The sequence below is a fragment of the Amphiura filiformis genome, chromosome 1, assembly GCF_039555335.1.
Source record: "Amphiura filiformis chromosome 1, Afil_fr2py, whole genome shotgun sequence".
In the NCBI taxonomy this organism is placed as follows: domain Eukaryota; kingdom Metazoa; phylum Echinodermata; class Ophiuroidea; order Amphilepidida; family Amphiuridae; genus Amphiura; species Amphiura filiformis.
In genome coordinates, this window is record NC_092628.1 from 11,504,611 (window position 1) to 11,648,789 (window position 144,179).

Here is a 144,179-nt window from a genome sequence, read left to right on the forward strand (position 1 = left end):
GAGAGGGCGTACTTTGAAGTGATTAATCTTTTGTCAATACAAAAGAATTCTCACTTCCAAGTACGCCCTCTCCTTTTGTGCCCGCCATATTTCAAAAAGGCTTATTGACATAGGTCAGTTTATTTTCCGGCATTTGGTCACATTTAATCAATATGATAAAATATGTTTAATACATTTTATGGTATAAGAACTATTCTACAGTAAATCAGTTATACCAAGTAACTGATGAGGCATAATGATATTAATATCTTCCTATCACAAGGCGTGGCTTTTTTACTTCCACAAATGGCAGTAGTGGTATATCATCTGTTCTCAAATTGTGATCTAGGTCCCGACATTTAACCTGACTCGAGCATTCTCACCCCCTGGTTACTAGTATATAAAGTCCATGAAAACGTTATGTATGAAAACACACTACAGAACTATCTCTACAATGTTTTCAAAATGTTATTGTAAAATATTTTGTTAAGAACATTATGTTAGAATATTTGCAGGAGGTTATCAAAAAATGTTTTAAAATGTTTAATATGAAAACGTTTTTTACCCTTTATATACCCTTTATATAACCCGACATTTAAACGTTTTCTGGCAACCTTTTCTAACCTTTGGTGAATGATGTCAAAAACGTTTGGTGTTTGATACCACATTTTTTTTTTTTTTAATCCAGCAAGTCCTATTTTTTTCCGTGCCAAAAAGATAATGAAGACAAATATTTTAAAATAGAATGCATAAACGTGATCAATATCCTAGCTTTGTCACACCCCTTCACATCCCCATACACCATAGCGACGCCCCTGTATCCTATAATATACGTGTTGTAATTTTCGATATTTGTCACTTACGTGAGGGGAGGGGAGGGGTTAGCCTTCTAACGAAAGGACTTTCGTTTATAAGGCTTCATCGAACTTTTGGGTTGTTCCCTAACTATCAGATATATCCTTGTTATAGATTTCATCTAAATATCGTCATCTAGATTTTACTAGATGATATATATCAAATTTGTCTATCGTTCTCAAGATCTAGCTAGATTATAATCAATTTTGTCTAACTATCAGACATCTCTCCGATATTTGATAGTTTTCTTCCTACTTTGCCTTATTTAAATTCGCCAGCTAGATGATTTATTAGATATATCGCCGATATTTCATAAAAATTTGCTATAGGCCTATAGTTTGCCTATCGTTCTATCGTTTCTAAAATCTAGCTAGACGATATCTATCATTTGTCTAACTATCAGATATATCGCCGATATTCATAAAATTTCCAAGTTCCTATATACTTTGTCCAACTATCGTTCTCAAAATCTAGCTAGATGGTATCTATCATTTTGTCTAACTATCAGATATATCGCCGATATTTTTATAAAATTTCCAAGTTCCTACTTTGTCTAACTATCCTTCTCAAAATCCAGCTAGACGATATCTCTCATTTGTCTAACTATCAGATATATCGCCGATATGTTATAAAATTTCTATGCTATTTGTCTTTATCTAAATATCGCCATATAAATCTAACTAGACCGTATATGTATCGTTTGTCTAACTATCAGATATATCGCCGATATTTTATAAAATTTCCAAGTTCCTACTTTGTCTTATCTAAATATCGCCATCTAAATCTAGCTAGACGATATGTATCGTTTGTCTAATTTATATCAGATATATCGTTGATATTTCATAAAATTTCCAAGTTGCTACTTTGTCTAACTATCGTTCTCAAAATCTAGCTAGATGATATCTATCAGATATATCGCCGATATTTTTATAAAATTTCCAAGTTCCTACTTTGTCTTATCTAAATATCGCCATCTAAATCTAACTAGACGATATATATCGTTTGTCTAACTATCAAATATATCGTCGATATTTCATAAAATTTCCAAGTTCCTACTTTGTCTTATCTAAATATCGCCATATAAATCTAGCTAGACGATATGTATCGTTTGTCTAACTATCAGATATATATATGTCTAAACATCACAAAATATTGTGGCACTATCAAAAATATCTTAATTTCTCCCTATCTATTAGTACGTAAAATATCATTCACCCACCAAAAAGACCAATCCTGCACCTTCCTGTTTCTGAGTGAGTCCATGGTAAAGCGTGCTGCAGACTCCGTATGTTACGTACAATATTTTATGTACAATACTTTTCGTGACGTCAACAAGTATTGCACGTCGAATAAAAAGTGTGTACCGGGAAAATATATATTTTGCTACAATCATTGGTTGCTTAATTGATACGGAGTTGCCAAATTTCTAAGAGTGGTAAATTTAGTGAGTGTCGTTCGTGCACGGAATGATGAACATCTTTTTATGTCTTCGTATATTCAACTGTACCGGTACTTGAATTATTATATAACCAATGGGCGCCTTTTTAAAGTTAGTAATATTAATACTAATATTAATAATATTAAAATTGTATTAATAATATAAATGGCACATTCAGTTCTTATTTATTTATTTATAGATTTATTTATTTAGGCCTATTTGTTTATTTATTTATTTATTTATTGATTGATTACCGGTACTGATTGATTAATTGATTTAGAGATTCATTTATACTGTCATTTGGTCATATATTGATTTAGTCAGTTTCTTAAGTATTATTTCTAGGCCTATGTATTTATTCTGGTTTTGATTTGATTGATACTGATATTTTTTATTATTTTTTAAAGTTTTGGCATAGCATTCGTTACATTATAACACGTTGTGTTATGAATTTGCAATATCTTTTTACATGTTGATATCGTTGAGGCATGTTATGATGGTGTATGTTATAGGCCTACTTATGATCATCACAATACATCCATAAACGTGTTAATGCAGTAACCGTAGCGTTATAGGGACACGGGATCCGCCCCCCATTGATCTGAAATTTTATAAAATCCCATAGGAAAACTGCCGAAAACGGCTTGTGCCCCTCCCCTCTCATCAGACCCGGATGCAACGCCTTCTATACTTTTTCATTAATTATAGGCCTATATTAATAGTAATAAGTAAATGCGTTGAGTTTTTACAAAATAATATCCGCCTTTTTTTCTTTCTTTTTGAAATGACATAGGCCTACTCGTTACAAAAATAAATCAGCATGGAAAAACATTTTTTTTCGTCAGAGGCAGATATTTGGTCTATTCAGTGTCATAAAGCTACAAAATAGACGATCTTTTAAAATCATTTTTAAATGGCTTTTTTTTAACCTTATTGTTTGTATTTGTAATGTTCACACAATCTGACAATGTCCCAACTTATACCTAATGTGAATCGAGCCATTTTACATGTGCTTGTAGGACAACGATTTTGAATTACTACGTTAATTGCGATATTTTAATTCCCCTAGAATACCACAGTTAAGTGGTTTTTTTATATTTTACCTCATTATTTTGTTAAAATTACTAGAAAACCCTCCTAATAGTTGTTACTAATAAACATTTCATAATTTTGGGCAAAGAATAGCCAAATAGTTGACCGAAATCGTATAATTGCACCAATATTTGATTGAAATCGTATATTAGCATTACCGCCCCTTCGTGACTTTATTGTAAGCCAAAGTGCTGCTAAATGTGAAACGAGATTACTTGAAATATATATTTCAGAGTTGAAAGAGTTTCAACTATAGAGGTTATCCATGTTCTATAAGCTGCATATCCTATCAACGACTGCTATACCTTGTTTAGGACATTCTAAAGAAGTACCTGCATGTGCAACCATGACTGTTTTAAAATAGCCCGCCAAAGTCATGCAGGTAACTCCGAGGTCGTGCATTGAATGAGGAATACTACGGGAACCAGTGCCTTTTGTTAGAAGTCACACATGAGTGAAGTGGATAACCTCTATACGAAAATATTTCTGAAATATGTCTCTCTGATTGGTTGATTGTCAAGAGGATTACGGCATCCTCAAAGCCTCTTGCTGTAATTCTCTAATCCATATCTATTTTAGGACCGATCTTTTGAAATCCATACAACCGTGTTAAATGAAATAGTCTCGGATCATAATTTGTGCACGATACAACGTTGATACGTCAGATTTCGGAATTGTATTTAAAATAGGTACAAATCACATTGAACAGGTTGAATGCTGGCAAAAATAGATAAAATAACTATGGGTCGAATTTACATTAATCAGTGTCCTGTGCCAGATAACATTTAGGACTCCATCGCATTCTAAAACAATACTTCACCAAATGTCCTTGCTTTCATTTTCTCATTTAATTTGTTTTAATTTTAATTAATTTCTTTATCCACTGGCTCTGTGGTAAATCCGGTATTGCCAAATATTTATCGTCCATTACCCGTGTTAATCTATTTTATTAAAATGCACCATCTATTAAATTCCTGTAATACAATGTATAGGCCTATGCCTAGTGTATTTGATAACAAAGCTGTTCGCTCTAAAAACATTCGCTCTAAATGTTTATTTGATTTTTATTTGATTTTCATGAATTTATTAGGCCTACTGGTAAAGTGCAGAAAAAACCTCCAAACGCACTCTAGGATTTTTCATCAGCAGCAGTAGAAATTTCTCTTGCATAGATTTTCGGGTGACCTCGCTTGGATTTAGCAAACAATGAACCGTCAGGGTTATAGCGCGTTATTTAATTTGATTCAACTCGTCGTGGCACGTATATTTATTGGACGTGCAATACTTTTTGACGTCACGAAAAGTATTGTACATAAAATATTGTACGTACAATACGGAGTCTGAAGCGCGCTTAATGCAAACTGGCCTTCAGATATTCTTTATTATCAACTTCTATTATTATGCGGCATTAAATGTCGGCTCAGCGATAACAAAATTATAATGACAATTGCATAATAATAATGCTAAATCTGTGTCAGAATGCTACATGAAAGACGACATTTAACATAATTAAGAAAGCGATCAGGTTGATGATTTTATATCTGTCATTGTTAAGTGAGATAATTCCACAGATTCAAGGAATTCCTACATTCAATCAGAGAAGATGAAAAGAGAGGAGATTTAGATTAAGCTGATTATCCCAATTATTGACTCCAACGTCAGCATTTGAAGTAAACATTACCGGGAAACATAAAACCTTCATGGCTGAAAAGTTTCATCCTTAAGGGAACAACCCAAAAGTTCGATGAAGCCCTATAAACGAAAGTCCTTTCGTTAAGGAGGCATAGGAGGGAAGGGGTCAAGAAGTCCGATTACGTTTGTAAAAAAGTAGTTAAAACATCGGTCAAAGTTGATCTTTTTTAAGGATTTAATATATAAATTTTAGTATTTTCTGAAGTATATACGATATTGACATTTTACACCGGGATTTTACAGTGGTTGCTTCGAAATAATTTCAAATCAATATACTGGAGTGCAGTACTCGCAACCTGCAATTTGTAAGTTCATTTTTAGTCAGCTGTACCGCACCTTGATTCTTATTTATTTGAAAATCCAGCAATTTTTTTTTCGTGCCCAAAAAGGTATGAAGAAAAATATTTTAAAATAAAATAGAATATTGGTTTCTTCCATAAATGTGATCAATATCATTGCATTGTTGCACTCCTCCACATCCCCATCCACCATAGCGACGGTCCTGTATCCTATGAATCCGGGTTGGAACTTTCGATATTTGAAAACTTACGTTAGAAGGGAGGCAGAGGATGATTTAAGCACTTCCCAGCAAGTCTTGCGGTTAGCACAGCTGTGTGAGTGAACATGACACCACTGCCCGCCCACTGCATACACACGTGCATGGTGAAATTTGAATTTTGACAGATATATTTACAATAAAAACACCTTCAAGAGGTCGGTCGATTTCACATTTTATGTTATCTACAGAAGGTGTGAATTATCCTTCATGCATACATCACTTTAGATCTGAAATCGACCAACTAATAATGACACACGGGCAATTCTAAAACAACATCTTTTGCACAGAGTTCAATGGGATTTGAAAAGTAAAGTGGCAGTTGAAACGCTAGTGATAACACTTTTACAGTGCATGATGGGGCTTCCTTAAATCATCCTCTGGAAGGGAGGGGGAGGGGGTTAGCCTTCTAACGAAAGGACTTTCGTTTATAGGGCTTCATCGAACTTTTGGGTTGTTCCCTTACGAAACAAGTAGTGTTGACCTTTCGTGACGCATGATTTGAATCGTACATAACTTGATATAAACATAATGATGCAAATCAAAAAGGTTAAAACGGAATTCTCTATTCGCAGTTATGATACGCGACGATAAACAAGAATCATCCGCTTCACAGAACAACTACTGTTAACCTTTTTGTACGCATCATATCAACATAATAAATCGTCTGCTTATTGCCAGAAGTGGGTTAAGTGCAATAGCTGCCATGAGTTAGATGAGTACAATATATTGTGTGTAAATTGCCAAATGATCACAGGGCAGCTATTTGCACTTACCCACTTCTGTGACTGCTTAGTGCCAAAAGTGGGAAGGTGAAATAGCTGCCATATGTTAGATGAGTACAATAGGCCTATACTGTGTGGAAACTCCAAAATGTTCACAGGAGCAGTTCATTTCATTTCATTTTATTAAAAAAAGCATCGTGGCCCTAAGGCCAAATTGAGCAATTTTTACATTAATTAAAAGACATCAAAATATTACAAAATTACAAATACAAAATATATAAACAACAAATTTAAATTCAAATAATGCAAGATAAAAGGTGAAAAATATTGTACATAAAGCATAAATGAATATTGCCGCATTAAAACATCAGCATGCAGGGGTGAGTCGGATCCGGGAGGGTGTGGGTGGAAAAAGGGTACACAGCTGAAGGGAGCAGGGGTGCACACACACATATCACTGAGCTCAAACATGTACTCCAAAACACCTGGTTCACTCCCTCATGCTCCCACTCACACATACAAATAAAGAGATCATATATAAATTATATAAACAATAATAATGACACCTGCATACATGTAATACATCAAAAAAACAATAATAATGACACCTGCATACATGTAATACATCAAAACTGTTTAAAAGCAAGTACTTTCACATACCACTTCTGGCAATACGCAGTCATTATGAGATGTATAGCATTATAGGTTATATATGTGTGTCACTTGTTGTAAATAAAATCATAGATGATCTATGGTAAAATTGTTCAAAATAAATAATGCACGCGTCTAAAGCAGGAGCCCCGCAGGGCTGCATTAGACGCATCAACACCCCAGAACAGGTGCATTGAAACACTGTTCTGAACTGAAATGAACTGATCTAAACAATGGTGATATATTCAAGCAATTTTAACCATAAACAAGAAATCGTTTCCAAAATAATTTGCTTTGGTAACAAGCCAATAGACACACGACTAAGAAAATCGATCGCCGTGTAGTACTTTCAAGTCTGCGCTATTGTAACCATGAATTTTCAAGTATGCGCGATTGTAATCGCGAAATCGACATTTTATTAATCTCCCCGGTTATGTGCTTAAACTAACCGGCGGTTGCTACTCATGCATTCTTGAATATTCATATACCAATGACCTCTGCCAACCGGACGGAACCGCCCGGAACCGGCGGGCAACCGGCGGTCGAGTTTTGATTTGATCCCTAACTGGGTATCAACAGCGGAGACCAAAAAAAATTAATGAACTTTGCTTCGTGATAAGAAGATTTCATATTATTTAATCCTAATCCCGTCATGGACAAATTGCAAATTGAATTGTTGTTGTGCATTCATGTAATGTAGTATTACATATTAGTATGAAGTATTACATTACATCCGGTGCACACAAACTTCGGGCTCCCGATCTGTCTGTCGAAATTTGTCGTTTATAGTGATTTTTTTACTAAATTACCAGCTCCGTTTTTGCATGTTTGGATTATTAACTTATCCAAGGAACCACTGGACATCAAGTCGGATTGAAAGCTGATTTGGTTTTTGAGATATTTGCGATGTATTTTTTGTGAGTGGACTTCTCAACCGAGGTGAGTCTGTTCCATATCATGTATTGGCTCCATGTAAAAGAGAAATATAATCATATCATAACTCTTTTTAAATCGAAATTGATCTCTTGGCTGCTAGGTCAGTTGCTATTCAACTTATAGTGACTTGGTTGTCTACTCAAACTAGTGACTGGAAGACTAACTGCTGTCTACTGAGTGCTGTACGCCTGTATTAATGTTTTATTGCAATATTGATATTATGATAAAATTATTATCTGCTCCTGCTCTAGAAGTGAGAGTGACCGTTGATGTATTCATCCATCGGTACTGTGCTATCTATTATTACTTACCATGAATCAGCTACTATATCAACACTCTTGGTATGTAACCTTGGCTATCACATTTTTGTTGATCTTATCTACAAATTCTGAACTTGATGATGGTGCCTATAAGAAGAATCAAAGCCAGGGCCCAGGAAGTAGCATCATGTTCATAGGTATTACCAATAGTAGTTCTACTACCATAGCAAGAACACCATCCCTTGCTATGCATGATGCCATCCAGATCTTGCAAAATAGATCAATCAAAGGAATGAACTTGTCCAATACTAATGACAGAAGAATGGCTGCTAAGCAGAGCAGGGCCCTGTTGTTGCTTATTATTATTCTGGGAGGAGACATCCAATTAAATCCAGGGCCTGTTCGGTTCCCATGTGGAGTTTGTAACCGGGCAGTTGCCAAGAACCACCGTGGCCTAGAATGTGATGACTGCAATTTTTGGGTCCACATCAAGTGCGGGGAAGTCACCAACAAACAGTACGAAGAGATGCTTCATCAAGGGCAATTCACTTGGATCTGCCCCAACTGCGCCCTGCCCAACTTCAGCGACAGCTTCTTTGACAGTAGTGATTTTTCACATTCAAATCTGTTTGATTCATTATCAGACATTGACAATTCCGAGCTAGATGAGGCAAATGATGGCAGCAGTAATGCTACAACTCATCCAGAACGGTTAGAAAATACGCAAACGAAGGAACAACATACTGCTAAGCCAAAACCTGAGGTTAAATCAAAACTCAAGAAAAGGAAATTCAAAATCATGACTATTAACTGCCAGGGACTGAAAGGTAAAAGTATTTAGCATCAATATTTGACACCGAAAAACCTGATGTAGTGATGGGACAGGAATCAAAGGTTGATGGTTCCTACACAGATTCTGAGGTCTTCCCTGAGGGATACCTGGTTAAGAGGAAGGATCGTGATGCTAATGGAGGGGGAGTCTTCATAGCTTACAAAGATAACATCGTGGTGAATGAGGTTAAGGGTGTTGGTATAGATAGCGAGCTAGTGATGTTCAAGATCGAAGTTAGACCACCATCTAGGGACACTACACCTATCCTATCTCTGGAGAAAGATCTTGAGAAAATCTTCAAGCAGAAGCACATCCCAAAGGTCATCTTGACGGGAGATTTTAACCTACCATCAATAGATTGGGGAACTTACAGCTTGGATCATAACCCACAATACGGGCTGGCCGTAAATGAAGCCATGCTGGACTTGGTCAATAAGTTTAACCTGGAGCAAAAAGTCCTGGAACCAACGCGACTAGATAACAACTTAGACTTGATATTGACAACTGTTCCAGACTGTGTGAAAGAAGTTATGGTCATACCTGGTATGTCAGACCATGAAGCGGTCACAGCTGAATGTGATACAAATATCCAGACTAACAAAAAGAAACTGAGGACAGTACACATCTATAGGAAGGCAAACATGGAAGGTATTGAGAAAGAGCTGAATGATTTCTCCCAAAAGTTCTTTGCTTCTAACAAAAGCAGAAGCACATCAGAGAACTGGGACCATTTCAAGGCAACTCTTGAGTGCGTCATGACCAATCACACCCCCACTAAAACTATCTCTGGGCGATGGAATTTGCCGTGGATGAATGACGACATCTAGAGGCTGATGAAGAAGAGGCGTCGGCGATACGATGCCTGGAAGACGTATGGCCTTAAAACCGATTTGGATGAATACAACCAACTGAAGAAAGAGTGAACTCAACTCTCAAGGTAGCTCACAATGACTATATTAAGAACATGTTTGTTGACAAAACAGAAAACCAGACAGATAATCCAGCCAAAAAGCTGTGGGGATATGTCAAGTCACTCAAGATGGACAAGATAGGCATTCCCTCACTGGTTTGCGGTAACAAGCTGTTCAGTCAAGCTAAACAGAAAGCTGAAGTACTTTCGCAACAATACAAATCTTTTACTACTGAAAACCTGTCGATTATACCAGACAAAGGACCAAGTAGTACTGAATCCATGACTGACATTAAAATTAGTGCCAATGGAGTTGAGAAACTGCTGGCTGCCTTAAACCCAAGGAAGGCAATTGGACCTGTGAAGGTATCTACCTGGATGTTCAAGAATTTTGCATCCATACTTGCGCCATAATGAGTGACATCTTCAGCCAATCTTTAGGAACTGGCGAGGTCCCGCCTGATTGGAAGACTGTAAATATATCTGCTATCTACAAGAAGGGCGAGCGTAGTGATCCTGGGAACTATAGACCTGTTTCACTCACCAGTGTGACGTGCAAAATGCTTGAGCATATCCTAGCCAGTGACATCAGGCAACATCTAGATGATAAAAACATACTCTCTTCATCTCAGCATGGGTTTAGGAAGAATCACAGTTGTGAAACCCAGCTACTCGCAACAATCGAAGACCTAGCCAGGGGATTGGATCAACGGGAACAGATTGACTGCCTTATTCTTGACTTCTCAAAGGCGTTTGATTCCGTGCCCCACCAACGCCTGATATATAAACTGGACTGGTATGGAATCCGAGGAGATACTCACAACTGGATTAAGAATTGGCTCACAGGAAGAACACATGAGTGGTAGTTGATGGAGAATGCTCAGAGGAAACAAGTGTCATCTCAGGAGTTCCCCAGGGGACAGTATTAGGTCCCCTGCTGTTCATCCTTTATATAAACGACATTGAAGAAGATACATCTAGCACCATAAAGCTCTTTGCTGATGATTGCTTGGTCTATAAAAAGATTAAATCCCAGTCTGATGCTGATATACTCCAGGCTGATCTCAACACCATGGTCAACTGGTCAGAACGGTGGCAAATGAGCTTCAACCCAAAGAAGTGCACCCTTCTTCGTGTTACAAGGAAAAGGAAAGTTATCCAGCATATTTATAACATGATGGGATCAGACCTAGTCCAACTTGACCACAGTCCCTACCTGGAGTAGAACTCTCCTCTGGCTTGGAATGGAAACACCATGTCAAAGCTATCACGGGCAAAGCACACAAAACCCTCAACTTTCTTCAGAGAAACCTATACAGCTGTCCAAAGGAAGTAAAGAAACAGGCGTACATCTCATTAATAAGACCAACCTTGGAATATGCTTCTTCTTGCTGGGACCCACATCACCAGAAAGAAATAATTTTCTTGGAAGCTGTGCAAAGAAAAGCAGCTAGGTTTATTACCAGCAATTTCAGCAGGAAAGCCAGTGTCACTGCTCTGATGACTGACTTGGAGCTGCCGACACTTCAGCAGAGAAGACAAGTCTCAAGGCTCTCCATGATGTACAAGATCCACCATCAGGAAGCTAAGGCAGAAATTCCCAGCCATTACACAACAACCAGGTCATCAACAGTTAGGACAAGGAATCAGCATGAAGCACAGTATACCATCATCACACCAAGATCTTGATTTGTTGGATAATGGTTACTAAGTATTATCATCATTTTAAGCTTCAAATTGTATGATACCCCTCCACATGGATCTGTAATGCCTTATAAACCCAAGTACCCATGCGGTGTATGTGACCGTGCTGTTCGCTGGAAAGCGCCTGCAGTTGCATGTGATGACTGTGAAGTTTGGTTCCACAAGAATTGTGTCCACATTAGTTCACATGTATTTTATTACCTGTGTACCACCAGTGCAAGTTGGCAATGTCCTGACTCCTGCCTGTGGTATTCCTAAGTTTACATCAAGCTTCTTCGAGTCAATAATTACAAACTCTGATTCGTCACTTTCAACATCAATTAATGAATCGCAGGAAAACTCTGATGGCGGATGCAGTATTACTAGCCCAATTGGCTTGCCCTCTGCTTGTTCATCCCCGAATGAGCCCAATCCACCAACTAAAGCCACCAGTTCCAACCCACCTGCAAATCTTGGTGTCCTTGTTATCAACTGCCGTAGTATTAGAAGCAAACTTGTTGAATTCTGGAACATCTTACACACCGCCAAACCAAGAATTGTCATTCTGACAGAGACTTGGCTGAATCCAAACATCGCCAATCATGAAATCTTCCCCCCTGAATTAGATTATGAGGTGTACAGGATGGGGGGACCGATCAGACAGCTGTGGCGGAGTTGCCATAGGTGTTGGCCCTGGTTTAGATGGTAAACTTTTGCTCACAGCTGATGACTGTGAAGCCATCTTTGTTCAGATTGACCTGAATATCAAACAGAACAGAATAAACAAAAGTGAATCCCTCATTGTCGGCGCTGTCTACCGCCCCACTGATAACAACGAGAGCTACATGACGTGTCTATGTAACTGTATGCAGAAAGTTGTCAATAACAACAAAAAATCTATAGTGTGGATAGGAGGAGATCTGAACTTGCCTGACATTGAGTGGTCTAGTTTAACTATCGTAGGACACCGGTATTCACAAGCAATTAACAACAACATGATTACTACAATGACGGAGTCTGGCCTTGACCAAATTGTTACCTTTCCCACCAGACTGGACAACACTTTGGACCTCTTCCTGACAAATCGCCCATCGTGTGTCAACAAGTGTCTACCAATCCCAGGCATAAGTGATCACGAGATTGTTTTTGTTGACACAGATATTAAACCCAAGCGCCGTAAACCCGTGCGTAGGAAGATTTATTTGTGGAACAAGGCAGACATGGATGTAATTCATCATGAAGGTAACAAGATGATGGAGGAGTTTGTTGCAAAATATGACACTTCATCCTCTGTAAGCGACATGTGGGACACCATAGAAACCAAGTTGTCTCAAATACTGGATCTTGTTCCTTCAAAATTCACTTCAAATCGCTTCAACCAACCCTGGGTCACTCGCAAAATCAAACAGCTCAGCAGGCGTAAACAACGTGCCTATAACAAAGCCCGCTCCTGTCCCCGTAAACACAAACATCGCCTTTGGGCCAGATACAGTGACATAAAGAAGAAAATGCAAAAAGCATGCAAGGCGGCGTACAATAGCTACATAAACAACATCATCTGTTCAGACCTCAATGCAAACCCAAAGCGTTTTTGGAGTCATGTCTCGAGCAAGAAATGCGACAACAATGGTGTTGCTCCTCTCCGTGGTCCATTGGGTGCAACATATACAGGTAGCAAAGACAAGGCCAACATCCTTAATGACCAGTTTTGCTCTGTCTTTACCAAGAATGAAGATACCTCAGGCATTCCAGACCTTGGACCTAGCCCATTTCCACCAATCCAACACATTGAGGTGTCAGCTAATGGTGTCATCAAGTTGTTGAAAAAGATCAACCCTCATAAAGCCACCGGTCCAGACAACATCCCAGCTCGTCTCTTAAAAGAACTCGCTGATAGCCTCGGACTCATGCTTACCATTCTGTACCAGGCCTCTTTGGATAGTGGTATTCTCCCTGATGTGTGGAAGTCGGCCACCGTCGCACCAGTCTTCAAAAAGGGTGACCGGAACAAACCATCCAATTATAGACCTATTTCCCTCACCTCCATCTGCTGTAAGCTCCTCGAGCATGTCGTACATAGCTCAGTGATGCGCCACTTCGAGTCGCACAACATCTTGACTGACCACCAGCATGGTTTCAGGAAGTCCCGCTCATGTGAGTCGCAAATCATCATCACGGTTGACGACCTCGCTCGCAACATGGATAAAGGCCTCCAAACCGATCTCATTCTTCTTGATTTCTCCAAGGCATTTGACAAAGTGCCACGCCATCGCCTCCTCCATAAACTCAAGTTCTATGGCATCCATGGGGGCCTGCTCATCTGGATCAGCAACTTTCTCCAGGGCAGAGTCCAGAAGGTGGTTTTGGATGGAGAATCTTCAGATCAAACACCTGTGTCATCGGGAGTGCCCCAAGGAACAGTCCTGGGCCCACTACTCTTCTTGGCGTATATTAACGACCTCCCAGACTGTATCTCTGTTGACTCCCATGTGAGAATGTTTGCTGATGACAGCGTTATTTACCGTGTTATTAACAACACTGATGATGCAACCCAGCTCCAAAACGATCTTGACGCCTTGCAAGAATGGGAAAGGAAATGGCTGATGGAGTTCCACCCCGAGAAATGCCAACTTCTTCGCATTACCAAACGCCGCAAGCCAGTGAATTCCACATATTTTATCCATGACCATCCTCTGGAGGCAGTCCCATCCGCCAAATATCTGGGTGTTGAATTCACTGACAACTTATCCTGGAACAGACAAGCAAACTGCACCAGCAAGAAAGGCATGAAATCCCTTGGTTTCCTACGACGCAACTTGAGCTGCTGTCCCCGTGACGTCAAGACCCGTTGCTACAACACATTTGTCAGACCAGTTGTTGAGTATGCCAGCTGCGAATGGAATCCTACCACCAAGAGAAATATCACCAAAGTTGAGTCTGTGCAACGCAGCGCTGCCAGGTACGTCATGAACGACTACTCCCGAGAAAGCAGTGTTACATCCATGCTGAATGACCTCGGATGGGAATCTCTACAACAACGAAGAGCAATCTCCAAAGCCACCATGATGTACCAAATCGTCAACCATCTCATTGACATTCCTGACAGCCAGCTGATACCCTCAAACACCACCACCAGGGGCAACTCTCAGAGATTCCGTGTTCCATTCTCCCGCACAGCTTTACTGCAAGGCTCTTTCTTCCCCGACACTATCCGTCAGTGGAATGCCTTGCCCCAGGAAGTTGTTGAGTCGCCAACACTAGACGTCTTCAAGTCCAGAGTGTGTGGCATCTCCTTCACCTAACCAGTCCACTTTCACATTGACCTTGTATATAGGATCTGCACTCTTTGTCTGCACTTACTTGAATGCACCACAACTAATGTGTGAGTATACTCCAGCGGAGGTTTCTGCACAGTATTGGAAGATGATGATGAATTGAATCATTTTATTGAGACTGTCTGCACACAGATGATTGTTTCCAATATCTGTGGTCTGCACATGTACTGTGGTCAGGGCTACGACACTTAACTCATTTGCATAGCAAAATGACCCGTCTCCTCTGCAGCCAATTTGGTTTCGCTCCATCGAAATCAAGCTGGTCACGGAGGAGACTACCCTCTTTTGTGTTTGTTCATTTGTGTATGGAGAGCCCTTCTTGGAGTCCGTAATGACTTAGGCTACGCTCTCAGCTAGAGTCCGACGCTGCATTGCACTAGAAATACCTTTTCTGTGAAATCGCTATAGAGCCAACCGGGAACACGTATTCGTTTTGAAAATATAGCATTAAAATTAGTATCACCCTTATGGTCCCCGTGCAGTGTAAAACCTTAATTCTTTCATTAAAAGGAAATGAAAATTTTAAAAAAACACGGATCTACCTGTGCACCTATAAAATGGGCACAGCAATTTGTCTCAATATGAATGAATTTTAAGAAACATACGGGATATGATGAACATTGACCTGACGCCATGATAGTATACAAATATTAACTGTCTATGAGTGTGATGGTCGAAATATAATCACGATGTGAAAGATGGATTGTTCCATTCTACGAGCCGGAACGGCGAGTGGTATGGAACAATACATCTTTCACCGAGTGATTATATTTCGACCATTACACGAATTAAAGACAGTTAATATCTGTTTTATATCACTCATGCATAAATTCTATTACTAAAATACTATTTAAGGTAGGAAATACATTTTTTTCATCAACATAACACCATGCCGTGATATACTACACATTTTGGGGTCCACCCCATAATTAAATCGGCGAGTCCAAGAGTCAGCGCACGGCTTGGCGCAGCCGCACTACGGCAGAGCACTATGATAGTAAAGACTATCACACGGAGAGGGTGATGGTAAAAATGATAAATGGTAAGCAACCAATGAACTGTCTAGAATTTATGTATGAGTGATATAATTTTATTTATTTATTTATTTATTTATTTATTAAGGTATAAAACAATCCAGAAAGCAGGTCACAGACCTGATACGCCTGGGTAACAATTAAAAACATGTATAAAAACAACATACAAAGCAGCAACAAAATACATACAATAGCATAATATTCAAAGGCAAAAATCACAGATTATTAAGACTCTGAACAACTTGAGGAATGGTAGATTGCATGTACCTGGTTCGCTTACAGCGAGGAGGATCAATCTGCTGGGCATACCTAAGATTCCTACCGTGCCGATCACCTTTGGATTTAGGCAGCATTTGAGAATGTTTAGCAGACGCTTGCAAACCTTGGCCAAATCGCACCAACAGCTGATCTCTCCTCTCACATAAGGAAACCAAACCTAGTTTCTCCAAAGCAGCCCGATAAGATGTGTAGCTCTGGCCCAGGATGATACGACACGCCCGCTTCTGGACGAGCTCCATCTGCTCAGACTGTGCTCTGGAGATACTAGTATGCCATAAAGGGCTGGCATATTCCATGATAGGCCGAATGTACATTTGATAAACGGAAGATAAATCATCCCACGAAGCATTGAAGCGTCTCAAAACATAAAGCATATACATTCGTCTGGAGGCGCGAGATATCATTGAATTGACTTGAGTAGTCCAACTAAGATCACTTTCTAAGGTGATACCAAGAAGTTTCATATTCTGAGTGACATCTAAAACAGATCCATTGAGAGTCAAAGGATTGAAGGAATGAAAAAAAAAAAAAAAACTGATGTGCATAATATGACATTTGGAAGGTTTTGGTAGCATGTCATTTTTGTTGCACCACTCACCTAAACCATCAAGATCTTTTTGCAGTTGTGAACAACCACCTGTCTTAGCATTTACAACTTCACCAAACGTCAGGTCATCAACATATTTCCATTTCAGGGGGGCTTCGGATGCAGCATCATTGACCATGGCGGAAAAAATAATCGGACCAAAATTCAAAAAGAGGCACTCCCCCCGAAATAGATTGACATGTTGATGACCTGCCTTTGATTCTAACAGATTGGGTGCGATTACACAAAAAGCTACTAATGACAGGAATTATACTTGGGCGAATACCTATATCAATTAACTTCTGAACAGCAATATTGTGATTAATCCTGTCAAAGGCTTTAGTAAAGTCAACAGCACATAAGGTTGAATAATGGCCAGCCTCATCAATACCTTTAAGGACAGTGTCTACAACATCCACTAGATAGTGAGTAGTTGAGCTGTCCTTCACATTACCGTACTGCTGTTTATCAATGTGAGGGTAAAAGTCGACCATAGTCCACTCAGCCAGAAAGCTCTCAAAGATCTTACCGTTGAGGCGGGTAAGGCTGATAGGCCTTAGTTGATCAAGGCTTTTAGCATTAGGTGTTTTAGGTATCGGAGTTATTGATGAGGTTTTCCATACTGCTGGGAACACACCTTGGTTTAAACAACAATTAAATATGTGAGTTAATGGCTCAGTTAGTTCAAAAGCAAACTCCTAATAGGATCTATTAGTCGTTTTATATACAATGTATATACCGTATTGTCATAATACCAATATTTGTCATTATATATAGTGAGTAATTTTTAGCAACGTAAATGTGCAGTTCATATGCACAAACGAATACTGATCTTTATGATATTCAGGTTTCTGTACATCACATATAACATGTCACATAGGAGGTCATACGTGTTGACCTTCATCTCTTGTATTTGTTCATCTGTGTATGGAGAGGATTAACGCCATTAAACGCCATTAAAACTCTATCAGTATTAGGGCGTAGTTCAGTGAACTCACCGTATTACTATTCCAAGTACTTTGATAATACAGATAATATGTATTAATGGGTCGAGGCGATTGCATTGAAAAACCTAATATTTATTCATAACAGTTACGTAATCAAGCGATATTACGGACACTTTTCATTTGCAAACCACCAAAATTCGTGATATCGATTGGTCAGTGCCAGAAGTGGGTAAGTACAATAGCTGCCCTGTGAACATTTGTCAATTTACACACAGTATATTGTACTCATCTACACATGGCAGCTACACATGGCAGCTATTGCACTTACCCACTTATGGCTGTTACGGCACTAAACAGTCGTTCTGGGCGTTTGTTTCTCCAACTCGAGGTTCATGAAACGTGATTGATTTGAGTTTAGAACAAATTAGACAAAATAATGCAAGCGCGCTGGTGTTGATGCGTCTTATGCACGAGCCCCGAAGGGGGAGTGCATTAGACGGCTCATTAGGCCTCGTATCCATAGGCTGTTCCCTTGTGGCTTGTGCCCTTGTTCCGTGTTTACTTTTTTCCATGTGACCTGCAACACAGACAACGAACCGTAGCGGCCACTAAGCAAAACAAAGGTTCGTTGTCTGTGTGGCAGGTCACATGGGAAAAAGTAAACAAGGAACAAGGGCACAAGCCACAAGGGAACAGCCTATGGATACGAGGCCTTAGACGGATCATTGATTTACATGTACAGCCCCCGGTACAGCCCTATTCCCTAGTTAAAGTGGCACAATTGTGATTTTACCCTTTCATTGTTAACTAAACATATCTCGAGATTAAAAAGAGCAAATTGAATAGAACAAACGGTATTGGAGAGCTAAGACTGTGCCCTTGACTTTGATGTGAGGATCATGTCACAACGGTATTTACTAATTGCCAAAGAGGGCGCTTTTCACTTGCACAATTTTTTTTGAGACAGGCTGTAATGTATACCAAGGTTTCTGCATCTCAACTTTTTTGGAGCTAGGTATAACCTTAGCTTTTGTTAATGAATGTTGAGGTTTTGGATCTCGACTGCTCCTTAGACACGAAATATTGTGCACACTGTCTTTGCAATTTACAAACGTCACGTGTCATATAACTATTATGTTGTGTCACACGGTAGAACTTAAGGAATCGGATATTTACGTGTGCACAGTATTTTTGTGGGAGATGAAAGCACACCAGACCCCGGGGGGCACTTCCATGACAGATATGCATCATGTGCCTCGGGATAGACCCCCTTTTTCAAACCGGCTTGTACCCAATGACCCCCTTTTTTGTGTTATGGTCCTACCTATTACCCAATGACCCCCTTTAAAAAAATGCATGTACTCAATGACCCCGTTTTTCTATTTCCTGCTATACCCAATGACCCTCTTTTAATTCCCAAATATAGGTGGTATTTGTGTTCTCCTCCAGAAATAATGAGATTTTTCACATTTCCAAGGTGGCCAAGTTGTTTTTACGCAGTTTGGCACTTATTTATGTGTACTTAGTGATACTCATTTGGCAATCCTGTACTCAATGACTCCCATTTTACTTTTTGTTACCCCAATGACCATCCTTTTTTTCAAAGTTTCATACCGAATGACCCCATTTTTTTTCAGGTTGTGTTCTGAATGACCCCATATTTTTGTAATTGTACATTTGACCTGAATGCCCCCTACTTTTAACATGGCCGAGGCACATCCCTGCCATTTCAGATAGGGAGTGCCCCCCCCCCGGGCTTTATTACTAGTTTAATAAAACGTTTGTATATATGGCATAAAAGTCGGGGTCGATCGCTCGTTTGGTCGGTAGGTCGATTCAAATTTGAAAAATCAATTTGCGACCCTACATTTTTGGGTCAGTCAGAAAAAGGGCATTGCAAATCTTTTTTTATAGGCCATTCTCACTAATTTTGTCTCCACTTCTTATATCTCGCTTATAGGAAGGTGTGCTGATTGTGCTCAGTAGAACCACCCACTAATTAAAGATGGCTGAGGATAACAACGGCTATTTTGCGGACAATCTTAAAAACAGCAAGGATAAAGATGACCAACTGACTAATCAAATGTCGAATCTCCGCAAGAGACCTATCATCGCTCACTCAGCACAGGAAAACTCCGATCCAGATCATGATCCAGGATCCAATCCACCCCGTGATCCGAGACAAGTTCGTTTTTCCGACCGTCAAGAAAATATTCCTATGCGGCAAGTCAAAACCCATCATGGATCGGTATTAACAACGCAGAAAAAACTCGGACCATTAGGAAGAAAAAGACTAAGGACTGGTACCGATCATACCAGGTAAAGATATTAATTGAACTCTGAAAGGACGAACGTTCAGCGATCGAAGTGCGGGGCAAGCAAAATTATATGATCCCGTTCAAAATCCCCACTCTCTCCTGAATGAGTAGAAAAATACTGTTTACGTAACCATAGTATTTTCAGTTTGTAGTGACGTATTCTTCTGCAACTTACACAAAGAAAGAATATATTATTCTTTGCTTTATATAAACGCCTAATTTGAAAGACAATGGTAGTCAATTTTGGGAGTAAAACTGAAATCACCACAATGCCAGATTTTTCATAAAATGGGAAATTACATGATGTTAGAAATCATTTGTAGATTTTTCTTTTTATCAAATCCAAGTGAATATTGGGTAAAATGATGTTAAAACATACCTATGATGACGTTTCGTGCTACATCCTAGCACTTTCTCAAATCGACGAAACGTCATCATAGGTATGTTTTAACATCATTTTACCCAATATTTATTTGGATTTGATAAAAAGAAAATTGACAAATGATATCTATTAACAATCCTGATGAACTTATTTACGGATGGTGTTAGAAAGTCCGATATATCTTCAGATTGCACAAAACAAATTGTGCTGCAGGTTGCACCCGAAAAAAAGACCTTCGTTAGCTTGAACAGAAATCACTGCTAGTACGCAAAATAGAGTTAATAGTTAAATGACCACTGTATCGTAACTTTTGTTCTATTTTGGGTAATTTTGCATAAGCATAATAGGACTTTATTCAAAACGCAGAGATTTATTCCTGCCCCAAAATGATTCTTTAATAGTCCTTATCCATCATACACCTCTTTTGGTTTCAGACAAGGGGCTTCATTGCGTCAACCAGATTCCGTAGAGAGAATGAGAAAAGTATCTACATGGAGCACAGGAAGACGGGAACAATTGCAGATACCTGCCGGTGACAAAGACAATACAGGCGTGTCAAAATCAACAAAGGTACAACGATTAATTCTCTTTTTTTTCACACATCATAATAAAAATGCTTTTCTTCCTGCCATTTAATTCTTGCACATATTTTAGAAATGAAAATCTGTAAAATTTCGTTTTTTACTTTATTTTGCCTTGCATCATTCAAAAACAACAAATTGGTAAGATTCTCTTGAAATATATGCTTTTTTCATATTTCTTGATAGAACACGCTGTTGAAGTCCTTATTCAACATTCGTGACTCAACACTATCATGGAAGCTTCCAGTTACCGTCAACAATGCCGAGAACCTGGATGACAATGGCCTGGCAGCCTTACACATCGCTGCGGAAGGCAATGACGCCTCAAGAATATACGAGCTTATACGACGAGGAGCAAGTAAATAGTCATTATCCAATTAGGGCCCAAACACTTGTTAGGGGGGCCTGATGCAAAAAAGGGGGCCCTTAAAAGCTTTGACCCTCCTAAGGGGGGCTCTGAAAAAATTGACCACAAATTTTCCCGGGAAAATTGAGTTTATATGCTTTTCTATGGGGTTGACCTATAATTTTCATGTCAAAAGGGGGGCCCTGAAAATTTTGAGATCGGAAAAGGGGGTGGGCCGAAAAATTATTTTTTTTTTTGCATCAGGCCCCCCTAACAAGTGTTTGTGAATGGTCCCTTAAGGGACTGTGCAATAATTATGAGCCCCCGGGAGGTAATATTTCCAAATGGCGTGCCAAAAAAATGCTCGGTCCTTCTCGGCCTGCCAACAATCGCTTGCCCCTCCCACCACACACTATCGGCCTGCAAAAAAGACTTTGCGAGTGCAGTGAGCATGGAAATTTGCATATGTAAACGATTCTAAACCTTTTAGCATGTTTAGAGTGTTAACTTCTATTTAAAAGACGCCCATGAATGTGTGCAAAAAATCGCTTGCCCCTCTCCCTTCTCGGCTTGCCAAAAATTGTTTGCCCCCTCTCCCTTTCGGCTGGCCAAAAATATTTTCTTCCAATTTTACCTTCCCAGGGCTCACAATTATTGCACAGTCCATAATTGCTAACAGTGTTTAAAAAGTGTTACAGAAACGCTATTTATAGTTATAGTTATATCAAAACTGTCCTGATTTGTAAACTTTTCGCTTTGATAACAACACAAGTTGATCAAATCAATCTCCTTTCAATTTAATTAAAGGCCTGAGGCCAGGCCCGTACGCAGGATTTCATTTTTTTTGGGGGTGCTGATTTTGAAAAAGTGGACTTTTGTCCAAAATTTTGACATTTTTGTCCAAAAAAGCGTTAAAAAACAGATTTTTCTGAAATTTTGGGACTTTTTGTATACTTTTCCAAATTTGGGGGGGGGTGCGTCGCTCGGCGTACGGGCCTGCCTGAGGCCGCGAGAGTTAAAGCTGTTCTCATCTGTGATCAGATCAAAATGCAGCCCCTCTTTCTATTAGCAATTGCTCTCCTGTGATATTTTCACATTATACATCTGCCTTAAAATGCAGTTCCTTTGTATTTTAGCAAACACTCTCACCAGTGATTATTGCAGTGATATTCTATATCAAGTTTTTGCTTGTTTAGATGATCATGCTGGGTTTCTTTTTTTCCACTCCATACAGATGTCAACGTCAAGTCTCCGGTAGATTGTGCCACACCACTGCATATGGCAGCACGTTACAATTGCCCGGATGCTGCTGAAGCACTTCTCAAACGTGGTGCTGACGTAACAGATGCACTAATCAATGGGCAAACGGCATTGCATATATGCTGTAGACGTGGATTCTTAAACATTGCGAAGGTACCATTGCGATACTCGGGGAGCTAGGGCCACTTTCTGTGCACCCCCACAGGACCAAACCAAACCAACTTTTTTAGGTTCCTGAGATGACCCCAAAACATAATCAGGATGTTCCCAAAAATATAAACTGGCCCCAAGGGGGTAACAGGTCATCGAACTTTGCATAGGGTCAAAATTTCAAACTTGCTCAAATTGTGTTGAAAACCATTCCAATGTATTCCCCTAGTCACAAGGATTTGAGCACACAATTTGAGCAAATTTGAAATTCGACCCTATGCAAAGTTCGATGACCTTTTACCCCCCTTGGGGCCAGTTTATATTTTTGGGAACATCCTGATTATGTTTTGGGGTCATCTCAGAACCTAAAAAGTTGGTTTGGTTTGGTCCTGTGGGGGTGCACAGAAAGTGGCCCTAGCTCCCCGAGTACGAGTTATGTTTCTATATCATGATGCGTGTGTCTTAAGAGGGTTCCTTTTAACCACAATGATGCCATGTTCATTATAAGTGCCGTAATGAGTAATGTAATTATTGTCAAATGCCTCAGGTAAAGGTTACTTCTTGGGAATTATAATCCATGGCTGCACAGTATTATTATCGTATGTAACTTATCGAATCATCGCGAGAATGTCATGTACTGCATTTGGCTATATGACAACCTGTTTATGTGACCACCTCAAGGAGAGCGCAAAGTTTAAGGCAGAGCTAACGTACAGCGAGCTAAGACATGTTTAAATTTAAATCGCTTTACCACATGGACTACAAACATGAACATGACACAAGGTCATTGTCAGCTTGCTTTAGTAGTAAAATTATGAATTTATTTGTGTTAATATATTTTTTGCGTAACTTGTTGGGAGTGAAATTGTACAAAAAATATACACGCCCATTGACATCTCAGTGCAATATTTTGTACAGTTTCTCGAGCAACAAGTGATACGCACCTTATTAGTAAACCTATTTCATAAATGAGAAAAAAATCCCGTGGTTTTTGTTATTTTTATAACAAAAATGTTGGAAAATTCGAGCAAATATAAACGTATCAATTTGCAAGAAAAGTGAACGTGCCCGAAAGCACTGCGAGTCGTACGCGTAGTGCGCGCCCGTGCATTGTACAAAATCAATACACGGTTCCCAGCAAACACAAAAACGTTTTAAAAAACGTTTTAAATAAGTTATATTTTGGCTTTTGGTTTAGGTAAAAACGTTTTAATAACATTAAAATGTCGGGTTATATAAAGGTCATGATAACGCTTTAAAATGTTTTGTATGAAAACACACTACAACAATATTTTTAAATGTTTTCAAAAAATGTTATTGTAAACCATTTTTGCAAACTTTTTTGCCAAATATTGTGTCAATACTTAAATAACATTATGTTAAAATATTTGAACCCAGCAAACACAGAAATGTTCTTAAAATGTTTTTTTCAAAAACTTTTTAATAACATTTAAATGGGTTATATTAATAAAGGTCATGAAAACATTTTTAAAACGTTATTGAAAATATTTTGGGCAAACATTTCTCGAAAAATATTTTTCAACCCCAAAATAACATTCTGTTTAGAATGTTTTGTATCAAATTTTCAAGAATGTGTTTGGAATGTTATTAAAACGTTTTTATACCCTTTATATAACCCGACATTTAAACGTTCTCTGTAAAACATTTTTATTTGCTGAGCAGTAGATGATCAAAAAATGTTTTTTAAGGTTATGAAAACGTTTTATACTCTTAATATACCCTTTATATAACCCGACATTTAAATGTTTTCTGACACCCTTTTATAACCTTTTGCGAATGATGTCGAAAACGTTTTGTGTTTGCTGGGTTCACATTTTGCTAACGACGTTTGCTCTGATTGGTTTTATCTAAGAGTGTTTAAATTGTACTTAATAATTGGTTGTTTGTTTGATATTATTGATATTAAATAATTTTAACAGGTTCTGATTGACAGTGGATCAGCAGATGTGAATTCACGGGACATAGACAAAAGTACACCCCTTCATCAAGCCACCGTCAAAGGCGATATTGACCTATGTACCTTTCTTGTAAGTGATTTCAAAGGGACAGGTAGAAATTGTTTCCCTTCACTGCGGGCTTAATAGCATATTGTAACATATGGATAAGAAATAAAATTGTACTTTTTTTTCCACAAAATGTTCGTTTTCACTGTCAGATATGTCCTCTTTTAATTTTGGCCCAAACAGGCTATCTAATTCCAGCACATAATACTGCCAATGCGGCCCACACCGGCGAAAGTGACTCAGGTCGGTCCTTTGATGTGTTATGACCGTCCCGCACGTCATATACGTACTGTGTTTGGAAAATTGCGTACGCGTTCGACTAATATATTTCGATCGTAATAATTTCACGTCTTTTCGGTCGTTTTATTCAAAATCTCGGACTTTGTCACAACTACAGCACCTAAAGCCTTGATTTTTGCAGGTTATATTAGTTTACTAAAGTACATTACAATCGCGTAATAAACAGAATTTTGAAAAACATTACGGGCGTCCTCCTCAGCAAATATTACAATATGGCTTTAACACTGTCTTAATAATTCATCAGTATGGATAAAAACATTTTAATAGAAAAATCTCATGCATTTTGTTGAAATAGATTAAATCCTTTTGTGAGTCTCAGTTGGCTCTGAAAGACTCCAGATCTCCGCTACAAAACCATACATCATCACGCCTATCATTGATTCGTGAATTCAACTGCCGTGTACGCACGGAGATCTTTAATAGTTTCTAAGACAATTTCAAATTCCAGAAAATTAATATATTTTTATGTCTGATTTTCGTCAAATTTGATATATTTTAAAGGTAAGTCTTCTGAATCCCAGCCATACAAGAGTCGCTCTAAACAGAAGCAGAATTTAATTAGATCGATCTGATACATTTTACTTACGTAACACTGATGTTGTATTTAATCAATCAAAATGACATTGAACGCCTTTGCTTAATTGGTGGTTTTTGTATCTCTTAAATTTCAGGTGGAGAGAGGTGCTGCTATTCGTGCTTACGACGTCAACCAAGTATCACCATTGATGCAAGCTGCACAAGGTGGCTTCAAAGAATGTGTACAATACCTGATGTCACTAGGTACAAATGAACAACAGTTTTTAATGCTAAATGGTTCAAAATAAATTACACGACCAATATGATGGTGCCCTGCACTTTAATACACGGAGAAGCATTTCTTTATTTTTCCAGCAAGTCCTGCCACCCCTTTGGAAGAGACCGCGACTCCAAAAGGGTCGCGACCCAAAATTTGGGAACTGCTGTAATTTAAAGGATTGCAGGTCATGCAATCCTTTGCACAACATGTTACAAGCAATAATTGTAATGATTGTTGGTAATGTTGGTGCATTTCTTACATAATTAAGTTGGCGTAATGATAAAAGCTATAATACGATCAATTACAGGTTATCCTTATTAGAATAGTTTAGAGAATCGGTGCTCTGCACTTTTCAGGCAATATACCCTTGTCTTCTGTCATTCTCATTTCTTTTTCATTGTTTTTCTGATGTAATAGCTAATCAAGTCGGAATCCCCCTTAATGAGTACCTATCAGATAGGGACAATGAAGGCAATACGGCACTGCATCTTGCAGTTGGTAATCGCCACATTTCGGTGAGTACTGCATCCATGATCAAATTATCTGAAACTGGCTGTAAAGTCTTAAGATTTTGGAGAGCCAGAAATCATTGAAGACGCATTTAGTCGTTCTGTCATTAGGCATGGTGTAAATGATTTATTCATGAAAAGTTGCCACTGATTTTTTCCCATGCATTCATTTGTGAAATTATGAGAACCAACATTGAATCGAATGTAATATGAATAATGTAGATGTGTCCTCACTCTTAAAACAATCAAGTTAATTTGCTATTCCTTTATAATGGAGTAAGATGTCACGAAGAAAATTTGTAGTCAATTTGTGAGTATTTTGGCCATAGATGGTATAAAAATCACCTGAATTGACTAAAGGACATTTCGAATACTCAGTGCCAGAAGTGGGCAAGTGCAATAGCTGTCATGTGTAGCTGCCGTGTGTAAATGAGTACAATATACTGTGTGCAAATTGCCAAATGTTCACAGGGCAGCTACATGTACTTAACACTTCTGCCACTGAGCAGTCGATTTATCAATTTCATTTGTAAACTACACTTATGTCTTGTGTCCTCCGACAACGTAGGTTGCTAGATCGCTAATAGAACGTGGTGCACCGGTGAATTGCAAGAAAACTACCAACGGTTTCACGCCGTTACATCAGGCAGCAATTATAGGTGAAGAACCACTGTCTCAGATGCTTATTGATAAAGGAGCAGAAACAGAGATCCACGACAGAGAACAGATGACACCATTGCATAGGTGTGTATTATTTTTTGTTAATCATATGATCGCTTAGGCGACGAAAAAAGAAAACCCTGTTCTACGGGACCGACCGACCCAGATTTTGAACAAATTGTAGAAAAAAACTTTCCTGTACAAATGAATGCCGACCTAAATTTCGGAATTTTCCGAAACAATTTTTTTTTTCAAATTGCTAATTATTTACAGATTTTGGTGAGTTTTTGTGTCATTTTCCAAAAAAAGGGCGACCGACCGACCCGACTTGAAAGGTCCGTCCGGCCGTAGAACAGGGTTTCTTTTTTTCGTCGCCTTATGTCAGTTATGTTAAAATTGTTGTTTTAAATACACTCAAATACACTCTTATGTTAATTATAATCCACAAATTTAACACACATTTATTCTTTTTCTCAGAGCTGCGCTTTACAACCGCGTGGATACTATACTTCTGCTAATTCGGCAGGTACGTCTTTAAATTTATCATTTTCTTTCGCTATAAACTGGGCTCAAAAAGAAACTTATAATTTTTCACTTGGTCAGATCTTGACAATCTGTCATTCAAAATGAATATAAATTACACACAAGATTACTTCAATACTCTATTCTAATGATATGTCAATATCCAAACGGTTGCCTTACTGACACAACTGAACAACGCATTGGCATGGAACTACTTGCTGTATTATATGTCACAACCTGGAAAGTTTCTTTTTTTAGCCCAGTTTAGTTAACTGTTTAAAGCGAGCAGACTGCAGTTGTTTGTTTAAGCGTGTTTGGCAAAGAAACATGTTAACACTTATCAGATTTGCCGCTCAAAACGACGATGTTGTAACAATTGGCTAGTGTTCCCAGCAACACCTTTATATTTAATTTTAAGTTTACAGCTACACGTAAAACAAGACGTATTATAATATATAGTAAGCTTGTTATTTTGAGATGCCCCTTTCATTTCATTTCTCTATCAGGGTCTGTTCCTCGATTCTAAAGATGAAGACAACTTTACCCCACTTCTTTGCGCAGCCTGGAAGGGACAAACTGAGGCTGGGCGATCACTCCTAAGATACGGAGCTAATATTGATGCCGTAGACAAAGAAATGAAGTCATGTCTACACTGGGCAGTTGAAATGCAGCATCTAGAATTTGCTAAGATGTTATTTGAACATGGACATGGTGGAGATGAGATATTGGAATGGAAAGATAGACGAGAACAGACAGCATTACATTATGCAGCAGAGGTCGGCAATGTCAAGGTATATATGTTCCTCCTTGGGTGCGTTTTTTCACGCTCCCTTCCCTCTATCTATCTCTTCATCTTTTAACAAAATAATGGACATGTCTTCAACAATGGAGAACTTTAAAAATAGAAACATGTGTCTTACAGTGTACATAAATAGCATGAATCCAGTTTTAATGGTCTCTTACTCCAACTACGTGCTTACTTTCATAATTTTGATTTTCAATTTATTTGTTATGTTTCATATATTTGTATTATTAGGTTTTGAATCTTCTGATAGAGAATGGTGTTAATTTAGTTGTCAGAGATGGGGAAGAAAAGACGCCTCTGCACATCGCTTCTCAGTAAGTGGATTTTTGGTTTTGATTATAAACACATGAATACACAACCACCCAATCACTTCCAGTTCACAGTTACTGAATTATGACTGATATGTGTTGTACCTTTGGGAAGATACTTCGTATGTTTTTGATCAAGTATTTCCATCTAATTATACCGAGAGAATGTTGGCCATTGTAAAGCAGTTGCACTTTGTGAGGGAGTTCTTCCTGTTCAGCGATTTAGGTTTATTCGATGGGTGGGTTTTCAGTGGAGACCAATGCGTATTTCGGCAAAAGTGGCCTTAAAAGCACCTTCGCTTTGGCAAACTTGTTAATAATTTTATCAGGTTTGCCGCTCCAAAAAGAGGGAACCCTGAAAGGATAGCTAAGAATCGCGACTCAAACTTTCAGTTATCTTGTATTGTTCGGAGTGCATTTGATCATCACAGTTCCTTACTGTAACTTAAATTATTTAATACCTCAACAGAAACGGGCATTTGGAATGTGTGGATGCATTACTACAAGCATGTCCAGTTCCTCTCAATGATGATGACATAGATGACATGACGCCATTGTTGCTGGCTAGTGAAAATGGACATCACAAAATTGTAAAATTCCTCATCAAAATGGGTGCAGATATGGCGAGTAGGCAAGTATAGTCGAAAGTTTTTGCTGATAATAATTGCTAAACAATGGGTAAATTCGATGTATTTAATGGCTTGTGAGCCGGAAAAGATTCCATAATGAATGTACACGTTCATTGATTTCGTCAATTGACTACTGTATCAAGATGTAGAAAGTGCTCCACAAGCATGGCGAGTATTCAGCAAATCTGTGACCTAACATGAAATTTTGTCCAGCATCTCACGTTTAAGAATATGCACGAATATCCTATCCTCCCGTATATTTGTTACAGGGAAGAAAATGGTTTTATCCAAGGACGATGTACTCCCGTGGACAGAATATCAGTAGTAGGGTGGCCTTTGACGGAAATGACCCGGTTGACATTTGATCTCGTGACCTGTTAGCCGGAAGTGGTGATGTCCTGGAAAGCCACCTTACTACTACATAATATCAAATATATGCCATTTATTTCCACACTATGCATAGGGTAAATTCGGTCATTAGAGTGTTGATATCATATCTTTGTCATTTTACAGACCATTCCTATAATTGGCACTTTCCTATCGTTGGTGGGGTGTGCATCGATATCACGTATCATAAATTAACAACGAAGCGAGGACAAGGGAACGATATCGATGTTCACTCCATAAACGACAGGAAAGTGCTAGTTATAAGAATGGTCTGTTAGAGTACCATGTGTGAAGTCGACTTATGTAAAGTCTTTAAAACTCTAAAAACAATTATACTAGGAAATAAAGGTCCTACTTGGATTGTACTAATTGTACTAATTTCTGATATCTTGTTACTACCAAATAGGAATGATGATCATCGTTCATCTTTAGCGCTTGCAGCTAAGAACAATGAGATTCCAACTATGTACGTCCTGATCAATAATAATGCTGATGTTAACGCCGCAGACAAGGACCAAGTGAGTGAACAAATTGGTCATTTCGTAAATTTCAGATATTCATTGCAAAAGAAATCAAAGCTATGCCATGTCACGTTTGTCCATGTACACGCTTTAGACTGTTTCCCTCAGTCGGTCAACAAACATCTGACAGTATACATCCGTAGTTGGTAGACGATGAAAGATTCAATCTACTTATTCTACTACTAGTACTAGTCAAGCGTGCGCATTGACGATGTGAGTGGCTTTCTTCTCAAAGGATTCCAGAAAATGCCAAAATGATCAATTGCAGCACCAAAAAAAACATCAAACGCTATAGTATTTTGGGTATATAAAAATAACTTTGTGATTTATAGTGAGCCATACCCACGGCCTATGCACACGATACAGGTTGTCGCTGATCACAGTTGCACCAATTATTCCATGAACTGCATTTATACCAAAGTATACCTACTCACGGACTTGCAGCCCAGAAACACATGCACCCTAGACATATGCCCATAATAAACCTTCACACCCAGCATCAGCTTCCCAATACGAGTTACAACGGGACAGACATCATTAACAACTGTCATCTTTATATAAAATGCTTTTGTACTTAATATCACTAACACCGAGATTGTTCAACTTACATAGCATACTTTCTGTGATTGTTTCACAGAACACACCTCTTCACCTGTGTGCACAAGCCGGACATGTAGCCCCAATAAAACTCTTGCTGAATAGTGGAGGAGATTTACGACTACAAAATGTATACGGTAGATACCCATTGGACGTAGCCATAGAGCACAAACAAGAGGAAGTTGCTAAAGCGATATTATCTTGTAAAGGGTGAGGATTAGTCAAAAAAGCATTAGGGGCCGCTTCAAATCTCGACCACCGGTTGGATGGCGGTTGACCGCGTTCCATTGTATAGAACAATAGAAACTTGCTCCAATCGGGCGGAACCGGCGGGCAACCGGCGGTCGAGTTTTGAAACCCTCCCTTCAATGTTGTTGAACAGAACATATTAAAATCAAACCAAATCAGTTTTAAGATGTATTTAAAACGTGTGCAATTAGAAATTAGAGATGACACTGATAACAGAGGTATGCTAGGTATAAAATGTGCAAATAACCGACGGCTACGGTTTTAGTGGTCACTAAAGCAAGCAAGCATATGCAGCCCATACTTAAATCATTATACAATATTTTGCATAATACGTTTGCACTCATCAGAACATTTGGACTGAAGAAACGAATTTCTTTTCCGTCTTTACTCGTTTAAGTTATATTTTTGCATATTGCATCTTACACTTGCATATTTCATCTAACCTGGGTTAGGATATAGTTGCATGATAACAATGTCCGGTAAAAATAAAAATACATCTCTTTTAAAATTATGAAAATGTCACATACGCGCCTTTATTGCACTTACCTTTGCACTCCGATCCTTGTTTCTATTTTTAGTTGGGAAGTCGCCATGAATAACTGTGATGCGACTGGTCACTCCCCCATGAGGAGACTAATAGCTGTGCTACCGGAAGCTGCTCTGCAAGTACTGGACCAATGTGTGACAAAGTCGCACGATGATATGCATCATCCTCAATTGAAGGTACACATAGCATGCATAGCATGGGAAACTTTATATAAAATAGTGCATTTCAAAATCTGCCTACATGAGTTTACATGCGCCTTAAAGAAAATTTGCCACTTCACATCGATTATAATAACTCATTTAGTACAGTGAATGTGTCATACCCCATGTATTGAGCCTGTCAACATTTTACAACAAATGCCTCACATGATGCAGTCATGTCTACAGTAGAATTCATCTCGACCTTTGCAGGACTTAACCCCATTAAGGGACGCACCATTAGATTCTCAGGGTGGGGGTAGGAAGTTTTTCAAAAAAAAAAACTTCACCCACTACATGAGCAAAAAACAAAAAATTTCCCCACCAATACTAAAAAAAAAAAGAAACTTCCCCCACCTAACTGTGTATAAATGCATGAAATTTAAAAAAAAAACATGCCGCCTTCGGCGGCAAAAAAAAAAAATCTTTCCCCGACCCCAACTTCCTACCCCCCCCCCCCCTGAGTATCAAATGGTGCGTCCCTAAAAGCTATTAAACCAAGATAACACTCATTGAAACAGCTCAACTGATTAAATCGGATCTTCTCTGGTTGTGCACAAGTGTCTGTTTTCATGTGCGATATCGCAATAAAGCTGGTATTATAGCTTCAGTTGGGTAACCGATTATAAAGGAAACGAAAGGAAACAATGGTATGTGTACCTTTGTTCACGAAATGAGACAATGGTCTGCTTTTTGTAAACCAGCATTCTTGAAAATGAGCAACATAATGATTGTTGACTTAACACGGTTTGGAAATAATTTCTTCATATTTTTGGTGTTATCTGTCGTTTACATATCCTTCCTAAAACACAAAAGTGCGACCTCTCCAAACACCTAAATTAGCTAAAAATTTAGGACATGTTACAAAACTATATTGTCTAGAATTTTAGAAGAGTACTTTTAATATTGGCCGGTTATTTTTCACACAGCGACGTTAACTAGGCAATGTACTATTACCTATAACATTAACTAAAACACCAAAGTACGAATATTTCCAAACATCTAAATTAGCTAAAAATTTAGGACATGTTAAAAACTATATTTTCTAGAACTTTAGAAGAGTACTTTTACTATTGGCCGGTTATTTTTCACACAGCGACGTTAACTAGTCATATCCCTATACTTTTAACGTAGGGCTATTTGTAGAGGTCACACGTCAATGGGAAAGAGCACTGTGTATTGTGTATAGGAAAACGGACAGTAACTGCAGTATGATGCGAAGGTCACTTCCTATACATTGGTTCGCCTCAAGTTCGATAGTGATGTTGGTGTGTATTTCGCCGCGGTCGCAGTATTAAATCACCCGCATAATGTTGATCGCGCAGGGCGTAACTGCAAAAAGCCCCGGGCAAAAAGCATTGACGTTACTATATCAAACTGGTTATATAATGAGAATCGTTAAATCTGGGTCTTGTTTGATAATTGACAACTGTTTCTGCGGTCACCTCAGACAATTTCAAAAGGAATTTACGATGGGCAGTGATGAAAATGCAACTTTTGTTAAGGAAGAGGTGATGTAAAAATTACGCTGCGGCTTCATTTTGAAAATGCATGGACACAAAATAAATTATTATTTCAACGTTTCGTTGTAGTTGTTGTTGGCTTTGGGTTATTGTCCTCTATGTGAAATAGCGTCTCAATTATCATGTTTATACATTCTAAGGTTCTAAGATCTGCTTTTGATTATCATACTACTAGGTAACATACGATTATCGATATATAGATCCTGGTCCTGATGATATCACATACGACAAACACAAAACACGATATTTCGCCCTAGAGGTAAGTGTTATAAATACATAGAAGTATTAGACTATAGTAATTCTAAGCAAAACAATGAATACACCCGACCCGGGGAATACACCTGGACATAATTGGAAAGCCACATTTTTGCAAAGCGGCCATTTTTGTTTTATGCACATTCCTTTTTTTTCCTACTTTTTTTGATTTGTTGTTTAATCCATTCCAATTTTTTTTCCAGTAATGATTTTAAACATTGTTAAACTTAAAAGTTCTATCGAATGTTTGATGATGACGTAAAATCGGTAATATATTTCCACCGGATATTCTACGTAACATATATGATTAACTTAAACATTACTGGAAATAGAATGGGAATAGATTAAATTACGTAGATATGTTACATACAATATTCTACGTCGAATACTTGGAGTCTGTAGCGGCCTTCTTTTTCTTCTTTTCATACATGTATACCTTTTTTTTTAAATTCTAGACAATGGTGCAATTCAAGCGAGAAAAGCTATTGGGTCACAGCTTGTCACAGACCAGTTTGGCGCGAAAATGGTACGTAAGAAGTGCTTTCTTTCAGACTTTCTCTTCACATCTGCAATGGAGTCGTCATGATGTATAAATTCAAACGATTCACAATACGATGCGCAGCCAGCGGTGGCTGGGGAGAGGCCAAAATACGCAGTGAATTATTGGAAAATTGTCAACATCCAAAGCCCTCGTGATACAAATACAACACAGAAATAATGTGTTTAGATATCAATATAATGATGTTGCACGCAAAAGCACACTAAAACAACAATTTATCATTATAGTAAATCCATTTTCTATTTATTGAGAAATATCATCACATGGAATCCTTTATGGAGCTGATTTCAACATAAGGCTATTATTATCTCATTCACGTGAAAATCCGATGACTAGAACGGCTATTTTATCAACCCTGGAGGTCAACAATTGGCCTGGCAAGAGCAACCGCTGGCGGCGCATCGTATTGTGTATAAAACCAACTATAGACAGCGGAAAAACATACGTCACATGCATTTCGTTGGTTTAGGTAAGGTATACGATTTATTCTATGTAAGAAAAGAAACAGGGGCGACATGGACTGGTTTTCATTGTGAATCGCAAGAATTACTCAAGACTAAACAAACTATAAATTAATATAACATTTTAGAGCAGTTTCTTTCTGTAACTCTTTGACTTTTTTTTTTTATACAAAAATCACTCTACTTTGCGCCAGTCGCTGGTACGAAATTCAGGTACACGAGAGTACCGTGACGAAACAAAGAAACACTCCCAAATAACAACTTTTGAAATTGGCCATTCATTTGTGTATTTTGATGCTCACTTAAACATGTTGAGTATGAAGACACATGTTGCAATCGAATTCGCAATGTTGGTATGATTCGCTTAATGATACCAGGGCACATTTAATTGAATTGTTGGTTTTAAAGATATATGGCCAAATAGAAAGGAGATTTTTTTTAAATGTTTGTATTGGTACTTTCTTCAATATTTGCCATCATATTTTCTGATACCATCATGAATACTGAAAAAAAAATGCGTTTTGACTTCAATTTTCAGCCTCGGAGACCATATAATTACATTTTTTTCAAACATTATGTATTTGTCTTCAAACAGGAAGATGTTTGCTCGCTACTTTAGTTACGCCGATTTTTTCTTCTACCTGACGTTTGTTATTCTCATTAGCCTGTACTTACGTCAGAATCTACCCGTATACAATAATTCCGAGCGAGATGATGTTGGCTGTCCTGTTGTAAATGCTGCAAATGAATCGGACCTTCCAGAGTGGGCTTTGCAGGCTCACGTTGGCCTCTACCAAGTAAGACCTTTAAGGGTTTTAGAGGTTCAAGAGCGACGGTTCTCCTGAGAGGACATTCAAAAAAGGTTCTATTTTGAACCATTATTTCTTAGAGTGCGGTAGCTGTGACCAGCACGTTATAAAAATAAATAAGCGATTGATAAAGAAGACTAAACAAATGTTACAGCGTCAACATGGTTAACGAAAAGTACTTGACTTCTATTTGTTCCATGATATTTTTCAATTATACAAAATATATCAATCTAAAACGACATTGTTGGTATTTTTGTTAAGAAAATGGTTTAAGAATATTAATTTATTAACCATAAAGCGACTTAAAAAATGTTGTTTTGGTTCTCGATGGAACTATGAAAGACCTTTTAACAGTTCGACACAATAACATTTTGACAACGTCGGATAACATTACCGACATTTTTATTTTCTACTTTTCAGTGATCAATATCAAATTAATATTATAAAACATGTTGGCCTGTTTTTCTGGAGGCCTGAAAATTTAGGGAGACCAATTTATTCCATTGATGATTTATATTTATATATAATTGTATTTTTCTCTATCATTTATTTTATAAATTATACTAAATCTATTCGTCCTGATTAATATCAAAGCACGTAATCTACACGCCGGTATTGACAATTGTTGAAACAGCAGGGCAGATCTGAGGTGTATTCTGAAGCTTTGTGAGATCCCTGTAGGCGAATTAATAGCTGCCGTGAATAACCGGGGAGTAACCGGAAGTGTAGCCTCCTAAATGTTACAGGCCTCCTACTAGAAATACGAAACAGGCCCTATACGACCATTTTATCAGTAGCGTAGCCAGCAGGGAGCAGGGGGGGGGCAGGGGGGGGCAGAGTGCCACCCCTGACAAAAAAAAGAAAGAAAAAAGGGCCCCTCTAACAAAAAAAGGAAGAGCAAATCTGGAGGGCAAAGGACAAAAAAAGCCTTTTTGGAAGCTCCAAGACATGTACAGTCTCTTTAAAAAACAAAACCGGTTATGTATGTATGATGCAACTGCAATTTTTCTGTGCCCTCGAAATTGTGGGTGTGTATGTGGAGGGGGGGTGTAGGTCTGTTTGCTCGTGCTATGTATTTGCGTGGGGTGGATGATAGGTGTGGGGTGTGTTGGTGGGGTGTAAGTTAATAAAGTAAATAATCTTTGAAAAAAAGGGATACTAAATCGGGAACCTTGAATTGTTTTTTATGTATCGATATCAATGCAGTGAACACAATTTATATTAATTTATTAATATTGTTTATATTGCAGCTAGATAAAAACGACACAGTATATCATATCTATGTCTGGGATCCGACTATAATTGGAATACAGTTGTTTATAATAAGTTACATTGCGTCCAGTGTCGTCTATGAATTAATCAACATGTTCACACAAGTAAGAAAAACTTGAAAAATCTTGAAATCAACTCATGTACCTCTATAATAAATATGTGGCCTAAAATCAAATTTACATTATATCAGTGGCGTGCGCAAGTGGGGGGGGGGCACAGTCGGGGAAAATTGTCATTCGGGTGATGCTGGAGTGGTCACTGTTCATGCCAGTTTGAACCGGAAAATTTTCTGATAATATTATTAAGATAAAACAATGAATAGTGCATCAAACTTAGAATATCACTTTTTCAAACCATCTAAAAAGTATTGGGTCAACCGTTTTGGGTGCAGTCATTCGGGAGAACAGGATTGTGTGCCGCACGAGTCAAAAAATCCTGCGCACGGGTAAGCCACTGCATTGTAGAACACGACCACCACTTGTTTTTCTTTCTTTCTTTCTTTTCTTGTTTCTTTTTCTCTATTTTTTCTCGTTTTCTCTCTTTCTGTTTCTCTCTTTCTTTCTTTCTTTCTTTCTTTCTTACTCTCTCTTTCTGTTTCTTACTTTTTCTTGTTCTTTTTTTCTCTTTCTCTCTCTCCCCTCTCTATCCCTTCTTTCTTTCTCCCCCCTTCTATTTCTTTCCCTCTTTCTATTTTTCTTACAAATCTTAATCAAATTAAAGAAATGGAGCACAGACAAACTGGCATTATAATAAAGGTGAGAAAAAATCAGAACCGTTCGGATTCGAACCAGCGCGCACTGGCGATTACATGTCGTTCAGCTCACCACCACACGCCACAACAGCTCATGGCGGATCTGCCGGCGAATTGAACATGTAAATTAAAAGTCTTTCCACGTCGGTTTTTTTGGTTCTGTCATTATTTGAGAAAAGAGCAAGCCTAACAATGCCCAATTGGTATTGTTGATGTTTTCTTTTTAATGGTATTTTTGTTACAGAGATTTGCGTATTTTAGGAATCCTTCTAATTACTTGAATTGGGCCATGTATGTACCTACTATGCTCTTTGTGTTCCCCCGTACTTGGCGCCATGTGACTACAATTGGGTGAGTGGAACAATCGCAGTATTCGGCACATGGATGAACTTCATATTTGTTTTAAACAGGTGAGACAGAAGTATTCTAATACAGAGGGTAGGGGGAAACATTTCCAAATTGCCCTATCCCACTGACCCGCTCAGGACCGGATTTACCTTTTGGGGGCCCTGGGCCAGGTCAAAATTTGGAGGCCCCCAAACGCGCCGTTTTAGATTTTACTAGGACATTTATTCAATTCAATTTTAGACTATTTTAGCCCAAATTGAAACTGAATTTTGCCATATAACAGGCCAGTGCGCGCAAAGCGCGAAAAATTGTGCAATTCTTGTACCCTATTTTGGCCCAAAACATGGTGTTTTTCGGCTAAAATGGAAGATGCACACTGCACAGGGTAATTTTGGCGGCCCCAAAAATTTGGGGGCCCTGGGCCCGGGCCCTATGGTAAATCCGGCATTGGACCCGCTACTAAAACTAGAGGGCTTTTTGTGCACAAATACGGCCATACCCGCGTGTTATCGGTATACACAAACTTATAGTCCTTTTGCTGAGGACTTTCTTATGTTTTGTTTGAATTCCTTTTGATTTTTCCCGTTTATTTTATTGTTTTCTTTCATTTCATTGTTTTCGTCTTCACGCAGATTTGATTTCTTTGGTTTATATGTGACAATGTTCTTCACTACGCTTATATCATTGCTCAAGGTAGGTACGGGTAACGGCGGGTAATCCCGAACGGTGCTGTTATAGCTAACCCGAGAAAGGTGACGCTATCACACTACTCTGCAGTAAAGCTAATACAAAGATACATTCACACAATGCATATTTGGGTCAAGAGGTTGGGGGTTCTTCTCACATAATATTAAAAACGAAATCGGACACTTTTTATCGTCAGGTCGGTTTTCAGATGATTAGGAAATATTGTAGTGATGAAGAGGGGTGAATTGTACAATTAATTAGACATGAGGACGACTGTTTAAAGATATGACGTGACCATATCGTGTTGACATAAATAGCTTATCAGTACAATTAATAAAAAGTAATACATGAGTGGTGGGGTAATCCCGAACGGCTATAGAAAACAGTATGATATGATACCGTGTGCGGGTCTTCGCGAACGGTCGTCATGAGTGTGACGTTTTTTTTATCTGCATTGGATCTAACAGTGCTATGTGTATCATGAGCTGAATATGAACTAATCTTTCACCGCGGTTCTAGAAATAAATTAAAAGTTGTAATCAAAACTTCAATTCATTTTAACACTCCAAATTGATTCTTCGATGAGCTTTCCCAGTACCGTTCGGGATTACCCCGCGTTCGGGATTACCCGCCGTTCCCCTATATTTTCTTTGTTTCATCATATCTACTAACTAGTTAAGATTAAATTAGTGAGAACGTGCTTAGGGACCGTTCACAAACACTTGTTGGGGGGGCTGATGCAAAAAGGGGCCCTTAAAAGTTTTGACCCTCCTAAGGGGGGGGGGGCCTAAAAAAAATGACCACAAATTTTCCGGGAAAATTGAGTTTATGCTTTTCTATGGGGTTGACCCATAATTTTCATGTCAAAAGGGGGGGCCTGAAATTTTTGAGATCTGAAAGGAGGCCGAAAAATGTTCGCGATGAAATTTTTGCATCAGCCCTCCCCAACAAGTGTTTGTGAACGATCCCTTATAATTAAAGTATTACCCACTCTTAATATTGGTATGGTTTATTTCATCTTACGTTGTTTTAATGTGTAGTAATAGGCTTAAATGAAAAGGTGTTCGGGATTACCTCACAAATCGTTATAAATCGTTGCGTGTAATTTGCATTGGCTTACGGTGGCCGCTCCTACCGGGGGGAGCTGCAGAAAAAGGGTTTATAAGGTAATAATTTATATGTATGCTTGTATTCAGGAATATAGCGCCTGTAAAGTTTAAAGCTCATCCCAAGCAAGAAATTGTTTTATTTGCAAGACACACGAAAGACAACAATCCAAAAGAACAGCACATGTCCCGCATATCATTTTGAAGAAACAAAGAACCCAGTCTTTAACTAATAACACCAGTGGAGTAGATTTTTAGTGAATTTAGCACCTTTTGGCCACAGAAAAAATTGCTATATTGAACATGGATGAAATAATTAATGGTGCAAAAGTGGAATAAATTTGCACTTTTGGGGCTAAAATGGTCAAATATGAGGTTAATTTTGGTCAGAAACCCACATACAGGCGTCAACATTGGGGGGTGGTGGTGATTGTATGGACCACCCCTTGGCAACATATGGGGTACCCCCTCCCTCCCCATCCCCCCGTGATCTACGCCTATGAATAACACACAATTATTTTATTATATTCCAGGCCATGAGCGTCTACATCTTCTTCATTATCGGCTTTGGGCTGTCTTTCTTCATTTGTTTCCAAGCAACAAATGTGAGTATGAAGATTTTCGCAACTATCCTAAAAAAGTTCGAAAGAACCAGTTGTTTTACTTCTTTACTCGAGACCCATCTTCAGTCAGAAGGGGCAAGATTGGTTCTTTATGTGGAGATGATAACTAGCGCGTTTATATCGCCAGCGAATTGCACAAAAATTAACCTCTGTTTTAATGCTCTACAATTTGCTATGATACTCATTTTCAACTTGTTTGAAGAAATTGCATAACTATACAATATTATATTCGTCCCTTGTTTTGTTGGGCTATTCCAACAATTTATAGCACCCCCATGACATGTCAATTTGAAAGAAATGTTTGATGAATATTGCGAATTCCCAGTGCAGGCTATGGAAGACAGTAAAATTTTACCTAAAGATTTTGGGAATTCCCAGGCTAATTTTAAGGCAAAAATAGAATTTCCATGTCTTTATTGTTTGAAATGAATGATATTTTTGTGTGAATTCCCATGGCAAAAGTAGGCCCGTTGCATATTGATACCATATCTATTTTCTCAGGAATCTTTTCGCACTGAAAGGTCGTCCATAATAACAACCTTCGTAATGACACTCGGTGAAATCAACAAAAGTGATTTGCTCGACACTGGTGAATCCTTGAGTCCATTTGAAGAAGTTGCCAATGGTTTGGTTTTCATCTTTCTGTTCCTTATGCCAATGGTTCTCATTAATCTAACGGTAAGTTCATTCCCATATTCCATAGTTTGGTTGTTTTTTCTTTTTACCATGAGCGATTATTTGACGCCGTGTCACTTACAACCATGTCAACTTAACAATTCGTACAATTCACATGATCCAACTTATCAGCCAATGATTTACGATAATCAAATTATTCTATAGGGGTCTCCCCATCAGTCTGAAACACCGCCAATCCGAACCTCCGTCAGTCCGAAAATCTAATTGAAGTTAGGGTTAGGGTTAAGGTTAGGGTTAGGGTTGACGTCTTTTTCAATTTGATTTTCGGACTGACGGGAGTTCGGATTGACGGTGTTTCGGACTGACGGGTGTCCCCATTCTATACATATCAGCGTTGCAATCAGTAGTCCAATTGGACCTAGACCTACTCATCTACTGATTTTTAAGTGCATAAGTATAACAGTTGCTGTTTTTTTCTTGATTTTAATAGATTGGTATATCAGTGGGTGACATCGATAAGATTCTAGAATCATCTTACGTAAAACGACTCAGTTTACAGGTGAGAAAATTACCATGTCCATAAGGTTGCGATAGCTCGCGCTATGCACACTTGGAACATAAAGGGAGAAAGGCTGTCGAATTCGTCTGGCATGCCACACAAATTCGGCAGCTTCTCTCTTTTTGTTCCCAGCATACATAGTGCTAGCCGACCTTTGGTGATTGCACATGCGCATTCGCCTGGTCAAGTTCGGTGTGAATTGACCTTTTCGGTATACGGTAAATCCCATAAGCCTTTGAAAGTACTGACCTGAGATGTCGTCATTTGAAGTTCCCTAAACGACGTTCGCATCGGCGTGCCGCGTATTGACGTCAAATGCCGACAATGATCTCACTCTCAGGTCTAGGCCTACTCGCAAAGGCTTTATGGGATTTACCGAAAAGGTCAATTACGATGTGAGGATGTATATAATGAAAGACAAAGATAAAAAGACTAGTTTGCGTCTGACGTCATCTGTCAATCAAACTCCGAGCACGGTTTGTTTACAAGTGTCGTGATGATATGAGTTGCTGACCACGGCGGTAAAACCGGGCGCCTTATTGTTAATTTTGCACCATCAAACATACAAACCATCTCAAAAGTTAGGTATTAATAGTAGGAAACTTTCTTTGGTGAAGGCACCATGTCAACAATGCCTAGAAAAGCTGCTTTTTGTCTTGTAAGAGTACGTAATTTTTCGCCATTCACTGCTATTCCTTTTCTCCGATCGGCACCAGTCAGATGAATCGACCTTCCTTATACGCGCTATTAGCCAATCAAGGATCGTAGAGAATTTGATTGGCAGTGACGTCAGACGCAAACTAGTCTTTTTATCTTTGTCTTTCATAATAGTTTTGGTTTTTGCAAAGGAGTTCTGGAATCACCGAAACGGTTAATTGATCAATTGAAATCGTGCTTTTGAAAAATAGCATTGGCGTAAGAAAAATAATCAAACCCTTTTAAAAGCGTGTCCGTCGTTGTGCTTTTCTTATTACCTTGTATAAATTGAATGCCCGTATTTGAAACAAAAGTCCGTTGTGATAATTATCTTCACAAGAGCAAGAAATGGAAGAAAATTATTCAAGATAACAAAAAACCCCAATGAAGTGATTGTAGCTTAGTATATATCATGATTGTTTCTGCCTCGATTTCTTTTGCTGCAGGTGAATATCATACTTCAAACCGAGAAGAAATTTCCCCGATGGCTACAGCGTAAAATCTGGTTGCCCAGAGCAGAATTCTGGCCTAATAGGAGGAAAAATACCATATGGCATAGGGTTCGTATAATTGCATGAAATGTGATATCATTGTTTTACGTTTAAAAATCATTATTATTCAAATAATATCGTTGATTTATTACGTTCGCACACTGGCCCCCAAAATAGCAAAACCCCGAGAGCAAAACACACCTCATTTGGGACTGAAATGGTTTGAAATATACAACACTTCCCCGATCCCACCCCGCCCTATAAAATTTTAAAGCTTCCGCCGCCACTGATTTACGAACTTTGTAAATGATGAGTGATATGAAATCTCCGGTCTGACAGAACGAGAACGTAGCGTTTGGCTGATACCTATTAACGATCGCCTTGCGTGTTGCCTGTGCTACTCTTACTTCCTTGAATATTATGTGTGAAAGCTTTGTTTGTTAAGGATGCTAATAAACTGGGTTCAAATTTTAAATATCCTGTCCGTTAAAATGAACAAAATTACACACAGGATTACTTTAATACGCTACTCGAAACACATTATCAGTAACCAAGCAGTTACCCAACTGACACAACAGCAAAATGTACTGACATGGAACGGCTTCCTGAACCACATGTCACAACCCATTTAAATCGTGTGTAAAGCAATTGTAACAGCAATGTGGACTTTCCTGTCTCATGATTGCCTCACAAAAATAACACTCGTACCCAACGAACAAAAATACACCCCGACATATGCGAACATATAGTGCTAAAAACTCTTATGTTGCCCAAATTTCCAGGCTGTGACAAGTAATACAACAAGTAGTTCCATGCCAGTGCATTATTCAGTTGTGTCAGTAAGGCAACCGTTTGCATATTGACATATCATTAGAGTATTATTTGAAGTAATCTTGTGTGTAATTTTGGTTCATTTTGATAGACAGATTTTCAAGATGACCATAATCATCGGTTTCTTTTTAGCGCAGTTTAGTACTTTGGATTTGGTAAACTAGGCCGGCTATATAGTACCACGTAATCAGTATATATCAGGCAGTCAAACCAATTTTTCCATACATTTTCCTGATAGATGGTCAGACGACTTCAAGGGCATCTGGGACAAAATTTCTACGAAAATCGCAGGAAGAATCACAGAAAGACGTTACCGTACAAGATGTGTTGATATCGGTTAATCAGCATGATTCGACGTGAGTACAAATGTCTTGATTTATAATGGGCAAGCTAGATACAGCGACCGAATTACACGAATTAGGTGCATTTTCTTCTATACAGGGTTCGGTTTTTGCCGGCAAAAACCTGTTTTTACCTGGTTTAAACTGGCAAAAATGGCAAAAACTGACAAAAACAGAAAGCTCATAAACAGTAACCACACAACTTTTAATGAATCATTCAACTATTTTCATTTGTCTTATCAAGTCCTTGAAATTTAAAAAAAAATGATTTTTGATATGCCACATTTCAGTCAATTGCAAGCAATGAATACCCATGCCTCTAATTTCTTAATATGTTACTTATAATTACAAAATGTGGCCTTTTTACACTTAGGAAATTATTTTTGTAACTCAATAACTTGTTTTGAGATGAAAAACTGAACTATTTATCACTCTTTTTAAATTTTGCCAAGCGATAAAAACCGCGGTTAAAACCGCGGGTTTTTTTCTCCTGCGGCAAAACCTGCGAATCCTGCTTCTATAGGCCTATAATCATGATAATAGGTACATCGAAAGTCAGAATTCCAGAGTCTTGAGTCCGCATGGTACATCCCTATGTACACACCTTCACTCGCTCCCCACTTGGGAGTTATACTCTAGCATTTTACCATTCTTTTACTATATTTTGTTATTGCTTTACAGATTGTCGGCCCTCGTAACGATTATCCATCAGCAAGGCAAACTACTGCGTCGTATTGCTGAGAAACATGATATAACTGCAGAATTAGACGACCCGTTGGCTTTGCGTTCAACCCCAACTGGGAAAGGGCACTATGATTTTAGCTAGGAAATAAAGATTGCTACATGTATTATAACTGACTGATGAACCCGATGTTGAGAATTAAGGATTGTCAAGATATAATGCCAAACTTAAGATTATGATCACTTTTGTGATCTTATACGTAGTTGATAGGGTACTTCCATATAATGACTTGATACCGGGGCCGTAGCCAGCTTTCTTGGTCAGGGGGGGGGGAAATAAAATGTTGGGGGCACAGACAAAAAAAAATGCAGTTGCATCATACAATACATAGAGACTGTATGTCTTCGAGCTTCCCGGAAATGGCCTTATTGGGATGATGTGCGCGCTGCGGGCGAAAAAAAATGGTATTTTACAATATTTTTGCCCATTATCCGGCTGAAAAAGGCTACCGAATATTGTTACAATGTGCGCGCGTAGCTGAAAACTTTGTATTTTACACTATTTTGGCCCTGAATTTTGCTAGAAAAGGGCTCCATGCCCTTTTTTTTCCTTTGCCCTCCTGATTTTCTCTTTCAATTTTTGTCAAAGGGGCACTCTGTCCCCCACCCCCGCTGGCTACGCTACTGCTTGATACTAACATTAATGTAACAGCATGAACGCAAGGTAAACGTAACATAACTAAGCTATTTCCTCTTAAATTTCCCTCAATAACCTAATATTTACCTTTTAATTTCCCTCATTCTTCAGGCCCTGTCCGCTTTCGGGAGCCGATTTATATAGTTTAAGCTTGACGGATATTCAAAACAACCTTCAACAATGTTTGTGAGCACTATATTGTTATTGTTTTTTACGTGAAATATAGCGTCAAAATGTTTTACATACGACGTAAACTTTAAGCTAAAGTGGATTGCTTCAGAGCGACGCCCTCAATTTTTCGCGAATTTCTACTTTTTGCATGATTGTAATGCCCAATGGTGTACTAAAATATCACGTGAAAGAATAAGCCTAAAGTGCTTTAAGTACAGTAAAATCGAAGTTTTTTAATTAAATCCTAAGATCATCGATTTTAATCTCGAGTTACCGATCTAATGATGGCTGACATGTCTCGATCAAAAAAAAATTGAGGGGGAAAGTACGGGGGAAATTCAAATCAACCAACTTTGCGCACTTTTCCATTTGGATGTGAGTAGGCCTAATAACTCCAAATGGTCATTTTTAGCTTTGGTTTCTGTTTGAGGACATGAAGGTGTTATCAAAAAAAATTAGACGATAAAAATGGGGGATAAAAACAAATTCCTAAACTTTCAGGGGGGATTAAAAAAATTGATGTCGGAGGTTCCAAATTGTCCACCCTTACCGCCAAAGAACTTATATATAATACTCCCTTATACCGGCTACCTGAAGCTCTGCTGAAAAATTCGTGTAATACGATCGGCGAGCTAATACACACATTGTATGCGCTGGAATGAAATAGCAATTTTGTTCGTTTTACCCACATAATTAATTCGGTGGTTTTACCTCATTTGTTTGGCTCGAAATTAAAAGGGGACAATGAGATCAGTGAAAACTAACATTTAAATAAGAATCTATTCACATATTCACATTGTGGTGTATTTACAAAGTAAGAAGGAGACTGGGTTGAATTTATAAAACAACTGACATAATTACATATAGGTGTATATCTAACAAGTTTGTGTACATAGACAACAGACTTTTAGGCCTACTCTTTTCTTTAAAGGTGATAATTTTTTCCAATTTTGAAGGTTGGTAATGAAGTTTGATGAATGTTATTCTCATGAGCAAGTTGTACTTCCAAGGCATTTAATGTCGCATTGCATTGTGATATTTCATTGCAAAGTACCACGATGCCGTTTTGAAGACAGTTCTTGTTTGATTTTGATTTTATTTTTTATTTTAAGGTTAATTAGAGGGACATCCACGTTTTTATTGTGTTTTTCACTCAGTACGTTCCAATATTTATAATTACCAATCATGAAACGCTACTGTCTGTTTAATTAGCTTAGATTCTTATATTCATAAGAGATTTGAAAAAAAAATTGTGGTCATGCAAATTCATCAAAGAAAAGTGTTAGCACAACCTTAGACCCAACGTATTTATACTTTTCAAATTCCAAAGTTCAATTTAAAACCCCAATTCTTTTCAATTTTGCCTTATTTTGGGCAGTTACTTGGGTCCACCAAAAGGGCTCGGTCCATTCTCAACTTAGGCTTAGACCCTATCGAATCTGTCCACCAATCTGTCCTGCCATTTCAATTTTTATACCGTTCCGGTTATTGGATGATAAGTCTATTATAGGTGATGATTGTCCATCGGTTTTTGTTGCATAAAATCAGGTGATCCGAGCATTATTGTTTTCCTAAACAATGACATTAAAATTATGAATTTAGTTCTTATTTCAACTGGTTTCATCGATACAATGTAAATTGGGTTTTGTTTAATGCCATCATTCCTTCCCAAGAATATCAGCACTCGCTTGACATTTTCAGATATAGAGTGACTTTACCAGAATTAATTTCTGCAACCGAAGTCATTGTTCTAAATAACATCATGATGCACAGTGTCATCGACCCTATATCTTCATGGCAGGAATCGCCATGGTAGGTTGAATCCACAGCCACGATTAGCCATTTGGTTCAAACCTTTAAAGCTCTTTAAAACTAATAATTAGTCAAGGGACATAACTAAGGCTACTCACAATAGCCGGGTAATCGATCTTGGTTGTGCGTGAATAAGCTTGTATACCCCATTGAGTTCAATGGTCATCGACTTTTATAGTGCCTACAGTGAGTGCAGCTGTACTACACGCTGCACGCTGTAGGACCAACGCAATATAAAATGGTCAAATTTTGAGTTCAAAGCGCACGGCCAATTTTCAAAGCGCATTCTAGCGACTATCATATCTGTTCAACATGTATTTTCAAGTGTATGAGACCACATCTGGTTTCTTGAGAAAAATTCATTTGCGGGAGATATTCATCAATTTCTAACCCAGTATCGGAAGATTTTCGTCTGATATCAAAATCGTGCATAGCAATTCACGTGTATCGATCCCGTGTATTCATTTTAGTGTCTCTGCTCCACCAAATAATTATTAGCCAGGCGGTGTCGGTGTGTGATGTTCTTGTGCTAAAGTTCTTGTGCCAAATGTCCTTCTCATAGTGTATTCGACAAACAAAACGAAATTTGAAAATGAATAAATAAACAAATAAATAAATAAATAAATAAATATATAAATAAAATAATAAAGACCAAAATTGAAAAGAAATGGAGTTTCAAATAAAGTATAAATCACGTTGAAAATACAAGAATCTAAGCTAATTGAAGTGTTTCTAGACACAAAAAAATCAATAATTCAGCCCTAATGGTGTGATGGTAAATATTAATCGCTTCACTGAAGGGCGCACACAATGAATAGTAATAATAATATACAGGTATATACAGGTACTTCTTTTTCCTATCATAAAGAATTAGGCTTTGTGAACCAAGTCCTTGGATAGCTTTTGTTAATTGTAATAAATGCGATTATTATTCAAATAACCTAAGGATGAGAGTCCTTCAAAAATATGAAAAATAGACATGACACGGAAATGATAATAAAATATCTTACGAGACTGAATTTCAGTTATAAAATCGAACTGGTTGCGCTGAGTATTCGGAGCTGTAGGCCTAGATATTATACAAATCATACAAACACGAAGGAAAAATGGACACTGAAAAGTCGGCATCATAGGCATGGTAAGGTTTAATTAAATTGATGTTTATTTTACCGAAAATGTCTGAGACTAGTATACCTATAGGTATACTAGTCTCAGGAAAATGTGAATGTCGTTATAATGCTTTAAAATAAATGCAACCGTTTAGAATTTTATGGTGTCAAAGAAGATGTTGATTGTTTACATTTTAAGAAAAGTATCGAAGTCATCATGTTTGCTGCAGGTGAAATTTAATGCAATAACACAGACATGACAGAGGAATGTCAATTGTTTATTTTTGATATTTTTAAATCGTGTGCCACGGATCGCATCTTATCTGGTAAGATTGTGAAGTCCAACCATGGACGTACTAAATAATTTATATAATTTCTAAATATCTTATTTAGTACGTCCATGGTCCAACTCTCATTACTTTACGGCCTATCGCGAGAATATATCATTCAAATAAGAAAACATTGCCTTAATTTACAAAACGTTCAAACCTGACTCAACGATTGTTGTTCCTGTCATATATGTTGGTTACCGATATTGACTTATAAATAATATAAAACTGTAAACATATATGGTATGGACTAAACATGCTACACATGTGCAATAATTATGAGCCCCCCCCTCCGCCCGCCAAAAAACTTTGCCCCCCCCCCTCCCCTTACACATGCCAAAATTTTGGGATCCCAATACATGTTGCGAGCGCACCGAGCAGGAAAATGTGCATATTTAAAGCCGTTTCTGTACGGTTTCCCTACCGGGTTTTCCTAAGCCTTTTAGAGCGTTTTATTTAAAAGGCGTCCCAAGAATGTGTGCCTAAAATCACTTGCCCCCCCTCTCGGCTTGCCAAAAATGTCTTGCGCCCCCCCCTTTCGGCTCGCCAAAAATGTCTGCCCCCCCCCATTTTACCCTCCCCACAGGGCTCATAATTATTGCACAGTCCCTAAAGAGATATGACTATATAAAACCACATGTACCATTGAGTATCTTTGTATTGAATATCTTTGGTATGACCATGTGCGTGACAATGACAGAGATGATGGGTATTGATCTATGCCCCGGGATCTATGCATGGTCAAGTCAATTGGTCATAATCTATTGATATTTGATAGTGGTTCTATCAAGGAAAAACAATCTCACTTAAACAAGATATTCCTGAAAAAAATTGGTGTCAGTTCCAATTTACAATGTAATTATTATTTGAATGTAATGTTATTAATGGAATTGCATGGGAAGTTTTGCACTGCAGGACTGACGGGAACATTGAGTGGTAACTATCATTACACTTAGGCCTACATAAGCCTACGTGTTTTGGTTTTGGCACAACATCAGGCTTCAATTCTAGCGTAGGGGAGACCGGGGCGTGTCCGCCCTATTTTCTTCAATCTCGCCTAGAGAGGGCAATTCTCATGTTAGAAGGCTATAGTTTTTAAATTTTTAAGCTGTATACTATAGCTAAATACTACCACATTTGTAAGGACATTGAGCTTTCAGTAACGGCAGGAGAAGGGAAAATAAAAATCACGATGGCAGGGCGGACTTGCCCCGTGCTGGGGCAAGTCCGCCCCTATGGTGGGGTAAGTTCGCCCTGATAAAAAGAAAAGATTATAATATTGCAAAACAATTATAAATTTAATGCAAACGTTTAGTAAAGGGTATTAGGCACTCACTCTCTTCCAAAGAGTCTACTAAATTTAATGGAGGGGTATAATGTAAGCTAATAAATGTAGGGAACCAAAATGAGCAAAACCTTTATTTACAACTTCGACATTTATGGTTTTAGGGCATAAACGGTGGTATGAGTAATACTGATACCACTTAACATTTAAAAATATGCTTGCATGTAGTTTTACCCTTGTTAAAGGTATTATTATCAATATTTTGCATAATACGCCGATGGGGCGAATCCGCACCGGGAGTCCGCCTGGGGAAAACACAGGGCGGACTTGCCCCTTCACATACAGGGCGGACTTGCCCCAACGGTACTTTTTTTCTTCACCTCGTGCTATGCCTACTAAACACAATATGTCGATCTTTTAATTGCATTATATGTTGGGCAAAACGTTCACCTTCCAAATGAATATAAGAACGAAGACCGTCTCTGCAAGGTCTTGAGATTATTACAATATTACTAATCTTAAAAATGTAAACTTCCTTGACTCAAAAAGGTTTTTTGACGATAATTACTGTGGCGAAATGTGTCGGACTGTCTTGTTTTCTTGGGTACTTAGCTATGGCGTGTGCCCGCTTATTACATCATCATTTTACTTTTCCAGCAGTCACAAGATCAGAAACATGGGGTGGGCGGACTTGCCCCGAGGGCGGACTTGCCCCGGTCTCCCCTATTCTTCAAATTTTTTCACACGACGAAGATGGTGAATTCATGGACTAATAATATAGAACACGTAGTGTCGTCATGATGGATGATGATGACTTGCTGAACGTGGCGGTATATAAACCGAGCGCCTGATTGTTAATTTTGCACCTTCAAATATACAAACCATCTCAAAAGTTAGGTCTTTATAGTAGGAAACTTTCTTTCGCGAAGGCACCATGTCAACAATGCCCAGAGAAGTTGCTTTTTGCCTTGTAAAAGTAGGCCTACGTAATTTTTCGCCATTTTCTGCTATTCAGCATGGAAACAGGTCGATTCGGACCCAAACCAATTCGGCCACAGTTGACTTGGCCATATGCCATTTGGTCCCAAGCTAAGTCAGCCACAAACCAATTCGATTTTGACCAAAGGGATAAACGATTTAATATGTTATTGAATATATGTGACCGTCCACCACGAAACAGCTGTAAAGTCGGCTCACGTTCAATTTTGTTTTATTTCGTGTTTAGAAAATATATATCATAAGCTTTAAAATAAAAAATCATTGACTCCAAACGATACCCAGAAGTAAAAAAAAAGAGGGTTAAGTGCACAAAGTACAAAAAAGTGACTATATCTCATTAACCAATGATCCTATAGATATGCGACCACTGACTTTTTTGTTCCTTATGACCAGAGGAAAAGTTCGACATAATGGCACGAGTCCGCACGACTCTCTGGGATATTTGGTTAAAAAGATAGAGGGTTATCGGTTAAGTGCACAAAATAAAAAAAAAGTGACTATATCTTATTAACCAATGACAGATATGCGACCATATATTTTGTTTCATTATTGGGTCATTCCATATGAAATCAAGGAGGCGCCCCACCTGACCCCCTCAGATTTGCTTTATATTTTAGTCATATATTGTACCTGTAAAAATATTAAAAACCTGCAAATTTGAGGTCTGTAGCTCTTACAGATTTCGAACCTTTCCTCTGTTCGTAGATTGATAAAAAACTTATTTCTGTTAACCACAACAATTTTAGCCATTAAAGAATTAAAAAATCTGCACCAAAAATATGTTAAATTGTATATCTTATAAAATTTAGCTAATTTTCTTAAATATCGCACCTTGAAAAACAATAAAATACAAAAGAAATACAACGCACGCATTAGTATAGGAGAAAAATAATTTCGCGTAATTTCATTCGGTTAAAACAGCCATAACTTTTGATCTAAATGTCCGATTTAAGTCAAATAAAAAAACATATTAAGGTAGGGTGGTCACATGAAAATTTCAAACCCACCCCTGGAATTACTTTTTCTGTCAGGATTGTTCCTTCTGCAAAATGATTTAAAAAACCTTTTGAATCAACTCAATCGGACAATTAGTTGCGAAGATACAGCCTTTTAAAGATTCACAAAATTGGCCATTTTTACCCCATTTTTAGGAAAATCCTGATTTTGTCATAAATGTGCATATTCATGAAGCGATAATTGTGGGAATAAAGCCAAAGAAGGCATAAGATGTATTGTTTTTGTTTATTTAATGTTCATTTATGCAAATATTAAAAAGCCAGGGTCATAATTGCTATATTTGCTTCTTTACAACATTTTAAATTTCATAAACATAATTGTCCTAAGTGTTTGTGTTGTCACTCAAGTCTCTCTATGTTTCATGTACATTGTTGGGAATGTACATTATTAATAGGTCAAACAAATTGTACACGTTCATCTGCATGTATTAAATCAGTTCTTAAAAGATGTATGTGCTAACATTTTCCCCTTCGCGATAGCTTGGAAAAGACAATCGCAATTAGACCATTTTAACACCGACATTTGGTGCGTGCACGTGTTGAGTTTCAAGCTTGGACATCGCGCGGTTCCTGATGAAACTCTAACGCTAGTCAAAAATTATTCGGATGGAACGCACAAATACCAAGTTGCTGAGGCTACATAAATCTTCCAGCGCGGAGATCTACTTCAAGTTCAACTTTTGAAAAATTATTGTCTTAAAGTTCTACGTGGCTTCAGATATATTTTATTGTATCATTTATATGTGTCGTATGTATCTGGTTAAAAGAATATGACTTATATGACTTCCATCTTGATATTATGTGTCAATGATGCATGGTCTATAAATAAGTCGGATTCATTTTGTTAAAAAGAGGCATTTTGTTATCAATTATTGTATGTTCTTAAATTGCCAGGAGTCAATTATTTAAGGGGGAGCGTATGTTGTGACGATAATTCAGTCAATAATTGATTATTGATCATAGTGCAAAAAAGCCATGATAACTATTCATCAAGTGAACGTTTTATATACGTAATACGTGCATCAATTGCACTGAGTGAACCAAGGATTTGTTTTGGCGTGAATAAAGTATTCACTCCTAGTCAGCCCTGCGACCCAACCAGACGTATAGCTCAGACGTGCTCAGGATGATTATTTAGATTGGTAACATGATGACGATTATAATGTCATCGTGTCTTGCACGTGAATCAAATTCAATTATACATTCTTATGATGCGATGCACACCGTCATCGTCCCTATATATGTCAAAAAATGCCGTGATAGTACGATGAATCCTCACGTTTTTCAACAGCTACGCATGGTGATTTTGTTCGAGATAGGCCGAGCGACTCAGGCTAAGCATACAATTTGAGATTTTGAGAGCCTGCCACATTGTTTCTATTCTATGTTTTTACGATTTTCGCATGATCAGTATATGGCTGGCCGTAACCACCACAACGTGGAGCTGCTACGCGTAGCTTACTTTTCGCTTCGCGGAGCTAAATTGACCAATCATGTTAGATCTTTTCATTACGCGGAGCCAGTGGATGCATCCTCGTTCCAGAGAGAGAAAACTCTTGCCAAAATTAATATTTACTATGGGGATTTTAAATGAATCGAATGTAAATAAACCACGACCAGTTGTACAGGATCAATACCATTGTTTGATTAGTGTAGGCCTATAGTCAATGTTACCTTGCATGCATGTGTCATGTGTGTGGCGTGTTTGTTTGTCTACTGTGTCAGGCCAGGATCCCTGACACCCACGGTACTGATACTGTCATACTATCACGGTGATCATATTGTTGAATGTTGTTGACTTTAAAATAATCATGATGCAGTCATGTCTACAGTAGAATTCACCACGACCTTTGAAGGACTTAAACCCCATTAAAAGCTATTAAACCAAGATAACACTCAATAAAAACAGCTCAACTATATGTTACATCAACACTGCACTTGTGTCTGTTTTACCTGTGCAATGAGCAATGAGCTGGTATTATAGTTTCAGTTGGGTGAACGATTATAAAGCGAACGCAAGGTAACAATACTGTGTGAGCGTTTGTTTACGAAATGAGATAATAGTCTGCTTATTGTTAACCAGCGTTCTTGAAAATGAGAAGCATAATGGTTTGCAGACTTAACACGGTTTAGAAATAATTTCTTCATATTTTTTGGTGTTATCTGTCGTTTACATATCCTTCCTTAAACACAAAGTACCAATATTTCCAAACACCTAAATTAGCTAAAATTTAGGACATGTTACAAAACTATATTTTCTAGAATTTCAGAGAATACTTTAAATATTGGCCGGTTATTTTTTACAGTGACGTCAACTAGGCAATGGCCTATACTTCTTACATACACTATTTGTAGAGGTCACGCGTCAATGGTGAGCGCACTGAGTATTGTGTATAGGAAAACGGACAGTAACTACAGTATGTATGGCCTACTACTAGTATATAAAGTACATCCGAACTGGTTTGCTGAAGGTCGAATTCCGCAGGCCACGCCGCGCAAGTTGTACTATTAGCTCCCGGCGATACACTGCAGATCGCAGAATTGTGTGCATGGTTTACCACCACTCTGCCTAGCTATATAGTTATGTACAATACTGTATGGGTTTCTTATGAGTGCATGTCCATCTTAATAATAAGTCGGTTCGTACATTTCATAAACTACTTTTTGAATCATAACTTTCGTGACCGAGGATATCTTGCAACTATACGTGAACCTCGTCTGGCAAATTCTTAATGAATAAATTCGCTTCACGTAATGAGTAAGTCGTACTTGATTGGTCAGTTTTACCTCCGAATAATGAAAAACTCTAACATGATTGGTCAATTTGGCTCCACGGAGCAAAAAGTCAGCTACGCGTAGCAGCTCCACGTTGTGGCGGTTGCGGCCTACCATATCAGTATCCATATGATAATTCTATTGCAAGAAAATTTTATTTGTTGTCAGGTAAATCACAGGTTTAGCTTAAATACACTAACTGGAAATTAAACACACTAATTAGTGAGGACCGGTATGTTGCTGTGGATATGTTTAACTGCAATTTTGATGTAAAAAATTTGAAATCCAATATAAAAAAATGTAATATATTCAACCCTTCACTGAAAACAAAAACTCGTATTATATAAGCTGAACTAAGCTTTTGTTTAGTAGGACCACTCATACTGCAGTTACTGTCCGTTTTCCTATACACAATACACAGTGCTCTCACCATTGACGCGTGACCCCTACAAATGATCTACGTTGGAAGAATGGGCACTTGCCTAGTTAACATCACTGTGTGAAAAATAACCAGCCAATATGTTAGCTATTCTCCAAACTTCTAGCAAATATATTTCTCTAACATGACCTAAAATTACAGCTAGGTTAGATGTTCAGAAATAGTCGCACTTTTGTAAAATATGAGTGAGGGCAAGGCATAGCTAGCCAACTCCCCGTGTTAATTGAATGGAGATTTGACCGAAAATATTGGTATCGGACCGCTCACTTCTGAAGGATGCCACAAAAAACGGTACAAGCTACATTTTAACTATTCTCTGGCAATCATCATGATGAGTTGCTTATATAGTATGCCGAAATTGGGTACTGTAGGTGATTGACAAATGGTCGCACTTTTCTGATAAATAAGTGACAGTGAACATGAAATATCAGCGCCCATAAACCCAAGTTAGTAGCTAGTTAGTGGAGGCCGTCACGGGACTGATTATTGATTATTGAAGTGCCTTATTAATAGATACGCACGATTTAGGGCAAGGAAAACAAACAGGGACACTTTTGGAGACATCATCATCATCATCATCATCATCATCATCATCATCATCATCATCATCATCATCATCATCATCATCGACATCATCATCATCATCACTTTCCACACTTTTTCTAAACAACATAGGGCCTACCGTTTTAATAAGATTTTTTTCTTGAAATGCATGTAACTATAATTATTGTTTAGAGCGTGATGAAATAAAACATCACGATTTTCATCACAAAACAAATATAATGCATAAGAAATCGTGTGTTTTAGAGCGTGATGATGAAATAAAACATCACGATTTTCATCCCGAAACAAAGTAATACATAAGAAATCAATTTTTCGTGAGTGATGAAATAAAACATCAAAATTGTCATCACGAAACAAAGTAATAGGCCCTACATGAGAAATCGTTTGTTTTAAAGCGTGATGAAATAAAACATCACGATTTTCATCACAAAACAAAGTAATAGGCCTACAAAAGAAATACATTTTTCAAGAGTGATTGAATAAAACATCACGATTTTCATCACGGAACAAAGTAATACATAAGACATCGTTTGTTTGATTGCAATCAACCGCGACAGTTCGTCTCACACACATAACAATGCACTGCGATCAAATAGGTTGATGACAACATTTGATTGAATGGACTGCACTGCGCCATGATTTACGTGCACCGGTTCAAATCCTTTGTTTAGAGCCAATCAATAATTTCACGTACAGCCTCTATGCAAATTCGAGTTTACACACGCTGCAGCTGGGGTAATCGACCGAAGCTTGTTGCCGTTAGTGATCGAATGCATGAGCTTATTTGCTTTACTGAATCGATTTACTGGATTAATTTCCTGTTAACTGGGTTTAATGCCACAAAGGTCGAATCGCCTTTGCCATGGACCATGACTGCATCATGTAGTTACCCCTGGTAAACTAGTTTTTAATGTCGGACTAAACGTCCATCTAGTATGCTTGGCTAGTACAGCATGCAGTGAGGGAAATTGTTAGTACGGATATGCCGAACTATGCCAAATTGTGGTACTTTACTAATAAGTGAAAATTAGTTGCACCGCAAAAGTCGGTCCAACTAACTTTTCTGGCTTTACGAATTGGTAGAACGAATCATGGTTGTGGTCCGTACCAAGGGTTGTACTAACGTTGAATTTACCGCCCTTTTGATCACATGACATGACTCTTATGACAAATAAAGCTAGTAGAGCTAGTCTCTACTAGCTTATAGACAACATTTCACATGCAGCTGCAGACGATAGCACATCTAGCGTCTTGAGATGGACAATTTAGCCCCGATTCTAACCTATTAGAAATGGTCGAAGAAATGGAAAGGTATGTTTTATTGACATTTTCCCCAAGCTTGTTTTTGAATAACTTACAAACCGTTAGAATTTGAAATGAGATTGTAAATCGGATCACAAATGTCATGATCATGGACCGTGGGTTTATGCATGCATGGTTGAGGCTGCCATGGCTGCCGAATTCGTGGGAACCTTCATTATGCCGTGTGTAGTAGAAAACAGGGCTCGAAAAACGGGGCCAAATCTGTTTTTCAAATTCTAACCATGCTAAAACGGTTTGTAAGTTAATAAAAAACACAAGGTTGGGAAAAAAGGTCAATAAAACGTATCTTTCCATATCTTCGACCACTTCTACCGGGCTAGAATTGGGCTAGTTCCACAGGCTAGTTCAGTCAGCTGAACTAGTCAAACATCATTAGTACAGATTGCCCTATTAAAAAAAATAGTCGTACTTGACATCGTTTTTGATAGTAGAGCCCATTAGTAGAACACCCCAATATATTAGTTGAGCCCCTAGTAGGTCTCAGTTGAACTAATTTATTTATTAGTTGGTCAAGGTTGAACTAGTATATTTGATAGTTAAGTCGCTAGTGTATCCCGATGTATAGTTTAGTCCAGTCCAGCCGTACTAGGTATAGCTCAGTCGTACTTGACATTGTTTTCTAACTATTCTTTAGTAGGGCACCCCAAGTTTAGTTTTCAGTGTTTGAGAAAATAATTATGTAAAGGAATGCATGTAAAATCCAGGTGCAAAACAATGTACATTATTGACACACTATCACTCTCTTTATCTACGTCAATAATAGAATATCGATTTCAATCGAATTGAATACATTGCTCCATTTTGAGTTTGTAGTTGACTACTGAGCGACCTAAGCGATCGATTGCTAGCCAATCAGATAGAACTCCTTTTCTTGCGTTCGGTGAAATACCACTCGCCCGTCGCTCACCAACGGAGTATTAAATTTATATTTATCGTATAGAGCGTCGACACTGTGCGATGTAACTCTGGTAAGACTCATGTATTTTGATCAGTTAAACGTAAATTCATAATAAATTGTTATACTTAATTTCTGTTTAATCTTGTTTATTTCGAGATAGTTATTCCGTTCCCGTTCATTCCCCTATCCCTTGGGACTCCAAATCTGTGTTATGTGTTATGACTTTTAATTGGGGAACTAGTCATGGGAAAGAAGAGCGAGGTACCAGAGTTGGAGTCCCAAAGGGATGAGGGAATGGATGGGGACGGGAAGTGACTATATCTCATTAACCAATGATCCTACAGATATGCGACCACTGACGTTTTTGTTCCTTATGGCCACAGGAAAAGTTCGACATATGGCACGACTCTCTAGGACATTTGTTTAAAGAGATAGAGGGTTACGTGCACAAAATTTTTTTTTAAACGTGACATTAACCAATGATCCTACAGATATGCGACCACTGACTTTTTTGTTCCTTATGACTACCCAGAGGAAAAGTTTGACCAGGAAAGTTGGTTTGACATATCGCAGGATATTTGGTTAAAAACAACGGTTATGGGGAAAATCACGAAAAAGTTAAATTTGGCCAACTTTTTTTTGTACATCAATTATACAGGGTTCGAATTGGCATGTGGGCGAATTGGGTTGGGACTAAATTGACGATACGGGTTGTCCCGATTTACATTAGATTAGATTCTGCGCACGCGCACGGCTATGCTCCCGATACTATGCTCCCGATAGACAGTCTAGTACATCAGCTGTGGTCCGTTTCGTTGCTGCAAATAATATTGATATCGATATTGGTATTTTTACAGATCATGTGATCTTTCGATATGATTCGAATTATCACGTGATCGTCAAACCTGTATTAGAAGGTGTCAGTTCCTGGAATATTACTGTTCAATTAGCTTAGATTCTTGTATTTTTAAAGATATTTAAAAAAATAAAAAAAAGGGGGAGGCAATCAATTTTGGGCATGTCATTTGGTGTAACCCCCGGGGCCGGGGTTCATGCATGGTTCCTTAATCATGTTAAAAATGAACGGTCCCAAAATATTCAGTCTATTAGTAGAAGGGGGAGGGGCCTACGGGCTCATTTCTGTCATTTTCCGTGTAAATCGACTCAACCACCAAATACACAGTAAAATCACAGAAACCTGTCTATTTCTGTGTAAATCGACTCAACCACCAAATACACAGTAAAATCACAGAAACCTGTGTAACTGCTGTGTAAACCCCTACTCTTCAAATACACAGTAAAATCACAGAAACCTGTGTAACTGCCGTGTAAACCCCTACTCTTCAAATACACAGTAAAATCACAGAAACCTGTGTAACTGCTGTGTAAACCCCTACTCTTCAAATACACAGTAAAATCACAGAAACCTGTGTAACTGCCGTGTAAACCCCTACTCTTCAAATACACAGTAAAATCACAGAAACCTGTGTAACTGCCGTGTAAACCCCTACTCTTCAAATACACAGTAAAATCACAGAACTCCCCTAACCTTAGTACCAATTTTTTCAGGGCAAAATGCAGGGGAAAATTTAACAAAAAAAATTACACAGAATTACACAGAACAAACAACAACACAGAATTACACAGAACAATAATTTACCCAGGATTACACAGAAAAAATAACAACACAGGATTACACAGAAAAAACAACAACACAGGATTACACACAAAAAATAACAACACAGAATTACACAGAAAAACAATTTACACAGGATTACACAGAAAAACATCCTTGCATTTTTAATTCACCCCAATCCAATTTACACGGAAAAATTCCCCTGCATTTCAACTTATCAAAAAAAATGCAGGGAAATTTTTCCCTGCATTTCAACTTATCCAAAAAAAAAATGCAGGGGAAAAATTTCCCCTGCATTTTTTTAACCTCTTCATCAAAATCAAAAAATTTTTAATTTTTACTTTTAATATATTATTTCACAAAAGTTATCCACAAGACCAAATTTGTCTTGATAATTTTTAACATAGTCATATCTTTTTTTCAATCGGTGGTTCATTCGTAACAAACTCAAGAGTCTTTTTCAAAACCTCGAACTCCTCTGTCCTTTCAGGAAAAATCCAAGGTGGTCTTAAACACAATCTCATCCTGTATCTATCCTTATACCACCCAATGTAACACATCAAAAGGTTGATTGCCTGGATTCTTACTTTGTTTCCGTTGTAACCGCTAGCAGCAACAAACAGGTTTCCGAGACTAGTACCATTCCACATATAAAAATCTCCTTTGGAAGAGTCTTCCAGTTGTTGGAATATTTCATCATCAGCGAGCTCAAAATAAATCGAATCAGCCATTTTTTATTAAAATAAAGATGATCGTAGCATTTTGGATTCTCACGAGCGCTCTTTTGGATTCTCCTGAGAGGAGAATCAGGATGGAAGCCAGACGCATGACAGAAATTTTAAAAGCCTACAACGATGCTAAAGATGCAGAATGAGTACAGAAATAAAAAAAAACCTCTTGTGATTATTAATCACAAGAGGTTTTTTTGTCATAGTTTACCACACCCATTTCAAAATGGTTGCAGTCCAGTAGGGTATTACAAATGCAGTTAATACAACAATCAAGGGGTCACACTCAGTCCAAAATTCCTGCGGTTCTCTAGGTGCGTCGTCTTCGTATATACCTTCAGCTTTTACTAATTTTAATCCGTCTCCGTCTTTGTAAAACGTAACCATTTCCTCGGGATCATTACTTTCAAAAACCAGCTCGGCTTTTATATCTGTTTTTTCCTCGTCGTAGTACCATCTCCAAACGCCGTGTGGTTTTCCTGACCACCATTCTTTCCGATACTCTCCATACGCTTTCAGGTTCAGGTCCTGGAGGCGTTGGACTAGGCTTGAAATGTCTACCTTAGACGGTACGGCTACTGATTTGGTTTCTTGATCACTCATCTTTTATTATTAGAAAAACTGAGCAATATTAGATTAATAAAACTTTTTTTTTTTGGTTATTTGTACAAAACGAACTTAAATTCTATCTTAGGCAGAATGAGTACAAAAAATAAAAAACCTCTTGTGATTAATAATCACAAGAGGTTTTTTTTGTTATAGTTTACTACACCCATTTCAAAAAAATGGATGTAGCAATGGATGTAGCACCGTACCCTGCTATAAATGCAGTTAATCCAACAATCAAGGGGTCACACTCAGTCCAAGAGTCCCACCATTTTTTATGACCGAAAAGAGTAAAAGCTGGTACACCATCTTCTCTGTATTTACCTTCTGCTTCTACTAATCCGTCTTTGCGCCAACTTGTTATATACGTGGGAATGTTGTCATCAAACACTATCTTAGCCTTCATTTTGTTTTTCTTTGTCATGGTACCATCTCCAAACGCCGTGTGGTTTTCCTTTATCGTCCCACATTTCTTTTCGATACTCTCCATACGCTTTTAGGTCCTCAACAAAGTTGTTATCCGTTAAATATGGAATATCCATTTCTTTTTATTTATACAAAACAAGTTTGATTTCTAATTTTTTATTTTCTACGGATTCAATGTACTTCGGAGACTCTCCAAAGCTTCTTTTTTTTTTTTTTTCAATCTAGCCTGTTCTGCCTTTGTACGAATTTCACGTTCTCTATCAGCCGTAAGTTCAATTAGATCCGCTCTGGTTCTGTGCTTGATTCCAGCCTTGTGACCTCTGTAGTTTTCCAACTCTCGCCGAATGTGGTGGAAGTCTTCGTTGCTGACCCGTCCGTCTTCGAGGGCTTTGGACACCAGATCATTTACCGTATTCAAACTGGACTCAGCCGTTCGTTTTACGCTTTCGTGCTTTTCCAATTTTTTCATGGTAGCTTTTCCAAGAGCTACGCATGCCGCGCTAACTAGACCACCAGCGATGGCGATTCCACCGAGTGGAATGCTCACGATCGCGTCATTTCCACTGGCCAGCGTCCCCACAGCCCCTGTTCCAGATCCGACCGCGATGAGCCCGGAAACTTGAGCCGTGTTGTAGAACATGTTCCACGCTGCCTTGTATTTTCTCCTCAATTTTTCCCTCTCGTTAACCTCGTTGTCCAAGAAATTCCTAATCTCTTCGATATTTTTTAGTCGGAATTCAACTCCTCGATCTTCGCTTTCCTGAGGAAGATCGGGATAAAGTGGCGGTGCGTTAGGTTTCTTCATGCTTATTTATTTATATCACGTTAGTAAAATTGTTAGTCCAGCAAAACTTCGTGCTCCGTAAAATTCGAGATGTGATTTTCAACGAAATGCTGTATGATTTCTTGCTTGGTTAAATTTTTTCGTAGAAGCTAAGTATTCCCAGTTGCTCAAAAATTCATGTTGATTCCAAGGAGACTTACCAGGGCTTGAGTTCTGTAGACATCTGCTGAAACCCCGTTGATCCAAAAGCAAAGCTTATTTTCAACGTACTCGATCGAGACATGATGCATAATCGTAGTGTCCGTTTGAACGGATGTGGAAAGAGGGTTTGCTGCGCGTTATCTAGCACTTTGAACGATATCGAGTCGTCGGTCCAAGTAATATTTAGGTACATGAAGAAATTCCGATTAGACTGAAACGTCAAAGAACAAGCGTTCGCTGGGGCGTTCGGCGGGTTCACTCCCGATTTTACCGAAAAGAGAGGTTCCAAGGCTGAGCAATAAAATGTGGGTTGTTGAAGAAAATTTCTAAAGGTCTAGTGAGTCGCATGGGGTCAAATCTTTTCCGGGATTCGGCAAATTCGTAAACCCAGCAGTGATGCCAATTTGCATAGGCCTAGCGTTGAAAGTGTTGTTCATTCCGTTTTTAATTTCGATCAACTTGTCTCTCTCCAAGTCGATGTTTTTTGGCTCGGATGGAAACATAGTGCGTTCCGTCTTCGTTCATCCATACCATAAATCTCCCCAAAACATGCAAGCTGGTATCGTGCTCGTGTCCAATTTGCTGGTCTACGTACTCTTTCGTCACAGCGTCCTCGTTGTCCGTGGGAGTTCCGAGACCCGTGACTCTATTGCCGCTCATAGCGAGTTCGCCGGTCATCGAGTCGCCATCCTTCGAAACTTTTCTGTCGTTTAACCATGAGGTTAGGCTGGTCACGGAACCCATAGTAGCTGCATCTTGCGGCTCGGTTGGATTCATCAACCCAGTTATTTTTTTCCCTCCCATGTTAATCCTTCCGGTCATTCGCGCTCCAGTTTTTTTGACGTACGTGGAAAGATCCACATCTTCACCATCTATTGACGTCGATTTTGTTTCGATCGTTGGTCCCCAGATAGACATTCTTTCTTTTATTTTATCGGATTTCAAATTCCAAATCCAGCGGTTGATCGTGATTATCGAGCTTTCTCGAAGAATTTTTCCATTCTACTTTGAAGTTGAAGTCGAGCTCGTGGATGGTTCCGTTTTGCAGTTTTTTGAAACTCGGCTTTTCGTAGGTCGAAACGAAGTATTCTCCGAACGCGGCGTTTGAGAGATCGATGGACCCAAGAACTCGACCTCCCTGCAGAACGTCGTCGTTGTTTTTGAGATTGTCCGTGGTTGACAGCTGATTCAGGTACACAAGAATTCTTCGAGGTAAAAATTCTATCGCCCGATCTCCCGTGTATTCACCATCTGCTAGCCACCCTTCGTCGTCCAATCCGAACATTTCTCGAACGCGGTCCGGAAACCAAATCTGATACTGCGCGGGATTGTCATGTTGAGTTTCCCATCGCGTTTGTCGACTTCGAATTCGAAACCATCGATCTGGCTCGTGAATTCATTTACGAGCAGGTCAAAATTATACAGCCCCGGGCTTATTTTTATTGCTTCTTCAGGTCCCTGCCCTCCTTGAGTGTACCTCCATTCGAGTTCTTCTTCGACGTTGAACCAACCTACTCGACCCGAGATCCTTTTGATTCCAATTTTTAAGTTTTTGCCGTTATTGTCTATACTTTGCAACGGGCGATAAGGTTTTCCTTTGCCGGTGCCGGTAATTGTGACAAACATTTTTCTTTTATCTTTCAATAAAATGAGAACCGGAGGAGTATTCGAACCGACGCACGGTTTCAGTCTTGTGAATCAAGAAATTCAAGTCAAAAAAAAAGGAACATTTTACGTAAGATTTCCCAGTTTGTGGCAAAAGTACAAACTTCCGAGAGTCACGGACAAAACCGTGTACGATGACTGGCTCTCCAACCAGATGCAATTCTGGCAAAACCAGCTGAACTTCGCGGTCTGGTGCGCCACGTCAGGATGCGGGGTGTCCAAAGAACTTCTCAGTCACAAAGATCCGATGATTCGATCCGTGTTCAGATTTCACGCATATTATCAGATCAGAAGAATCCTGTCGGAAATGTCCTGTCCACTACCCTCGGAGGAATCCTTCAATCCTCTGAACAACGGGATCAACACCCACGCTTACGAATTTGCAACGAATTCGGAGTGTCCGCGAGAGCTAATTGGAGACAAAAGTTCGATCTTTCCAACGGAATGGGCAGTTACTTCTTCAACAAACAATTTTACGACTGGAAATTCGTGACCACCAAAAAATGGTCGAAGCTTACCAACGGAGGAAACTACAGTCAGTCGATGGACTGGAAAGTTCACTTTGACGCGGACAGCTTCGGAGGTGTGGACAATCAGACTGACAAGATTCTATACATTGAACAGCTGTTCGATCACGATCCGGATATAACCGACAGATCCATTCGGAAAGGAGATGCCATGGCTGCTATCGGCAGTTTCGTGGCAGACACTTGGAACGAGGGTTTCACACGTGCGGGAGTTTCGAGAATCAACGACTCCATCAGGACTTACACGTGGGCAATTCTTGGATCCCAAGCTCAAGCCAGATCTGGCATCCTGCGTTCCGGCAAGGCGTTCGACGCTCAGAAACAATTTCTAGCAAACGTCGAGGATGCGATCAACTCGGTCGTGGATCTTCCGGACTCGATCGACAGATACCAGAGAACTCTTCAGTACGCTCAAAGCAAACTGGATTTTGTCGTGGGTCACGGACTTTACTTGCTCCCGAGCAACATGGAAATCCTCGTGGGATCCCTAAACGGATACAACAATTTCATCCAAATCGCCACGGATGACATGCAGATAGGGCTAAACTCAGACGTAAACACCGACTCTCGACCGAATGTTGGAGACAGTGCTCCTGAGGAAAGTCCGTTGTTTTTAGAGGAGGTTGAAAGTCCACCCTTGACTGAAAGGGTTGAAAGTCCACCCTTGACTGAAGAGCCTCTAATGCATGATGAGAAAAAGCTTTTCTATTTTTGGCAGCTGCTGCAATTTTCTTATTTTTCTGGCAAACGGTTTAAAAAAATAAGTTGGATTAAAACTCGGTAACACACACAAAAAGTCTTCTCACTAAATTCTAGTGAGAAGATTTTTTTACTTCTTTTTGACAAATTCCATAACTGTAGTGTACAACAAAATTCCAACACCCAAAGCTAATGTCCATATGTGATCAGCTAGAAATCCAGCAACAGACCCCGCAGCTTTGAGACAGAAATTCACAACAGCCCCGATGATCCCTGGAAGTGCGATCAAAGCTTTGTCTCCAAGTTTTAAAAGGAGATTGGCTATTTTCTTGAGCTGATCCTTAATCCAATCGGTCCAAGTTTTAGGCTTTGGTGGGGTTCGGGTCCTGGTGATGGTCCAGGTTCAGGACCTGGGTCTGGTTTAGGAGGACCTGGTTTTGGTTCTGGAGGCTTCGGTGTGATTGCTGAGACTGCGGATTTGGTGGCTAACTCAATGGCCTCGACGACGGTTGCTATCGTCATTCCGATGGCTGTGAGCAGCGAAACTATGGTAACACCCTCTCGTCTAAAGAGTTCTCGAATCCGACTTCCCGTGGTAGCATCGCTGTCTATGAAACTTTCGATCGATCTTCGCAGACGCTGAAGCGAATTTCTGACCTTGGCATCTTGATCTGCGATGGCGTTGTCAAACTCTTTGATATATCGCTTTCAAGCTCCCTAGCTCTTTCAGCATCTTCTTCGCTGACAGGTAGCAGAGGCTCTCCTTCATCACCTTCGTAAGTTGGGTTAGTAAAACTGACCGAACCGCGTCCTTTAGACTTTAATTCTTTCAGTTCAGTTTCCTTTTCATTCCTTCTTCGGACAAGGTGCTCATAGACATCAGACAGCTTCTTGAGTTGTCCTCGTTCGGTTAAAAAATTTTGGATTTCTTCATGATCTACAAGAGGATCATTTGGCAATTCATTGGCTAAACCTTCCATGTCTTGGTTTGTTTTTGAAGACCCTCCAAAACTCTTTTTAGTGTTGTTTGGTCTACCAGCGGGTGTAGTGGTTAGGGGTGATACATCTCCCGCGCTAGTTGACGCTTTTTCGGCACTTTCCTGCACTTGCGGCGTTGATCCTCGTTTGAAATCCTTGATTCCGAGACCTATTTTGACAAAATTGGTACCTCCTGGATCTTTGCCTTTGACTTGTTTAGCTATCGATTCTAGGGGTAAAATTCGCTCGAATTTTGTTTGGTTAACCAAACTTGTTTTTTCTGTAACTAACTTTGATTCTTCCGGTTTCATCTACCGCAAAAACCGCTTCAGTAGCAAAGGTCGTTCCTTGTTGCGTGTATCCTAAGCGTTTCACGTAATCCCGAAACTCATCCCTAGCCAGTTCCGCTTTTTGTCGATTCAATGTTTTGACGGTTCTCCTCAGGAAGGACTGTCTTCACGAAGTTTTAATAGATCGAGTCGATCGTTGAGATCTTCGATGGAATTTCGACTCTTATCGGAAACGAAACTCACATCAGGATTTTCCCAACCGACGCTTCCTCGTCGTCTCTGACCCTCCGTTTGTATTTGCCCATCACCAAAATCAGTCTCAGCCGGTGTACCACCAACTGCTCCCGTGGTATCTCCGATCGTATCTTCGAATTCATCGAAGTCATCCATCTGAATGTCTTCTCGAGGATAAAAATCTGCCATCTTTTGGTTTTTATTTTACGTATAAATAAAAGATGGCGACTGAATACGGAAATAAACTTTACCCTGACCGACAACTTCGCAAAGCGCGAGGAGTTAAAGGTGGTGGAAGACGCAACATTCGGAATACGCACGTTCCGAGTACCATCGACCAAACCGGAATTCTCACGGTGAGATTTCCTGATCTTGGAAAAGATGACGTAATATACCCTGGAACGAGTTTTCTTTGGTTCAAGATTGCTCTAAATTCCGCCTCTGGTGGAAATCAAGATCTTAACAGGACTATCGTAAATAATCTCGGAAGAGCGATAGAATAAAAAATTGAGGTTAAATTGGAAGGACAGAGCATCTTCACTCTGAACGATGCTGATATATTCCTATGCTACCAAGATCTCTGGAAGACGAGCGAGGAAAGAGAGAACGCCGCTGATCAGGGCATCCAGTCTGCGGCAGGTCGAAAAATAAGAATCGACGCTGGTGACAAAGGTACAGATGCCAAGGATGTCGCCGAAGGAAAGTCCTTCGGCGACAACATGTTTTGCATCCCTCTGGACTTTGAGATGCTGAATTCTCATAATCCATATTTTCAGTACGAGATGAAGGACAGGCTGAGTTACGAGCTGACGTTCAACAATTACGGAAAAGTCGTGGTGTCCACGGATACAGCAGCCAGCTATTCCATCTCAGATATTACTCTTGAGTTTGATGTAGTCAATGATCCTGAGCTAGCGATGGCTCTTAGGAACAGGGTGAATGGAAAAGCGTCGTCATGTACGACAGAGTCATCAGACACAGCAAAGAGTCGCTTAACAAGTCAGACACCGTCTGGAATATCGCTCTAGCACCGCGAGCAAAGTCCATGAAAGGTATTCTGATTCTCTTCGTAGACCCAGCTGCGGATGGAGGAGGAGCCAATTACGCTCGAGATACCGAAAAGTTCTACAACCCAAAGATCAAGAAAGTTTCAACAACGCTCGACGGTATTCCAAATCAGCTGTACTCCTCTGGGATGCTGTCTCACCATCACTTCAAAGAAATTCAAAAGCACTTCGCGGATGGAAAATTCAGAACTGTTCCACACGTAATCAAGGAAGCGGGATTGGCTGATGTGAGGAGGCGAGATTATCTCACAACCAAGTATGGTCTCTGGTTGGACATGAGAACCACGGATGATGACACGTTGCATGGATCTGGTAGGAAAATTGAAGGAGCTAGTCAGAGTATTCAAATCGAAATCGAAAAAGAAGCCGAGGCTGCAGGAGCGTTGAACGCTTACGTGTACTACATACAGGATGCAAAGGTGAATATCGAAGCCGGAAGATTGCAGAGCGTGAAATACTAGAATAAAAGATGTTTCCAAAACACGCGCACTCGGCTATAATCTGCGGAGCCACCGGCTGTGGCAAGACTGAATTTGTTCTGGATTTACTCGAGAGGGAATACAAGAATTTCTTTGAATACATCATAATCGTTTGCCCTACCTGGACGCGCAACAAAGCGTACTTAAACAGATCCTGGTTTTTTAAGGACGTTGATGTCATTCCAATGGATCCTAACTGGTGTCCAAAGTCCGACGATTGGCTGAACGATTGTTTGAAATTTGGCTACAAAACTTATGGAATACAAGACGGACACACACTTTTCATTATCGACGACTGCAGCTCTGACAGATCATTAACCAAAAAGAAACAGCTAGCATTCTCGGAAGACACGATAATTGCTCCGTTTGGGTGCTTACACAAAAATATAACTCCATCGTTACCGATCTCAGAGAGCAGACAAAATGGACAGCCCTGCTTTACACAAAAGATCAAGATAGTTTCGGCGAGACTCTAAGGAGAACGATATAATCCCAACTCTAGAAGAGAAGAAAGAGATCAAAAAAAGCTAGCTAAACAAAAACATTCCAAACTAATTTTAATTACCGAGCAACCGACTGAGTACTGGTGGCAAAAATAATCTTAAGATAAAAAGCAAGATGACTGAAATTGAAGATATAGTTAACGAGGCGATGACCGTGGGCGTTCTGCCCACCCTGAGCGAAACGCCTACCATAGGCAAAATGTCTACCTTAGACGGTACGGCTACACGGGAGGAACTTGTAAACACGGACTCTGCTAAAACGGAACAGCTGCGGGAACGGTTGATCAGCGTAGCAGAGGCAGGAAAAAGCAAAGAGTATTTGGGAAAGACCATAACCTCCGCTGAGATCGATAGGCTTGATCAAAAGAGCCTGATGAGACTCTACGCCAGATACGAGGCTCACATGGGTGGGATAGTGACCAGGTCAATGAAAAAGCACTTCGTTACCACTTACGTAAATTTGGTCGGACTCTTCCTTCCAAAAAATTTGGCGATTACCGATCGCGATGCTCTGGAAGAGTCTCTGAACGAAGGACCCTTTATTGATTTAGCTTTAAACAAATGGACCTGTGGGCTGTATCATAGTTTTGGACATATGCTAGCTCCGTTGGAGGCTATTCTGTTAACTAGCAACGGTGTTAAAAAAGTTGACTTTCCACCAGAAGCGAAGTGCACAGTAGACGACTCTCCAAGTATTGATGTGATTGATTAACCCTTTGAATACTTAGTTAAAAGTTTGCAAAACAGTTTTAAGATATAACTTTTTATATTCTAAAATGCCATTTATTTCTTCGGTTAGCGATTTGATCGATTTTTCTCCAGAAGAAAACCCTAGTTGGAGAAAGAGCGAATTTCCAAGTATCAAAGATGCCATTCGAGAGATTCTGAAGTGCAAAAAGATGAATAATTGCGAGGTTCCAAAAGACTTTTTCTTGACAGAATTTGTTTATCATTGTCTAGCCGAAGAATATCATGGATTTCAAAACCTATCGCAAACGCGAGAGTTTCTATCGAACCCTGACTCCGATAACACCTCCTTACAAGCAAAAGAAACGCTCAACCTACACGAAGCCTGCCAAAATTTAATGAGTTTGAAAAATGATAGCAATATTGGGTTTCTAGAAGAAAACTTGATTAGACAGACCAACAAAATTGTGAGGAAAAATCTTCCGTTAGAATTTGGCAAAACAAAGCCCGGAGAGTATAGTCAGGCTCGGAGGTTTACAACGTTTATGGGTCAGAGACACGAGTATCGCATGCCTGAAGATATGAAAATGGCGGTAATCAACATTGTTGATAGATTCAATAGTTTGTTTATTCAAAGCAGGGAAGATCCTGACGAGGAATAAAGATTGTTGAATACCTTCAAAGCTTGCGCATATTTTGTAGCCGAAATGCTCGAACTGCATCCTTTTTCGGATGGAAACGGAAGAACCGTAAGGCTGATGGCAAGCTACATACTTTCTTCATTTTCACCGTTTCCGACTCCGCTTTACAACATTTTTAGCGAATCCAGCAAGGATGATTTTACAAGGGCCGTGATTTTAGGAAGAAGTGAATCACCAGCTCTGTTGACTACCATGATGATTGAATGCAATCTTTTCTTCTGGAGACAACTCGTAAAGCAACAAAAACCCGTCTAGTATGAAAAGGGTTAAGATCCTGAAACTAAAAATTCAAGAGGAAGTATTTATTCCTCTTGAATTTTTTTGGTTGAATTCCCATGGTATCTGAATAAATTGCTCAGGTGTTGCTCAGGTACTTGAGTAATTTGCTCAGGTGTTGCTCAGATGTTACTCAGGTGTTACTCAGGTACTTGAGTAATGTTACTCAGGTGTTACTCAGGTACTTGAGTAATGTTACTCAGGTACTTGAGTAATGTTACTCAGGTGTTACTCAGGTACTTAAGTAATGTTGCTCAGGTGTTACTCAAGTACTTGAGTAATTTGCTCAGTTTTTTTCTAATAATAAAAGATGAGTGATCAAGAAACCAAATCAGTAGACATTCCGCCTAAGGTAGACGTTCCAGCAGCGGACACAACGCCTCCGACAAAGGTGACGGCAGGAGTGAATCAAGCAAAAGTCAAAAACCCAAACCGGGTTGCCGCTGGAAAAGCATTAGCCGCAAGAAACAAAGAAAGGGCAGCAAAAATGAAAGCCCCTGAAAAAATGCAAGCAACACCATCCAAAGATACACCTGAGACCATGCCTTCAGACGTGTCAAACTGGTTGTCAGGTCCAGTTCTTGTTGGAGGAGCGGTCGTCGTCGTTGGAGGGATAGTGGCATATGGGTATTCTACCTTAAACGGTACGACTGAAAGCCCACCCACCGTGACCACAGCGGTCGATCATCAACCAAAAGTCGATCCTTTCGATGATTTTTAGTTACAATAAAGAAGATGGCAGAAACCAATCCAAACGTAAAAATGATCGTAAACGGCGCGTATCACGCAGCAACGATAAGCCTCGGTGTATGGGCTAACTCGTTCGTTATGAAAAAGTTCCTGAAATGGAAGCCGGCTAATCTCTCGCAGCTTGATGTGGAGGATATTGGAAAGTTGACTTTGAGTGTCTTTTCGGCTACGATGCTCAGAGATTGGCTCGTGAATCAAGGAATTCTTCCGGATGAAATTATGGCTTAGACATTCTGTCTATGGTAGGTAGGTATATTAAAAACCCTCTTAGCACTATCTGTGCTAAGAGGGTTTTTTTTGTAAAAATAAAGAGAAAAATGGCGTCGATCGCATTCATGGTTGGTGGAGCCATGGTTAACGCTTTGGCATTTTCAGGAAGCAATTATCTGTTCAACTCTCTTAGTAGTTCGGAAGAACGCAAAAGACACGATCTCGCTCTCGAAAAACTTCAGCACGACCGAGATTCTTGGAATCTAGCGCGTCTTTCAAGAATAGATTACATTAACGATCAATTAAAAAAACAGGGTCACGCGGAGAGAACCTTTTCGGACGTCGATGACGCGATGAGACAGTATTATAATTTAACGGGAATTTTGATGGATTCTTTTCCACCCGAACCACAACTTTATGATGGAGAGTATCTCGACGAAGATCAAACAAAATCGATCCAAAATGGGGAGTTAGCTTTGATCGGACTGGGATTGCTCGGAACCGGTGTGGTCGCTATCAAATACTTTGGATAAAAGTATTTCGGTGGGAGCTGAGCCTCTAATCTCTGGAAAATCATCGAGAGTTACGAGATAATTTCTTCGTTTGAGTAGGTAAAAAAGAGTGTAGTGGATGTTAAAATTATTTCTCTTGGGTTTATTTTGTAGATAAATTTTCAGTATATTATCAAGATCGCATAACAAATTAATGCGATCATGCCAAAAATCGACGGGAGAATTGCCCGTAATTTCGTAGTAAATCTTGTGAACGGCTTTTGGGTCTGATCTCAAGACTTTTAACAAGTCTTTTTTACTCGGAGGGACTCGAACAATAATTTTTTTTCATTCAAATTCGTAACATTTCCTTGATAGATTTCGATGTATTCTTCAAACTGGTAGGTCTTGGTTTCGCAGTACTTTATCGATTGTCGAATTTGGTCGATGTTAACTCGGGGTGAGTTCTCGTTAAGAGACGCGTCATTTTCTAAACCACAATCATAACACACATCGTCTACTATGTATTCTGAGTTGCAATTTTTACATTTTGGCGGAACTCTTTGCTCCACTCGTGCGGGTTCTTTAAACAACCGAGTGAATTCGGTACCGTATAGGTTGCAAATCGGTTTTTGCTCCGAAGGCGGGTTTTCTTTTTACACAATTTGCAAAAACAACGCTTATATTTACTCGTACAGTTCATGTTTGTGACAAAAAAAAATCTCCTTTAGACTGAATGTCTAAAGGAGATTTTTTTGTTGGTTATGGTAGACTGTACGACTAGTCTGAGTCTTCGTCATGAATGGCAGGCTTTACAACATGTTCAAAACTGTGGTACATGTTCTCCGACGTTTTACTCATTTTTAAACCCGTAGGTTTAACATAAAGAGTGGAGAATTTATCTAGAACCAAGTTTTCTAGCGTTTTGGTTAGAAGTGAAGGACTCCAAACCCGGTTGTTATCACTAAGGGTGATGACACCGGATTTTCCGATTCTAGTCTCTATAAACTCAAACTTGGTAACTTCATAAATTCCACCTTCTTCTAGTTCAACCCATTTCAAAATATCTGGCAATTTTTGCTCTTCATACAATTTTTCAAATTCTTGCTTCGTTATGCTTGATTGTTTTGCCATTTTGTTCGCTTTTTTATTAATTAGGATTTTCTTAAACTGTTTTTATTTTCAAATCGGGCTAAAAATAAAAGATGGCTGAAACTAAAATGTCTAAGGTTTACTACAGTCCGAGAGGGTATTGGAAGGGTGTTTCTGCGATAGACAAGCTGGCAAAAGAGGCTGGAGTGACGAAAGAAAAAGCTAAAAATTTTTTGAAAAAGCAGACTCAGTGGCAAATTTACCTACCACCTCCAAAGTACATTCCCAGAGCAAAATTTAACGTAAGTGTACCTAATGAAGTTCATCAAGCCGATTTGTTGTTTCTCCCTCACGACAGACCGAGTAAAGGAAAAAAGCTTTACAAGTACGCGTTGACTGTGGTGGATGTCGCGAGCAGATACAAGGAAGCTGAGCCTCTGAGCTCGAAGGAATCTGGGAGGAGGTGGCTAAGGCATTTGAAAAAATTTACTCTCGAGTTTTAAAGTGGCCGAAGCTTCTGCAAGTCGATCCTGGAAGAGAATTCATGGGCAAAGTGAACGAAGTGATGAAAAGCACAAGGTCGATATCAGAAGAGGGTTGCCTGGTCAACATAGAGCTCAGGCAATTGTTGAAAGATTCAACAGAACTTTGGCTGAAAGACTGTTTGGTCATCAGTACTGCAGGAAATACTGATGGAAGCTCGTGGTCAGAAAATGTGAGGTCTACCGAGTGGGTGGGTAGGCTTCCGGATGTGATCAGAGCTTTGAACAGCGAAGAGACTCGGCTGATAGGAATGAAACCGGTTGATGCTATCAAGAAGAAAAAGATTGAAACGATGTCTTCAGCTCCACAGAAGTTGAAAAATGAGATTAAAATTCCAGGTAACGTGAGATTAAGATATCTTTACGCTCCCGGAGAGTTGGAGGGAGGTGAGAGAAGACGCGCAACCGATCCCATTTGGTCTCTGGAAACTTACACGGTTGATAGTATCGTGAGAACACCGGGTGATCCAATTTTGTACTATTTGTCGAAGGGAGCACCAAAGAGAGCGTTTGTTAGACAGGAGCTTATGATAGTACCCGAGGGTACACAGTTGCCACCCGACAGAGTTTTGAAGTAAAATTTTTTATTCAAGTTTTTCAACACAGTAACCGTGTGCATGTGTGTGAATTTTGTCCTCAAGTATAATTCGTTTGTCATCGTGCGGATCTAGGGCAACTTTGTTGATGGTTTCAGTGTACACCTCATGCTTGTAACTCCTAATCACATTCATCGTTCTCATCAGAGGTTTCTCATCGAAGAGACAACTTTTATAATCATCGAAGGTAATTTTTCTTTCAACGACTGCTTTTTGACACCCTTACATCTCTTTTCCTCTTTTCCCTCATGCATTCTGTAAGAGTACAACTTTGCTCTGAGACCAACAAATTCGGCGATTTGCTTTCCTCCGGCTTCGTCTTTGAACATACCGGGAACTTTTTTGTTCTTTCCGGTCGGAATTTTCGACGGATGATCAGCTGGGTAGTTGGAGGTGTCAAAAAGCTTTTTCACATCATCCGAAATGTCAGTGTAAAAATCCTCAGTCTGAATTTCATAGGTCAGTGAGTCGGTATCAGTCATACAAAGCTTTGCCCTTCCACCATACTTCCTCTTGATGTAATTGTAGTGGAAGTCATACATCTTTGTCTTTGAGATATCCAGGATACTCATTCCAAGATAGATCGGCTTGTTGAAGTACAGTTTGATTTTCTTCATGTGAACAGCCACAAGATTTTCATCAAAGATGGTGTATCGGTCGTAGTTGGGTTTCGAGGTTAATTTCCGAGCTTCGGCTTCGCTGGTCACAAGATTGACATTGACGCGATTTCTGATGTTTTCCATAGTTTTGCCAAAGACGCTGTTGTTCATCAATTTGAAAAAATCCTTCTCAAAATCCGATTTGGCTTTTGTTCGAAGTCTGGTATTCTTGTCGATGTATGATTTCATGAAGGCTTCCTCTCGGTATTTTATCCTCTGTGAACCTTGGTCAGTTTAAGACCAAGGTTCAAGTATAGCTTCAAAGCCACGTGGTGGACGACGTATTTTTTCTTGTCGTTCAAATTTGGAATTAGTTTTTCCACTTTGTTCACGAGAAGTCTTTCCGGAGCTAGGGGATAGTCGTTGTGGCGATCGTGTAGCTCTTTAGGGTATTCCAGATCTACTTCAAGCGTGCATGGGATTTTATCCCAGGAGTCTAGCTCTTTCGGAGTCATCCACTTGAAATCACCGACCGGGAGCGGTTGACTCATGGCCCATCCGTAAAGGTTGTTCGCGTCGAGGTACTGAATGAACTTGGAGGGCTTGCTATCATCATAGTCATCTCCCATGTATTTGTTGTTGGCTTTGGAATATCTGGTTGAGATCATGGATACTCCACCTCTAACTCCTTCTTCGAAAAACATAGTCATGTTGTAATCCGTGAGGAGTTCCAATTTTACATCCGCCGTTTTCAGCATGTCGTCGTTGGACAATCCGGGGTCTGTGTAATACCAACAAGGATCTAGTTCGTAATTTTCCAGGCAGACTTTTCTGAAATTTTCGAACACGTCGGCTAAAAGGAGAACGTCCGACTTGAGATACAGATCGTGGTACTCCCTCATGGTTTCCATCTCGAAGGTATTCCAAACATTCTGCGCGTGCTGATAATCCTCGTCGGAAATTTCCGATTCGTTGAGTTTGGAGTAAAACGCTTCTTTGGAAGGGAGACTAGTTTCCCGTAGTTTCTCAAGAGAGTTGACGTGATCGTAAGGGTATACTCCTTTTCTCAGGAGAAGGTCTAACCTTTCATCTTTATAAGACTGCTGAAGATTTTTACAATTGTTCTTTCGCAACAAATGACAATAATCTTGATGCGTAAGACTCTTTCCAGTCCGTTTTCGATAAGCTTTCTTATAATCTTTGACGGTGTCAAACTTTCCTCCAACACAAAGGTTTTGATAGCATCTTCATACCCTGTTAAATTTTCGACAAGTTTATCCAAGCCGGCAGACAAAAACTTAAAGCTATCAAGAAATCTGATTTCATATTTGATATCGACCGGTTTAATGCAGTTTTTGTGAGCTGCTCCTAAGAATTTTTTCTTAGGAAATGACACATCGGCTACAGTTGGATTTTTCTTGTCTTTAGGGGTTAGAGGATCTTCGCAAATATAGCAGTGTGTGAACTCGTCTTCCTGATCGATGGGATCCATTTTCGGAACGAAAGAATTCACCACTATTTTTTTTTTGTTTGAGATGTACTTTTCCTCGTTGTTTGGAATACAGTCAATTTTACCTCTGTCTTACCAAGATTTTTGATGAAGAGGTGGGAGTCATAACCCGAAAGGTTGGGAAAAAATACCGGAATGAACTTTGGTACTCTGTAAGCAAGATTGCACTGATTGTGAGCGGCTCCTCTGAATTTTCCAGTAAAGTGACAGTGATCTTTAACGGTACAGTTTTTCTTGTTACTTGGGGTTAGAGGTTCCTTGCAAATGTGGCAGTGTGTGGACTTCTCGTAAATCTCTCGCTCTTTGGGACTAATGATCATATTTCTCGCATGTATGTATGGATTGTTTTCCAGTTTCCAAAACCTGTCGTAAATTTTTTTAACGTTCTCCTCAAGTTTGTTCACGAAGATTTGAGATATGTCCTCATCCTCAAATTGTTTGGTGTACACAACCGGATCTTGGGAGTACACGGAATCATCGAAACACTTGATGTAGTAGCAAAAGCCCGAAGGTTCGTGCTTTTGGTATTTTGTCGTTTTTTGAAGGACTTCTGGTTGGCAGGTTTGAATCGGTTTCGTAAAAGATTCAAAATCGGCGTAGACGACAAAGGGGACGTTCTGAGATTTGAAATGATGTTTGAAATACTGAATCGTAAAATCGTTGTTTTCCGTTACTTTAGGCATTTCAATTAACACGGTCTCGTTATTTAGACAAAGTTCTTCATGCTCTTTCAGACAATCTTCGGAAGTGTAAGATGTGTAGCAGTTTCCGCAGTAATATCGTTTCGCATGTTTTTGATAATCTTGTCCATGCAGAAGTCTGCTCATGCTCTTAATCACGCAATAGTGCTTGGTTTCATTGTTTGAAAACAAAAAAAGATCGACGTGATGCTCTCGACCAATGTGGGGACTCTTTCTTAGGGGAGAGATAAGATGTTCATACCTTGCGTCTCTGCACGAACCCTTTGGAGTAAATCCTGCTACATTTACGGAAATTGTTGGATTGTTCCTTTCAAACTTGTCAATTTCTGAAAGAGGGGTTGGAAATGTGATGTCATCCCAGTTGAGGAGATCCGCTTTTGCTTTAAGCTTTTTATCAATCCGCTCTGCATTTTTGTCAACTGGATTGAGGGTTCGAGTGACAGCCCACTTGAAGCACTGATCATCATCATTTTAATATTGATGATCGCTTGCTTTTTGGCTAAAAAATCTGGAAGTGGAATATACGAAGCTCCTTGCATCGGTTGGTACTTAACCATGTGAATCTCTAGGGATACGATCTCCTTGAATATCCAACCACTCCCACTGTTTTGGAATGTGGCGATATTCTCTAGAATTTGACTCGTCGTGGTTTCGTAAAAATCATCAAGATCCGTACCTGCTAGAATCTCATTCGTGGTAGAACGAAATGCGCTACTTATAGCATCAGTTTCACCAGTTTGCAGGTTTGTTTTTTCAAACAGACACTTGAGAACCAAATGAACTTTTTTCTGTCTGTAAAAAAAAAAAAGGCTGATGATGCTTTGCTTGACAGTTGCAAAGAAGGTGTTAGGGTCGTAACCATCGTGTCCACCAATCGTGTACTGTTCGACGAAGTTGCTGAGAGCCGAATCAATCTTTTTGGTCTTGAATGGATGACGAGGTTCTTTGGAAGGTTCCTGGATGTCGAGAATGTTAGAGGAAAGGATGTAATTTTCCTTGAGTTTCTCATTGAGAGCATCTTTGCTCAGTTTTGAGTATCCTCGGAGGCCGGCATTTTTTGCGAGCGTGTTTAATTCCTTTCTGGTGTACTCTCCTCTTTGTCGTCTTTCTTCATTTTTTGCTTCCTCAATCGCCTTGTAATCCGGAGGAGGCTTGCTGATTAATTTTCTCAGCTCTTCCTTTTTCAGTTTAGAGTATCCTCGATATCCGTTTTTTCTAGCGTATTCGCGAAATTCTTTTGCGGTTGAAATTTTACGAATAATCATTCTAGCTTTATTCTTTATTTATAATCTTTTTAAACCAAAATATTTATTTTTCTAAATTGATTTTTTCCGCTTTCTTTTTAGCATAATATTTTTAGAAGCCTTTATATATGATTCTTTGTGTCTGAAATATAGCTCTTTCGAATATTTAACCGGATTACACAGTCCAAGTTCAGTACACAAAATTCCATCATATCGATTAATCATCGTAGAATAACCAAAAATTTGTCTGGATTTTTCTTATGACTAAGCTGAATCCACTGATCCTTGTAAAATACAAACAAATGCTTGTTTTCAACTTTTGACTCAAGAGTAATTTCTTTTTCGATGTTGCGATAATTTTTAAACGATTCCATTTTTTTATTATAAGATTTTTTTTAATAAAATTTTTTTTTTAAATCAAAAATTTTTTGATTTTGATGAAGAGGTTAAAAAAAATGCAGGGGAAATTTTTCCCTGCATTTTTTTTTTGGATAAGTTGAAATGCAGGGAAAATTTTTCCGTTAATTTGGATTGGGGTGAATTAAAAATGTAAGGAGTTTGTTCTGTGTAATTCTGTGTTGTTGTTTGTTCTGTGTAATCCTGTGTTGTTGTTTTTTCTGTGCAATCCTGTGTTGTTGTTTTTTCTGTATATATCCTGTGTAAATTATTGTTCTGTATAATCCTGTGTTGTTGTTTTTTCTGTGTAATCCTGTGTTGTTATTTTTTCTGTGTAATCCTGTGTAAATTATTGTTCTGTGTAATTCTGTGTTGTTGTTTGTTCTGTGTAATTCTGTGTAATTTTTTTTGTTAAATTTTCCCCTGCATTTTGCCCTGAAAAAATTGGTACTAAGGTTAGGGGAGTTCTGTGATTTTACTGTGTATTTGAAGAGTAGGGGTTTACACGGCAGTTACACAGGTTTCTGTGATTTTACTGTGTATTTGAAGAGTAGGGGTTTACACGGCAGTTACACAGGTTTCTGTGATTTTACTGTGTATTTGAAGAGTAGGGGTTTACACAGCAGTTACACAGGTTTCTGTGATTTTACTGTGTATTTGAAGAGTAGGGGTTTACACGGCAGTTACACAGGTTTCTGTGATTTTACTGTGTATTTGAAGAGTAGGGTTTACACAGCAGTTACACAGGTTTCTGTGATTTTACTGTGTATTTGGTGGTTGAGTCGATTTACACAGAAATAGACAGGTTTCTGTGATTTTACTGTGTATTTGGTGGTTGAGTCGATTTACACGGCAGTTACACAGGTTTCTGTGATTTTACTGTGTATTTGATGGTTGGGGGAGATTTACACGGAAAATGACAGAAATGAGCCCGTAGGCCCCTCCCCCTTCTACTCTATTTTATTCTATAGCTATGTGTCATTTTCCAGCTTTTTCTGCCTCCGCAGGAGGTAGTTTGCTTTGAAATTGACACCTAAAATGCCGCACATTGCGCGGCATGTAGGCCGATTGTACAAATTTATATTCTGACAAGTACTCTAATTTCCGCCTAATATTGAGAGCCCAATATATATCCCCCACCTCTCTGCGCCATACATAAATTCGCCTATCGCCATTTCCGAATGTTCAAAAAGGTAATCACGCTTCCTCAGCATGTGCAATAAATTAGCATTAAAATTAATCTTATTCTATAGGGATTCTAGAAACACCTAGCACGTGGCGCCAATGGCGTGGGTCTATCAAGTTCATGAATTATGCATTAGAATATTTTCAAACTCATATGTTGTATTATTGAAGACCGAATTAAAAAAGACTAGCTTGCGTATATGCCGTCCTGTCAACCAGACCAGAAATGCCATACTGCGCAGGTCAGCAACCAATCACGGCGCGCCTTTGTCATGACGTCAGACGCAAACTAGTCTTTTTTTAATTCGGTCTTTAATTATTGGTTGTAGCCTCAGCGCTCATCAGCAGCTTTATCGTAGAAGACAAGTTGGAAAACCGTTATGCTGTGGCAATGGGAATTCACATCAAACAAGGTTTAATTTCATGATTACATGAAACCTGATTATCAATGCAAAAACTTTGGCTGGAGAAGTTGAAGCTGACGTTCATGGCGACACTTTGGATGTAATAATTTGACATCATGGATTGTTTTGTGCAAAATTGGAGGTATTTTTGTGCCGCGGCGAGTCTGCAGACCGACTGGCATGCAGGCCTAGCTCGACTAGGCCACAATCATGATCATGATGCATTTGAACTGCAATGGTATGATACGCCTAGCCGCGCCTATGGCCGGCTTCATTACCTAGCTGGGGGGTTTACACCCCCCAGCTAGGTACTGTAATGCTCTCCGATTCTTCTTTCTTTCTTTCTTCTTCTTCTTCTGGCAACAAACTTCGAAATGCTTCTCCTCCTACATGTTACACCAATACACCCTACAAGTACGTAACTTGCACATATGTACCACCTATATCCAGTGCCCATATGGTGCAAACAGAATTGGGATCAAAGGTCATTAAAGGGGCATTTTTGGTATATAACCAAATACCTTCAAAATGCTTCTTCTGCCACATATTACATAGCACAATGACGTCACTTACACATGTGTATCGGCTTTACCCAGCGCCCATCACTTGCACACAGAATTGGGGTCAAAGGTCATTAAGGGGGTAAAATCTTGCAATTGCATTATCTGGACATCTGTAAGGGGTATGGGGCTTAAACTCAGTGACAACAAATCTCATGACCAGGGAACATTTTGCAGGGGTCAGGTCAAAGGTCATGCAGAGGTCAAATTTTAGAAATGCATTTTCTGGACATCTGTAAGGGGTACGGGGCTCAAACTCGGTGACAACAAAGGACCACGGAACATTTTGGAACACTTTGCAGGGGTCAGGTCAAAGGTCACCTGGGGCCAAATCTTAGAATTTCATTATCTGGACATCTGTAAGGAGTACGGGACTCAAACTCGGTGACAACAAACCTCATAACCAGGGGAACATTTTTGGAACATTTTGCAGAGGTCAGATACCTCCACAACACCAACACGCCCAGCCAGGTTTGTGGTCTATGACCACCATTTGCCACTAGTTGCTGTTCAAATACATGTACTAAAGTATTGCAATTTTATTGCGTTGATATAATTCGGAATAATTCGTTTTAAAGTATTTGCTTCCCCAATTCCCATGCGTGGTTGGTCATGTTGGTGGTATGTATGTCAGTTTTTACATTCTACTGAGTACTGTTGCAATATTTTTGCATGCATACCCATGACCGTTTCAAGACTATGACTGAGAAATTTGCTTTTTTTTTTTTAAGATAAAAATAAAATGCAAGAATCATCTTTCCCCACACAATACTTCTTACAAACAAGGTGTTGATATTGGCCCTTTCGATGCAAGACAAAGCACAAATGAAGGAAACAAAACAAAACAATAATGTTTTTGATTTTTATTCAATTACACATACAAAAAGTAATGGCCTATGAAAAGACCCCCCCCCTAAATATAATAATATTAATATTATTTTAGTCCTGAATACAAAATATAATAAACAAGCATAAAAGAATCTGATACGAAAATTTGTTACTCTGACATACTGCAGTTACTGTCCGTTTTCCTATACACAATACACAGTGCTCTCACCATTGACGCGCGACCTTTACAAATAGTCACGTTAGAAGTATATTGCATTTGCCTAGTTAACATCACTGTGTGAAAAATAACCGGCCAATATTTTAACTATTCTCCAAACTTCTAGCAAATATATTTCTCTAACATGACCTAAAATTACAGCCAGGTTAGATGTTCAGAAAAGGTCGCACTTTCGTAGAATATGAGTGAGGGCAAAGCATAGCTAGCCAACTCCCCGTGTTAATTGAATGGAGATTTGACCGAAAATATTGAGCTATATTGGTAACGGACCGCTCCGTTCTGAAGGATGCCACAAAAAACGGTACAAGCTACATTTAAACTATTCTATGAAATTCTAGAAAATATAGTTTTGTAAAATGTCCTAAATTTTTAGCTAATTTAGGTGTTTGGAGAGGGTCGCACTTTTGTGTTTTAGGAAGGATATGTAAACGACAGATAACACCAACAATATGAAGAAATTATTTCCAAACCGTGTTAAGTCAACAATCATTATGTTGCTCATTTTCAAGAATGCTGGTTAACAAAAAGCAGGCCTTTGTCTCATTTCGTGAACAAAGGTCTACATACCATTGTTTCCTTCCGTTTCCTTTATAATCGGTTACCCAACTGAAGCTATAATACCAGCTTTATTGCGATATCGCACATTTAAAACAGACACTTGTGCACAACCAGAGAAGATCCGATTTAATCAGTTGAGCTGTTTCAATGAGTATTATCTTGGTTTAATAGCTTTTAATGGGGTTTAAGTCCTGCAAAGGTCGAGATGAATTCTACTGTAGACATGACTGCATCATGAAACGTTACAAACGGTAATTTTCAGTTTTGGGAAACATACATTACTGATAGACCAGCACACATAAAATTGTGATAAACAGAACATTAATTGTTTATTTTAATAAGTGCCTTATCTTGATACCCTACACAAAACCTCCACCTGGCTCATACATGAAGCAATAAGATGCATTATGGCTAACAGGGAAAACACAAGACGGAATCTAGATGTCGTGTCAAAGGTCAAGACATGGCATCTAGCCCCAGAGGGCACTGGTCTATCGTAATTACTGTCAAAAAATCCACGAGAAATGAATCTTGATACAACTTATGCCTATATTTAAAAAACAGAGACGGCTGCCTGCATCTGGAACTCTTCATATCTGAAAGTTTGAAGGTCTTATTTCATACATCAGAATTATCTGCAAGATTGCAAGATGGCTTTAGGTGACCGTGGCCCTATTGGCTAATGCACAAATTTAGATTTTCTTTCTATTTAAATAATATGTTAAAGCTTATGCCCGGCCCTGTAGATTACATTCGGTTCTTGAGATATGGCCTGTCAAAATGGCGCGAAACCAAAACAAAAAATTGGCAACAACTTTCTTTTTATTTTCTATATTTTTGACAAGTCCAGTTGCCAGATGATTTTCTAATTACATGCATGAATTATGCAAAGTAAAGATTTCAGATACAAATAAAAGAACTATGGTACTGAGGCATGGTACATGGGTAGAACACACACTATACTACAAAATTATGGTTAGCGTTTTGGCAAATTTCAATTTGCATAATTAATTAGGGCCACTTGATTAGGGCCCTAATTAATTATGCAAATGGAAATTTGCCAAAGGCATCCATAGGTTTTATATCTTATTTTGTAGCCGATCTGAACATTTTACTTTGTATAATTCTTGCATATATAATTAGAAAATAAGGCCTACCTGACAACATTGCATAACAAAAATAAAAGGAATTTGTTGCCAACTTCTTGGTTTCGCGCCATTTTGACAGGCCATATTTTGGTAACCGAATATCCGATTAAAATAAAATTTTCAGTCTTGTAATCAGGAGAGAATGGACACACATATTTCAATCAGACAAAAATCTATATCCAATAGCGTTACCTTAAAGTTAGAATTATAAGTGTCTCCTTAACTAATAACAAAAGGTGCACACTGGTATCTTGGAGGCATTGTCTTTTTTAAAGACATTTCTTGTTTAATCTCCATTTTGTATTATAGATATTATCACTTTTTAATTGATGGAAATAAGAAACACACAGTCCATAACAAGATGTCTGACGAAGGAAATACCACTTCAAGAGAAGGCTTCAGTGAAAGCGTCAAATCACGCAAACGAGCCCGCGTTGAATTTGAGGATCTATCAATGTCTATCCTTGGTAACAATGGTGAGGGACAGCCAAGTCAACAGAAGAAAGTTGGACCATTGGGAAGGAGGAGAAGAAATACAGCCTTAGAGTACGTGAAACGTGTTCCTTTTATTAATTCGTAACATTTGTACTTTTTGTGCGTCTGAATACACCTTTAGAATACGTAAACAGGCTACCTATTAATTCGTAACACTATATAACTTCATGACGATTAAAAACTAGCCTCATTACGAACTGGGGTGTGGATAATGTGCGAGTTGCGAGTTGTGAGTTGTGAGTTGCGAGTGCGAGTTGCGATAATAGAATTTTATACTTTTCCCTCAGGGCTCAGCTGCTGGCAGATGCACGCGAACTAAACCATACCACCAATCAGCATGCAACAACGGGAATGACGTCGTTCGAGAAATTTAATGATGGTTTGAAGCAACTAGGCATGCGCATATCAATCAAAGCTAAATATGACGAGAAGAAGCTTGTTGCAAACTTTTCAAAGGTAAATTATTTAATTGATTCTCTTATCCATCTTGGAAACGTATCACTTTCACGATGAAGACAACCAGCTTATCTAGGAAAAATCAACTGGCAACACTACAGCTAAGACAGCAAGTGCTACTGATTTGCTAAGAGAACTCAAGTAATAATCAAAGTGTTACTTTTCAATAATACGAGTATATTGATTTAGATAATGAAAATCTTTTTTTTTTTGGTTGATTCGACAAACAATACCTAGTCTATCCTGGCCATTCCTATCAACGGTTAATTATATGCCCAATGTGGGATATGCCCGGGGGGGCACTCAACTTTGGAAGTGACGGTATGTGCCTGTCAATAGGCCCCCTTTTGAAGTCGACTATACCCGATGACCCCCTTTTTTTAAAAGCCATACCCGATGACCCCTTTTTTAGTTGCGGCTACCCAATGACCCCTTTTTTGGTTGCGGCTACCCAATGACCCCCTTTTTTCTAGAAAACCATCATCAAAATGCAACAAAAAAATGCCGAAACTGTCAAATTTTGCTCCATTTTTTCAAAATTATGCCGAAATTTTCAAAATTTTGCTCCAATTTTTCAAAATTTTCTACCCGATGACCCTTTTTTAAAATCTTATACTCGATGACCCCCTTTTTTTAAAATGTTGTACCCAATGACCCCCCTTTTTTATTTTGTTTGTACCCAATGACCCCCTTTTTTTAAAATAACGCTTTGTACCCGATAGGCCCCTACTTCCCGACTCCGGTAGGCACATACCCGTCACTTCCAAAGTTGAGTGCCCCCCCCCCCCCGGGGGGGATATGCATTCAAAACAGAATTGATTTCTGCGCATCATCACCTGATTTGTTGCAATGGTCCCAAAATTGGTGTCGCATCGTACATTTTAACATGTTTAATGAAAGTATACCCAAGATTTGAAGGTTGTAGCAAAATCCTATTGCCTTGTATTCAGTATTCATTGAAGGAAATCTGTTAAGCTCTCATTTGATTATTCTTTTTGTTTCATGCATTTTGCGGGGATCAAAACATGTGATAATCAATAACAATTGTCATTATTCATATCAGTGATCATTATTCACGTACTGTCAAATTGAAACATGAAGATTTCAATATTTTTCTGACCATTAAAAGTTGTCCTTTCAGTGGTAAAGTTAGATTCAAAATTTTAACTGATTGGCAGTGTTCACAACAGATGTAACCCTTGGGTTTCCACTTTGTGTGACCTTCTTGGTCACAGAAAACATTGAACTTGAAATGTTTTAATATTTATTTCAGGTATATTTTATTAAAACACTCAAATAGCAGCCAAAATGGCTGAATTGCATGGTGAATTACAATCAAATTGATAAAGATAGGCAAATAATAATAAAATACATAAAAAGAAACTTGAATTATTGCACGATACATACTCAATGGAAATTTTAAATGAACAGTCAAAGAATTAAAGGACAAAAATAATAAAGCTGTAGCTCATACTCAACCGTACTCACCTCAACACTATATCTCAAACACACCCCTGCACTCACCTCACCACACCACTCCCATACCCATACACACCCACTCCCATCCACTGATGCACTCCCACACTTACCATTGCACAAAAACTCAACCTAATAAAAATATCAATGTGACGGCTAATATGACAATATGACAGGAGAGGGAATTGCACTTAAGGGCTTGCACTACCAAATCACACCAGCCCCCTCCTATCCATCCATTCGCACAAAAATTATTCAAACCAAATCACTAGATGGACAGGAGAACACTAAGCATGATTCAGGAGATCAACATCCGGGGGATTGTTTTACCAAAGTACACACTCATGGCTTGGCATTTACTTGGATTCAACTTAAGTTAAGGTCGTCAACATACTTCCAAACCTTCATTCTGTTGTCATCAAACTCAGTGAGTGCATCATTGATCATGCCTAAAAACATGAAAAAGGCAATAGAACCAATGATAGTGCCCTGAAGTACACTACCATGTAATTCTACCCACTCAGAGTAAGTATTTTTGTACTTCACTCTTTGTTTCCTCCCAGAAAGGAAGTCCACCACCCACTGCACAAGGGAAGGAGAAACACCCAGCTTGAGAAGCTTTGTGACTGTGATCTTATGGTCAATTAAATCGAAAGCCTTTGAAAAATCTGTTAGCACAAGTGTGCCAACATTTGTTTATTTCTCGGCACCTGACATCAAGTGGTGATAGACATCAACAAGGCAGTGGGTGGTAGACAATCCCTTCTGGTTACCAAATTGTCTTTGGTCAACATGGGGATGAATGGCATCCACAATCCATTTGCAAACTCTTCCTTCAGCGACTTTCGCAAGGCACGAAGTTAGAGAAATTGGACGCAACTTGTCGATTGAAGGCGGAGCTTGCTTGGGGATTGGGATGACATTGACTTCCTTCCACTGGGTAGGAACAATACTTTGCTACCGGCTGGCTCAACTCATATGCATACTCTTTAAGAAGCCTTAGTGGGATATCATCAGGACCCCCTGCTTTGGAAACGGACAACTTACTAAGATCATGGTAGATCTCCCATGGTTGAACCATAGGCGGTGGCACAGGACTAGGTAGATATGCAGGGAGATCATTCAACTTCAATGGCTGCTGTGAATTAGAAAAACTGACTAAGTGTTGATTGATGGCGTTAGCAACACTCACATGGTCAGAAACAGCAACATCTGGCACATTGATGGTAGTTTCGGTCTTTTTCATGTTTGCCAGGTACCTGATCTCCTTGTGCCATCGACCTGATTCAGTCTTCTGGACTTTCCTAACCTTATTGATATTATGGGCAGCTTTTGCTTTTCTGATCTCTTTGATAACTCTGTTTTTGAGATCAGTCCATGTGGATTTGTCACCCTTGGCGAACGCTTTCTGCCTTTGGTTAATTAAATTCTTGACACGGTCTGTTATCCAAGGTTTGTCATTAGTATGTAACCTGACAGTTTGACTGGAAAAAAATTGTCAATACCCTCATTAACTAATATGAGATTAACAATGACCACACTGATGTGAATAATGATATATTTTTATTGATTATCATTATGTTTTGACCTCCTGTAAAATTCACGAAACAAGAAGAATAATCCAATGAGCGCCGAAAACATTTTTATTCCGTGGATACTTAAGACCCCCTGAGCACTAACATTGCCTCTGATTGGTCAATTACATGATATCTTCATTTTATTCACCAACCAGAATGGAGTTTTGCAAATAATTCACCCTAATTTTTTGTGTGGTGAAATTATTCTAACAATGTTGCTGATTGGTCCAATTGATAATGAAAACTCCTTTTTGACCAATAGGCAGGTAGTCGTCTCATGTGGTTAATTTAGGGTTAGTTTCGTTTAAATTCATTTCTTATGACTATTGCTACAAATGCGCAGAAATAAATTCTCCTTCGACTACATATTCCAAATTTAGCATACGATCAACCATTTATGAATTATTTAAGTGGGTAATTACTTTTTGGTAGATGTTTATGTGATGACATTGAACCTATCATAATGCTAAAGTATTACATTTTATTAAATAATTTTTATTTTGAAGTCTAAAGGTAAAAATTTCAAGAAGGGCAGTCCATCTCGACCAGACCTAGATAGAGAAATTAACGGCTACACCGGAATACACATTGCGGCGCAGAACAACAATGTAAACAGAATCAGTGATCTTATACGAAGAGGGGCCGGTAAGCTATCATTGCAAAAATCTCATACACAGGAAAAAAAAGAGTAGAATAAACCTGTTTAAGAATATAATGACGTGTGGTGGGCTCGAGCAAACTGAAATACGAAAAATTAAAATTGAAAAATGACAATTTTGATAGAGAGAAAATCAGGACTCAGCGGCGATTGAACCCCGGAGGCGGCCTATTATGCTTCACCCTAGCAGGGCGTATAAGACAATGCGAGACATAAATTAATATATGCGAGGATCGGAAATAAACCATGCAAGCCCGAGAAATTATGATTTAAATGACGTGTTTGGAGCTTTAGCAAACTGACATATGAACAATTTGAGAGAGGAAAAATCAGGACTCAGCGGGGATTGAACCCCGGTCACTGGATTACCGGTCCAGAGTCTAGCCACTGCTCTACCAGAGTTCACAGTCGGTACTCGGGAAATCTCAAAAGCCCCAAACATGTCATTTAATCATAATTTCTCGGACTTGCATCGTTAATTTCCGACCCTCGCATATATTTTTGTTGTTAAATATGTGAGGCGCATTGAGGGATTTTTATTCATAATGTGCCTAATAAATGCTGATTTATTATTATTATTATTATTATTATTATTATTATTATTATTATTATTATTATTATTATTATTATTATATACCTTTGATTTACCGCAGACGTCAATGTGAAATCCTCATTGGATGGCGCGACACCATTGCATATGTCAGCACGTTATAATCATCCTGATGCTGCAATGGTACTACTTCAAAAAGGGGCTGACGTCGCAGATGCGTTGACCAATGGCCAGACTCCATTACATATGTGCTGTAGGCGTGGCCATCTCCAGGTCGCTGTGGTAAGTGATGTGAAACAAATTAGTATTAAACTTGACCAGAAACTTTTTTGTTTTTGTTTTGTTTTTAATTATTATATGCCCTATATGATGGATTACCTATAGTTTGATCATCTCTTAATCGGCGGGCCTTTTTACATCGCGAATTAATATAAATATATTTTATTTTGCGAATTGTCAGTGACATCTCACCAGAAGCATCACGAAGTAGTAATTCAAGTCCTACTGTTGTCTACTGTTTTTAAAGCGCAAAATATAGACCAGACAGTCAACTAAAAGCACCCTTAACGTGGGTTTACCTTTTGGCGCAGTGGTAAAAACCTGACAATTCCCGCCGATTACCAGCTTGTCAAACTATTATGTTGACCCCATTAATACCAGCAGTGCATCTTTCACGGGTAACAGAGAAAAGAAGAAGAAGAATATTTCTTTATACTAATGCTTGCTATGGTTTTGGCGGGAAAGACGATCAAAGCAGAATGGTCGACTGCAGATCCGTCGGATAACGCTTTTTCAATGGGAAATTAACTTTGCTGCTTGGATGATGTCACGATGAGGTCAGCATTTATTCCATATTGAAAAGCGTGTTCCGACGGATACTGCACTCGACCGGCCTTAAAGTTAATCTTCAAACTATTCAAAATGTTGTTAAAATACTTAAAATTATTCATAAGAAAGTTATTGTTTGACCTATCTGTGACCTACCGCAGGGGCGGATTTAGAGGGGGCGCACCCGGCTCGCGCCCTCTAATTTTTGCAGAGCGGCGCCTGACTTTGTATTTTTGCAGAGCCGCAGCATCGGCTGTGGCTCGGCGACCCCTCTATTGAAAATTCCTGGATCCGCCCCTGTACCGAATGTTACACAATTAAAATCGTTAAGGTTAATGGTCGGTTAATGGTGAATTAAGTTCTGAGCTATTTCTGAATCAAAACCTGAAAATCGCTCCAAATACAAGGTAACGTCAAGAAATTGGTCAAGGACGATAGAGGTCAACAACGTTGACACCTTTCACCCTCTTCCCATTTATTTTATCATAAATAACTAAATCTTCCTCTTTCAATAATTATTTCAGGTGCTGATACAGCGCGGGAAATCCGACCTAAACAGCAGAGACGTTGATAAGAGTACACCACTGCACCAAGCCACACTGAATGGCAATATTGAACTTGTGACATATTTGGTAAGATTGATAAACAACAGAGCGTACTCTACGACTAGAAAAAAGTTATATTGGTGTAGGCCCGGCCAACTTTAAATTTGTAGCAGGAAAAAATATTTAGGATCGGAAAAGCACCCTAATTCTTGGTGCATTTTGAAAGGTCATGCATTGTGGGTGTTGTTTTTTTATTAAAGAAATTGTGAAAAAAGATCACCCGACCGAACTATTCTATTCTGCCGTTACGACAATATAAACATTTTAGGCATTCTAATTCACTTTGATAAATAACATTTTCAAACATTTGTTGAATATTTATGTCAATCGATTCATTGGAATTACTAATGGACACTTGTTGAACTATTTTCATGTGGCTGTAGATCGCACAATTTGTCTTTTTGCCCGCTATCGAATATCCCATGTCAATCAGTCATCCTGAAAGTCGTCCTAAATGGTAAGGTGTCCGTCACGGTAGAGAAGCCGATAAATGTGGACGTTCCTCTGGGATCCATTCTGGGACCTCTTCTATAATACACATAGACTTGAAAATATACCCATCGTGTTCATACGCTTATGACCTTTATCAAAAATACCAAATATGGCATGTATATATGTCTCAAGGTCAAGTTGCATGGATGCCAACATCTAATCCCACTAGTCACCCTCTGCATATTGCGGTAATTGACAGAAATTAATCCGGTGCGCATATTTGCTAATGATTTGATTCTGACTATGTTATTTATATTTTAGGTTGAGCGTGGAGCTGATATACGGGCACTTGATGTCAACAACGTGTCGCCTATGATGCAAGCTGCGCATTGTGGATTCAAGGATTGTGTGCAATATTTACTTGCAATGGGTAATCAAGTGATAGGCAACTTTTGCTCTAGTGCTGAGCGATAGCGATTGGTTTTTTAGCCAATGAGGTACGGTGTTGTTTGTTTCGCTGGGAAAAGTAGTGCGCTACATTGTTGGTCAAATAACAATCGCTCGTCGCTCAGCGATGGAGTATAAATTCAGCTTCGAATATTCACAACAGTTATTGGTGCGTAGTGCGCGAGTACATTTGCACAAATGTGACCTATCACTCATTAAATTTGGTTATAATGAAGTTGAATATCGGTCTTAAATTATTGATCTTTCAAATTATTTTGTGCTGAACTTTCATCGCCAGGAGGGGCACAGAATGCTGGCACGTACCCCTTCGCCAACACCCCCCCCCTCTCCCCGTCGCTATGCCACTGACAGATTTTGCAGAAACCAATAGCCGGGCATAAAAATGCATCTATCATTTATAAGCACAATAGCGGTGCGGTCTAATATGTTGATTTCCCTCTCTTTGTTAGGTCTCCACGTAGGCATTCCGTTCCAGAAATATCTTTCAGATAAAGACAATGAAGGCAATACGGCACTCCATCTTGCAGTTGGCAACAGACATATCGACGTAAGTTAATTTTCTCTGGGAAGCAAATCATGGGTTTCTAATGTGTAGAATATCATTCATTCATTTGAAAAAAAATGGTGAAACAAGTCATATTTCATATGATTCTTCAACTAGACGGGAAAACCCAACTTGGCAACTTAAATATTCAGGTTTCGGAAGCAAGAGGGGACTTTAGCCAAAACAATACCTACCGGCTACCACAGTGGTTATGAAACATTATTGCCAAAATTAAAACCACAGTGGTAAACGTATGGAACAATTTGTGAACAGCCGCTACTTGCCAATCGACGGGTTTCTACTGAGCAAATGGTTGGCGAGTAATGGTACGGTAGGTCACGCGAGGTAATACGAGGTAACGGCAGTAGAAGGGTCCTGGTTTATGCGGAGTACCCTCACTGGCAACAGTCACCTTTTGAGGTGGTTTTAGTGGGAGTAACGCAGTGGTGTTCGCAGTAGAAACAGTACGGGTGACACCCAAATCCAAATATGACCTTCATTTTTTCCGTACTTCCGGTCTCCCCACTAAATGCATGTGGATGAATTAGCCTTTTCGAAGCATGGCGTACACAATAGGAGGGCAGTATTTAATATGGGTAAAACCCGCCAAATTCAAAAGCTGTTACCTATTTCGTGCAGCGCCATCCAATTGTGTCCGCCATACCTGTAAAAGGCTAATGGTATACCTGCAGAGCATTAGAAACCTGGATTAGAAAGAACCGGTTGATGCCCATATCAAAAAATGAGACCTTTCCGGATAACTTCCCGATAGTCACCGGGTAGACACCGGCAAATTTCACATGCAAATTAGATAGGTAGCGGGTGACTACCCGATACATTTTTGGGAAACCATAGTGGATACCTTTCAGGTAATAGGTACCGGATGACTACCCGATGACTTTTTTGGGAAACTAGCGGGTAACTACCCGGTGACCTTTTTGGGGAACTAGCAGATAACTACCCGATAACGTTTCGGGGACCTAGCGGATAACTTTTGGTGACAATATACCTGGTGACCTCTTTGGAGACTTCCTATTGACCTTTTTGGGAATGCAGAAATACAAATTCATGAGTATGCACAAATGTATTAGACAGTTAGTAAAGCTTATTATTTGAATTGTAGTTTTTGGAGAAATACAACTCTGTTGGCATGGCAGTTGAGCTTATAAAGTGCTATCTTGCAATAAGAAACTTGAAAGTGTACAATGTAATTGTAGTTATTGTACAAAAATATTCTTCTGATGTAATTTGGTTCACACCTTTTTAAGGTGCATACCTTAATTAATGTACAACCAAATTGTTATGATATTATGTATTACAGTACCTAAATGTGATGACACGTCTATAATTTTTATATTAAATATTATAATTTATTAACAACAAAATAGCTTAACATAAAAGCTTATATGAATTAATTGACACATTAGCTGATGGTATTGATTTAATTGACATTAATTTACTGTCAAAATCATGTAATATGATTTACTAGAAAAGATATAAACTAAAACATTCAAATGTGTCATATATTAGGTACATGTATAAAGACTGCATCAATATACAAATCATTTCATACAAATTTTCCTACCTGCATTATCATATGAAATCAAGCATTCAATGCTTTATAATTCCTACAGCATGTTCCAGATTAATTTGTAAACATCTTGTAATGTCACTGCATGTAAATCCATACATTTGGACCACAAATAACTTGAATTCACAAGTTCATTTAATGTTCTGTTCATTCCATTTGCTGAAAAACACAGAGTTCAATTTCCGGAGTGTTGTGGAGAGGTTCCCTTCTCTTGTAATGGTAGATCAAGCGACTTTAAAACAGTTTTTAAAAGCGGTGTATTAAAAAGATGAGAAGAGTCCATTTGAGTTTCTCGTTTGCGATAGGATGTTTCTGTAGGTACCGTGAGTTTTTAAATATGCCAAAATAAGATGTCCACAGAAATTCCACAACACATTTAACATTATAAATGAGCGTATTACCTACAAACTACTCACATTTGCTTATAAAAGTAGACATGAAACAACACCACTGTACATACAAAACCTCCTAAAATCTCACACATTTTCTGATGGTATGTTCCTACGATCACATGCTGATGGCAGTCTGCTTGAATGTAAAAGAACTCACACAACATATGGGAATAATGCCTTCTGCAATTCTGTGCCAGCTCTCTGGAACAAATTACCTTTAAAACTTCGTACTTCACATAGTCTGGCCACTTTTAAATCTAACCTGAAAACCTATTTGTTTCAAAACTAAGTTTTTTATTTTTAATTAAGTTGTACATTAAGTGTAGCCTAAGATGTAGTGTAAGTTGTACTTTTAAGATCATTGTAAAGCGCTTTGTTCATACTTATGCTAAGGCGCTATATAAATTCCGTTTATTGTATTGTATTGTATTGAATATTCTGCACAAATATATTCCAGCTGTCAACAGCTAGCTGCTCCATTTTGAATTCATTCAGTGACCTTTGGCCATATACCCACCCACAATGCATTCTTAAGATGCTTTATGCTATTTTCAAGGTCACATTAAAAGCGGATAACCACCGGGTAACTCCTGCAAAGAATCTATGTTTCTGGGAACCTTCTGGGTAATTAAGTTTTTGGGAGACTTCCGGATGTCTACCCGAAAACTTTTGGATAACTTAATTAGGTATCCGCAAGGTATCCGCTAGCGGGCACTTTCGGATACCTCTGGAAAAGGTACCCGAAAGGTTTCTGATGACCACCGAATGGTCATCGGGTGGTCACCGGGAAACTTTTCTTTTTGCTATGGGTGGTAACACACATTAATAAAAGCCCCCGCTTTAAAGGGGATGTGCAGAAAGTGCACCATGCTTTTTAGTTAGGGGATTACATGTGGGGTATGACGTGTATTAATCTAGTAGCAAGGTACTAGATCAACAACGCTCCCAATAGAAACAGAACGGGTGACGATTTTGAGGGTACGCCGGAAGTCACTTAAACTGTGATTAGGTATATACAGCGCACGTGATCCAAATCTGACCTTAAGCAGCTTGAAGGTCACAAATAATGTGTTTCCGTAATTCCGGTCTTCCACTAAAATGTACGGGGAATAAATGGCTATTCGCCTTTTGCAGTATAGAAGCGACCCATCAGTTGATGATTAAAACATCAAAAATACGGGGAATAAAGGCGCGGTAATGTGAGGTGTTTAGTATTTAAAACATACTGTTCGTCAGCAAACTTGATGTTTGTTTGTAACGTCACAATTTAAACAAGATTCCTCTCCAAATGAATAGGTTGCCAGAGCATTGATAGAACGTGGTGCACCGGTGAATTGCAAGAAAAGTACCAACGGTTTCACGCCGTTACATCAGGCAGCAATTATAGGCGAAGAACAACTGGCTCAGATGCTTATTGATAAAGGAGCAGAAACGGAGATCCATGACAACGAGCAGATGACACCATTACATAGGTTTGACATAATTATATCTTAATTTAAATATAATTCCATAGGTGTTACAAATTATAATAGCTTAATGCTTTCACAGTATGATTTGAATGTTCTTCACTCAAATGTTATTTTTTTACTTGAATTACTCCTTACACAGCACAGAAAGTTTTACCCTGGGAGTTTTACCTATCATAATTATTCGACAGATTACCAAACTGGTTGGCACATTATAACTTATGATAACCCCTCCCAACACTGGATAAATCAGGACAATACGCATGGGACATATGATAATCCCATCAAACACAAAACGTTTTCGACATCATTCGCAAAAGGTTATAAGAGGTTGTCAGGAAACGTTTAAATGTCGGGTTATTTAAAGGGTATAAAACGTTTTCATAACATTCAAAAACATTTTTTTGATAACCTACTGCAAATATTTTAACATAATGTTATTTAATTGCTGACAAAATATTTGGCGAAAAATGTTTGCAAAAAAAGTTTACAATAACATTTCGAGAACATTTTAAAAATATTGTTTTAGTGTGTTTTCATACAAAACGTTTTAAAACTTTTTCATTGCCTTTAATGTTTTCAATGCCTTTAATTAAAATGTTTTAACATAAACCAAAACCCAAAATACAACTTGTTTAAAACGTTTTTAAAACATTTTTGTGTTTACTGGGATGATGGACAAGCAGCGTTCGAAATAAGCCAGTCGCAATTTGCACCCCAAAATGCGCGTGTTGCGATCCAAATTTTAAAAGTGTGGTGCAAAATTGCGATACCACATTGTACTGACTTTATGTGTTGATTGTTTGAGACTGCAGTTCAATTTGCTCTGCGTCAGATGAAATTGCATTGCAACTTTCAAATTGGAGTGCCAAAGTGCACCCCACGGTAAAAAAAATTAATTTGGAACATTCTTTTTACTAGAAAACCATTCCTGTACCCGTTGAAATCCTATAAATTCCTATAGTGTAATATTAATAATGTGACCATTATTTCGTTATACCAATTATAATCATGTTAACTTTTCTGTTCATCTTGAAATATTCTGATCATTTCAGAAATTTTTGTTACTCTCTACAGGTCTGCAATGTACAACCGTGTTGATACAATTCTACTCCTTATACGTCAGGTAAGTGTGCAATGTGCATGTTGTTATAATCTCTAGTAAATGCACCAAAATAAAAGATCAATAATTAAGGGTATAGACAAGGTACTGTTGGTCGAAGCAGCCAAATAATAACGATTTTCATTATGTAAATCAATATATTGAAAAGTTCATTCTACAAACCATATACTTTCAAACCTTGCTTGATTTATCGTTGTTAATGAGTTACGTACGTTTATGTAAGTATTGCAGGTGTTTCAGCCCTCCTACAACATAACTCAAGAACCACAGGACCTACAAAAGTATATCTGTGATATTTGAATTCTTCTACACACTCGACTCGCTATGAAATGAGCAATGCGATTTTTGCCAAAGCTGACTACCATTCGCAAGATGCTGTGAACTACCAAATCGCAATTTTAATTGGCCCCATTACTAGTAGAATGTGTCAAATTTTACAAACCAATTTTCTAATATATGGCAACGAAAACTGTTATTATCACATTTTTCTTAGGGTCTGTACCTTGATTCCAAGGATGAAGACAACTTCACGCCACTTTTATGCGCCGCCTGGAAGGGACAAACTGAAGCTGGAAAAGCTCTGTTACGTTATGGCGCTGACATTCGTGTATTGGACATGGAAATGAAGTCTTGTCTACACTGGGCAGTTGAAATGCAGCATCTAGAATTTGCTAAGATGTTATTTGAACACGGACATGGCGGGGAAGAGTTGTTGAATTGGAAGGATAGAGGCGAGCAAACATCGCTACATTACGCAGCGGAGGTTGGCAATGTTGAGGTATGTTTTATCACTACTGTCTTCATGGTGAACAGTGGGTTTTCAATCAGTCAATCCTTAATTGATTTGTGTTCATGGGTTAAGTGAAGTCGTGATATGAGTTTGCAAGATTGCAAGTGCAATCAGCCCAGTCCAAGTGGTAAAAAAAGCAAAAATAAAGTTGAATGGGCACAGAACAAGAAAAAAGACTGAGACAAAGGATAAACAATACACTTGCTGTGTGATTCAAAAAACAACCCAAGTCCGGCATACAAAATTACTCTCCACGAAGTCCCCGAAATACTAATCGTCAAACCTAATACAGTTTAACCCACTTATTTGCATGTAAAACTTGCCATATTTAAGAGGTAAATCTAACTGAAGGAGTTAAAATGATACACAGGTCTTTTTTTAATGTTCTCAAAATCACTTTCCATGGACTTGGGTGGGTTTTGTATTCATGTATTCAATTGTACGTTGAACCCGGGACCTCCGATTACGACTATTATTTGTATTGACCGTCTATGTAGAAAGAGCTAGAAAGGTCGGGAGAAATGGTAGTTGACTTTGTTATCTAAAATATATCACGTATCTGCACTTTAATAAGCAAAAGGTTAGATCTTATACTGCCCTCGTGGTTTTTGACAATGTGGTTTCTACAATGATTTCAGTTAAAGGTCCGTAACCCGATCGACAGCATCATCCCCCGATTTTTTCATTGTTGATGAGGTTTTGGTATCACATAATAGATACTATTTTTCTCATTACTATCCTGAAATTTGACGCTCCAAGTCGATGTATTTCCGGAGAAATCATGAAACACAGCGGCTTTTACAGGTATACCAGTTTGTAAACAATGGTAAATACTTTGATTTCTGGGCCGGGAATTATGAACGAAATAGCTCGTAATATCAGTCGCCTCAACAGCTACTTTGGTTTCGCGTCATACACATTCTGTGAAAAAAGCGAACCACACTAACTGCTGAGGAGACGCGTCTAGACGGTGTGCCGTATTTAATTATAAAATTTCCACGATGGAGGCAGCGGGCCGATTAGCTCAGTCGGTTAGCGCGCGCTTCATGTTTCTACCCAAGAGGTAACCGGTTCAAAATCCGGTGTCGGAATGTTTTTTTTTCCTCTCCATTTTTAACCCAAACTTTTTTTATATTCATTTGAAATGTACATATTGCAAGGGGAAATATATTTTGTTTCCTTTTTTCTGAAACGGTACGAAAAAACAAATATTTTTCGTTCAATACGGGCCGGGCATTGATTGTACAGCATGTCAGCATTAAATTCGTCATACGAACGGAAATGGTTGTTGTTGCTTGCCTACCCAGAATGCAATTCACGTATACCAAGGTATTGGATTGCAAATTTGGCTATTTATTCACATTTACGCCGAAAATGCTCTCGTTTTTTCACAAAGCAGCATAAAGGGGGCGATATTTGATATTATTATGTAATTTTAAAGACAATCCATATCCAAAACCAATAGGGTTACCCCCCTTTAACTGTTACATAGATCATTACATACAGTATGTGCATTATGTATAGGCATTAGCGCCAATCCGGCTTGAAATGTGGGGGAGCCGGAGGGCAACCGGCCAAAATTGTAAAAAAGTGGCCGAAAAGAACAAAAAATGGACCATTTTGCCGAAAGGTGGGGGGGGGAACACGTCCATGTATGTAGGATGTTAGCCTGAAGAAACGTTAGCCTTTTTAATACAGTTTAAAAAAATATTAGCCTTTATAGTACCAATTTTATGTTGCTCTACTGATCCTGAAGATTTTAGTCGTCTATTCAGCATAACATACTTGCTTACTGGTGCCCATTTTTCTTTGATTTTGTTGCTAGGTGTTAAACGTTCTTCTTCAGAATGGAGCTGAAGTAGTGGTGAAAGATGTTGAAGAAAAGACGCCACTACACATCGCATCAGAGTAAGTCATCAGTACCGGTAGATTTGCATACACCGAATACTCACCGTGCATTAACCAAATAGATTCTCTTATCCTTCGCATTGCACCCCTGCGTGTCCTCCTCCTCCTTCTTCTCTATCTCGTCCATACACATTTCTTTGACTATAGACACTTTAACTTTTGTTCCAATGAGTCTATAGTCAATCCAGTTCGTAGGCAAAAAAACAATAGGTCGAACTAAAACACTTAGGATTGAACTATATAATGTAGCAAAATAGAATACTATTTTTTATGCAAAACATTTAGTTCTGTATTTCTCTTGAATTACACGTATTACTTTCTAATGCCATCATTACGTTATCTGTGCCTGAAGCGAAGTGTGCGTTTTCACCTCACAACTTGAGCTTCCAATTTTCATCTGTGACTGAGGTAACCACATACACAGGTTGTCATATTCAGAGGCAGTAGCCCAGACGGATACAGGACACGCGACACGTGACGTACGAGGCTGACGAAACTACGAGACTGACAGCCCGTTCAATTTAGACGGTTAGCAGTTACGAATTGAAAAACAGCCTAGGCTACTTTATACAGTGGGCCACTTTGTCGTGCCCTACGATTTTAGAATAACATAGTTTTGCTTTCACACCACATAACACATTAAGAATTGTTTGTGACGATTTCATGATTACGCGTTAATCCAATGGCGACGTCAAAAATGGCGCTATCGCATCCGACCCCACTGGCAATAACCTATTATGTAATATTTCGTAACATAACCTTGTATACCGTCATGATAAAAACGAAGGGACCATCACCTGATGCAATTTGTTGTCAAATGTTGACAGTCTGGTTATACTGTTTTAATGAATTAATTATTGCCATCGATTTGACTAAAAAGTGCGTTAAAATATTCTTTACGACACTAATCTTGCAACTTAATATAAAGCAAACTCACGATTGTCTTTGAAGTCTCCGAAATAGAAGCCAACAAGATCTTAATATTTCCCGGACATTCCTTACATTCAGATATGGCCATTTGGAATGCGTTGAATCCCTATACCACGCATGCCCAGTTCCTCTCAATGATGACGACATAGATGACATGACACCGTTACTTCTAGCGAGTCAAAATGGCCACCATCATGTTGTGAAGTTCCTCATCAGAGTCGGAGCTGATATAGAAAGCAGGTCAGTTGCTATTATTTATAAATTCGGATTTATTGATTTATCATGTGATGATGGGCGCAGCCATTGCACCACACCATACTGGCAAAGGTATAATAGATCTACGCATTCACTTGACACAAGACAAAATGGTGGTATATAGTCAAGGATTTTGCAACAAAATTGCTACAAAAATTCAGCAGATTTTTGAATCATATTACTTAAATATGATTTGACGTTATGATTTGAATTTTGAAATATATTATGTAAACAAAAGTTGTCAAGAGATGTTCATTTTATAATTCGGCAAAATACACCGAAATTTGAGCGAACGATTGAAGTCAACTGTATTGCTATTGGAAAGTACAAGTACATGGAGACCACCCATCGCGCTATTAACGGGGCTATTACTATTATGTACTCTTCAGCCCAGCCGCTAGCCGTAATGCATGGCATGCAGCCTCCAGCGGTTTCACCACCATGCATTGACCATTGGACCCATTATCAACAGAGCAGTTAGAAAACACAAAGCGATTCATTTGTACTAGACGTGATTATTTGAAATCTCATTCATTCGTGCTTGTTTCTAATCTTTCATTTTGTTTTAAAATTATACAGGAATGATGACCGGCGCTCATCATTGGCTCTTGCGGCAACGAACAATGAGATAAATGTGCTTAATGTGCTGTTAAATAACAACGCAAATGTAAATGGTTACGATAAAGACCAGGTAAGACCTTCAAAAAGGTCGAAGGTTAAATTCATGAAATTAGGGGCTCATATGGGCATGACGGGGTTAAAACAAAACGAAATGCTCCAATGTTGTTGATGAAAATGGTCTTAAACAAACTAATAAAGAATAGTTTGTACCACCTACAATGAAACACAGCAAAACATATTATTACCAATTGAGTCCTATATATTGATGATATCCTACCAATATTTCTTTGAACGGTTACCAAGGCAACAAGTCGTTGCAAGTGGTTCTTTACTATTATTTTATTCGATTACAGTACCAACAATTTGAGACAATTTTGATCGAAATTTGAGTATTTGTTTTCTGTTTTAGGCCCCCCCCCCTTAATCTCATTTTTTAGTGATACCAAAATAAGTACAAACATTCTCCACGTAATGTCGCTATGACGTCATAATGTGAGGGCGCCCATGCAAATTTGAAATATACAAAAGTATAATTATGTAAAATTGATTTTCGGCTAAACATTCTACGAAATTGCGATTTTCACCAAATTTTCTCCTAAATATAAAAGGAAATAACTATAATTTCAACCTAACTAACAAGTAAAAGGTCAGTAGCTCTTGGAATAATTTTACGAGAGTGAAATGAAAATCACTAATATACCTGTTGGCATGGTTGGTGTTGATCTCTATCTGCAGAATACAGCTTTACATCTCTGTGCCCAGGGTGGACATGAAGCTTCTACAATTTTGCTATTAAACAACGGAGCTGATCTACAATTACAGAATGTACACGGCATGTATCCATTAGATCTGGCCATAGAGCATAAGCATGAAGTGGTAGCCAAGGCAATGTTGTCTAGCACAAGGTGAGCCCCAACTTTAACAATTATTAAAAGAAGACATGATCTGCCACTAACTGCGATATTCTTGTTTTGTCAATATTGAAGCTATAGGCGAATTCAGCGAGCCAATTGACGGTCTGAATTCATTTGGCCATGATTGGGGTCCAACCGCACCAAACTGGTGTCGTGACTGCCAAATTGGCTGAAACTCTTATATTGTATTGCGTTGTAAACTTTTATGTATAACACGGGTGATGGAATGCAGTTTAAAATCCCCGCCGAGGCTGCATTATTTCATATTTCAGGTGGGATGGACCCCGTCAATGTTTCCGGGCAATTGATTATGATCTGATGCCAAAAGTATGGAAAGACGAAGTAGTACATCGCTGAAGTTATGAACTGGCGGTGCACAAGGTCCTGGGATCGTGTTACCGACAACATCTCGCGATGAATCGACATTCATTGATTTCTGGGGCGTCACTACTTATAAGTAAAATTTTTGGTAGTGTCGCCACCAGAATTTGCTTTGGTGGATGTGCCCATTGGCGTCAACTACTTTCTGGAGGGGGTACTACACCCCTGGCCAATTGTGTGCCTATTTTTGCATTTTTCTCAAAATAGAACATTGGTGACAAGGAAGATATGTATATTATAGGGCAAGGACTACAACTACTGCACTGAAAATTCAGCAACTCAAGGCAAGTAGTTATTGATGTATTGATCAAAATAATATTGGTTTTCCCTCATGTTTGACTGTAACTCCACAACTGTTGTCTGTGCTGTCCAGTGCAATAGTTGTACTCCTTGCCCCTATAATATACATATCTTACTTGTCACCAATGCGCTATAATTTTTGAGATAAATGCAAAAATAGACACAAAATTGGGCAGTGGTGTAGTACCCCCTTTAAACGATCAAAATATATATTTATATAAAATAAATAATGAGCAAATTGATCAAGTGTCAAGTTATGTAAACCTCCATGAAATTCGCGTTTGTGATATTTTTGTTCCTACGACGAACTGGCAGTTGGGAAGCCGCCATGAATAACTTAGACTATGCGACTGGCCATTCCCCAATGAATAGACTAATTGCAGTGCTACCGGAGGCAGCCCTCCTTGTAATGGATCAGTGTGTCAAGAAATCACATGACGACCCGTACCATCCAGATTTGAAGGTAATAAGTCAAGGTTTAATCCGTAAATTGTGCACTTAATTTTATTTTAAACTCGCCACTCGTAAACAGCATGTACTGCTCATGCGCGTGCATCCTGCTTTGTTGACGGCGGTCGAGAGACGAACCGTGCTTTTAAAACTGGCGCCTACTTAGACAAAGGGCAATACGGCTATAGAAGTGATCGGGGATTCAGGGTGGTCTCTGCGTATTATGTATTTACTATACTATGATTAGGACTATTTTTTTTATCTTCATGTATGTTAGTATATAACATGTTGAAACCATGTTCGGCACAACTGGAACAGTGCCACAGGAAAATATGTATTAACTATAATACTATGATTAGGAAATTATGTATTAACTAGAATATGGTCTATGGTGTATGGCTTTGTGGGAGTGAAATAGTCACACATAACTCTATAATGTAACTCGCTGATATTTTCGTGACTCCTCAGATTCAGAAATTAAAATAAGGGGTTAACCCACCACTAATTGCAACAGAATCCATTTAATTACCATTCATTTCGGGAAAAGCATCAAAAGTCCCCAAAAATCTAAGTAGTGGAACAGTGCCTAATTTGCATAAATCCAAAATGACCGCTTATGCAGAGATGAAATTTCAAAATTGGTCAAATCTTGTTAACAGCCATACCAATGTATTGCTCTCATCATAAGAATTCAGAAAAAGTATAGTTTGACCAGTCTCCTACATATAGTTCTTGAGTTATAAGCAAAAAGGTCAAGTGTCAAATTTTGGGGCCCGTGGGCAATTACAATTGAAACATTCTCCAATTTTAATTTTAAAATGATAAAAGTTGCAATGTGTTGGATGTTTTGTTACAAAGGTAACATCACAAAATAGGTCAAGGTCAACACGGCTCAATGGAATTTGATCTTCTTTGCCAAGGTAACAAAACACCTGAGATATGGCAAACTATTCTTTTTATTAAATACATCTGCAAGCGGAACAATATGAGACCATTTTTGATCAATATCAGAGAATTCATTTTTGTCCCCCTGTGGCGTCCAAATTTTGACATTTAACCTTTCCCCTACATGTATAGGCCTAACTCAAGAAATGTACATCGGAGATAGGTCAAACTATACTTTTTCTGATTTTCTGAATCCTTATGACGAGAGCAATACATTGGTATGGTCTCTAGCAAAATTTGACCAACTTTAAAAATTAACCCCCTGCATAAGAGGCCATTTTGGATTTATGAAATTTAGGCACTGTTTCACTACTTGGATTTTTGGGGACTTTTGATATGTTTTTGTGGGAGATTGACGCATGCAAAATGGATTCTGTTGTAATTGGTGGTGGGTGATTTTTTTTTATTTGACTAGCCTATTAATCTCACTACTTCCAGTTAAAAATTAAATCAGAATATCAAGTTTTTCCCATCTTCTTGTAATGTCTTAACAGATTACCTACAACTATCGATACATCGACCCAGGTCCGGATGATATATCATTTGACAAAACCGACCAAAGATTTTTTGCTTTAGAGGTATGTATCCACTTATTTATTTAGGGGCCTGAGCTTTCGATCCTAGCAGGATCTTTATCAAAGGCAAAGTGACAAGACAACACACAAACATGCATATATATAGTGACATGGACATAAAGGAAAAGGAAATTAGCAAGACAATAGAAGACATAAGTGGTTCCTCTGTAGTTTGTTTTTGTAGTTTTTATTTTTACCACACATTTTCATTTTTCTATTCAGCCCATTGTCTTCATTCATCTCATTATCCCTCTCATCTCCATTCATGACATCCCACTTCCTGCCCCAATTGATAGTTCCCAGGAACCAGAGGAACCACTTATGTCTTCTATTGTCTTGCTAATTTCCTTTTCCTTTATGTCCATGTCACTATATATATGCATGTTTGTGTGTTGTCTTGTCACTTTGCCTTTGATAAAGATCCTGCTAGGATCGAAAGCTCAGGCCCCTACACTTTGAAATTTTACTTAAACAGGCTATTTTTGTGGATAAGCAGTTTACAACAGCTCACCTTTTAACACTTATTTATTTACTAAACTTTCATCAAAAAGTAGTACAATCAGATATATGCATTTGAATTTTGGTTGTTGTTGACAAAAAATTTTTATAATCATTTTAAATGCATATGCTTTTTCCTTGTGATATTTTTGTACGTTTTCTTGCACACAGACAATGGTAGAGTTCAAGCGAGAAAAGCTGCTAGCACATGCTTTGTCTCAGACAAGCTTATCTTCTAAATGGTAAGAAAATTCAAGTGAGGGGATGGGGTGTGTAGGGGTGTGGGTGGGGATGGGGTACGTTTGCCTTCCATTACTTCCGAGTACTCGAACTACATACGACATAACGAGGACCTCGTGCGCGACGGAGACCTACAATCATGGAAAATAGGTCTTGGGACAGTTTAGATCCATGCACTGAGCCACTGAAATCGATCCCCCTTCCCGCCGTAACAATGTTGATCGGGGTCTTATCATCAGGCTCCGTGTTAGACATTGATTGGTGAGGGGGGGATATAGCTTACAAGAGGGTTGAAGCTACACGTGGAATATTATTTGAAAAACATCCATCAAAATTTACGTGACTGGGGATGGAAACAAAGGAGTAAAATTGACCACCCACGTGACGTGTCCCAACACATTTTTTCCATGTCTGTATAGGTAAGCGTCCTCGAAGTCCACTTGACATGACAACATACCAACAAACAGAGAACCTTTGCATTTCAAACAAAAAAATAATAATTTTCAGGTTCTCGAAAATAATGCGTAATGCAAGGTGGAGTGTGTGGGTTTAAGTCTGACGGTTTATATTATATTTTTTCTATATCCGATAATTTGCTAAATTGGCATCATAGTAATCCTATAATATGACAGACCTTATTTCTTATGAATTAAATTTCACATGATGCATTGATTGTTTTAGGTGACCCATCCTCATCATTCATGTATTGTCTTTTCTTGTTCGTAGGAAACGCTATGCCCGCTACTTCAACTATGGTGATTTCTTTATATACCTCATTTTTGTAGTCATGGTTAGCGTGTATCTGGAACTTCTAATCCCAATAAGAGATACACCATTCATAATCATCCGTGAATCAGACGGGTGTCCTCTCGTCCCGCGTTTTATCAACGAATCAGAGGCAGGACCAGATCATGGACCTTCTTCCGGGCCGCCTTTACAAGCAAGTAGACATTTCGTATATTCTTTCCTGGGTACTATTGGTTATATCGTATGATTCAATGGGCTCACCAGCTATGTTAATTTAAGGGTAGACGAGGTATTGTAGGTCGAAGCAACCTAAAAATCGATTTTCATTATCTAGATCAATATATTATTGAAAATTAACACCTTGATGTTTTGCAAATGTTCATTCTACAAATCGTATACTTTGCCGGGATACTTTGCAAACTTGCTTAATTTATTGTTGTTAATGAGTTATGTACGTTTTACAAAAGTGTTGTTGTTTCAGCCCTCTTTACAACGTAACTCAAGAACCGCAGCACCTATAAAAGTATATCTGTGATATTTGAATTCTTCCACACACTCGCTATGAATTGAGCAATGCAGTTTTTGCCAAAGCTCACTACCATTCGTAAGACGCTGTGAACTACCAAATCACAACAGTTTAAAACTAGTGGCAAATGGTGGTCATAGACCACAAACCTAGCTGGACGTGTTGGTGTTGTGGAGGTATCTGGCCCCTGCAAAATGTTCCCCTGGTTATGAGGTTTGTTGTCACCGAGTTTGAGTCCCGTACTCCTTACAGATGTCCAGATAATGAAATTCTAAGATTTAGCCCCAGGTGACCTTTGACCTGACCCCTGCAAAGTGTTCCAAAATGTTCCCCTTGGTATTAAGCCCCGGACCCCTAACAGATGTCCATAAAATGCATTTCTAAAAATTTGACCTTTGACCTGACCCCTGCAAAATGTTCCCCTGGTCATGAGATTTGTTGTCACTGAGTTTGAACCCCATACTTCTTACAGATGTCCAGAAAATAAAATTAAAAGGTTTGACCCCAGAAAACCTTTGACCTGACCCCGGCAAAATTTTCCAAAATGTTCCCTTGGTCATTAAGTTTGTTGTCAGCGAGTTTGAACCTCGTACCCCTTACAGATGTCCAGAAAATGCATTTCTAAAATTTGACCTCTGCATGACCTTTGACCTGATGCCTGCAAAATGTTCCCCTGGTCGTGAGATTTGTTGTCACTGAGTTTAAGCCCCATACCCCTTACAGATGTCCAGATAATGCAATTAAAAGGTTTGACCCCAGAAAACCTTTGACCTGACCCCGGCAAAATTTTCCAAAATGTTCCCTTGGTCATTAAGTTTGTTGTCAGCGAGTTTGAACCTCGTACCCCTTACAGATGTCCAGAAAATGCATTTCTAAAATTTGACCTCTGCATGACCTTTGACCTGATGCCTGCAAAATGTTCCCCTGGTCGTGAGATTTGTTGTCACTGAGTTTAAGCCCCATACCCCTTACAGATGTCCAGATAATGCAATTAAAAGGTTTGACCCCAGAAAACCTTTGACCTGACCCCGGCAAAATTTTCCAAAATGTTCCCTTGGTCATTAAGTTTGTTGTCAGCGAGTTTGAACCTCGTACCCCTTACAGATGTCCAGAAAATGCATTTCTAAAATTTGACCTCTGCATGACCTTTGACCTGATGCCTGCAAAATGTTCCCCTGGTCGTGAGATTTGTTGTCACTGAGTTTAAGCCCCATACCCCTTACAGATGTCCAGATAATGCAATTGCAAGATTTTACCCCCTTAATGACCTTTGACCCCAATTCTGTGTGCAAGTGATGGGCGCTGGGTAAAGCTGATGCACATGTGTAAGTGACGTCATTGTGCTATGTAATATGTGGCAGAAGAAGCATTTTGAAGGTATTTGGTTATATACCAAAAATGCCCCTTTAATGACCTTTGATCCCAATTCTGTTTGCAACCTATGGGCATTGGATATAGCCGATGCATATATGCAAGTTACGTAATTGTAGGGTGTAACATGTAGGAGGAGAAGCATTTTGAAGTTTGTTGCCAGAAGAAGAAGAAGAAAGAAAGAAGAATCGGATAGCAAAACAGTACCTAGCTCGGGGGGTTGAAAAAACCCCAGCTAGGTAATAATTAATAACCTTAACACTCTTTTATAGACTTCAGGCTTACATGTCAAAATCGGAGGAAAACCCTACTCCAATCTATAAAACTCCAAGGCATAAAAACCTATATATCACGCTTGCTCGATGGAGGCCTATATGGATTAAAATTCGTCATGAATTGGGCTATACCTTTTTCAACCAGGAAGTGACCTCTATCTTGTTGAAGATGTAATGAAGTTGTTTCATGAGAAATGTGCAACATGCTCAGTCTATGGTTTTTGTATGTTTTGTAAGAGGTGGTGGAAAACCCTGGAGAAAACAGTATGATTGGTTTTATAATTTCTCAAGTGTACTCCGTACAGAGGTTACCTGATTTGCGAAGTTTTGGGAGTTTCATATCATTTTAATATTCTTCCAATCATGTTTTACCAGGATTCCCTTGGATATCCTACTGCAAGTTCCGATGAGCACCCTCATCTTGGACCAGAAGACCTAGTACGTCTTACAATTAGCGATGACTCCCCTATCTTATTGGTACAGATCTTCATTCTCTGCTTTGTGTCGATCAGGGCTTTCATGGAAGTACTGCACATGATCAATGCCGTAAGTGTGTATTTGTTGTCTTTAAAATCAATTATATGCTTGTCAATACTCACTCTTTGTCGCTCTTAATTGTGATCACATCTTAAAGGTCCACAACTGGTAGGTGACCTTGTCCTTGTAGATCACACTCCTATATACTTGTATACTTGTCTGGACTTAGTGGTGTCTGGACTGACATGCCCTGGGCCACATAACTCAATTATGTAGTTCATTATTCCAGATGTGGTGGTGGACCTTTAACAACATCGGGGATCGACTGCAGTATGTTCCCTACTCCTAAAAGGTTCGTTAGTCAAGAAAAAAAGGTTCACTATAACGAAAAAGAGGTTCGCTTGTCGAAAATTATAGGATTAGGTCAGTGGTGTGCGCAAAGGGGAGCGTTGGCCCACACTTTTTTCAGTCTGTCTGGGAAAGTTCACAGTTGTGTCAGTCAGTCTGTTTGAAATGGCTCTTCTACCAATTTGGGGGAACGAAGCCAAGCTAGCCGACAAGTATTGAGCACTCATAAGTTTCAAGAAACCTCAAATTCGGTTGTAACTTTGACGACAGACAGAACATAATTTACATGGATACATGTCAACCTTGACTAATTAAAGTAGATCCCGCCCTCGTGTTAAGTCTCCCATATGAACACTGACACGCGCAATCGCCTGAGATACGTCACGTGAGCTTTGTATATCGGGGTGGTTTGTGGTATTCAGGTGTTCGTCCGTATGCAAAACTTATCACGATGATATAATAACAAGTTTCCATACAATAATATTACAGAGGCTACAATACTGGAAGAGACCGGACAACTACTTGCACTGGGCCATGTTTATTGTTACCTTTACATTTGTTTTCCCGCCATATCTGGCGCCGTGTGATGTTCATTGGGTTGCTGGAACAATAGCGGTTTTCGTAACATGGATGAACTTCATCTTTGTACTTAATAGGTAAGGAATGGTACAAAATAATATTACTCAATGTAGGCCTATGTGCACTTGACACACGTGTTTTTATGCTAAATAAATATAGTACAATCTATAGAAAAAATAAAAGACCGTCATTTCACTTTTTAGAAAGATAATTTGATTCAAATAGTTAAAGATATGTATTTATGCTTTTTAATAGCATATTTCGTGTATATTTTCGCAGATTTGACTTCTTTGGGTTGTATGTCACAATGTTTTTTACCACGCTCAAGTCACTTATAAAGGTATGATTAACGTCTTCTGTGTTTATATTACATCATAAACTGGGCTCAAAAAGAAACTTCTAATTTTTCACAATATCTTAAAATCCTGTCCATAAAAATAAACCAAAATTGCACACAGGATTACTTCCATACTTTATTCTAAACACTGGTCAGTAACAAAACAGTTGTCCAACTGACACAACAGCACGATACACTGACATGGAACAGCTTCCTGGACCACATTCACAGCCCAATAGTTGGCACCAACACAAGAAATCTGTGAGTAAGTGGAATAGAGTGGAACAAGACCTGTTTCTTGAAGAAAGTGTTTGAAAAGCAGAAGCAACCCGTTCCACACTATTGGAAACACTACGGAAAAATCACCTGTGTAAGGATCTTGCACGAATTCTCACAGATTTCTTTTGCTGGGTGCCAATTATTCGCCTGTGAATGTGGTCCAGGAAGCTGTTCCATGCCCGGGGTTCCATGTCAGTGCATTTTCTGTTGTGTCAGTTGGACAACTGTTTTGTTACTGACATGTGCTTAGAGTAGAGTATTGAAGTAATATTGTGTGTAATTTTAGTTCATTTTTATGGACAAGATATGACCTTGTGAAAAATTATAAGTTTCATTTTGAGACCAGTTTATATTTTGTTGAAGTTATAATACACTAATGAAAAAAGTATCGTTACACTTGCATGTCGTTATGATTTAAAAACCAAAAAAGTATTGCGCAAATTGATAATTTGCTGAATGCAGCATATCAGTTGTTGCTCTGCGATCTTTTTGAAAAAGGTTACACGTATTTCAATACCAATGATTCTCCATCGATTACTGGATAGTATCCAATGCGGTACATGGTTTATTGTGCGCGCCATTTTCATTCAAATTTAAACCATTATATATCGCATGGTTGATTAATCGATGACGAAAATCAGTGACAATAAAATAAAATGGAATCTGAAGAATATGGTTAACAAGTCAAGTCAAGACAAAACCCTAGGAGTTGCGCCACATCTATTTGAGAAAGCGGAACAGCATTGATCAATAAGAAATAAGACACCACGTCAGAAGCATGCGACGTCGCATTACATACAGTAGTTGTGAACAGTGATGGAGGTAAACTGATCCAGGAACTTAGTTCTCCGGGAATTGCGACTGAAAAAGGTCACGATTCACACAAGTCGGACCTCATCTCTACGATCTGAATTGACATAGGTCAATTTATTTCCCGGCATGCTTTGTAGGCACATCGGTCTTACCATAGACCCTGGAAGAATTTTAATAAATATTTGCTCCACTGAATATTTATCAATACATGTATGATAAAATATTAAAACATCGTATAAGAACTATTCTATAGTTACAGTTATACCAAGTAACTGATGAGGCATTTAAATATGCAGGATTAATCATCTTCCTAATAGGCAGACTAGGGTACATGTCATAAACGTGACTTTTTACTTCCGCAAATGGCCGTTAGTCGGACCTCATCTCTTCTCAAATTGTGACCTAGGTCCTGACATTTCACCCTATACAGTCTCATCCCCCTGGTTGGTCACACTTGTTAAAAGCATGTATTGCTCTCATCATAAGGATTCAGAAAGTATAGTTTGACCTGTCTCCAACATACAGTTTTTGAGTTATATGTAAAAAGGTCAAATGTCAATTTTTGGGGTCCTGTGCTACAATTTTAATCCAACTGGTCTCACATTGTTCCTTCGACAGAAATAATTTAAATAAGAAAAGTTTATTGTTTTGTTACATAGGATAACATCAGTAAATAGGTCAAGGTCAACAGGGTCAATGGATTTTGAACTTTTTTTCCATATTATCAATGTAACAAGTCACTTGAGATATCGCAAACTCGTGATTCTATATTTCGAATGTTTTTGCAAGCAAAGCAACCTGAGACCATTTTTTATCAATATCAGAGAATATTTCATTTTTTGTCCCTTGTGGAATCAAAATATTAGTACGTTCTCGTGAAAAAAATTGAGTTAGTTTGAAATTCCCCTGGACAAGGAACTAACTGCTAATTGTCTCGTTGTAACCCGTACGAAACTCGGGGAGCTGATCCTGGTTGCGATGGTTATTTGTGGAATGTCTAGGGTGTGCGCTCTTGAAGCAGCAAAGTCCCTGATTTGTTGTTAAATGGTTTATGGAATGATGTGGGCCGTAGTGGTCAGCGACAACCTGTAAAGTGTGCTGAGGCTTGTGGATCAACGTCTAGGCGTTGTGCCTGCGCGTAGCGCACTATAAATCACTGCGCTTTTTCTTTCTTTTTTTTTTTTTTGATATGTTTTTGTGTGAGCTTTTGGGAGATAGACGCATGTAAAATGGATACTGTTGCAATTAGTGGTGGGTGATTTCATATAATGGGCTATAACAAAAAAGGCTTTTGTGGATTTATTTTACAATAACTATTATGAAATTATTGCAGGCAATGTCAGTTTATGGATTCTTCATTATCGGATTCGGTCTTGCATTCTACATATGTTTTCAAAACCGAGATTTTCAGGAAACAAATGTGAGTATACTTTGAATCAATTGTTTATCGTTAACCTTATGAGAACTACCTGCCGATTGGTCAAAATGAATATTGTGTCCAATTTTGAACCAATCAAGGAGGGTATTAATAAGATCATCTTTCCAAATGCAAGTTTGACCATAAATAGCTATCAACCAATCACAAATGCTGTTAGATGACCAGTAGGCCTAGTGTCCAGTGGGTTAATGGTTGACTAGGTATTGTTGGTCAAGGCAGCCAAAAAGATCGATTTTCATTGTCGTAATCAATATATTATTGAACAAAAAGACCTTGATGTTTTGCAGAAGTTCAGCCTACAAATCATATACTTTGCTTGATTTATTGTTGTTAATGAGTTATGTACGTTTTGCAAAGGTGATATGGTTTCAGGCCTCTTCACAACATAACTCAAGAACCACAGGACCTACAAAAGCATATCTGTGATATTTGAATCCTTCTACCATTGTTCAGCATAAAAAATGTTAAACATTGTTCAAAGTATATCGACCTCTGTACGAAAATGTGGCACATTTCACAAGGAAGACTGTAAGTGTTTTTAGTTTTGTGATTGGACCTTTCTATCTGAAGTTATATGCAAATTAGCTAATTAGCATAAAAATGTCAAACATTGTCCAAAGTATATCGACCTTGGTACCAAAATGTGCCACATTTCACAAGGAAGTCTACATGTGTGTTAATTTTGTGATTGGACCTTCTGTCTCAAGTTATATGCAAATATTAACATGGGATGATACTAAGTAGGCTAATTAATGACATGCATGGCTTGGTCATGCGACTCTACATTGGTCGGTGAGGGTGTACTCAGATGAGGGGTCAAACCCTGGGGTCAAAATAATGTCATTAAGCGGACGTCGTGACACATGTTACACAGTGCACTGTCCGGCTAGGTTTCATATAATTATGTACTCAGATCTAGTTTAATTTAAAACCACTTTCATGAAAATCCATAGTCTAATTAAATTATAGAAAGGTAAACTTAATACAAAAATTTTCAATTGCGATTTTCTAGAAATGCATGATTTTTCGAGATAGATCCGTTTGTGAAATACATGTACGTATTTTGTAAAAATCATAAATAGTTCAGTGGCCAGAAGTGGGTAACTGCAATAGCTGCCATAATGATGAGAACAATGTAATTGTGTGTAAATTGCCACATGTTCATAAGGTAGCTATTCACACTTGCCCACTGTTGGCACTGAGCAGTCGATATCGCCTTTGCCAAAAGTTACAAAGCGCTCTCATCCCACGAAAGCATTAACATAAACTTATAAGTGAAGGATAAGTCTCTACTAAAATGTTTGTCTTTTGACAGGAAGCTTTTCGTAGTGAATGGTCGTCCATAATTACAACTTTTGTAATGACACTGGGTGAGATCAACAAGAGTGATTTACTTGACACTGGTGTATCTCTGCATCCATTTGATGAAGTTGCCAACTTTCTTGTGCTCATCTTTCTATTTCTAATGCCGATGGTTCTCATCAATTTAACGGTAAGTTTGAAAATGTTCTAGAAACATTTTCATAACCTGGCACCCCAATATTGACGTAGCCTGGACTTTTTCAGAGGGGTGGCAAAGGGCGAGGGGTTAAGGCAACTTACAAGGGGCAAAATTTGACGAAAATGGTCAAAAATGGGATAAAAAGTTTTTAAAAAGGAATAAACATGTCAAATATCAAGGCGACTAGTATCCCCACATGCCGGGGGAACAAGAGGGGTAGCACCCCAACCCTTGCTACGCCACTGCCAACATTTGAATTGTGTGGGCCTATTTGAAGATGCTAACAGTTTGTGTTTGCTCGGTTTCTGGCATTCAGTTGAATTGAATTGAATTGAATTGAATTATTGTATTGTATAGAGGTTATCCGTGTTCTATAAGCTGCATATCCTATCAGCGACTGCTATACCTTGTTTAGGATTTTCAAAAGAAGTACCTGCATGTTCAACCATGACTGTTTCAAAATAGCCCGCCAAAGTCTTGCAGGTGACTCCGAGGTAGCGCATTGCATTGGTTTGAATGAGGAATACTACGGGAATCAGCGTCCTTTGTTAGAAGTCACACATTAGTAAAGTGGATAAATCCGAAATTTATTTTATTAATTTTTATTTACCTCTATTGATAAATGTTGAATGGCTTTGAGTATTTTTGCAGTAGTAGTAGTAGGCCTAGTAGTAGTAGTAGTAGTAGTAGTAGTAGTAGTAGTATAGTAGTAGTAGTAGTAGTAGTAGTAGTAGTAGTAGTAGTAGTAGTAGTAGTTGTTGTTGTAGTGTTATTATTATTATTATTGTTGTTGTTGTTGTTGTTGTTGTTGTTGTTGTTGTTGTTGTTGTTGTTGTTGTTGTTATTATTATTATTTATAATGTTAATATTATTATTTTCACCTCGCATAATAGATCGGTATATCGGTGGGTGATATCGAGGCAATTATGGAGTCTTCGTATTTTAAGCGATTCAGTTTGCAGGTGAGTGTCATTGGTAACTTTTATGATTTCTTTGGTTAGGTCTCGCGAACTGGAGAGCGTGTCACAGTGTAGGTGGTTATAGGGGTTGGTGCTTTAGTTGGTGCTGAGGTCCCGAGCTCAATCCTGACGGTTCAAAAATCTGAATATATTTAGTATAGAAAATACAAGGTTTCCAAGCCTTATTATATTGCTAGCCATATTGCTTAAATATAAATATGGCTTAATTTATTCAGGTGTGCGTTCTGCCCAAGGTACATTTAGAAATGGGTAAATAACCTTGATAGTACTCCGTTCTTCCGAGGGGACGTTAAGCTGTCTGTTCAACGTACAGAGAGCCATTATATGCATGTATGCCTACCTAATCGACTAATAGGAAGTCAGTTTCGAAAAAAATAGGAATTGACATTGCTAGTTGGGTTGAGACAACAAAGGAATCCAGAAGAGGCAATATGATGTACAAGGTTTAAAACATGTTTTGCTCTTCTCATGGATTCTCAGCAGGTTTTTACTGTCGACCAAATTTGAAATATTATATTTCGCGGGCCTGTAATATCTTGGACAACGGGTGGGACTTTGGGCAAAATTTAGGTTGAACAATGAAGTCACAAGAAATTACTTTTACAGGATATGGATGCTTCTGAAATCCACAAAAAGTATGCAGATTGGTCGGCAAATGAGGTGCTGATGTGATATGACGTGATTAAATTAGCCAATCAGAACCCGACTTCATGTTTACGCCTCGCCGTAAACTGAGCCAAATCGGGCAGTGCGAATAGGTGTAGTATCATCAGGACGCAAGTCGGTCCAAGACCGAGTGCCAATATCCGGTCACCTTTGTTCCATAACCATTAGGGTATAAGACATTTTTTGTTTTTGATATAGCCCCCGAATGAAATGTATTTAATTATGATTGTACTCACTCAGGTAGCATTGTGTGTGAATTTTACATCCGAACTAGAGGCTATTCTTTTTTTATGGACATTTTAGTGTCTAAAATGGCCCAAAATGAGGGTTTTTCAATATTGCCGTCCATTTCTAATCGTCACCCCCATAGGCTTTACATGTAAAATAAAAAGGCACGTAAAAATTTAATAGCCTCTAGTTCGGATGTAAAATTCACACCAAATGCTTTTTGATTGATTACAAAGATAATTAAATACTTTTCATTCGGGGGCTATGTGGGATTTTGTTTTTATGTATTCCTTGTACAATGACATTTCACTATAAAATGTCCATTGGAAACAAAGGTGCGGTATGATACAAATTGTGTAGCCATTAGTTTTGAACAAAACGCAAATATGATAGTTCATATCCTCTGATATTCAAATGCCAAAATGAAAATTTGACTTTTTTCATTCTTTTTTTCCTTAATCTGTCGCAGGTTGATATTATTCACCGAATAGAAAAGCGATTACCTAGACGATTACAACGTGCAGTTTGGCTACCTACCGGTGAATTCTGGCCTAATAAAACAAGATCTGCACTCGTGAGAAAGGTTAGACAACTTATAAAAGTATCTACTATATTCATCCAATCCCGAAAGCATTTTACATAGGCCTAATGCTATTGTTTATGTCTGTTTGACCTCTCAATAAAACCTCACGTGAACAGTCGGTGATGCCGATGAACTATAAGCAGTGAGAGCACAAAGGCGTGGCTAATCAACAATCGACAGTCCGCAACAAAATTGTGTTTACATTTAGCCAACGGAGAAACTAGCAGCTTAAGGGGTACTACACCCCTGGCCAATTTTGTGCCTATTTTAGCATTTTTCTCAAAAATTATAGCGCATTGGTGACAAGTAAGATATGTATATTATAGGGGGCAAGGACTACAACTGCTGCACTGAAAATTCGGCAACTCAAGGCAAGTAGTTATTGATTTATTGATCAAATATTGGTTTTCCTTCATTTTTGACTGTAACTCCACAACCGTTGTCTGTGCTGAAATAAAATTTCCAGTGCAGTAGTTGTAGTCCTTGCCCCTATAATATATACATATCTTACTTATCACCAATGCGCTATAATGTTTGAGAAAAATGCAAAAATAGGCACAAAATTGGACAGGGGTGTAGTACCCCCTTAATCGCAACGTTGGCAATATTATACCTCTATTGTATTGCTTGTTCTCAATCTATCAAGTTCCAAGTTGTAAAATTAACTGACACTCCATGATTATCTAATCATCCACACCAAGCATCCAACATGTGAATGGTATCTTTGATAGGCTTGATAATGAACAGAACGTCGAACAGAGACTGAATACAATGTCAACCTATTTTTTTAATGGCAGTTTTCAACATCTGTATTAAAGTTTAAACTGCATTTAGGTGAAAAATACACCGTTTTGGGTGCATATTCTGACTCGAAACTATCGCCATGATTCATCAGCTCCTGCACCTCGAAAATCATAAGTGTGATTTGTGATGAAAAGAAAATGTACATGATTTTTGGCACAGATTATTACAGTGTTGTTGTGGGCTAGTTAATGTGCTTACAGTCCATATGCCTTCAAAGAAAGGAACTTTGCGAACCAGTAATAACGGAAAAGATCTAGAATACGTCAAAGTGCGTACCTCTTCCAGGACAACTTTATTTTTCTGTCAACTTTGTGAAGTCTGGTTTATGAAACAACATACCCGTCAATGTAAGTGGAAACAGAGGGACTGCATAAATTCAAGCCTGTTTTCCATTAGAAGCCTCCATTTTGGAGATTGTCATCTGTGTGAGGATTTTATATGCAGAAGATATAAAAGGCTGCTGGTTAAGTAACATTACTAAACAGTGTATTTGATTGATTCTGACTGATTGAATGTATTTATGTTCGCTCACAAAATTATTATTATGTCATCCTTTACTTTTAATTAAAGATTCACATATTGTTAACTTAACCAAACAGTATGTTTTGTTGTGCAATCTGAAGTGAATTTTTGTAATAGGTGTTTTGACCTTGAGTCATCAACGACTCATAACAATAAGTGCTGATATGTTGTGAGGAATAAATTGTTGAAGCACATGTACTGGCACCAAACAACGAAGTGCACGTTAAAACACCAACGTTTTTGTTTGTTTTTTTAGATCAAGCCTTGGCTTGGTGGGTCTTCAACTAAGTTTCTGCGAAAATCTCAAGAAGAGGCAGAAAAGGAAATAACTGTACGGGACGTGATGAATGAAGTCACTAAACATGAAAACTCGTAAGTACGGGACGTGATGAATGAAGTTACTAAACATAAAAACTCGTAAGTTAAGATTGGGGATGAAACCTGTTGTGGCTTGATGCATTGGCGTTTCCAGAGGGGGAAAGGGAGGGCACGTGTCCTGGGCGCCGTCTTATAGGGGACACCGAATCGACCATTTCAGCTGTCCCTAGATCAATTCTGTGCCCACTCAGTTCAAGCGGTGAACGTCTAAGTTTTCCCCCGCATTTCAACATGAATAGTCATTTGAAAGGCCGTTTTAAGACCAAATTAGTGGTACTTGTGAAAAATTGTTTCACTTCAAAAAAATGGGTGGGGCACTCTGATATCCTTTAATACCAGGGCACCACAACCCCTGGCTTGGCCACTGGCTTGATGCTGACCTTTACCATGGTGACAATGACACCAGTGAATGATGATGATTACAATGAAGCTGATGATTATGATGATGACAAGCAGGAGAGCAATGATGATAATGATGATATTAATGATGATATCAATGATGAAAAAACTACTTTCCATTTTATTCAACTTCGTCGTGAATTAGCAACATATCACAAAACTGACGAGTCACTGTAAAATATTGACAGATTCGTAGAGTCTCTAATGCATAGTAGGGGCATATGCCCTAAAATATGAAGGCAATAACCCGGGGCAATAACATACGATTTGTGATTTATCCGGTATGCAGAAATTGAAGGAAGTGCCTCATCTGTTTAAGAATCTATAGTAATTGTTACTGATCTTCTTCATTTTTCAGAATATCTTCGTTGACAGTGTTGGTACAGCAGCAAGGTAAACTATTAAGTCGCATTGCTGAGAAACATGACATCAAGCTGGAAATAGAACCATCGCTAACGTTGTCTTCGTCAACAACACATGGAAGATACAGTGTGGTCCACAAGAAATGATACATTCGAAAGATTGTTTTTAATATGACCAGGTGGCGTAGCGTCATATGGGCACGGGGGCACGTGCCTCCCCCTCATCGATTGTAAAATTTAGAAAATCCCATAGGAAAATTGTCAAAATCAGACAAAGTCCCCCCTCTCCATCATGGTAGGGGCCCCCCCCCCCCCCCATCACGCTACACAAATGATATGGCCCATTTCTTTCATCATAAAAGTACCAATGTATGTTGGCCTCATCTATTACTAGTATTGAAAACTAACTTTTTGACATGGGGGATGTGGTTGGAAACAATTTCTTGAAATATAGTGAATCCGGCACCTTTTGGAGACAGAATAAGTTGATGGTACAAATGCGCGCAAAATTTTTTGCCATTTTGAAGCTAAACGGATAAAATATTGTGCAAAAGTGGAATAACTTCGCGCGTAGCACGAAAATTGGACTTTGGGGGCTAAAATGGCCAAATATGAGATTAATTTGGTCAGAGACCCACATGCAGGCGTCAACATTGGGGGATGATTGTATGGACCATCCCCTGGCAAAATATTGGGGATTTATCCCCCCACCATCCCTCAGGGAGAAGTGGAGATGCGGTGGTGTAGGTTATGTACGATGCGTGGGTGTTTGCGAGATGGTAATTTGCTGCAAAAGGGGACACAGACACTTGAATCCTTATGGGCATGCAATGAGGCAAATACTGGGGGAAATAACCCCAACATTTAATTAAAATATACGTCCCTTATCCGTGATTTAAAGCCATAATTATTATAACATTTGCTGAAGACGCTCTCAATATTTTTCCAAATTCTGTTTTTTACATTATTGTATTGTACTTTATTAAACCAACATACCCTGCAAAAATCAAGACCCTATAGGTGCTGTAGTTTTGTCAAAATCCGTGATTTTGAATAAAACGCAGGAACTGTCGTTTTATTATTACGATGGAAATATTAGTCGAACGCATATATACGCGATGTTCATACCACAGTACGTACATGGCGTTCGGACGGTGATCTACTCAGCCAAGGATCGTACCATAACACAACCGAAGAAGTGATACGTATTAGCGACATCGACGCTGGTAGTAAATTCCAATTTTCTTTGCTTTGCCTTTAAGTCGTTCGGCTCAAAATTACATGGAGATCTGACAGTAAAAACTAACATTTTATGGCAAAGAAATACAAATCTATTTTGTATGACAATGTAATAATATGGCTTTAAACATGATAAAAACCTAGCCCCGAGTGCCTTGTTGACATTAAGCTTTTCCGTCCTCTCCTGTTTACCCAGTCAGAATCAACTAAATAACGTTTGGGACTGGAGGCATAATAGGGAGAAAGTACATGTGATGCCGATTCCAACTTAACTGTACCAAGTAACCTTTGGTTCTTAGTTTTTATCGACGTCAAATCGACTTAAGAAAACTAACAGTATTGAAGAAATAACAAACAATATATACAAACTTTAAAATAAGACAAGTTTTATTTTAAGCTCTTATATATAGTAGATTTGCTTACATGAAATCGTAACTTCTCTCACGCAATCCCCAACAGAGTAACAGATTTGTTTTAAAAAATCCTTCGCAAAGTTGCATGATCTGATATCACATGCAATATGACTGCAAAATGGAGATTTCTTTTCTCAATGGGACGAGCTAGGATGTTTATCAATAGCTATCAATCATTGTCAATAGTCAGAACATCGCATTTTGAGATGTCTGTGTGCGATTTTGAGATGTTGTGAGTATTATTAGGTTATGACGGTTGCCTTGACCAACAAAAGACAATTGGACTAACGTGGCTATTTTTCAAAACCATTTGCGCATTACGTATGCTTCGGTTGAGTCGAATGATTATGATCATAATGCCTATACCGTTACACTTGTAAGAGCCTGTTTCTCGAGACGCGGTACGAAGAAAGGCTATACAAAACGGACAGCACTTTAACAATGCAGACTTTTTTCTGGATTTTATTTAAATTCAGTGCTGTTTTGTTGTTGTTGTTTAGAATTTGTTTGTTTATTTTATTTATTTTTTGCTTATGATCAGTTGAAAACTTTGTGTAGTTGTAGAACTGTTTTTAGATATAATAATACTCTAAATATATATATACAAGGTGTCCCAGAAGTATATAGGTAATACTATATACCGGTTCATACCCATTTAATGTCGAATTTGTAAACTATGAATATATAATTTATATTTTTTTAAAGCATGTATAGGCCTATACTTTCAAACGAATTTTTTAGATTTTAAGAACTTGTCCTATAATATTGAAATTACTGTATAATTAATATCTTACACCTTGATGTTTTCGAAGTTTTGCCGATCTATTTTGAAAATGTTTGATTAATACATGGAATTCTTTGAAGATGAATAAAATGATTAATAATAAACGGCAATAGGATTTAAGAAATGTGTTTCACAGAGAGATTATGTATTTTAAATGCAATCGGCTATTCTATTTGAAACCCACAGAGAGAGACAGACTTGAAGATAAAGATCAAGGAAGAGAAGGCTACTCAAGCCAAACAATCGAGTGAACAATTTCGATTCAGAGCTCACGATTACCTTTCTTCGTCGATTTCTCCCCTGTATCCAAATGTTGTAAAAAAACATAATTTTGCTTTCATATTTAGAATTGGTTGTGAAGATATTTTGATTACGTATTATCGTGACGTCAACTTGGGCGGCCAAGATTGGCTAAATTTTGACTAAACTATATATGACAAATAATTCCAAAGTGTATTTATGTTATCAAGCAATGTGTTACTAGTCTAAATTCGTTGGGGTGTGATAGTACAACCTACTGTAAAGTATGTTTTTCACTCTGTTTTCGCGTGTGGCTACAATACAGAGATTGCGATGTTCCATACGCGGCACGTGTACCGTGCGTTTAACGTGCGTTTATACGTTTATATGTACGTTTATACATTTATTAGCTGTGTATAGTCAATCAACGACTTTGGTTACAGCATTCGGCCCTCTTGTGGACCCTTAAAATGGATTGTTTGCAGTGCTTATGTAGATTCAGGACCACTACATGCATATATCATGACTTTATTTTCAAATTAATATTTTTTCGTGGTGAAAATTAGTCGCGTTCGTGAACAGTCTTTCCGCCGTAAAATGTCAATTTCAACGCGGACCGTGCGTTTGCAAGGCATGTTTGTATCATAATTGCACATCACAATATCATTTTTATATGGCCGATCTCACATGCATTTCAATGGACAATCTGTACGAATGAACTCCGCGTGTGAATGAAATCAAATTTTCACACCTCCCTGTTGCTTTTTTGTAATTTCTTACAAACAAAAAGGATCATAATAATAGTTATGTATGTTCATTATCCTTGACTGTCTTTAAAGTATTGTGAAATGGACAAATTTTGTGCATTTTCAATGATGTCTCCACGTTCATTTCGAACGTGCAAAATCTTAAAAACTGGCTAATTACGTGACCTCGCTTCAATACAGGAGAGTAACTTTGAATAGATCGACGGGCGTACGGTACTTGGAAATCGCAATCTCTCTAATATGATATGATATGATATAGGCTACACTTTAAAATGCACACGTACATCAACATTGGTTAGCGCTCTCGCCGTAGGACCGGGTGGTCGAATTCAATACCAGTGGAAGCCAATTTTTGTCCCATCCAAAATTGCTTATTTTCATGTGAAAATGTATACATTGCATTGGGAAATATATTTTGTGCATGCACTGGGTGTAACTTTCGTAAACAGTTTGAAACACAATCACACTTATAATTTGTACACAGCTCCGTTTGTCTTGTGGTCGATTGTATTGATTGCCATTGGTGGTGTGTGGCAAGCTGTTGAACTGGTCATCTCAGGGACAGGAAAAAAATAAAGCTGTCAAGTAGAATTGCTTAAAACTTATGAGGGAGCTGCAACGTAAATGACTTTCTCTTTATAGTAAACGCTATAAAATAAATAAGTTTGAAAGGTTTTTTTTAGTTAATGTCTTGTTATTTTACTTACACGAGTCAATTCATTATCTGCTAAAAGTACATCATCCGATCTTCTTTGTCACTTCCGTTTATTCGTGGAGAAGCAAAAGTCGCACATTTTGGTTCTATTAATGATCACTATGTCATCTTCTTAGCATGTCATTCCTAGTTAATCGTCCTAGTTATAAGTATATGGCTAAAACAATACGGCCATGTTCTAACCTTTATACAAATAATTCTCTGCAAAATTCGCGTACTCCCGTTTTTGACATGATTTTGACCAAGAGAGATAGGCATTAGCATCCAAAGCAAGATTATACAAGATTTTATTGCATAGAATTAATGAAACCGGTTCATCAGCAGTTCAGATTAATATAGTTTGTTTTTTACTATGTTTACAATGTCCACTCTTTGCCCGCTATTAATTGTACTTAAACTATAAATCTCTTTGAAGATTGACGGATACATGGAGGGCGATGTTCAGTTTGGGTAAAGCCTTTTGATCTTCCTTTTGAACAACAAACATTTGTTTTGTAATTGCAATTCAACATGTTATTCAAAGAAATCGGTTCAGCGTTCAGGTGACTTACACTTTGTTTTCCAATGTTTACAACGACTGTCCAGAAGTAGACGGTTCCGTAACCCTTTGTCCACTACTTATGGTACTTAAACTGTTGTCATGACTCGCATTATTCTTATTTCTTCCAATACCATAATTACAGCAGAACACCTCCTTTAGCGCATCGCGCATAGCATGTCTGTAATGTCTGCTACCTGCCATAAACAAATAGGGATTAATGCAGGAGTTAAATATGGCAATCATAGCCCCGACAGCAGAAGTAATCAGCGCGCTTTTCTTCAAAAGATCAAATTCAGGACCAATTCCGTCAAAAATTACATCAACTTGAAAAATACACAGTGGAGTTTGGCAGATAAAGAAGACGACGCTATTGATTACCAGAGTGCGCGTGACTTGCATCCTAACCTTTTCAATCTGGTTCCTATTTGAACGGCGACGCCACAATGAGAGTCCAGTTAGAAGGAATAGAATGCAGTTAATACCAAGCACGATAAAGTACAGAAACAATGTCACAAACCCACCTACAGCCGCGCTTATTTTATTTTGAATAGTACAGATGCTGGTAACAGCAGGTAAATTGTTGTAAGCGGGACTATCGGGCCATCGTAAGCAAAAATTTCTGTACTTGTAGTCTAAACTTGCCGATATCGTTGCTGATATTATAGTGGATACAACCCAAACACATGCAGAAATTTTATTGGCATGTATCTTTGTGTTCATTACTTTGTACTTTGTCGGTTTGCACATAGCTAGGTATCTCTCGTAAGATATGATAGATACGAATCCAAGAGAAGCTGTAGGCCACAATCTGAAGTTAAATGTTAAAAGGGTACACAGTGAATTCCCAAGAGTAGATCTCAGAAACGGTATGTCAAACCGAATCTGTGAGAAAGATCTAGCCATAATATTCCAAAACACATTTATTACCAAAAATGACATATCAGCTACTGCGAGATGCGAAACGAAAACATTCAAATTGGTTCGCATGGTCTTGATATGAAAAACCGCCAACAGAAAGATACTATTGCCGACTAGTCCAGATATAGCAAGAATTGGTGTGATGACAAAACTGAAAATAATTTCCATTTGATTCACAAGAATTTCTGAAGCAGATGCAGGATCGGATAGATCCTTAGTAAACTCACAAACTGTTTTAGACGAGTTACTGGAATTCATGATCGAAGTTTTGACGACGCGACAGTAGAAATATATCAAACAGTATAGCGTCCAATTTCGGATACCGTAAGTGAAATTGATGACAGTATTTTGTAAGGAGTCCCCTTACGAAAATGCAATCACCAAAAAAAGCTTGCGCAACCTTGCAGCAAGCATGTACACGCTTGCTGCAAGCTTGCGCAAGTAACAGCGAAGCATGCACAACCTTGCGCAAGCACTATGCAAACTGCAAACACTGCAAGCATTGAGCTTGCGGATGCATGCAAGAGCTTGCGAAAGGTTGCGCAAGCACTATGGAAACTGCATGCACTGCAAGCATTTAGCTTGCGGATGCATGCAAGTGCTTGCGAAAGGTTGCGCAAGCACTTGCAAACTGCACACACTGCAAGCAAACCAGCTGCATGCATCCTGCAAGCATCAATGTGCTTGCAAATTGTAATCGCAAAACAAGCTTGCAATGCAAGCACCTGTCTGCTTGCATGCAGCAAGCACCTGCCACGATGCAAGCACATAGCTGTCAGACCAACTGTTTAATTGCAGAACTTTGCACTGAACAAAATTTTGAAGCACAATCCGGGACGGCACAATCTAATAAATTGTAATGCCTCGGGCACGTCGAAATTCGGAGAATCAAATTAATGCTCCACCTAAAAAAATCAATGCAACAAATGAATAAAATATAATGCAAAAATTGTGTTCTTTAGATTATTTTTTTACTGCAAATTTTGTTTCTTCAGATTTGTTTCCACCTGCCAAAATTGCTCCCCCTGTCCATTTTGTTTGCCCTAACCAATATTGAATTATCCCCTCCTGAGTACAGGGGCATAATTAGCCCCTAAGAATCTTTTTCTCTGAATACCACTCCAAATTCTTTCCAACTGATGTCCATTTTTCTAGCTACTAATAATAAATAAGTCGGTATTTTTTAGGAAGTACCGTACAAGAATACAAAATGGGCATCTGAGGCAACTAAGGGGCTGTACAATAATTATGAGCAGGGGGGGGGGAGTAAAATTTCCGAAAGGCCCGCCAAAAATCCCCCCCACCTCTTGGCCTGCCAAAAATCGATTGCCCCCCCACCTCAGTCCCCGCCAAAAAATCTTTGCCCCCTTTGAACATGCTAATTTTTGGGATCCCAATTTCCAAACCTTAAATGGTCTAGATATATGTTAAGAGCACAGCAAGCTGGAAATTTTGCATATCAAAGCGTTTGCATACTGTTTTCCCAAGCCTATAGCGTTTAATTAAAAAGGCGCCTCATATGGCGTCAAAATTGCTTCCCCCAGCTTGCCAAAAATGGCTTGCCCCCCCTTTTGGCTTGCCAAAATTTCTTGCTCCCCGAAATTTTACCCTCCCCTCTCCCTGGGCTCATTACTCAGTTCCCTGGGCTCAGTCCCTAACATGCCTAACCATCCCTTTAAAGGGAATTTTTGTTCATGTTTTTAAACATGAACAAAATCTGCATGGTGCTCCTAGAAAAAAGGGATCTGCAACCGGAAATACCATGGCAGCTTACACATTCAAACAGTCATGGCAGTTGGAGCTGCAGTTTTTGTCCAAATTTTGGGCCAAATTTTGCGTTACAGAAAAGGAATTTTATTGGGTTCACTAACAATTGAGGCCGAGTATCGCCATCAAGACAAATATGATAGTGACACAACGTAGTAAAGCTTAAACAACAGATTCTGAGATTGTGATGATGCACGGACAACAGTTATTTGCGTTAACCATCCCAAAATGATCCATGCAAATGCATGATAGACAACTTGGACATGCATGACGATATCGGCTGATGAGTGGCAGCTCGAGGTGTGTGTGTACCTGGGGTGTGTAAACTGTAAGTATATATACAGTCGACATTTTGATTTAATTTTTAAAATCAAATTGATAAGCTTACCTATATTCATGTGACATTGTTTTGGCATGATATGTACAGTACGGTACATGATGACGCGTGACGATGATGTACTATACTCACAAGATGCACACTGCACAGTTCATGAGAGTATGCACAGTGTTACTTGAGCATGTTGAGAACTAGTTTGACTATACAATTTAAGAGACTAGCAGTAGCATATGAAACTGTCGCATGATCGGGTTTTTTTTCAGTAGGTATCGGTATGGACTCGATGAGAACTCTAGCTTCGAATTTGTACACAATACTCATTCGATGCTGAGTTTATAATATGTTGCTTTCGTTTTTTGGTCGAACAGCGTTGACATTTTTAGCAACGGATGATATTTATTCTGTTAATTTTTAAACTTGGATCCAAAGTACTGTCGACCGTCATAATTAAAATTGGGCTATTTTGAAAAGTCTAAATTTTTGATGCGATCGCCCGTTGTGATCAGCTGTGTTTACTTCTGTACTTCCATTGCTTTTAAATACACAGCACAGGTGCTTTAGCAAATCCGACTAGATTTTGAATGCAATGGTCTCTCTAGTCTCTAGCAACGAATGCAGGGTTGTAGCCGTGCCGGTTGGGGCCGACCTGCACTAAAAAAAAAAAAAAATTAAAAAAAACAAAATTTTAATTTTTTTTCCACAAATGATTTATTCATCATAAAAAGAGTAAAAACCTAAAATTGTTTTTGGGGTATACCCCTTTGCTATTCCCCGATCCCTCATGTTCGCTAAAAAGATTGTGCCCCGAGCCAGCACTCTAATTTGATAGTAAAATTAGCCGGCACTCAACTTGGTCTAGCTACAATGTACAACCCTGAACGAATGTGAAGCGTTCGGTGAGCAAGGTACGGTAGATCACTGATTTTGGGTCACCGGTCTAATTTTTCTGTCATGCACCGATTTGGGTACCAATGGTCATATTTGGAAATTATCTATACACCCTATGATAGTAAAAGTATACATTTTTGGAAAGCTATTGGTCCAAGGAATCTAAAAATGGTATCAGAACTAATGTAGGGTGTATATGGAAAGAAATAATGTAAAAAATGCAAGCATTTTTTTTTTTCATTTTAGATGAAGCTTACTTTGGTTACTGGTACTGATTTTCATTCATGTGTACCCCTTAATTCTTAAAATGCAGTTTTGAAAAGTTGAGACCATTAGCTTTCCAATGATTGATATAGAGCTGAACGATAGAAAAACAATGTGTATAAGAAAATGTCTGGTGAATTTTTATACCATTTCAACCCGTTGGTGTAAATGTGTTGAAAAATATTTTTTAGGGTATCACGCCTACATTAATAAACTAATTTTAAGGGTTTTTTGGAATCCCTGGGCCAAGAGCTTTCCAAAAATGTATACTTTTGCTATCCTAGGGTGTTACTTTTCAAAATACAGCGATGGTAATCTCAATATTGCGCTTGAAAATTTTCATGTGACTTACATGTAGTCATGTACTATGTACCTGTCACTACCATTCGCAAGATCCTGTGAACTACCAAATCGCAACAGTTTAAAAAAGTTTCACAACCAAAAAACCAAATGCTCTGTGCATGGTCTGCAATTAATATTGTTTTTTTTTAATGACTGCATCTCCGCCACCCAAAACTTACGCTCAGACGTACAGCTTAATTGTCAAATGCCATTTTTAATTTCATGCATTTTTTTCACAGGCAACCGTGATGCTTGAAAAGTACAAGACCCAATGGATATATCATACACACTGTCTACAGTCTGGAGGAATTCACTCAAATACCAAAGGTACGGTTTCGATATAAATTTAACAAAAATGGTTACAACAGTTCCCCATAGGATAGTACATGATGCACTTCCGTTCCGTGTGGTAATCCCAATTCCCTACATTTTGTTCGTACCATCAAACAAAACTTTAATATCTCGAGCAATAAATTGTAGTACGGTACAGAGGAAACTCATTAACACAAAGTTGTGCAGAATTCAAATTTTACTTCTTGTTATGGCCACGTGTTTTGAACTCGCCACCCTTTAAGGGATCTAGAATGAAGCGTTTATTGCGTTTCGACAGTATTTTTGTGGGACATGAGAGCACCTCAGACCTATCGAATTGCATTCTGAATCTGAAGCATGTCTTTCTGATATCAAATAATTTTTCATTTTTTGAAAATCACAATATAATACAAATTTTATGACAAATTACAAAAATTTGATATTTTTCACATTTTGATATATAACAGTCCTCGAAGTAAATTATATAAATCTAATGACATATTCTTAAAGTGTATGTAGCAGGGAGGAAAAGCCGGACGGTCAATTGAAAATTTTGACCTTTCATATTGAAGATATGGATTTTTTCCCAAAAAGACCTAATTTTTTTGGGTGTTTTGGAAAAAAAAATCCATATCTTCAATACGAAAGGTCAAAATTTTCAATTGATCGTCGGCTTTTCATCCCACCTACATACACTTAAAGTATAAATTATCAGATTTATAAAGTTTACTTCAAGTACTGTTAAATATCAAAAATATCAATTTTAATGATTTGCCATAAAATGTGTATTAAATTGCGAATTTCAAAAATCAAAATTATTTGATATCAGAATGACATTCTTCAGATTCAGATTGCAATTCGATATGTCTGATGTGCTCTAATGTCCCAAAATAAATACTGTCCAAACGCTCATACCCCACCCCTTAATAGCGTTACATCACAAATATTATGAATTTTTACACCAATCAAGTTTCAAATTAGAATATCTCCACAACTATCAACCCTTAACTAGCAAAAGTATACATTTTTGGAAAGCTGAAGGCATAAGCAATTTAAATATACACATTTCAACTCATTGTACAGGGTGACCTTGAAGTTATACAGGGTGGAATAAAAAAAATCCAAATAAAAAATGGGTCACTTAGTGCATTGCTTATTACTAACTTGCAGTTATAAACTGAAAGTAAACAACATTGATTTGGTTAGAGGTTAGGGGGAGCCCACTGATTTTGGAAGAAAAAAAATCACAGCTGTTTGGTAATCTCGAATACAGGGTGTCCCAAAATATGTTCAAATTTTTTACAATTCAACATATTTTGAACTGAAACATTTTACCCCTAGCCCATACAAAAAAAGTAAGTCCATATTTAGATTCCTCATCAAATTTCCTCTCAGAAAATGTAAACTTTGACTATGATAGGATAAGTAATTAAAAATTTAGGGCAACTTTTAGATTTTGAAGACATCCGCATTGCTTACTACAGTGTTTAATATGAAAACAGGTAGTTTTGCACATAAAAGTTTGCATTTCATAGACTAAACCAATCATAAAGAGTTCAAAATGATTAAAACAATTAGCAGAATAAATAATCTTTCAAAAGAGCTCTTAACCATGTCTGTAGCCCATATGGATGCAAAGATATGATCAGTTGATTCAACGCTACAGCACACACAAAATCTTTATTTCCCATAGACTTTGCACATACCGCCACCGCCTCATCCGCCACCGCCTCATCCCCCACCTCGGTCATTCTGAACTCAAACAACTCTAACTCCACTATCTTAGCTGATAAACAATTCTCCTTTGGAGGTCTTTTAGGGCACACATTTAGCTACAACATGACACCAAACACACTTCAATACCTTTTGTTTAAGCAGAGATATAACAATTTGAACGAGTCTCGATTTGGAAAAGCGTAACAACACCACCATTTTTGGGTGGCGAGTTCAAAACGCGTGGCCTTATCAGGTGTTCATGTTATCCAGTTCTAATAACATGTGAAATGTATGCTTGGGAATGTAAAACATAACTTCTTGTTATCAGGATCTTCGTGTTAAGAGGGTTTGTGTTAACGAGTTGCCACTGTATTATTTTACTTGATAAAAATGCATACGTATGAGCTTTCTTCTGATACTGGCACCAACATGTCACTTTTGATGAAGAAAAATGGGGCTATGCTTAAGACCTTACTCATCCATTAAAATGTAAATTTGTATCCTTCACTGCCCTGGTGGAAAAAGCCCTGGTGGGGGAAAAAGTGATGTGGAAATATCTGACCCGCCATACATTTTTTGTAGACCCTGACTAAAATTTTAGAAGTGTAAGATTTTCCTAAAGTTTCCTGACCTTTGTCATTTGTCAAAATTCCATTTTGAATGTTCACCAAAACAATTTGTGTTGGTTTAATTGATGAGGCTAAAGTGAAAAACTTTAATGATCCTATTCCTAATTTCTCACCGATACAAAATATTTTTTCTGAACGGTGTTGTTTCAGATGTGTAAGCGGGAATATTCATTTTGCTAATTGAAGTGTAACTAACAGTAACTTATCTACAATTTGCTTTCAGTTGCTGCTGAAATGTGACCCTACTGCAGCAGGAATAGACTTCCAACAATGGCAACGCACCAAGAAGAAAATGCTCTACATAAATCAGCCATGCAAAATGACGAGTTAAGATGTTACACAAAAAAGTCATGTGAAAAAAGAACTTTGCACTAATTTTGCTTGTCAAAGATGGATTTATCGGAGTCATGCGCATGAAACTTAACCATTTTTTTTATTCATTTTGAGGCAGTGTAAAATGGATCGATCAAAACTTTTGATTGTGGTATAAAATTGGTCAAATATCTGACCTGTTTGTAATTCATAACAAGCAACTCTTTAATATTGTGGTAAAAATATATAAAGAATAGTTATGTCCGACGGACCTTGATTTGGAGCTCTAAGGGCAATGCATTTTTTAGGCCTCATGAATATGCACAGCTAATAATATAAAAATATACAGTGGAACCTCATTAACACAAAATTGTCAGGGCCTCAGATTGAAAGGGTTGTGTGTAATCAGGTCTTTTGTTAATTGTTTAAATTATGCTTGGGACTTTTTGTGTTTCAGAATCTTGTGTAAACAGTTTTTGTGGTAACCAGTTTCCACTGTATCTACAGTGTATTAAGTAACATCATTTAAGCCACATTAACCAGCCTTTTATTGTTTGATTTTAAATTGACAATTTAAAAAAAAAGGAACATTTGAGTGTATTTGCTGGATGACTATACCATTTTTCGCCTTAATGTGACAGTGACGTTAACGCGTTGAGAAAGCTGTTTCGCTTGTGTATCTATGTAGCGTCTTTAAGCGTGTACACCAGCGCTTTGAGCGAATGATAGCGATTTGAAGCTGATGCGCTCAATAAAATACGCACTGATTTCGCTGCCACATGGGGGTGAAAATGGTAAACCTATTGCCAATGATGCTTATTTATTATGTAAATTACATCTGGATAGACTTAAAATACCTATACTGCGAAATGAAATCAGCAATCGGCATGATCATGTTTTGAATCTGTCAAACCACCGATCGAAACCAAGCAGTTTTTAGCAAGAAGACAGTTTTTTTAGCATGGTTTTTGACGGTTTAAATGTATTTTAGTTCTTTATTTACCAACCAAACCTGCTGAACCTGTTGCAATATCCGAGGGGGTATCCAAAAGTTTTTGACATCACCCAGAAGTGAAAGAGCTATACTGATGAAATTTTGTCATTGTAATCACTGGTCCTTATGTACATTATGGTCCAAAATGGTCTCATACGTATGTTTACTTTCTTCACAGGTGGCGCTAGATGGGAAGTAGGCGCATAACCTTTTCATGATAAGGTCCTCCACTCTCTTGAGTTTTTTCACTGTGGCCGCATCATCCGTAAGTGATGGACGCCCACTTCTTGGCTCATCTGTGAGGGACATATGGCCAGTTTGGAAATTCCTTTTTCAAAAAGCAATAGTGCCATATGATGGGCAATCATCACCGATTCACCGTAGATTGCTTTCATTTCATCATAGATTTTCTGAGCATTGTAGGCCTAACCCTTCAAATGCAGGAACTTAATCACGCATGCGTGCCTCAATTTTCATCATCTTGCAGGTTCTGCGCCTACTGCCCATCTAGCGCCACCTGTAAAGAAAGTAAACATACTTATGAGACCATTTTGGACCATTATGTACATAAGGACCAGTGATTACACTGACACAATTTCATCGGTATAATAGCTCTTTCACTTCTGGGTGATGTCAAAAACTTTTGGATGTACCCTCTCGTATATGATCAGTATTTTTTTGGAAAATGTGTTGCTCCTACGTATCGTAGCTATGAATTATGTAAAATGATATGAAATGTTTCCAACAATTATTGATATTATTAATCCAGTATGTCTTTCATTCTTGATTTGTTAACAGCTTAACTTCAAGGTGTAAATGGGGAACCAAAAACATGTAGCAGTGAACTAAAACAACTACATGTAGAATGCAAAATCAATGTTTAAGGTACAGCCGGGTGAAATAACTACACATGTAGAAAGTCATATTATTTTGCAAGATTGTACTGTAGTTACTTGAAAGAAGAATTTATTGCCAAGCACGACAACCAGATGTGAAGTGTATAATTTTTGTCTGAAAATATATCCAACTATAACATGTTACTGAACATTGTAAACAAGTCTAGAAAAATTATTTTGTATTATCTGTATTATTTCCTTGGAAGAGCCAAGTATTAGAACTGTGTCATGAAATTTGTTCATAGGCTCTCAGCTTGCTGCCATCTCAATAGACAAAAATATGAAATGTAATCAGAATTACATCACAATGCATCCACTTGTTCATGGATGTAAACATCAGTTAAACCGCTCTAAAGTATGTGTACTTTAGTAAAATATGAAGCGAAAAGATGGCAAAAACTGATGTATCTATGAATAAACTGCTGCAGATTGAAGAAACATGAATGTTGTGTAAAAATACAAATTAGTAGGTTTACAGTTACAGGCGAAATACGATATTTGTAATTAAATTGGACCTGATGTCTATATCGCACTGCGTGCGCACACTTAGCATGCGCACGGCAAGCTTGCACATGCGTATTGCAAGCTTGCGCATGCTTGTGAAAGATGGGCTTGTTTGCGCAAGCATTGGCCAAGACACTGCGGGTGCTTGCAGTAAAAGCTTGCGCATGCCCATATTGTTCCAAATAAAAGCTTGTGCAAGCTCTTGTATGCCTGCGCAAGCAACTGCAAGCATGCAGAGGCAAGCACGCAGTGATCGAGGTCATGCAGGGCGCAAGCACGCTCAATGCAAGCATGCAACAAGCAAACTGCTTGCAGTGCATGCATGCGATTGCAAGCATGCTTGCGAATTGCAAGCATGCAACGGACGATTTCCCAGCTTGCGCATGCCCGTATTGTTCCAAAAATAAGCTTGGCGCAAGCTTGCAGAATTGTTTGCACAACCTTGTATAATGCAAGCATGCGCAACCACTTTGCAAGCTTGCAAAAATGCTTGCCATTTTCATAAGGGTCAGCTCAATCAATAAGCCGAGATAAAGTAAGCTGACAAGTTTGTTTCAAAACGTGGTTTAATTAACAGGTAAATACGGTGCTTTTGTTGCTCCAAATTATCCAAGCTGCAAAGACGGTAGCCAGCTGTTTATTTAGACAAAATATTGATAATGCTTTGACCATGTTGACGCATCAACATATGGCGTATCGAGTTAAAAAAAATAACGAGCTCAAGCATCATACTATCCTACTATCCTGAATAAACCGGAATTCTTGCAATTCACAATGCAATGCGCCGCCAGCGGTTCCCTGACCAGTCCGATTTTGACCGCCATGGTCGTCATTGCTGTTCAGTGTGCATCCCCACAGGACTCTGCCAAACACAACTTTTTAGCTTCCTTTTATGGTCCTATAACACATTAAAGATGTTAACAAAAATAATTCCCGGCACTCCGTTCATATTCAAGGTCAAAGGTCAACAGAGTGGTCAAATTTCCAAGTTACTCTGGTAAAAAAAAGCACACCAAATTATTTCTCTCATTTCAAGGACTCAGAAAAAGTATAGTTCTGGAATACTAAATGTAAATCGGTACCCCTCTACCACAGTTCAATGTTGATGAGGGCACTTTTTCCATTGGGCTCTGCACACAGTGTCATCGCCCCGATATCTTCATGGTAAAAATCGCCATATAGTAGGCTGAATCCACCAGTTCTTCAACAGCCACGCATGGTCATTTTGTTCCGACCTGTTTAGTAGTTTTAAAACCATGGACCGAGGGACTATTAGGCTATTGACAATAGCCTGGTCGCTGACCTCTTTAGATGTCACTGAGCCTGGTACATCATCTGCTTTAGACTACCTCTACCAGTGGTCTACACTGCGCTAGTAGTGTAGCGTGTTATGGGTAACCCCGCATTGTTGACGAATGAAGGCGGCAGTTTTATTCTGCACATATAAAATCCGAATTTTTGTCAGTTTTTGATTTCAAAACGCAAGGTTGTTCAATAGACCTTTTTCCCTCTTTCCCATCATGCACTATTCCAGGGGGGTATGAGTGTCACAAACTACATCATCTCCCCGGGGGAGTACAGAGTTAAGTTCATTACATTCTGGAGTACGGACATTTCGGCTGGTGCCTTCATCACAAAAAAGGAATCCCCGATAATCACGATAATGGCGCCGCGATCACTAATACCTTTCGGGGGCAAAAAACAACATTTTTATGCCTTATGGACATGGGGTCATCAGCCAAAAAAGTTTCCTGCTATTGAAACCTAACTTTGTATACATTTTATAGACCTAATGGTGATAAACTAATGACGGGACACGCAGTGATATTTTGTCGGCGTCCGTTTCACTTTTTTTTCGGAAATGAAAATAAAATGTAAACACAATCTCTTACACAGATGTTCTGCGTCGCTCCGTAACTGCATCACTCGTGTATTCAATAATTGCATAATTAGTGACATCGATGGCCTTTACGATAATCCGCATATATGGAATCAGTATGCCCATATTAAGACAAAATAATTGCAAAGGTATGGCAAAGACCATCGGATGCACACGATCTATGAGGTTGATGAACTACGTCATACCCCCCTGGAATAGTGCATTGTGGGATAGAGGGAAAAAGGTCTATACTCACGTCAATACGCACGCTTACAACTACAGGGTGTCCCAGAATGATCTATACCGAAAAAGATGGAATTTTTTAGGTATGAAGGGCATGTTGAATGGTCATAATGTTTTGCATTTTAAGTTTTACATATATTTAGCTTTCTCAGATTTTTTAGATTTTAAAAATTGGACGTTTCTAGTAGAAGTTATAGAAGATTGCGTAAAAATGGTGAATTCTAAGTTTTGACAACGCAACCTATTTTGAAAATCTGTAACATTACTAACCGTTCAGCACAAAGGTATTTGGAAAAAGTTATGCATGTATTTTAGTTGTGCCCTGTTCATATTTCCACTAAATAGCCGATATCTATCTATTATTTATGACGTTACGAAGCAATCATTATATGGAATTAAGGATTTGTGGCCAAATCCCATTCTCTCTTTGGCGGTACTTTTAAATATAGTTATTGTGGTGTGAGGTCCATATCATTTGAAATGCTTGCAGAGATCGAACTGGTTGTGGTACAGAAAAGACGGCTCCTCAATACGGCTCCTTACTTTACAGCAGCGTGGATTTCTTTCAAAAACTTACTGGCAAACCGGCAGCTATGTTGAGACGCAAAGAAGATTCAATAGACGATAGTGTATAACGTAAAGAGGTTTGACGAGCACGAGTCAGGAATCGGCAGAGTGAAGCTTCAGGTGCTCGTAAGACTGTAAGAACTAGAGCGAACATTGCAGCTGTCCGGCAAGCTTTAAGGCGCAACCCCAACAGTAGTTGTCGTCGAAATGCTGTGCCAAACATCCCACGTTCTTCATTTAATCATATCGTGCCATTTTTCAGAGGTATGCGAGTCGTTTTTCATCGATTTTACATTATTGCATGCCACGCCAAAACAAATAAAGGTAGCGTGCTGAAATTAACAGAATAAGTAGGAGACATGTCCAACATCATAATGCTGGTATCAAAAATAGATACACTCCCCGTCTTCTATTTTTAGTTATTTGTTCAAACACGGTACAAATCATTCTGGGACACCCTGTATCATGTTCTTTCAATACAATATATTCATTTCTACCCCGGTATCAGAAGATCTATCGTCTGAAAATCAATACACGTGTATCGGCGTGCATAGCAGTTACACGTGTATTGATTTAGTTTCCCTGCCTGTACAATATAATTATTTACCAGGCGTTGTCGCTGTGCTCCAGTTTCCCCAACATTGATTGAGGGGAATGAGGTGGGAAGTGGAAAGGGGGAGATTTGTACTTCTCATCTCATCAAACATAGTCATGATGCAGTCATGTCTACAGTAGAATTCATCTCGACCTTTGCAGGACTTAAACCCCATTAAAAGCTATTAAACCAAGATAACACTCATTGAAGCAGCTCAACTGATTAAATCAGATCTTCTCTGGTTGTGCACAAGTGTCTGTTTTACATGTGCGACATCGCAATAAAGCTGGTATTATAGCTTCAGTTGGGTAACCGATTATAAAGGAAACGAAAGGAAACAATGGTATCTGTACCTTTGTTCACGAAATGAGACAATGGCCTGCTTTTTATTAACCAGCATTCTTCAAAATGAGCAACATAATTAACACGGGGAGTTGGCTAGCTATGAGCTAGCTATGCTTTGCCCTCACTCATATTCTACGAAAGTGCGACCCCTTCTTAACATCTAACCTAGCTGTAATTTTAGGTCATGTTAGAGAAATATATTTGCTAGAAGTTTGGAGAATAGTTAAAATATTGGCCGGTTATTTTTCACACAGTGATGTTAACTAGGCAATGCCCATATACCTATAACATACACTGTTTGTAGAGGTCACGCGTCAATGGTGAGAGCACTGTGTATTGTGTATAGGAAAACGGACAGTAACTGCAGTATGTTATACTAATTTCACTGAATTATCAGAGCAGCAATGAAGAGTTCCAACATATTGTCAAGGTGTGCCAACTATATTTTTCGTTGACATGGTTGACTACTGTGGTTCTAGCCACCATTGGATTTACACGTGAGTGTGATAATGATAATAATAATGTTGAAAACAGCTCCACGAAGGATTCCGTGTGATAAATAGATCGAAAATCACGTGTTACATAATTATGTTGACATTTAAACACACAGTGGCATTTTTCTATGCTGATTTCTTATTATATGGGCGAGGTTTGGATGTCAACATTTTCCCACGACGCACTGCTTAGTTTGGCCTCTCCCCAGCAACCGTTGGCGGCGCATCGCATTGTGAATCGACCCACTAAAATCGACCGAATTTTATAAGCATTCGTTTTATGTTTTGCAACCAATGAACTAGCTGCTCTGTAAATTGGCTTTTGAGGTAAAGATAATAAACGCAGTGTAAAGATATTGCTAAAATATCGCTCTTGATGTACGATAAATTGAACATATCAAAAGAGGAACGTTTATGGTCAGAAAGTAATTCCTACAGCGGACTTGTAAAGTATGAGCAGAGAAATTATACAGTATAGTCATCGAAGTCATAACGTAAAGAGATCACAAGTCACAGAAATCCGTCTCAGGTTTTGAAGCATGCTAAATTTACGTGTCGAGATCTTTTTTCCCTCCATATATCTATCTGCAGGAAGGAGTGTATTTACATGTTTCTTTTGCACACCTAATTAACGCTCTTTTACAGGTATTTGTTACATCTTTATCAGTATACTATGATATAGGAGTCCATACTAGAGCGCTACTCCCATCCCGATCCCAATTCTAGACAAATGCAGCAGTAATATGTTCGAATTAAAACTTATTATCCTGTTTCGTCAAATGAAACATAGGCTCGTTTCATCTTTTCTGTTTCGGGAGGTCTATTGTTCAGAAACGAAAACGCAAGGGATTAAGTAGGATGGTGTGTAAGTTGACTTCATTGTTACGTTGGGGCATCATGCTTCTCATTTGAAGAGGTAATAATAGGTGCTGTCAATCATACTTATAGGTCCGAACGCAAATTTGGTGTCATTATGGTCCATATTACTATAACATTTTAAAAAAGGACCCCTGCCTCTTCTCCTCTCGCTTTCTTCTCTTTCTAGTCTGTCTGTCCTCCCCCTCCCCAACTCTCACCTGTGCCATCTTTTGAATTATGTGGATATCTGAATTATATTGGATGTTGTATTTCCTTTACCCTTCTCCCCCTCTCACTGTTTTAGCAGTAGGCCTATGATCAACGTGGAAAAATCAAAATAAACGGAATAAACTCCTCCCTGCTCTGCTCGCCCCCTCTCTTCTCTCGATCTCCTCTCCACTACTCTCCTCTCCTCTCCTCTCCTCCTCCTCCTCCTCTCCTCTCCTCCTCCTCTCCTCTCTCTCCTCCTCCTCCTCCTCCTCCTCCTCCTCTCTCCTCTCCCTCCTCTCCTCCTCCCCTCTCTCTCTCTCTCCTCTCCTCTCTCCTCTCCTCTCCCTCCTCCTCTCTCTCCTCCTCCTCCTCTCTCTCCTCTCCTCTCCTCTCCTCTCCTCTCCTCTCTCCTCTCCTCCCCCTCCCTCCCCTCCACCAGATCATCTCCTCGTCTAGCATCCCCACTCTCTCAAATAATATACATTTAAAATAGATTTGAGTCTGGCAATTTTGCCTGAAGCAATTATCAGATTACCAATTGCAATGAAAGAAATCCTATTAGTTTCACTTCAACGCACTTCTCTGGTGTTGCATATTACCAAGTTTTAAGGTGTATTTGGGACGAAAATAATTCCCCGTTTAATCGCTACATAATCATAATATGACCGATTTTTGCGCGATTGCACGAACAAGTATACGTAATTCTTGGCAACACTGATTACTATTGATTAATTTATATTAATCGTGTTAATGTATATTTCTACGTTGGGCTATTTTCACGATCTACTCCCGCTTAGGCTGGAGTACCTATACACCCAACGCAAGTCAATTGAAGCCGTACAATTTATCGCGAATTTACAACCGTAAAATTTAGACACTTCTTTTGTCTAGATTAGCCCTCTCATCTCACTTTTTTTCATGTCAGAAATTAACATAACTCCCGAAACCGAAACAGAAGTTATCTTCGTTCAACTTTTCTGTAGTCAACAAAAGACTAGAATAAAAGGATTGTTCACACGTACCATGCTAACACTTCAAAATAACAATGAGATCCGAAACCGAAACCGGAAACAGAAACAGAAACAGAAAAGATAAAACGAGGGATAGTAAAGGGCATCTCATACTATAGTAAGAATTCCAATTGAATGAACGCAGCTTTTAACAAGCTTTAACAGCTGCACTCGATCCAACCGCGATCGTATATTGCGTATTTCAAATTACATCGCGAACGCACGACCTTGGATACAATGCTATCCAATCACGAGTGCGTTGGCATGGTTGGATTCACATCCGCGTTACTCACGCACAGTCGCACACGTTATTGAAATTCGTCACGCTATTGAAAGCTGCGTTCATTCAATTGGAATTCCCACTATAGAAGTGTAATGGTTTGATCATCTAAAATCATTGAACTGGAAAGTTTGGTATAATGTTGCATTTTTTTTTTCAAATATGAATGTTCAAAGTTCTCTGTCCTTGTTAGGGCCAAAGTTTGGATAAGAGTCAGTGTTATTAGGTTTAGGATTAGGGCTTAGGTTAGGGTGAAGTTCAGGGTTACTACGGATTTAGGTTTACAAAACTTTTAATACATGCAAAATTATCATGATCATAGTAACTAACGATGGGACGAATTCATTTTCTCGTTGTCTTGTCACGTCGGTTCGTATCGTAGGTTCGTTCATATAATAATATGCTGCTTTTATGCATGTTTATAAAGAGCGAAACATTACATGCAACATTATAATACAATATCAAATGTTAAAATACAAGACATTTGTAGCATCAACATTTTAAAAATCTTGAGTATAATTTGAGTAGCGCGTAAAATATAGGAAACAAATAAGCATACCATTCAATACTGTTCATGGCAGACATGCGAAAAACGTAAATACGTCCAATATAGACGAAAAGTGCCCTTTTAATGTACGTCTGTCTGGTATGTCTCTAAACATCATATCACCCAGAAGTGTACCTGAACTTTGAGCGATAAAATAGTCACAGTTCGTATACAGAATACGTAATGATATATACACAATGCTATTAACCCACGCTTCTTTGAAAATAACTATAATTTTGATTGTGTTATATGAATTTTTGGAGTCCATTACTAATTTGTAGGAGTCAAATTGCAATTCAATGGCCTAAATTCGATCCCTACTCTCAAGTTTTATATTCAGCCTTACCCTCGTCATTTGGTGGCTATTTCAGTTAAAATCCATACACCCCACTTCTTACGGAAGACATACATGACCTTAACCTGAGTTACCCGAATGGGTGGCTCCATTTGAAATCTACACCCCTGTATACATATATGTGATTAATGTCATGTCTTCCATATGGGGTGTACAGGTTTCAACTGAAATAGCTTGGATAGTTTGAGCCCATATTTATATCGTACTGTCAGGGGCGTAGCCAGCTTTTTTGGTCGGGGGGGCAAAATAAAATTTCAGAGGCACAGACGAAAAAAATTACAGTTGCATCATATAATACATAGCGACAAAAGGCTTTATTTGGGACGATGTGCGCGTAGCGCGCACAAATTTGGTATTTTACACTATTTTCGCCTATTATCAGGATGAAAAGGGCTTTATCTTTACAATGTGCGCGCGTAGCGTGAAAAAAATTTGTATTTTCGGGCTGAATATCCGTAGAAAAGGGCTCTTTGCCCCTTTTCTTTTCCTTGGCCCTCCTGATTTTCTCTTTTATTTTTTTGTCAGAGGGCACTTTTTTTCTTTCATTTTTGTCAGGGGGCACTCTGCATTATCAAATTACGCAATACATTGCAAATTAGTCTATTGTAGTTGTATGTATTTTCCTGTCAAAATGGTCAAAGCACAAAATCAACGCTTGCATAACATGTAATAAAATGGTGTTGATGACGTAAGTACAGGTATCTGACAGTGTCTGTAACATAAACAATGGTTTTGTAACTACGGCGTTTGTTAGTTTTTTTGCCTGTGTTTTTTTACTGAAAATATGTAATATTCCTCATCAGACGACAGACGCGACTTGCAAAATATAATGCATGCAAACTAATTACATTAAGCTAACTCGCAATCATAGAGATTGTCCAGTTCTTCTAATAGAAGTCGTCCTAAAGGAGTGTTTTGTGGTATGTTACAGTAGATATCCACGAACAAAATCTTATTCCCAAAATGTCAGTTGATTCCGATTTTGGGAGTTATGCATGATTATGTGAATTACGTTATGTTCCATAAACACAGTTTATTTTATGCTACTGTGTAATTTCGTATGCCAGTTTGGGCTCCTCAGGGGGTCACAAAAATAAGTTGGGAGGGGTTCAGAGAAAGATACTTCGTCATTTGTGGCACCTATTCAAACAGTAGCCATGGCAAACTATATATTGAATGAGCTATAAAAGGCCCTACTACTAGTATTTGGAAGATGTAGAAAGAATATACATCTCTGATCTCGTAAGATTCAAAACTTGTATTTGGACCCACATACAAAATTGCTTTTCTAACGCTAGAATATACCTGGTCCTCCAGTCATGCAAAGAATGTCGTGTTGCATTGCTTAACGTGAATAATGGGAATGAAGCGTCACTTACGATTGGCTGAAAAAGTTGTAGAACGGGCGTGGTTTCAGTCGAATATATGAATATTCATAATGCATATCACGTGTAAATTAGCTATAAACGTTTCCGCTGTCTCGCGCACAAAATCATATTTGGTAGAAATGATCTTTGTAGTTGGCATTCAATGCTATTATAGACAGTGTGTGAAGCCGTTGGATTTGGAACTTGTGAAAGCAGTTTGTGCCGATTTTTAGAAAGAGCCGAGAGGCAGAGTATTGTGTGAAGACGCTAGATTTCGAATTTTAAAATTCGTTTGTTTCAAATTTGGAGGACGAGAATACTCCACTGTAGATAATTCACCGCTGGATCTTCCAACAGAGTATCAAATCTCGTCAGGTAAGGCAATACATAAGGCAAATAAATAAAAAATAGCATGTCTCAAAAATATTGGTAAAAATATGTTTAAAAAATATTTTGTTAGAAGTATTGTGTGATTAACACATTAATTTAAAAATTAGTGAAAATGTTTCATTATAGCCTATAGGTATCTATAGGCACTTGGGAAGCTAACAAACAGAAGGGGTACGGTGACTGAAAAGATCAGTTGTGAAAATCTATCAATTGTGCACAAATTAATTAAATCAGAGTTTTAAGCTTAAATGCAATAACCAGAGTATGCACAATGGACAAGTGGACTACGGAGTAGTCTAGACAATTCCGTGATTTTTCATTCACTTAATTGAATTTCAAAGCTTTTTTCCAGTAACATTGGCAGCTGGAATTCCAGTCGTTTTCAGAAAGCAGACCTGGAAATCCAGACATTTCTTTTATTAAAAAGTTACTCCTCTATAGAGGGTGTGCACTTTTTTTCTGGAATAGCCCATTTGTATTAGGGTCGGGAAAAGATTGAAGTGGGTGCTCTTTTTAAAGTTATAAGAAAATGTATCCAGTATTAAAACCATAATGTAAGATCTTAAAATATGAAATTAGTTGTTGATTTTTTTTAACCTGATTTTTTGTAATGTTGAAGTAATGTCCCATCTTACACCTAAATGGAATCCACCAATTTCGTTGTGTTTGTAGGTTTATAACGGATCAATTTCGACCGTATGTCTGAATACGAAATGAAATCCCCCTATACCTCCACTTTGAAACGGTCAAATAACAAATGGGACATCATGTAGTTATTGTTAACTACATGTATGCACACAACACAGGGGCACTCACAATAGGCAATTGAACCCTACTGGTAGCGCTGTGTTGTAGATATAGGAGATGAACTAGTTAGCGTCATATATCAAAAAGTATAAAAGCTATGATTTTAGTACTTGCTCTTTTAGTACTTATTCTTTTCAAAATATCTGAATTTTCAACCCGGTACAAGCTTTAATAACGGGGGACCATACATTTTTATGAGAAAGAAATCCTACCATCTATCCGTGTTATTCCAATGCACATTTTGCTTCACCGGGCAGCCCTGGCTTGGTCGTATTTGGAAGATTGGTGTCACGAAACCGTAATAGGTACAAATTTAGTACTTTCTGTCAATCAAGTATGGTTTATTCTCTACATGTCAATCTTTAAATAATTAGCATAGTCCTTATAATAACGGGGGACCGCCTTGGTGAGTAAATGACAGCAAACCAGTGAAAAATACCCCAAAAACTCGGTCAGTGGAGCTCCGCTCGTATACATGTCAATAGCGTCATTATCGATTGGATTAGTTGACCGTAGCGGACAATTCGATCGCTCATTGGATTAATATTATCACGTGATAATAAATTTGCATTGGACAATAGATTACTATAATGGTTTAGTACTGCATATATCGGTTTAATCTTCACTAAGCGGGTTTATGGCTGGAAAGGTCACGGTGAATTTGCCGTGGACATACTGCACTATGATTTCTTTCACTTTTGGTTTAAAATAGCAAAGCAAGAATTCCTGACAGTTATTTTAATATTATTTATTATTAAATTTGTTATAGAATTATGGAAATCCACGGTCAAATAGCCAATGGGATTTCTTTCACTTTTGGTTTAAAATAGCATAGCAAGAATTCCTGACAGTTATTTTAATATTATCATATTATCCCCAGACACTGAAATGACGAAAACACTCACACCAACATTTGGGCCTCTTGTCAGCCATTCAGAAAGAACGCATAATTTATTCAAGCAATGTTTTTAGAAAATTCCCTGGAATCAGCCAAATAATAATGATTTCTGGACAACTTTTTCGCCCGAAGTAAATACCCGACCGAGCATCCCAACAATTACTGGGAAGCTAGTTGCGCCTATAACCCAAGAGTTCCCCTTAACACACTGG

At 38.5% G+C, this 144,179-nt stretch overlaps 3 protein-coding genes and 1 long non-coding RNA gene across 4 annotated transcripts; 3 read left to right on the forward strand and 1 right to left on the reverse strand.

Annotated features, from left to right (window-relative positions):
- Window positions 1-19,762: 19,762 nt before the first annotated feature.
- Window positions 19,763-38,549, forward strand: LOC140155517 (transient receptor potential cation channel subfamily A member 1-like). Its single transcript, XM_072178392.1, has 21 exons — window positions 19,763-20,109; window positions 20,925-21,060; window positions 21,258-21,429; window positions 22,652-22,830; window positions 24,768-24,875; window positions 25,823-25,931; window positions 26,365-26,462; window positions 27,025-27,200; window positions 27,594-27,642; window positions 28,145-28,429; window positions 28,675-28,757; window positions 29,221-29,378; window positions 30,107-30,285; window positions 30,926-31,095; window positions 31,713-31,857; window positions 33,577-33,660; window positions 34,112-34,182; window positions 35,272-35,473; window positions 36,736-36,861; window positions 37,753-37,918; window positions 38,489-38,549. Exons 1-20 carry the CDS (start codon window positions 19,796-19,798, stop codon window positions 37,861-37,863), a joined length of 2,955 nt encoding a protein of 984 aa, XP_072034493.1. The 5' UTR covers window positions 19,763-19,795; the 3' UTR covers window positions 37,864-37,918; window positions 38,489-38,549.
- A 9,644-nt stretch (window positions 38,550-48,193) lies between these two features.
- On the forward strand, window positions 48,194-118,821 carry LOC140155617 (uncharacterized). The gene is made up of 28 exons (XM_072178532.1): window positions 48,194-48,325; window positions 83,773-84,009; window positions 84,246-84,414; window positions 87,974-88,112; window positions 88,779-88,957; window positions 90,028-90,135; window positions 90,862-90,970; window positions 91,458-91,555; window positions 94,832-95,007; window positions 96,079-96,127; window positions 96,618-96,902; window positions 98,740-98,822; window positions 99,831-99,992; window positions 100,587-100,698; window positions 101,364-101,533; window positions 102,539-102,686; window positions 104,113-104,196; window positions 104,863-104,933; window positions 105,658-105,871; window positions 108,226-108,396; window positions 109,165-109,331; window positions 109,534-109,594; window positions 112,017-112,103; window positions 113,437-113,613; window positions 114,516-114,584; window positions 115,966-116,079; window positions 117,662-117,777; window positions 118,541-118,821. Exons 2-28 carry the CDS (start codon window positions 83,825-83,827, stop codon window positions 118,689-118,691), a joined length of 3,654 nt encoding a protein of 1,217 aa, XP_072034633.1. The 5' UTR covers window positions 48,194-48,325; window positions 83,773-83,824; the 3' UTR covers window positions 118,692-118,821.
- Window positions 74,236-74,940, reverse strand: LOC140155586 (uncharacterized). Its single transcript, XM_072178491.1, has one exon. It carries the CDS (start codon window positions 74,938-74,940, stop codon window positions 74,236-74,238), a length of 705 nt encoding a protein of 234 aa, XP_072034592.1.
- A 6,976-nt stretch (window positions 118,822-125,797) lies between the features above and the next one.
- LOC140153340 (uncharacterized) lies at window positions 125,798-133,056 on the forward strand. The gene is made up of 3 exons (XR_011859096.1): window positions 125,798-126,256; window positions 127,999-128,086; window positions 130,640-133,056. It is a non-coding gene; the product is annotated as an uncharacterized lncRNA (long non-coding RNA).
- Window positions 133,057-144,179: the final 11,123 nt, after the last annotated feature.

Excerpts from the sequence above, each read along its gene's own strand:
- LOC140155517 (XM_072178392.1), top strand. The coding sequence starts at position 19,796 with ATGGCTGAGGATAACAACGGCTATTTTGCGGACAATCTTAAAAACAGC. Across the intron at positions 21,061-21,257 it reads GCGTGTCAAAATCAACAAAG|AACACGCTGTTGAAGTCCTT; the intron begins GTACAACGATTA and ends ATTTCTTGATAG. Across the intron at positions 27,643-28,144 it reads TACTTCTGCTAATTCGGCAG|GGTCTGTTCCTCGATTCTAA; the intron begins GTACGTCTTTAA and ends TTTCTCTATCAG.
- LOC140155586 (XM_072178491.1), bottom strand. The coding sequence starts at position 74,940 with ATGAAATCATACATCGACAAGAATACCAGACTTCGAACAAAAGCCAAA.
- LOC140155617 (XM_072178532.1), top strand. The coding sequence starts at position 83,825 with ATGTCTGACGAAGGAAATACCACTTCAAGAGAAGGCTTCAGTGAAAGC. Across the intron at positions 99,993-100,586 it reads GGAGCTGATATAGAAAGCAG|GAATGATGACCGGCGCTCAT; the intron begins GTCAGTTGCTAT and ends AAAATTATACAG. Across the intron at positions 114,585-115,965 it reads TTAAGCGATTCAGTTTGCAG|GTTGATATTATTCACCGAAT; the intron begins GTGAGTGTCATT and ends AATCTGTCGCAG.